The sequence below is a fragment of the Dasypus novemcinctus genome, chromosome 11, assembly GCF_030445035.2.
Source record: "Dasypus novemcinctus isolate mDasNov1 chromosome 11, mDasNov1.1.hap2, whole genome shotgun sequence".
Classification (NCBI taxonomy): Eukaryota; Metazoa; Chordata; class Mammalia; order Cingulata; family Dasypodidae; genus Dasypus; species Dasypus novemcinctus.
The window spans coordinates 2,964,218-3,085,877 of record NC_080683.1 but is presented as its reverse complement, the minus strand read 5'-3'; the positions used below and the strand labels follow the sequence as shown (position 1 = coordinate 3,085,877).

Sequence of the window (121,660 nt, the reverse complement as noted above, 5' to 3'; positions counted from 1 at the left end):
GTCCTTGCACTTCGCCGTGTCCTTCTGGAATTGTGGGTCTCTTGATGGACAAAGGGTGGCGAGGGGGCAAGAGAAGAGCTGGTTGGACAGGACAGAGGTTCAGGATGGGGGGCTTGGAGAGCGATCCACTTTGGGGATCATATTCTGGGTCCACAAGTTTGATAGAACTTCCAAAATCAAGGCTGCTGGAGAAGCAAGACCCTCCCCTTCCTTCGTCCTCCCTCCCCTTAATTTGTGTGCCCCGAGGACTCTCTCCACACTCTCCTGTCCGATCTTTGCTTTCCCCCAGGACAGGACCAGCTAACCCCACGCTAGGATCAGGGGTCAGTGTGGAAATCCTGGGGCCACAATTACCTCATCCCTCTGCCCCGTCTCCACGGCAACCGGCCAGGGAGAAAAGGGCAAGGGGCACAGGAAGAGGCCCAGGGACTGGGCCCCGAAGAAGTAGAAGCGTTAAAGCTGACCAGCCCCGGAGGACGGGCCGCCCCGTGATAAGGCCCCTGGTTCAGCCTTCTGTTCCCCTAGCGCTCTACCTGGGTGCCTGCCGATCCTTCGCCCCCCTCTTCACAACCCCTCCCGCCCCCCAATCCCAGCTCCCACTTTCAGTTTCTTCTCCCAGACCACAGATCTTGCCATGATCCAGAATTTGGACTGGCGTCCAGGAGGAACATGGAAAAGGGAATAAACAACCACCCTTTCGGTTCTAACATCCCCTCTCTGGGCCCTCTGAGGCGCTCCCAAGCCGCTGGTGTCAGGTCTCCTGTGCGACGGTGGAGCGGAATTTGTCCCCTGATTAATTAGCAGGGAAACTGAGGCAGAAAAAAAGTTCGGCGTCCAGGAGACGGAGAGGCAAGAGGGCCCGCTGCTCCCCCTTCACGCCCTCAACCACATCCTCTGGGAGCCCCAGGAGCTCCCTCCCAGCCCGCTCCGCTCCCTAGACCCAGGGTCCCGCCCCCGCTCCTGTCCCCTCCCCAGGTTCAGGGCGGGGTAGGTGCGTGAGTCAGTGGCCCCGGAGCCGGAGCCGCCCCGGGAGGGTTGGAGCTGGAGGAGCCCGGCGCCACCGCCACCGGCACTGGGCGGGTGGGGAGGCCGAGCCTGCAGCCGGGGGGTCTGGCCGGGCTGGCGCGGAGCTGAAGGCCCAGCGAAGAGGCTCCCTGGCCGCGAGACCCGCCTTCCCCAGCCCCGGCCCCTCCCAGTTCCCCCAGCGACCGGCGCTTCCTGGTCCCCGCGCAACCATGGCTGAAGAACAGCCGCAGGTCGAGTTGTTCGTGAAGGTAAGGACGCCTCCAACTGCTTGGCCGCGCTCCGAATTCCTGGAAGCCAGCGCTCCCCTTTCTCCAGCCCGGGCCCCAAGTCCCTAATCCCTTCCCTCCTCCACCTCCGCGCGGTCTTTCCAAGGGAAGGGAAGGTAACTGACTCCCGAGCGGGCGGGAGGTGGCTCGGGCTCTCCCCTAAAAAGTTTGTCCGAGTGCAAGTCTCCCGTCGGCCGGAGAGAGAGGAACGCCTGGAGAAGGGAGTTGGGAAGATGGCCTGGGGGTGGGGTGGGGGGGACGAGCTGCTGGAAGGGCGGGGAGGGAAGGGGGCCGGGGGAGCCCGGCGGGGTGGAGGGACAGAGCGGGACTCAAGTTAGAACATGTGGGCCCAGGAGCGGAGCTGCACTCGGGCCGAGGGGCGCCGGGCAGAGGCTTGGGGGGCGGGAGGGGAGGTTTCTAGGAAGGGGTGTGGTGAGAGAGGCCTGGGGCCAGAGGAGGTAAAGTGGGGAGGATCCAGGAGGTGGACGGGGAGAGTTCCAGAAGCAAGGCCGCACTGGTGAGGGATGATAACGCACGTCCAGGGGTCTGGGGGAAGCGAGAAAAAGGGCGGCGGCCGGGAGGCGGGAGGTCAGCCGCGTGGGAGGACCGGCAGGGAGAGGGAGCAGGAGGTGGGAGCTGGGTGAGGGTGCCGGGGAGGGTGGGGGCGCAGAAGCAGGAGAAGGTGGCTCCACGTCTCTTCTCGGTGGGGCTGGGTGAGGACGTCCCCCTCGGCCTTTGGGGGTCCAAGCCGCAGGCAGCAGCCTCCACTGTTTCCTCTGCGCCCTTCGGATCCCAGCAGTCGTGCCCCCTCCTGTACGCTCTCAGCGGGCCCCATCTCTGCGTGTCTCCCTCCCTTGGGTGCCCTGTTTCCGCCTCCCAACGCCGTGGCCCACTCCCCTCCACCCTTGGCTCCTGGCTCCTCTCTCTCCGCTTGCCCCCTTTTGTTCGGCTCGCCTTTGTGTGTTCCCGTCGCTGCCTGCCTTTATGCTTCGGTTTCCCCGGAAGCCGGTCCCTGCCCCTGCGCCCAGTGCAGGCCGGCCAGCCGGGGTCCGCCCCTGGGGTGTGGCCCCTGGCTCTCACCCTGACCTCAGGGCCTGTGTTGACACCTGGGTCAGGCTGCGCTGTGAGGTCCAGCCCTGGCCCCGGGGTGGGGAGGTCCCTGTGGCGGCAGAGGACCGACCACTTGTGCTGGGAGACCCTGGCGGTGTCCAGGGGAAGAGGGAGGTGGCCTTAGCTGCCCGGGCCTCCGGCTCCTGGGGCCCTGCCCCCACTTCCTGGCCAGAGAGGAAGCTGCTGGGCTGGAGACACCAGAGATGAATCACTCTCAGCCTAGGGGGAGGTGTCCCTTGGGGGATGAGGTCACCACCCGCCAATTAGAGGCAACCCCTCTGCGAGGCCCTCCACATGCCTAGGGCGACACCCCAGCCAGCCCCCAAAACAGCTTAAGCGGAAATACAGAGAACCCCAAATCTGGCCTCCAAACTGTGTCCCACCTCGCCGGTCCCCAGACTTGACTCGTGTATCTAGGCCATGGAGCTGTTACTCTGGCCCCACCAAAATTCCAGACCCTTTCCCGGCCTGGGGTCCAGATTTTCCAAGTTTTCCACCTCCAGCTCCCTCTACCTACCCCCTGCCTGTCCTCGACTCTCTGAGGAGCCAGAGGATGCCTTTGCAGACCATTTTCCCCGTTGATCTGCCCTAGGTTCCAGCCGGGTTCTGGGAGGTGGGCGCGGTTCTGGGGGAGTGGTGGGGTATGAGTCAAGACCAGGTCGAAAACCACTGGGTATGGGAGCTTTGGGAGCGGAAGCAGCCGAGACTGGTCTGGGGAAGGGGTGGAGGACACCAGGCCTAACCTTGGGTGGGGGTTGCTTTTCAGGCCGGCAGTGATGGGGCCAAGATTGGCAACTGCCCCTTCTCGCAGAGGCTGTTCATGGTGCTCTGGCTCAAGGGAGTCACCTTCAATGTGACCACCGTGGACACCAAGAGGTGGGCGCGCGTCTGTTCCCGTAAACACGCCTCGCGCACACACACGTGCTCACACACTCACCCACCCACGTCCTTCCACCCTGAACCTTTTCTCCCTCCACCTGGAGCCCTTTTCTCTTCCCACCTCCCTCTGTTCCTCCTTTCTGGTTCTCCCTGACCCCCTTTCCGGTCCTGATGCCCGGCCTTTCCCTCCAGGCGGACGGAGACGGTGCAGAAGCTGTGCCCAGGAGGGCAGCTCCCATTCCTGCTGTATGGCACCGACGTGCACACGGACACCAACAAGATTGAGGAGTTTCTGGAGGCAGTGCTGTGCCCTCCCAGGTACAGGGGTACTTGGAAAGGGGAGAGGGGGAGTTGAGGGACTCTGGGAAAGACACGGGTGGAAGAAATTGAAGACAAGATGGTGATGGGGCTGCAGTCCCCCTCCGCCCCCAGGAAGATACCTTACTGTTTCTCCCATTGGTTCTCAGGTACCCCAAGCTGGCAGCTCTGAACCCCGAATCTAACACAGCTGGACTGGACATATTTGCTAAATTTTCTGCCTACATCAAGAATTCAAACCCAGCACTCAATGATAGTGAGTCTTACGGAGCAAAAGACCTGGGCCTGGGAGGAATGGGGGACCCAGGGGTTGGGGGACAGTGGGGGCACCAGAAAGCCCAAACACCAGGGACATTGAGATGTTGGCAAACCTCCCCTCTGCCATTCGCTTAGCCCCATATCCCTCTGCATTCTCCTTGGCTGTGCCTTTTTTTCCCCCATGACTTTTCAGCCTCTCTCTTTCGGCCCCTAGCCTCACTGCCCCATTGGGGGACATTAATTGGTTGCTGAACTGTTTTCTGGCAGAAAAAGGTTATGTTTAAGAAAAATGACTCTAGCTCCAGACTACCCAAATCCAAATCCAACTAGCTGTGTAAACTTGGGCATTCATTTAACCTCTGTAAATCCAATTCCTGATCTACAAAATAAGGATAACCATACCTACTTTACACAGTTGTGAAAATTAAATTAGTTTTTGTATGTAAAGTGCTTGAAATGGGACAAAGAAAACTACATACAGGTTAGCTCTTATTGTTTTAGACAGGCCTCAGTCTCTTGGGCTGGCTATGCAGACCTTCTCTTGATGCTCTAACCAGTTCCATCTCGTGCACAGACCTGGAGAAGGGGCTGCTGAAAGCCCTGAAGATTTTAGACAACTACCTGACATCCCCACTCCCAGAAGAAGTGGATGAGACCAGTGCCGAGGATGAGGGCATCTCGCAGAGGAAGTTTCTGGATGGCAACGAGCTCACCTTGGCTGACTGCAACCTGCTGCCAAAGCTCCACATTGTGCAGGTGGGTGGTCATTGTGGGCCAAGGAGAGGGGGGCCACTGGGATGGCTCTTCAAGGAGCTCCCACATGGGTACCCCAGGACAGCTGCTCCAAGGGTGGCTCCTTTCTTAGGGTGGTTTCTGCAGACTGGCAGATGCCACTCCAGTCCTTCTTGGTCATCATTGTTGGCAAGGGTTAGATTCCATGAAACAAGCCGTGGGTGCAAACTGTCCAAAAGTAACACATCCTGCTATTATGGTCAAGAAAATTCTTCCTGTCTCTGTATCACTGCCAAATACCCAGGTCGGAGCAAGCTTTTCCTGAAGTCAAAGCGTTCACTCTCTTTGTAGCTTCAGGCTCTGCCTCCTCTCATAGGAGATGGAAACTGCTGGTGCCCATGTTTTTACCATGGCCTTAAGCTCTGGTTTAGTTTGTGAAGCATGGCCCCAGCGGCAGTTTGCCACATAACTATGCATTGAATATCCGCTGTGTACTCGACACTGACAACTACAAAGATGTGTGGCCCTTGCTCTCAAAAAGCTTGGAAATCTAGGTGAGAAGATAAAACATTCACATGAAGGGAATAATACATGACTAAAAGCCAAAGGAAGAATAGGGACAAAAATACCGTGAGAATTCAAGAGTATGTTATAGTCTGTGAATTATATCTCAATAAAAAGAGAATGGGGTGGTCTGGAAAGGGGTGGTTATATAATGGGCAGGATTTCAGTAAGTGGAGAGGATGGCGGAAGATAATACAAGACAGTGAGGCGTGAAGAAAGCCCGTTGGCGAGGATTCTAGTGGGAGATGCGAACCCCGAAGTCGGAACGCGGATGGCAGAGGTCCCTGAAAGGCAGGGCAAGGCTGGAGTCGGTGCTGTGGGGGAGGGGAGGAGACCCCAGCATGGTAGACCCCCGGCTAAGGTGGCCCCTCCTCTCTCTCCACCCCCAGGTGGTCTGTAAGAAGTACCGGGGGTTCTCCATTCCGGAGGAGTTCCGGGGGGTGCAGCGGTACCTGCGCAACGCCTATGCTCAGGAGGAGTTCTCCTCCACCTGTCCCGACGACGAGGAGATCGAGCTGGCCTACGAGCAGGTGGCCAAGGCCCTCAAATAGGCCTCTCGCGGGGCTCCCGCGGCCCTCCATCTCCTCCACTAGGCCCCGGGTGGCTTCCCCGTGGCCCCCCAGTGGACACACTCCAAAAAGGCCAGTGGGCAGGGAGTCCTGGAACCCCGCGTCGGGCTGGCTGGGGGTGGAGGGGAAAGCACGGAAGGCCCGGGTGAGATTTTTATTGTGGGGGTGGGGGGTGGGGGAGTGTAAGAGAACGTATTTCACTAATAAAAAACAGAATGAAAATCGAGTGTCGTTTTCACCCAAAGGGGGCTTGCGTAAAAACACTGGGCGAGGGGCGGGTCGGTGACCTTGAGCGCGAGCAGAAGCCGGGACTGAAACGGGGACTCGCGGCGGGGCCGCCCTTTTTTCCGGCGTGGAGCCGGCGAGCCGGACTCGGCGCGGCCCGGGCCCCGCAGCTCGGCCCCGCGGTCCGTGCCGCGTTTGCAGCCCCGCCGCGCGAGCGGCCCGGAGCTGGGTGGGCCCTGGCGGGGCGCGGGGCGGGGGGCTCGGGGCGCGCGGCGGGGGCGTGGCCTGGCGCGCGGCGGGGGCGTGGCCCCGGCGAGCCCCGCCCCGTCCCGCTCAGACAATGCCCCGGAGCCGCCAGACCGTCGCGCCCCCGCCCCATCGCAGTGCGTGAGCTCGCCCACCGCGGGACCCCCCGGAACCAGACCTGCCATCCCCCGGGGTTGAAAACTAGGACTTCCCTCTCCATCAACTCTGCCCTCGGGGGGTGGCGGGGGAACGGGCCCGAGCCGAGATCACGGCGCGACCCGAGTGGGGGTGGCCGCTGGAGGTGAGTCTGGGGCGGGGGGTGGGGGCGGCATCTCGGACCCTTTGGGGAGCGGAGTTTGGCGCTGGCGGCCCGTGCTTGCGCCGTGCGGGGTGCGGGGCCTCGGCCTGGGGGCGCGGAGCTGGGCGGAGTGGACCTCGGGGGCGGCTGGACCCGGGCTCCCCGGAACCACGCCCCCGCTCCCCGCCCCTCCGATTCCGCTCGCGACCTCTCCCAGTCCCCTGGGGCTCCGTCTGGTTTATACTGGGTCGCGCTAGGGGCGGCCCGACCCGCCCGGGCGCAGGGACGTTTAACTCCTTAGGCGCCGGCCCCCCTTTCCCGGCGCGCCCGGCCTCGCGCGGGGGCGCGGGCGTCCATCAGCCGGGCCCTGCCTCTCCCCGGCTGGCTCCTCCGGCCCCAGAGCCCCCGGGGGACCCTCGCCGGACTTGGGGTCGCTCGCGCAGCGCACCGCCGGGGGTTAAGGGGGCGGGGCCGCTGCATTTTTGAGGAGTGAGCGCATCCTAGCGGCTGCCCGGAGGGGCTCGCGGCGGGGACCTCGCCGAGCCCCCGGGCGGGGGCAACAGGTGTTTTAGACTTCAGGGGTCCCGGCCTCCTTCCTCGGACTCCCCCCAAGGAACCGGACGGCGAGGGTGCGGGGTGCCGGGGGGTCCACAGAGAGCGGGGACCGGCTGGAGAGGGTGGGGCGGAAAGTGGGCGGAGCGACCCGAGGACGCGGCGGGAAGACCCCCGCGCTCTCGGCCCCCGCGCCCTTCTCCGCGCAACTCTTTCTCTGCTCACCCCACCCCCGTGCTGTCTCTTCTCCCTGGCAGGTAAAGGAAAAAGAGAGAAAACGAAGACATCAGCGCGGCCGGAGGGGGCGTCTGTGTGGATGGGATGGGGACGCCGGGGGAGGGGCTGGGCCGCTGCTCCCATGCCCTGATCCGGGGGGTCCCGGAGAGCCTGGCGTCGGGGGAGGGCGCGGCGGCTGGCCTCCCGGCTCTGGACCTGGCTAAAGCTCAGCGGGAGCACGGGGTGCTGGGGGGTAAACTGAGGCAGCGCCTGGGGCTGCAGCTGCTAGAACTGCCTCCTGAGGAATCGCTGCCGCTGGGACCTCTTCTCGGCGACACAGCTGTGATCCAAGGGGACACGGCCCTAATCACGCGCCCCTGGAGCCCTGCCCGCAGGCCGGAGGTGAGCACCCAGGCGTGGGGCCGGGAAGGGCAGGCGCAGGGCGTAGGGGCCTTAGGGAAGGAAGGGGCAGGGGACAGGGGACGGCCCTCAGCGCCGCACTCCCCTCCTCTGCCCGGCCCCCAGGTCGATGGAGTCCGCAAAGCCCTCCAGGACCTGGGCCTGCGAATTGTGGAAATGGGGGACGAGAGCGCCACGCTGGACGGCACCGACGTTCTCTTCACCGGTGAGGCTGGGGCACCCGCATGTGTGCTGGCCCATGGGGAAGCAGAGTCGGGGAGGCTTGTTTCCAGCTCCCTCGCCCTCAAACCTGCGCCTCCCGCGCAGGCCGGGAGTTTTTCGTAGGCCTGTCCAAGTGGACCAATCACCGAGGGGCCGAGATCGTGGCAGACACGTTCCGGGTGAGGAGCGTGCCCAGTCCTGGCCGGGAGAGCCGAGCATCGGCGGGGGTCTGCGGGACCGGGGCCTTGGCGAGGAGGCCGAGAGCAGCCTGTGTTTGCCGCCCCCACCTCCACCTGAAAACCTGCCCTTGCTTCCCTAGGACTTCGCGGTCTCCACCGTGCCCGTCTCGGGCCCCTCCCACCTGCGTGGCCTCTGCGGCATGGGGGGACCCCGCACTGTGGTGGCCGGCAGCAGCAACGCGGCCCAAAAGGCTGTCAGGGTGAGGAGGGGTGCGGCGAGGAGTGGGCGCGGGGTCGGGGCTGGGAGGCGGCGGGCTGGGAAGGCTTCACAGAGTTAGACCCAACCCCTGCCCTCCCCCAGCGGACCAGCTAGTGTGAAAAGGCCAGGGGTAAGCACGTTACCACAGCCGGAGCTGGGAGGCGAGCACAAGGCGCCAGTTTCCCCAGTTTCCTAGTTTCAGGAAACCTCCCCAAAGGTGGCATGGAAGCTAGGACTTGAAGGATGGGTGGGGCAGACAGGAGGGCTGGAGGAGCTAGGGAGAGGGCTGCAGGTGGAAGGAACTGGACGAAACTCCGAGGCAGAAGTCCAGAAGCATAATTAAAGGGCTTAGACCAGTGCCCATCTCATAGTGAGCCCTGGGCACCTGCTGTCCTTCATATTGGACAAATGTCACCCTGCCCCAGCCCGTGGGGGGGGGCGGATCCGGTTGCCAGAGAGGCCCTGAGACTTGAAGGCGTCCTCCCCCCATCTCTCGCCCAGGCAATGGCGGTGTTGACAGACCACCCTTACGCCTCCCTGACCCTCCCAGATGACGCCGCGGCTGACTGTCTTTTCCTGCGCCCTGGGTTGCCCAGTGCCTCCCCATTCCTCTTGCACCGTGGAGGTGGGGACCTGAGCAACAGCCAGGAGGTAAGGGCGGCCGGATCCCCTCCACCACCCCTCCACCACCGCCACCCAGCAGGGAGAGGCAGGGAGGGGCAGGGAGGAGCGAGCCCTCCCGCTGGGAGGGAGGGGGTGGCTTCTCCAGAAGTGGGGCCTAGTTCTGGGCTCAGGGGCTTACCTCTCTGGCTCCATGCCCCCCCCCTCCCCGCAGGCACTGCAGAAGCTCGCCGACGTCACCCTGGTACCTGTGTCCTGCTCAGAACTGGAGAAGGCGGGTGCCGGGCTCAGCTCCCTCTGCCTGGTGCTCAGCACGCGCCCTCACAGCTGAGGGCCTGCCCCTGGGGTCCCGGCTGGCTAGGGAGAGGGCAGCATAGGGAGCAGAGGGGGAGAGGGCTGCAATGGGGGCTGGGGAGTAGGAAGTGGCAGGCAGAGGGCCCCGAGACGGCAGCTGGGCAGAATGTGGAAAAAAGAACACGGGCCACTGGGTGAGCCCTCTCCCTCAGAACCAATAAAACGGACATGGTAGACTGGACATGGCTGGTGTCTTCCTGCGGTAGGGGATGGGGTGCGGCTGGTCCCTGAGGCTGGGGGAGGGCGCTGAGGAGGAAGTCGCTTTCATTCACCCTCAATTGGCACTTACTCATCACCGGAGCCTGATGCAGGATCTTGAGTACCAAATGGACGAGAGAGACAGAATATCTATCATGGGGAGTGTGTCCGCGGCAGGGACAGGAGAGTGTGGCTGGATCACTCTTTGGATTTATGTGAAGTCAGATGATGCAAAGAATGGTAGATCAGGGAAGCGGACTTGGCCCAGTGGTTAGGGCGTCCGTTTACCACATGGGAGGTCCACGGTTCAAACCCTGGGCCTCCTTGACCCGTGTGGAGCTGGCCCATGCGCAGTGCTGATGCGTGCAAGGAGTGCCCTGCCACGCAGGGGTGTCCCCGCATAGGGGAGCCCCACGCGCAAGGAGTGCGCCCCATAAGGAGAGCCACCCAGCGCGAAAGAAAGTGCAGCCTGCCCAGGAATGGCGCTGCACACACGGAGAAATGACACAGCAAGATGATGCAACAAAAAGAAACACAGATTCCCGGTGCCGCTGATAAGGATAGACGCAATCACAGAAGAACACACAGCGAATGGACAGAAAGAGCAGACAACTGGGGGTGGGGAGGGGAGAGAAATTTTAAAAAGAATGGTAGATCACCAGCCCACCCTGATTTGATAGAGAGGAAGAAATGACATAACCAGAGATGATTCTTTTAATTTTGCTCGTTTACTGAGGTTTAGCAGTAATCTAAACGGGTCAGACCCCTCACAGCACATGAAAAATCCTTACAAATCCAAATACAGGTTGTGATGGAACAATTCACGGGAGGCTCTTGCCACGAAGAGAAATAATGGGGCTCCCTATGGCATCAAAGTGTGTAGGGGTAGGCAAAGAGGGCTGGGAATGATTTCCCAGAGAAGGTTACACGTTAGAACTAAGTCCTGAGGACAAATAGGAATGAGCCAGGCAGGTAGGGGGATGAGGGCACAGGGTATTATTCCAGGGCAGAGGACAGCTGGGGGCTGGGAGACTTCCTCGAAGGCTGGAGTGTTGCATGCGTGTGGAATGGTGGGAGGAGGTGAGCTGGGGCACCTGGAGTCCTGTAGCACCTTGGGCCCCAGCCAAGGACCACGGCCCGGGGCTGAAGGCGATGGAGACAGCCTGCGCCTCTAAAGTAAGGTTAGCATTTGAGGAGGGTCTTTCTGGCTCTAGCTCGGAGGACACGGGCAGGTTAAGGTGAGGCTGTGGGTAATCCCGGCAGGAAATGAGGAAAGTGCATTCACCCTGGGCGTGGAGCAGGGTGTGGACTTGACAGTGCTGTTGAGATGATATAAACAACGAGAGCCTACGGCTCATTGTGTGGGGGTGAGGGGAAGGAGGTCTGCGTGACTCCCAGTTTCTGACTTGGGCAACTGGTTTGGTCAAAAGAGAATCCAGAGGAGGATTAAATGAGTGGTTTGGGAGGAGCCCAAGAGCTGGACTTCAGATGTGCGGGGTGTAAAATGCTTGGGGCCAGCCTGGGGGATGTCCAGAGGAAATCCCAGATCTGAGATCTAAACTTGGAAATAGATTTGGGCATCATTTGCTGAGGTAGGGGCTGAATGCCTGGCTGTGGATCACAGCTTCCCAGAAAAAGGGGAAGGGGAGAGAGTCAAGTGGGGAATGCTGGGGAATACCACCAGGCAACAAGGAAGAGGAGTCCAGAAGGAAGTTCACCAGCAGCCAAGGAAAACAGCTCAAAGAGGGGAGTAAGCAAAGGTCAAGCTAGATGAATGCTAGAAAAAATGGCCACGGGGTATGGCCATCAAGACATCACTGACATCCTCAAGGAGAGCAGATGAGCATTTCCAGCAGATGAGCGGTCAGGAGCAGAGCAAAGGGGAAGAAAATAGAAGAGGCAATGTAGGCGCCTGGTCCAAAAAAACTTGACTGTGAAGGGAAGACAGGACTGGAGTGGTGACGGAGAGACAAAGCTAGAGCAAAGACGGGGGCCACTGAAGGAGCAGGAGCAGTGGGGGGAGCCTGGAACCCAGGTCTCCTGACTCTCAGTCTAGTGCTCATTTCTATCTGAGGTGCCTTCCTCTCCCAGGTGAGAGGCCGAGAAGTGGAATGGGACTCTGGCGAGCTGGGAGCCCCAGGTGGTGAGGTTTGGCGTAGGGGCTCCCCTTCAAACTATAACGGCGTAGGTGGTGGAGGTGTCAGCAGGGGCCCCCGCGGACAGCGGGCGGGGGCCTCGGAGGGCCAGGTGGTCCAGGCTGGCGTAGAGCAGGCTCTGGGGGTGCAGAGGAAGGCAGGAGGGGAACAACAGCCTGACTCTCTCGGGGACGCGGGCCTGTAGCCTCTCCCTGCCCGCTTTCCCCAGGGATCCTGGCCGGGCCCCCCTCCCATGCCCAGCCCTTACCGGCTCCTGGCCCAGGTCTCCTGGGAGCGGGGGCTCCTCCTCGTTCACTGTCCTCCGCAGATCAGGTGGAGCTATGTGGGGGGGACAGAACTGAGGGGCGGAGAGAAGGTGACCAAGTTGTCTGCTCCCAGAGAAGGCTCAGACTCGGGAACCGAGGGGTGGAGAAAGGAAATAGAATGAAGTTAAGTCTCACCAAATCTGGGGCGTGGCTGCAGCGGGGCCGGGTTGAGCGCCTGAAAGGGAGGTATCAGAGCCTTTAAGAGCCACCAACCTCGTCTCGCTTTTTCTCCTTTGCCCAAGGCCCCGCCACCCACAGCCCAGCGACTTGCAGGCTCTGACTCACGGGCCACGTCGGCTCCCCTCTCCCCGCGCGCCCGCTCGCGCTCCGACGCCGCCCGCCCTGCCAGCTAGGCGGGGGAAGCCCCGCCAGGGCGCCACCCACCAGCCGGGGGCCTAGCCTGCAACCGCTGACCTCACCCCTTCTCCAAACCTCCGGCTGAGGGCGGCTCTTTCCAGCCGCGGGGTCCCGGCCCGCCCCGGCCCCGCTCCGCCCCCGGGCCCGCCCCTCGAGCTCACCTGCGCCGCCACCAGAGCACGCCCAGCGCTCCCAGGCCCAGCGCCAGCCCCGCGCCCAGCAGCGGGATCGGGAGCTGCGGGTACACGGACCCTGGGGGGACGGAGGGGAGTGCCGAGATCCGGAGAGCGCGGCCAGGGGCTCCGGAGCTCCCAGCCTGCATCCTCGCCCTCCCGGTGCGTGCGCGCGGGGTCCGCTCCCCCGTGCGCGCAGGCCCTGACTTACCGTGGCTAGGCCCCGGGGCCCTGCAATCGGCCTCGTCCCCCAGCACGTGAAGCACCACATGACTCTCGTTCTTGCGATCGCCCCTGCAGAAAAATTTGCCCGAGTCCCCCGCTCTCAGGAGCAGCTCCAGCCGCCGGAGGCCGGGGCCCAGGGCGCGCAGGCGGCCGGCGAAGGGCTGGGCCGGAGGCACGGTGGGGATCCCGCTCTCCGAAGCCCGCAGGATCGGGCGGCGTCCTTTGGACAGACCCTGGCAATCCGGGAAGCTAGGCGCCCAGGCCCAGCGGATGGGATGCGACACCCCTACGCAGGAGAAATTCACCCGGTCTCCCGGGCGACCCTCCAGGACGGCTAGGGGAGGCGAAGGCGACGGTTAGAGCAGGTCCGGAGGGCGTGGCGAGCACCCGTCCCCACGCCCACCCCGTGCCATCTCCTCTCTCCTTGCAATCGACCCTCCTGCCAGCCTGTGTCTTCCTCCTCCTTGGACACCCCCCTGCTCCCTCCTAGCCCACGACTTCCCCAGGGATCCTTACGCTCCGGGTCCCCCAGGGTCCCCGAGAGCAGCAGTGGGAGCAGCTGCAAAAACAGGGCCATGCCTGGGATGTGGTGGGGATGGGAGGCGAGTGAATCAGCTGGGGAGACCGGAAGGAAGAAGGGGCGTGGGGGCATGGCTGGGGTCCAGGATAAGAGTGGGGCGGGGCCACTGGCTGCCCAGATCCCTGGGGAATCCCCTAGCACACTCACTGCCCTCAGATAGTGCCCACTTCAATTCATCCTCCATGGGAAGTGGATGTGGTTCAGCTGATAGAGCATCCACCTACCATATGGGAGGGTCCAGGGTTCAAACCCAGGGCCTCCTGCCCCATGTGATGAGCTGGCCCATGTGCTGTGCTGCTGCGTGCAAGGAGCATGGTGCCACGCGGGGATGCCCCACGCGCAAGGAGTGCGCCCCGCAAGGAGAGACGCCCACTTGGAAAAAAACGCAGCCTGCCCAGGAGTGGCACCGCTTAAACCTTTAAAATAAATTTAAAAAATAAACTAAAATAAAATTCGTGCTTGGCCTGTTTACACAAGCCCTCTTCCAAACTTCAACCCCGCAGGGTGGGGGTGGCCCCGAGCTTGGCGAATCCTGGACCCTGGCTGCCTGAGCTCAGATCCCGGCTTGCCGCCTCCTAGCTGCTTAACCTCTGGGTGGTCTGCTCACCTGTAAAATGGGAATAATGGTCCTGTCTCCCAGGCTGCTGTTTACTGTTGTGAGGCCCAAACAAACACCCGGAAAACACCTAGAACAGTGGCCGACGTAGAAGCCTTACTTGAATGCTTGCCCTTGTTATTGCTCTTCCTATTTCTATTCTAGCTTCTCCTTCACCTCTGGCGCCCACGTCACTCTCTGGGCTGCGGTGCCCTGCCCAAGCTGGCAGGTTTGGGTTGGGAAGGCTCTTTGGAGCAGGTGCATACGCCCCACAAACAGGACTCCAGCAGCTGTCTGCCCTCACGGGAGTCCCGTGACAGAGGTGACGCCAAGTCCAGGTGGAGTCAGGGCGGGTCCTGAACTCCTTCCTGGGGCCTGCAGGCAGCCCACCCCCCCGGCAGGGGACCCTGGATCTCCCAGCATGCAGCCCAGCTGGGCCCTGCTGTTCTGACCTCATCCTGGGACTGAGGAGGGCCCGGGAAGATGGAGAGGGGGCAGGAAGGCGATTCGGTCCACTCTTTGTAGCCTCACTTTCAACCTGCCGCCAGCATACCCCACCAACGCCCCCCACCTCACCTGGCCTGAGGCTAAATTTGCCAACCAGCTTGGCCCCCAGCCCCCTTCCCAGGAACCAACAGAAGCCATTATAACATCACAGAGGCCTTTGGTGACACCGCTTCAGGAGACTGCGCAGGCAGGGGCCTCCGTTTACCTGAAGCCAAGACCAAAATGGAGCTGGCCCCTGGCGGCGCCTGCCGTCCCCCATCCCCACCCCCCCACCCAGGCCTGCTCAGCCCTTCCCCAAGCTTGGCCTTCCCTCTGGTCAGCTGTGTGTCAATGGGGAGGGAGGCACTCCCAGAGGCAGGGAAGGGAGGGGCCTTGGGGATTATAAATTAGCAAAAGGCAGCTCAGCCTCCAGAGGCCGATTCCCGAAATCCTACTCTGTCACCTGCTGCGGCGGCTGCCGTTCCCGGGACCCTCACCATGAAGGGCCTTCTCCTGCTCGCGCTGTCCGCTCTGCTCTGCCGGGCCTCAGGTGAGCTTCCGAGGACCTGGTTCGCCTCTCCCTGGGCCTCCCCCGCCCCCCCCTCGCCCATCAGGGGCTTGAGTGTTCACTCCCTCAGCTCTGCCCCGTCCGGGTCCCTTCTGGGCCACAGGTCCTCCTTCCCTGCCGGGAACACAAGCCCTGCATCCTCCTCAAAACCAGAGCGGCTCCTGGACGGTCCTCCTCCTCGGTCAGCTCTTAGAGCCTCCTGGGGAGCCGGGGAGACCCCGAGGGTCTTAGGAGGGGATGCAGGGCCTGCTCGCCCCCTGCTCTGGGGTGGGTTTCCCTGAGGGGGACTCGCAGGGCTCCTGCACCCTCCCACTGCCCTTCCTTCTCCAAATCCGGCATGCCCAGTTCTTGAAGCAGGAACTGAACGCAGGACCCGGGAGGGCGCCACCTCGTACGCCCACCTCTCTGATTCAGTAAGGCACCGGGACAGCCTCTGATGAGCTGTCTCCCTGGTAGTTTCTTCCCTGCCCGAGCTCCTGGGGTAAGAGGATCCCATCCGCGTCTGACTCCTCTTTCCAGGCTCCTGGCGGCATCAGGGAAGACCTACTCTCTAGAGCCGGCCACCGACGGCTGTCCACCTCCCTCCCGTCCTCAGCCTCTCGTAACCCCCGTCCGTGACCTCTTCCGAACCCCTTCATCTTCTCCCTTGCCCCCTCCCGTCTTTCCCCATCGTAGGTCTCCTCACGTTTGTTCCATTCTATCCGCAACCCCAAGCTGAGTTTTTGTTGGTAGCCCTGGCCCTCCTGACTCATCCCCAAACAGGGTGGGGTGAAAGGTATTTAGGGTGCGGACCTTGCACCAGCCACAACCCCACCCTCGCCTGCCGCCCACTGTCCACCCTCACTGCATCACCAAACAGGTCCCGGGAGCAGCAGGAGGGGCCGCCCCAGCCCCACCCGCCCGCTCAGCCACCCCGGGGGAGCCCCCTGAGCAGGTGAGCCAGGCTCCCGTCTTCCCCGCCTGCCTTGTGTCTCCACAGCTGACGTCCGCTGTCACTCCTGCTACAAGGTGCCCGTGCTTGGCTGCATGGACCGGCAGTCCTGCCTCCTGGCGCCGGGACAGCAGTGCCTGACGACGAACGTGTACCTCGGTAACGTCCTCTTCATCAGCGGGCAGGGGGGCGGTGGGAGAGTCTGTGCCCGACACGCAGGCCGGGAGGGGGCTGAGGCCGAGATGGCCGGAGAGGTGCCGCGAGGGTAACACTCGGTCAAGCGCTCCTGTGCGCCGGGCACCGTCCTCAGTCTTTACAGGGCTGTTTCGGTGAATGCTCACAGCACCCCTGGGAGGTGGGTGCTCGCACAGTACTGAGGACACGGAGCCTCAGAAAGAGACAGTAAGAGGCCAAGGCCGCACAGCCCACAGGCCGTGGAACCAGAATTGGGGGGGGGGGTAAGCCCAGGAGGAAGATGAGACCAGAGCGAGGTAAAGAAGGGGCGGGGACGCGCATGCGGCTCAAGCAATTGGACGCCCGCCTCCCACGCGGGACGTCTGTGGTTTGGCTCCTGCTGCCCCCTAAAGAAGACAGGCAGGCACGCCGAGCTGACGCAAAAAGAGACAGAAGGAGGGAAAAAACCGTGAAAGACCCAACGAAGCGGCTCAAGCGATCAGGCACCTCCCTCTCACATCAGAGGTCCCAGGTTTGGTTCCCGGTGCCTCCTAAAGAAACAAAGAAGACAAACAGCCACAGCAAGGGCAGACAACAAGGGGGTGGGGAGAAATAAATAAATAAAGAGTGAAAAAAAATAGAAGGGGTGGGCCAGGGGCGGAGCTGGGAAGGAAGGAAGGCGGAGTGGGCGCTTGGGGTGGAGAGGCAGAGGCCGGTGGCTGACCCCGCCCCTGCCGCCCGCAGGTAAGATGTGGCTTTACTCCAACCTGCGCTGCGGCACCGCGGAAGAGCCCTGCCGGGAGGCCTTCAACCAGAGCAACCACAAGCTGGGCCTGACCTACAACACCACCTGCTGCGCCAAGGACAGCTGCAACAGCCCGGCCCCCCGGCCCACGCCCGCCCTGGCCCTCGTCCTCACCGCCCTGGCCGGCCTCGGGCTCTGGCTGCTGCACTGATGCCACACCCGCCCGCCGCCTCCTCCCCCTGCCTCAGCCCGGGCCCCTCTCCCCGGGTCTCGGTTTCCCCTGGTTTCCAGAACAGTCTCTCTCCCCAACTCCCTCTGCTCTAAAAAGCACTTCCCCCGTCCCATCCCGCTCCCCATTTTAGACCCTCCCCCACCCCCTCTGTCCCTCTGTCCTTTCAGGACCTGAGGACATCGCCACCTCCTCCTCCAGAGTGGTCTCCCCATCCATCTTCTCCCACCGCCCCACGCCCTCCGCTCCGCTTTCCCTTCAGGACCACTCCAGAGCCCCCTGTTACCTCCCAGGAAGGCGCCCCGCTCTGCCTCCTGCCCTCTACCCTCTCCCGCCTGAGGAGAGATGGGCCTGGGCCTGAAACAGGACTTTTGTTCCCAGTGAAGGTGCCCAGGAGGGACCTGATGACCTCGCTGCACGGAGGCTAATTCCCCAGACCGTGGCTCCCGGGACCCAATCCCCGTGCTCACCCATGGGCAGTAAAAAACGTCTGTGTCTCATACATTGTGCTTTTTTGGTCAGCAAGCGTTTAGGTGTCAGGCCCCCTCCAGGAACCAGCTGACCGGCGACGCCGTCGCCCTGAGCGGCCGGGCTGGGCGGCTGGGGAACGGGTTTTTCAGGCCTCCGCCGGCCCGTCTCCCGAGGGTGGCACGCGGGGCCCCGTGTGGGCAGGAACGTGCCTTCTCCCAAGTCCAGCCCACGCCCCTGACGTGCTGCCAGGAAGGAGGGGCGGCCGGCTGGAGGGCTCCCCAGAACGGGGCAGGAGAGTCGGATGGAGATGGGGCCCGAGACCCCCTTCCCGGGCCTGGTCGAGTCCCTCGGTGGGCACCAGCCGCTCGCCGTCCCTTCGCGGGGCTTACGTTTCCTTGCTCGGTTGAAAACAGCGCTGCTGGGAGCCAGGCATTGCCAGGCTCACGGGGACCTGGCGAGCCCCTCTCCGAGCCGGCTTCCTCGTTGCGAAGGGACATTCTCCCTGGCAACGGGACGCCAGCCTTCACTTAGGGCGGTCCTTTGGGGTTTAGTGGGAGAGGGAGTGCCCCGTTGTCACGAAGTCCACTGAGCCTTGGTGACCCCCACACTGGAACCTGGACGCCCCCTTATTGCCCCTCCAGCCCTCCCATCAACAAAATAACAAATGGAATTTTCCAATCAGCTCTAGAGCGGTCGACAGATTTTAATAGCTCACGCGGGAGCGTCTGTCTTCTCGCCTTAGAGGCCCCGAGCGCCCTTTGCCCCTCTCCCTCGCTCACCCCCTTGCCCAGCCCCAGCCCCCACTAGCCTCTCCACCTGCCCGGCAAGACCCAGGCCAGGGCAGGGGCTACAGCAGCCAGGATGGGCACCGGGGCCACGGGGCTCGCCGCCGCGCCATTGCGCAGGCCTCCAAGGAAGCCGTCCCCGGGGCTGGCGCAGGTCGCGTCTCCCACCGGCTCCGTGTCCACTGGGCTGCAGTGCCGCGCCGCCACGCACGCTGGCTGAGGAGGGCTCGGGGTCCCTGGGGCTGGGAAGACAGTGAGAAGGGTCGTTAGACCCTGAACTGGAGGACTCGCTCCCCAGGGCAGAGCAGATGCAATTTCAGGGACCCCGAAGGCATTCTCTCCCCCTCCAAAAAACAAAACTAAACACCTCTCTGAAATCAGTGATCAAAGTTATCATTTGGTCCCTGCCTTTTAGGGACAGAGCTTTGGCAGCCATTTTTTTTTTCTTCTTTCAATGCAGTCGTTTTCACTTTCGCCAACGGGCCTGTGAGATTCTTGGTGGCAAGTAAAGAGGAGGGAAGTGCCAGCACAAGGCTGGCAGGCTTCGGAGGTCTCGGCGCCAGAAGGGACCTCAGACTGCTCACCATCTGCCTAGGGCCAGACTAAGCCTGGAAGGTTCTGGAAACCAGAGGGATTGGAGGGAGGGACGTGGGGGCTGGAGACAGGAGGGGCTGGGGGCAGCGGCAGACACTGAGAACTCACCGTTTCCCGGGAGCTGGGTCTCTCCCTGGCCTGGGTGGGGTCTCTGCTCCGGGAAGTCACAGGTGGGCACCGCCTCTGTGCAGGAGCCGCCAGGGACACCGCAGCTGGAGCAGCGCGGGGGGTTTCCTGGCAGGAGAGAGGAGGCATTGGAGGGGGCACCCGGCCCGGCCCTCGGGGCTCCGGCTGGCAGGGGGGCTCTGAGAGAGGGGCTCAGCTCCTCCTTACCCCAGGGGGCCCCCAGCAGGGTGCCAAGGAGCAGCCCCATGAGCTGGGGGCTCATCGCGCCTGTCCCTTGTAGGACGTGTCCCCCCGGCCCACCCCTGGCCCAGGTCCCAGGCCGCCGTGCTCTGCCAGCCTTATATCCCCCCCCCCCCCCCCCCCCCCCGCCTTGAGCTTTATAGGACCATAAAAAAGGGACGGAAGAGCTGTATCTCACCCAGAGGGCACCGGGGGCCCCATTAAGGACAGGGAGGGGTGCCCCTAGAGAACGCCAAACGCCTCCGTCCTCAGCGTCGCTCCAAAACTGCAACCTGAGAACCCCTGGGGTCCCTCAGGGCCTGGAGATAGTCCTTTTCCCAACTGGGAGGCAGATTTTCTTCACCTACTTCAACTGAAATGACATATCGCAACGGATCACGTGCAGGCATGGCTACAGAAACCCTGCCGTCTTCTAGTAAGCCTGACATTAAACACAGACACAAGCATAAAGCAATGTCACTCTTCTCATTAGACAGTCAGGAAATAGTAGTTGTCACAAAAACAGGTTAACGTGCGATAGGTTTATTACTTTATCTTTCAATGAATTAAGATCTGTTTATTTCTCTGTTTTAAGTTTTAACAGAGTAGGCATCAGTATAACCCACGTAAAGAAAAGCTCTTTGGGGTTTCAGTCATTTTTAAGAGTGTCGAAAGGTCTGGAGATCACAGAGCTTTGCACACTGCTGCTCTGTAGATGCCCGTGGCTCCCCCGGCCACCCCTCCTTCCTAGTCTTCGTTCTCCTGGCACACTCCTACCCTGATCCCCCAGAAGCTTTCTGCTCCACAATCCCTTAAATCTAGGCTTCCAGAGTCTGTGATCCCAACCCAGCCGTCCCCCGAGTGTGCCCAGGCCTGTCTGTGCACACAAACCCAGTGGAAACATCCGTCCTTCTTGCCCCACCCCTGATTAATTCTCTCCTCCAAGAGGGTGCAGGTGGGAGGAATAATTGTGGGGTAGGAGAGCTGAGATCAAAGGGATCTGGAGCTGGGTGGGGTCCTCCCCAGCTGGGCTCTGTGTGCGCCTGGGGAGGGGGACTGCATCCCACACACCTCTCCATCCCGGCCCCCCACATCCTTAGGAGACTGACCTAGGAGTCATAGATGCCCTGAAGGGAAAGACACTTGGAAAACAACAAACAACCCCGAGGAGGAGGCCGAGAGGAGCAGAGCTGGAGCCCAGGGGAGGGCGGGGAGGAGGGAGGGGACAGGTGCACCTGGGGGCGGCAGAGGAGCTTAGAGGACAAGGCAAGCACGCTGCTGGACAGAGAAGGACCCTGGAGGCGCGGGTGACTCCAGCCCGGGCAGGGGGGATGGGCAGGGGGCGAGGGCAGGGGCGGGCACTGGGCCAGTACCCCCCGTGGCTCCCCTCCTAGGTGTGTTTGTCGGCCGGCCCCTCCCTGTCTTGCTCTGATCCTGACTTGCTCTCAGGACCCTGGGGTGCAAGCTCCTGAGCTCCGGGTGCTGCACCTGCAGCACCTTCCTCTGCATCCTGCTCCTCTGTGGGACACTGGGTGAGGGTGGAGGGGCCGAGGGAGGGGGCTGGAAGAGGCGGCGGAGAGGCGGAAGGCCTTAGGAAGAGGAGCGCCAGGCCTGCCCGGTGGGACAGGACGGCGGCAAGAGCCTGTCCACCCCTTCGCTGCGCTGACCTGCCCGCCCCCGCCCCTGCTTCGCGGGCCTTCTGCCCACCTGCTTTGGTCAAGGCCCATTTCCTCACCCATCTCTGACACCGCCTGCTTACCTTGTCACCGCCCGTGTCTGAACTGCGCCCGGCACTGCCCCGGCTGTCCCCGACTCCCTCGGCTTCTGCTCACGTCGTCGTGTGCTTCCCTCTCGCCTGTTCCTTTTCCTCTCCTCCGCGGCTCGTTTTCCACTGCGGTCCGCCCTTCTCCCTCTTTTCTGCCGCTTCCCTCTGCTGTGTTTCCTCCTCTCCCTGCACCCACTCCCGGATCCGGATCTGGGCTCTGCCCCCTGCCCTGCCCGGCCTCGGCCGCCCCCACGGGCCTCAGCTCGCCCCCGGCCCCCGAGGCGGCTTCGCGGGTACACCTGTGGCTTCGCTGCGCCCTGCTACCCCCGCCCACTGAGGGCCGGGGCGACGAAGCTTGTGGCATCAGTGCGGGCACTCAGGTAGGACGCCTGCCCCGGGCTCCTTCCCCGGTCGCTCCCCACCCTCCTGGTGCCCCCTTCCCGCTGCCCCTGCCTCAGCACCACCCGCTCGTCCTCAGGGCCCCACGAGTGCCTCGAGTGGAGGGGCTTGCCTCCCCAGGCCCAGGGCCCCCTGCCGGGCGCACCACCCCGGGGCCACCGCTACGCCCTGCAGGATTGCCGCTGGGAGCAGGGGACCCGAGCCGGGTCCGGGGGCCCCTCCTCCTGGCCACTCGCTTCTCCGGGGCGGCCGCCTCCTCCAGCAGGCGCGTGTGCACGTGCGGCCCTCCACCCGGGAGGTCCCCCCCCGCACCCCGGCCCTCCACCCACTCCCCAGCTCTGCAGAGCCCAGCACAGGCCCTTGGAGGCACCCCCCAAACCCGCCCTGCACCTCAGCCCCCGGGGCCCGGCGGTGCACACCGCCTCCCAAGACCTGATGCCCATGACACAGCTCCCACGCCCGCACGCACACCACCCAGCACCCGGCCTCCCCCGCCTTTTCTGGAGCCCCTGGCTGACGCCCTCTCAGCCCGTTCTCCGGCAAGGCAGGCGTTTCGATGGCGCTGTGGGTGCCCGGCCAGGGGTGACTGCGTCGGGCTTGCTGAGAAAGACCAACTGGCGGGTCAGGCACTTGGGGAGGGTCTCAGGGAGCTTGGAGGGCGCATGGATGGGAAGAAAGGGCCTCTGGGACCCCAGGGAAGCTGGGTGTGTCTGCGTCTGTGTGTGCGTGGGCTCCAAAGCCACGGCTCGCCGCTGGGGGGCCGGGCTCAACCACAGCTGTCACCTCATTCTCTGGGTCATCTGCGTCCTCCTTTTGGCCAATGGCTTAGGTGAAGCCACTACAGCGTGAAGGCTGTAGGTCAGTCTTCCAGGAAAGCTTTCCTCCGGTGAGGCCCAGGACAGAGCAGAGACGCCCAGAGGCACGCGGTGGAGCTGCCCGTGAAGGCACGCGCGGCTGGTGTCCAGCTCAGGCCTGCCTGCGGCCGAGGCCCGGCCAAGCTGGGAGCGGCGCTGCCCTCCTGTGTCCCCAGCCCAGACCCGTCCACTGCTCAGGAGTCCAGGAGAGGCCCAGGTCACAGCGACACCCGCCTCCCAGAGGGGCCACCCCCGGGGGACCCCGCTGCCCACCCGCCCCGGTGGACACGTCCCCTGCCTGGCCCAGGCAGCGTGAGGCTCCCAGGAGGCCCAGGGAAGCCGTGCCCAGGCCCAGGCAGCGTGAGGCTCCCGGGAGGCCCAGGGAAGCCGTGCCCCTGGGCCGCAGGGCCTGGAGAAGCTGCTCACGTGCTCCGGATTGCCACCCCGGGGCACCAGCGGGGAGCCTGCTCCGGCGGATAAGGACGGCCCGGGGCAGGGGGCCAGCACAGGCACCCCACCCTGGCTCAGGGCCTCTCCTTCAGCCTAGGAAGTCTGGGGCCTGATTAGAGGTTGCTTCCTCTCTCAACTTCCCTTTAGGAGCTGAGACAACGGGTGGGAGTGCTTCCGGCTTAATTTGGGAGCAAGTCTTTTTCTCTCCTCTCTGTCCTTCAGACCTCCCATCTCTCGTTCAATTTTTCCCCGTCCCTCTGTCCATCGCTTTCCTTTTACTCTGGCTAGAGTCTCTTCCCGCTTCCTCAGTTGGCCCGCCATGCCTGGGTCCCCACTGCTGCTTCTACACTCCTGACTCACCTCCGGCCCACCCAGGCCCACCCCTCCCTCAATCAGGACTCCTCTGCTGGCTTAGACCACCTCCACTGGTGCTGCAAGACAGGACACCACACACTGCTTTTAGGTGACATCACAGATAATGCTCCCTTTCCCCCCCAAAAAAAGCTCAGCTGCTGGAAACCAGCGGGACGGTGATGTCACACCCTCAGCCCTCCCTCCTCTCCGGGGTTGCCGGGGACTCCTTCTGGTGCCAGGTGGTCGGGAGGCAGCGGGCCACGCTTCCAGCAGATGCCGCCGGCATCACCTGGGCTTGGGGGCAGGTGGGCTGTGGGGTTTGGGAAGCAGAGAAGCAGGCTGAGGATCTCCCCGTTCTCCACCTCCTCAGGAACCAGCCCGTGCCGCCCCCACCCAGTGTTTCCTCTCCCACCCCCGTCCCCCTATGGGATTTAGGCTTCTGCCGCCTAGTTTTTTCTTACCCCAGCCGGGCCAAGTGAATGTTCTCGTAGACCTGAATTTCAGGCTTGAACTGAGGACTCGAGGTATCTGGGGAGAAGGAGCCATACGGGGTGGGGAAGAGAAGAGAAGTTCCCTAATACCCCGGAGTGGCTCCCCATCTTGGAGAGGAAAGGGTGCAGGGGCGAGAGGTGAGAGCCGCCCCCCACCTTCCCTCTTCTGGGGGGGGTGGTAGGGCGGCACCCACCTCCGCACGGAGCCCCCCGGGCCCTCCGCCTCCAGAGCACCACACCGAGCACCAGGATGGCAAATCCCTGGCCTGCCGCCAGCAGGAGCAGCAGGATCCAGGACACGTCCCAGCCCGAGGAGGGGACACAGGGGGCTGGAGAGGCACGCGCCGAGGCTGCAGTAAGGGCGGATGGAGAGGGTGAAGCGGCCTGTCCCTGCGTCCCGAGAGCTCCGCCCTGCCCCTGCAGTCTGGTGGCCTTTCCAACAAAGGTTCCACGAGCTGCCCGCCCCTCCATGCCCACCACCCCGCTGTGGCCCCCTCCAGCCTCCCACCCTGACCCCATGGGCAGCTGACTCCAGGGCAGACCACCTGTTGTGACTGCTTTTCCCTTGTGCTCTTCAGAATAAACCACCCCTTCAAGAAAAAAATGCAGTGCCTTCCACTCATTCCTTCTTTCATCCATGCACCCCATCAGCATCTGCTGCGCCCGCCGCAGCCCAGGGACAGTATTGGGTGCTGAGAAGGTAGGGAGGCCGCTGCCCGTTAAGTGGCCTTTGCACACTGAAATAAAGGCCACCTGCTCCCTAATGGAGGATTCTAAGCCCCAGAGCACTTCTTTCCTGTATCAAACAATTATATTCTTTCCTCCTCCTGCCTTCACTAGGAGCGGGCCATTATACCATCAGTGTCTTAAAAAGACAACTCCTCTGGCAATGACTCTTATTTTCTTTCTTTCTCTCTGCTATAGAATATTCCACAGAAATCGCCGGTCATCCTATTTCTCAACCCTGTATAGTCCCCTGGACTCCGTCTCCTCCCTCTTGGTGGACGGTCTGTTGCACCAGAAAGCAGGCTCCACCCGCCCCTCCCTTCTCCGTTACGGATTTAGGCAGTGAGGGAAAAGCCTTTCTCCTGCAGCCGACGGTCGTCACCCCCCTGCCCTTGCCGGTGACGGACTCGCCTCCTCCCCTAACCAGCAGGTGCGGGACGTGCCGCGGGCACCCCCCCTTCCCTCAGTTTACCTGCTAGGCTAAAGCTGACGCCTCTGGACTGAGGCAAGACGCAGCGGATGGTCCTTGGTCTGCGGCCTCTGGGCTCGGGAAGGCCCTCCCCAGGACACACCAGGAGAAGGGCAGCCCCCTCGCTCCAGAAGGGCTGTGCCCGGCCCCTCACGGGCCCCCTGCCCTCCACCCAGGTCACGGAGTCCAGGCGTCGGGCAGGGACCACGGAGCACAGGAGCACGGAGCACAGCGATCCGTTCGCAGCCCTCGCGGATAACTGGGAGCCTGCGGCAGGTGAGAAGAGACCCTCGGCTCCTTGCCTGCGCCTCCGCCGCCCCCGCCGACCCCCGGTCTGTAAGCCCCGCACACCTCTGAGCACCGAGACGTCGTACACCCTCCAGTTCTGGTACTGGTGGTGCTGACCCCGCACGGCGCACCAGTACCGCCCGGCGTCTCCCTCCCTGGACCCCTCCAGCCGCAGCGAGTGGTTCCCCAGCAGCCGGAGCCGCGGCTCTCTTCCGGGCTTGCCGGGATCCGGGGTTGGTCTGGCCACTTGGGCTTGGGTCACCAGGGCGGTAGAGGAGCCTGCTGCGGGACTGTGGAACCAGGACAGGAGCTCGTCCCCACGCAGGGCGGGCGGCGAGGGGCAGGGCAGCTCCACGGCCTCCCCCGAGGCCACGTACACGGCCCGGATGCTGTCTGCAGGGAGGCAGTCGGGAGAACCCGGAGGGCCACGTCAGCCCCACCCCGCCCGCTGGACCTCCAGCCCCCCGTGTCCTCCCCTTCTGCAGTTTGCCCAGCACCCACCTGGGTGCTCAGCACGTTTCCCAAGTGACAACTACAAAAGGGAGCGGTGGGGAGGAGAAGAGAGGAAGGGCGGGCGTTCCTCCCCTTTGCCCCAGCCAGGGAGGGATGAGGAGGGCAAGACAGAAAACATGGGAGAGGTGGCCGCGGCCGTTATCTCCTCTCGTTTCTCCCTCGTGGAAGCACTTACTCCTCTTCTCCTTATTTTCTGGAGGAGACTGTTGTGGCCAGAACCAGTGGGTGTTTCCCTAATCAATCAGGCAGCGGGGGGGCTGGTTGGGGCAAACTTACGTTCTTGAATCAGATGCCTCCCCGCGGGCCCTAGGAGGAAGAGCAGCTAAAGATTCCCCCACCTCCGGCCCTTACCTGCGGCAGCAGCCGGAGGCGCCTGGCAGAGGGACAGAAGGAGGAGTAAGACCGCCATGGGGACCGCAGCCAGGCCCTCTGTGTCCCCAGGGAGGAAGCGGGGCCCAGATAAAGACCCAGCTCCCTGGTGTGGCCTGGACTGACACGGGCTCCGGTGGGGAGGGGAGTGCTGGAGAGAGAAAGGCCGGCTGAGTCCCCTGGGGCAGAAGCCACACCACCTCTGTCTCCTGAGGTGGGGGAGGAGGGGACCCAGATCAGGCCTCTGCGCGTGGCCCCTTACTCCCTTGGTTGAGGGACTCGGAGCAAAGACTGTTTAGGGAAGCAGATGTGGCTCAAGCAACATATGGGAGGTCCAGGGTTCCATGCCCGGGGCCTCCTGGCGAAGGCGAGCTGGCCCACGCGGAGAGCGGGCGCAGCAAGATGACGCAACAAAGAGAGACAGAGGAGAGACAACAAGAGACTCTGCAGATCAGGGAGCTGAGGTGGCGCAAGAGATTGAGCACCTCTTTTCCACTCTGGAAGGTCCTAGGATCAGTTTCCAGTGCCAGCCAAAAAGGAGACAAGCATGCACAGAAGAACGCACAGCAAATGGACACAGAAAGCAGACAGTGAGCAGAAAACAGTGAGGGGATGGGGAGAAATAAGTCTTCTTTTTTTGCGTTCTGTGGCGGCTGCTGAGTCTTCATGTCCGTGGGTCCCAGGACTGGACGGCACCTCGTCAGCACTCCCTAGGGGACTGGGAAGGACTTGCCCTGTGGTTGATGAACTATTCCACAGTGCAAAAGACTGTACTGTATAGGGAAATTATATGCTGTATATGTGTTAGCACAAGAAAAAGAAAAGCTCTATAATACAACTGTATAGAACAACTATATACTAGATAAATAAACTGTGGTACAGTCACAAAATGAAACGATTGATGGCAAGCAGAATAAACAACCACGGCCACTCACCACAAGGTTGAGTCTCACAAGCATCATGAGGTAAAGAAACCAGGCACAGAGAATGTGTATTGTATGATTCCCACAAAGTATCAAATAGAAAAAAACTCATCAGTGGGGTTAGAAAGCAGGGTAGTGGATCCCCTTGGGGGGGAGACAGGTGGGGAGCTCAAGAGTGTCTTCTGGGCATTTGTTGATGTGGGTGCTGGTACATGGAAGTATTCAGTTGATACACTTTCTTGTGTGTTTACTCCAAAAAAAAAGCTGAAGAGATGAAAATTATGTAGGTGTAAGATACAAAAAAAACAAATTTAACAGACTTCAGCTCCTACACTCTGGTTTATTGGACTTACCCCACTCAGCTAACATGAAGTTGAAGAAGGTCAACCACCACACCAGGGAGCCAAGAGTGCCTACAACTGAAAACAGGAGGATTGCATCCAGTATCCATGTGGAATCTAAGCCCCCTCTTGACAAAGATGTGGAATGGACACAACCAATCCAAGGTCCACAGGATGGAGGAATAGAGTATGGATTAGAGTGGACTTACTGATATTCTATTCATGAACTATTGTGATTAGTAATCGAAGAAAATGTGGCATTGGTGTGGAGAAAGTGGCCATAGTGGCTGCTAGGTGTGGGGAATGGGAGGAAGGGATGAGATGTGGAGGCATTTTCGGGAATTGGAGTTGTCCTGGGTGGTGCTGCAGGGACAATTAATGGACATTTTATGTCCTCCCATGGCCCACTGGATGGAATATGGGAGAGTGTGGGCTATGATGTGGACCATTGACCATGAGGTGCAGGGATGCTCAGAGATGTATTCACCAAATGCAATGAATGTCTCATGATGATGGAGGAGAATGTTGCTATGGGGGGAGTAGTGGGGTGAGGGGGGTGGGGGGTATATGGGGACCTCATTTCTTGAATGTAATATTTAAAAAAATGAATTAAAAATAAAAAAATTTAAAAACCAAATTTTCTATATCTACAAGAAAGAATATTACCATTTCAAAGACCTCTATGCTGTTTAACCACTATTAAAAATTTACTTTCTATCCTTTGCTTCTGTTTTCAAATTTATTTTTTAGAGAAGCTTTAGATTACATGTTACATAAAAAATATATGTCCCACCCCTCCCCCATCCTTTGCTTCATCATTAAATTGTATATTTTTGAGTCCTATACAACACTGTCACGTTGCATATATTCTATGATTTTCTTTTTTCATTTGACATTATGGTTTTGAGATTTGTCCATGATTATGAGTGCTATTTCATTCATTTCCTTTTGATAACTATTCTACACATTTAATAATACTAACCCTATCTACCCACGGCTATGACACAGCTTTCCATTTATTCAAGCTTTCTTTTACCTCCTTCAGTAGCTTTTTACATTTTTCTTCATAAACTCTTGCATTTCTTTAATTCGATTTATTTCTAGATATCTTATCTTTCCTATTGCTTTTGTCAAGTGCTCCTCTCCCTCCCCTCTCTCGAGAACTTGGCATACATTAAAAGATTAACAAAAGAGATTTTACCACGCCTGACAATTTCCTAACTCTCCGCGTTCCAAATGCCTCCAACTAATTTCTGACCACTGTTGGACCCGTAGGTCCAACTGCGCGAAACCTTTCTCAAGAGCGCTGAAAAAGTCTCGCTTCGCCGCGAGGCGGAGCCAGTACGCGCCGACGTCAAGCGCACGCAGCCCCTCCGAGGCTAGGGGAGGGCGGGGCCGGCAGGGGGACCTGCCGCTGGAGGAGCAGCGGCCCGAGCCGGGGCTATGGCGAAGCTGCTGAGCTGCGTCCTAGGCCCCCGGCTCTACAAAATCTACCGCGAGAGGGACTCCGAGAGGGCCCCGTCCGGGGTCTCTGAGACGCCAACTTCAGTCACCGGCCCCTCCTCCAGCTCCTGGGTGAGTCGAGTTACCCCCCGATCAAAAACATGGTACGCTCCAAACCCCTTTGCGGCCTTTGATCCCTAGAAGGGCCCATTGTCGGAAATAGGGGGAGCCCGTTTGTCAAACCGGTCGTCCTCAAAGTCCGCGGTCTTTGTGCTTCCTGGGTTACAGTCACGCCTATGGAGTGGCGGTCTCCCTTCTTTATCGCTCTTAGCGCGCCGCTTTCTCTTCCCGACCACCACTCCTTGATGTTTCCTCTCCGCGGCCCTCCACCCTGTCTGTTGTGGTTCATGCCGGTCCCAATAGATTCTTAAACCCTGGAAGAGCCCCTGCCCGGATTGGAGAGCTGATTTCACGGATTTTGCCGTAAAGCTCCCAATTTCTGCCTCCTCAGTGCCTCTTGGTGATTTACCCGGCCCCGTTTTATCTTTGCTCTACCCTGGCCTTGAATTTCAAAATGACTTCGTCAGCCTCTTGTGTATCCGCCCCCCAGCCCAGGCTGGAGACCCCATTCATTGCATTCATGAAAACTGGGGGTTGTGGTAGGCTGTGTCCCATTTTATTGGCAGTCCCAGATTATGTTTACCGTCCCCTACAAACTGCTTGCCCCAAACCACTTCTTCCCCATGGTCTGTCTCTTGCCTAATCAATGTGCTCTTATTTCCGAGGCCCTTAAAATGGCCATGGTGGCTCTCCCCTATTCCTTAATGCCTCTTCCTTATATGCACACGCCCACAACCCATTTGAAACTGGGTTGTGAAAAAGGAAACAGTCATCCTATGCTGCTTTCACTTTGCTTCCAAGTCCAGCTCCCTGCACTTGCCCTGGGGTGGGAAATCAGCCTGGGGCGGGGTGGGGAAGAGGGACTTCGGTGGGCACCAGATGAGGGGCTTTGCTGCAGAGAGAGTCTTGGAGGCTGGAAACAGAGGACACACATCTGGGCTTCGGAACGGGATGGGGAAGCATCTGCCAACGGCAGGGTCCTTACTTAACGAGCCCCTCTGTTTTTGCAGGATACCTACTATCAGCCCCGTGCCCTGGAGAAACATGCCGACAGCATCCTGGCACTGGTATGTCAGCCCTGGCACCTGGGACTCCCTGCATCTTTCCAGCCCCAGCTGCCTTCTTGGACTTATTCCTCAGCCTGGAAGCAGGCATGTCCTTGGTGGGGGGCAGGGGGGCAGTGCTCCAGGCTCTGCAGCAGACCTCTCCAGCACATCCACATCCACACGGTCAAGCACGCACACTTGATGCGCCCCTTCGGTATGTAGCGTTGCTTTCTCTGGGGCAGCCTGAGCCACAGGGAAAGCATGTTTACTCTTGGGACCATCTGCAGGTGCTAAGTTCTGCAGTCCCCAGTGACTTGTCCTCCCTGGCAACTAGCTTCTTTGGCTGCACAGGCAGCTGTTCTCTTTGGCAGGGTTCCTATGGCAACATTTGCGCATCTCTTGGGGACCAGGTCAGGGCTGTCCTGAGCAGGGCCAGTTGAGAAAGCGTGACTGACTGGAGTAGAAAGAGAGGCTGGTCTATAAATGTGTTGAAATTATGCCTGGTGATGACTTGGGGAAGAACACTGAACCTGTACCTGGTTTTGCCAGCCTCTATTATGCTCTGATGCCTTGCACCTACTGTGTGCATGAGGTCAGGCACGCAATAGGTCCTCGATAGGATATCCCTCAGTTTACCCACAACCTTGTTCAGAGCCTAGACCTGGAGATGGCAGACCCGTGCGTGCGCACGCGTGTATTGATTGCCCCTCCCCGTGTCTCTGCTGCAGGCTTCAGTCTTCTGGTCCATCTCTTATTACTCCTCTCCCTTCGCCTTCTTCTACTTGTACAGGAAAGGTTAGTGCGGTCTCAGAGGTGGTGGGGAAAGAAGCGGGCAGGGGGGTGGAAGATGAGCTGGCCCCCTGAAGAGGAAAGGGCCTGTGAACATGGCTTGGTCTCCCGAGTCCACCGGGCACCTTCTTTCTCTGAGGGTGTGGCCATCCCAAAGAGAGGGCTGTGGGGGAGGCGGTGGGGGAGGCGGGCTGGCCTGGGGGAGGAGCCGGGGGACGGCGCGGGAGAGCTCCTCAAGTGGTGGCGCTCCCTTCGCTCCCTTCGCAGGTTACCTGAGCCTGTCCAAGGTGGTGCCTTTCTGTCACTATGCTGGGACGCTGCTGCTGCTGCTGGCGGGCGTGGCCTGCCTCCGAGGTAGGTGGATAGGTGGAGGGGCTCCGGGAAGCAGGTATTCAGTACCGCCAGCAAACGCAGTTTTTGGTTCTAGGCCCCGAGGGGTTATAACTGAGAGCGGTCTAAGGTGTGGTCTTTTCCTTAAAGGGCATTAGTTGTAAATATGAGAAAAATAATTAACAGAAAAGTTTGCCATTGTCTAGAAAGGATACGTGTGCTCTCCAACCCAACAGTTCTACTCTTACAACTTTGTATACCAGAGAAACTCCTGCACACGTGTGAAAAATAGGTACGTCTGAGAATACAGCGTACAGCACTGTTTGTGATAACCTTAATCCGGAAACCACTCCGAATGGCCACATGAATAGGAGGCTGGGTAAATGTATTATGTGGTATGGTCATAAACGACAGAATACTCTACAACATTGCCAATGAACAGACTATAGCTGCACCCACCAAAGCAGACAGATCTCACAAACGCAATGTTAGAAAAGAAGCAGGCCACAAAATAACTTAGGCAGTATGTTTCCGTTTATCTAAAGTTCCAAAGGGGCACAAATGGAAGCGGATGTGACTCAAGCGGTTGAGTGCCTGCTTCCCACTGAGGAGGTCTTGGGTTTAGTTCCCAGTGCCTCCTGAAAAAAAAAAACAAGCAAACAAATGAAAAACCAACTCAGGGGAGCCGATGTGGCTCTGCGGTTTAGCGCCGGCTTCCCACATACGAGGTCCGGGGTTCCATATCTGACCACTAAACAAGCAAATGTAAGTTGTGAAGCCCTGAAGAAATTCAAGGGCATAGTTATCTTGAAGGTCAGAAGAGTGATTGTGGTGGAGGGTGGTGCAGGAGGAGGGGATAGGATGAGGGGGCCCCCGGGGCGGTGGCTTTGTCCTCACTCTTGATCTGAGTGGCAGTCCCTTGAATGGTTGCTTTGAATTTTTTATTGCAAATGTATGTTTTATGTACGCATGTTATAGCTTACAATTAAAAACAGAAAGAGACAAAACAAATCATTGGCCCTGGTGGATGCGTATGATGAGAGCCAGGTGAGGGGAGCGTAGAGCGGTGGCCGTGAGGTCGGGGCTAGGTGGGCGCGCTTGGGTCCGCCCAGGCTGAGCACCCTCTGCCTGCAGCCTTGAGCCCCCCAACTGTGAGGGGCTGGGCCCCCTCCTCAGAGAGGCCTCCCCTGACCACCCCCTCTAAAATCAGCTCCCCCTACTCGGTTTCTTTTTTTTTCTTGTCCATATTTTTCTACTTTTTAAAAAGTACTTTTTTGGAATGCGACCATGATTTCATGGAATCTAAGCTGCCATCAATTGTAAAACTCATGCTGATCTCAAAAGTTTGCAAGTGTGAAAAAAAATAGGCATTTTACAACCTACAAAACACACTAAGCATCTATAAACACTATCTAGCATTAGTTTGCGTGTTTTCCATTTTGGCGTGAATGGCATCGATTCATAGAAGTCATTCCGCAGCTGGCTTCATTTTCTCAGCATGGCGTTTGGGCTCTGCCCTTGACGGTGCAGCGTTCTTGTTCGCTCTGGTTGTATTTTCTTTCATTATCCTCTCATGGTTGTTTATTGGCTCGTCCCACCCCCACCAACATGCCGCCTCTGAGGGGGCCGGGATCGTGGGGTCCTCGTTGCCTACAGGGTCTCCCGGGTGTAGGACGTGGCCCGGCACGTGACACCCGCCAGGGCGAGGGAGGAGAGAAGTCAGGATTTGCGGCTCCTCGGCAGTGGAGGGAAGGGAGATTGGTCATCAAGGGGCGAATGGCGAGAGGAAAGGAGCTAAGCCTGAGGGCGGTGGAAAGGAGGCAGGGGAGGGCCCAGTGGTCCAGGCAGCTTCCGAGGATGCCGGGAAGTGTGGAGCAGCACAGCCGAAGAGAATGCGGACTGAGCAAGGGTGCTTGGATTCAACAAGGAAGCAATTGCGGGCAAGAGCGAGAGACTGTGAAACCCCTTTTCAAGGGGTTGAAGACCAGTGATTATACAACGCAAACATCAGAGGAGGGAGGTGGTGAAAGGAAGGGAAATCTGATGTTAGCAAAGCATGGTAGAGCCATGTGACTGTAAGCTGGGGCGCAGGAACATTCTGGAAGGTGGAAGGCTGGGAGTCCAAAGAAACAGCCTGAAGAGGCTGGCAGGCGGGGGACCCTGTGGGCCAGTCCCTGACTGGAGGAAGAGGGTCTCCTGTTTCCCCAGGTCCCAGGCCCTCAGGTCCTTTTTCTCTCACTTCTCTTTGCCCACACCCCCTGTTCTCCTCCTAAAACATGGGCATCCTGCTTCCCGGCTTTCCCAGCACCGTTCCTTTCCCCCTCCTGCCAGGCATTGGCCGCTGGACCAACCCCCAGTACCGGCAGTTCATCACTATCTTGGAAGCAACACACAGGAACCAGTCCGTGGAGAACAAGGTGAGAGGCTCTGGGAGAGGTGCCCACAGGTGCCCTGGCAGCAGCTTTCGCAGCCGCCTCCCAGGGCACCAGGCACCGGCTCGGCCAGGAGGAGGTGTGTTTTGCCACCCACTGCCCAGAGCGCTTGCTTGCACGTTGCTGTATCCCTTCTCCCTTCTATAAAGGAACTGTCCACCCGAGGAATTTTTCTACTTCTGATTGAAGGTTCTGTAGAACAATCTTCCACCCTGCCACCCTCCATTCACAAGAGTTGTCTAAACGTAGAAAGGAATGTTTCTCCCATGGGAGCTTTCTCTCTGTCACGGTAACTCTGTAGAAATGCCGTGCTCAGCTTGTTCAGGGAGGGCACGAGATGGACAGGTGTGTCCACTCCTGTGCCTGGGAGCACAGCGGGGAGGAAAGCCGGGCCGCTGTGCCCTTGGAGTTGTGCCAGGCCAGCTGGCGCTGGAGCGAGATTGTCTTTGAGAAGGTGCTGGGGGCCCCCATAAAGCTCTTTCCTGTCCTGAGGGGGTTTCTGGGATCAAACACATAGGATAGCCGTCTCCCGTCACTGGGCGCTCCACGCCACCGTTTATGGAGCTGCGTGATGATGCTCCGTGCCACGCCACGTCCCAGGCTGTCCGCGGTCCTCGCCGCAATGGTGTGAGATGGCCTCCCTGCTCCCACCTAGACCAGAGGAAACGGAGGCAGAGAGAGGCTAAGTGGGCCACAGAGCTGGGAGTGGCCGAGTCTGGGTTCAAGTGCAGGTCTGTGCCAAACCTGCCTGAAACACGGCCTTCTTCCTTCTGTTCTGGTTTGCCATTTTTACTTTTGAACAGTTTTTCTATTGCTCGCTCGCTCTCTCGGTCAAGTTATTTTTGAAACCGTCAAAAATTTTGTCTGGCAGAAAATGAGAACCACCCTCATGATAGGGAGCCGGGAGTCCGGGGACGGGGAGGGACGCGGGAGCGCGGGCACTGCCCTGCTGCCCTCACGAGGGCGCAGGGGCTCCCGGGGGCGCGGGCGCCTGTGTGGCAGCTCGGGCCCAGGGCTGCCGCGTGGAGGGGGCGGGGAGAGCGTCATGGGGGCCCACTGTGGGCGTGGCTCTCCCACCTCTCATCCTCGCCCCACCTTGGGACCCTTGGTCCCAGCCCTCCACCGCAGCACCTGTAAGGGACCCAGGCACAGCAGGGCTGCCCACCCCAGCCCCCAGCCCACCCGTCCTTCATCTCCAGCACCTCCAGCTGCCCTCGCAGGGTGGTCAGCTGGAGGGTTTTGGAGGAGCGCGGAGTGTTAGTCTGCTCACCTAGACCTAATGGGACCGCTTCCTTGCCTGGTTTTTCTGGCCACGGCAGAGCTTTCTCACGTGGCTGGGGAGGGTGGTGACCTCTGCTTGGTCACCCCTGATGGGTGGGGCCGGCACACTGGACGGCAGCGGTGCTGAGGGGGGTCCGTGGGCCTCCCCGACTACTCAGTTCCCGCTCCCCCCTACCCTCTCTCTCCGCGCCCTCCCCAGAGGCAGCTCGCCTGCTACAACTTTGACTTCAGGAGCTGGCCGGTGGACTTCCACTGGGAAGAGCCCAGCAGCCGGTGAGGCCGCGCCTCTGCACTCGCGCCCTGGAACTCTCCCGCCCCTCCCCACCCTGTCCCGCACCCCTGCTGCCCGCCGGCCCGAGCCTCTAGCCTCGTCCCTCGGCCGGCTCCTCGTTCCCCGACCCCACTGTCCTCCGGGTGTCAGGCTCCGGCTGCTGTCCTGACCCCACCTCCCTGCGTCTTTCCCTTCCTCAGCAAGGAGTCCCGAGGGGGCCCTTCCCGCTCGGGGGTGGCCCTGCTGCGCCCAGAGCCCCTGCACCGCGGGGCCGCGGACACCCTCCTCAGCAGGGTCAAGAAGCTGCCCTGTCAGATCACCAGGTGGGAAGGGATGGCGGCCGGCTGGGGTGGGGGCAGGTGGCGAGGCGTGGACACGGGGGCACGGGTGCGGGCACGTGGGCACGGGGGCAAGGCGCGGCACGGGGGCACGGGTACGGGCACGGGGGCCAGGCGTGGGCACGTGGGCATGGGCACGGGCACGTGGGCAAGGCGCGGGCACAGGGGCCAGGCGTGGGCACGTAGGCACGGGTGCGGGCACGGGGGCATGGGCGCAGGCACGGGAGCAAGGGCGTGGGCACGTGGGCAAGGCGCGGGCACGTGGGCAAGGGCATGGGCACAGGGGCCAAGGGCGCAGGCACGGGGACCAAGGCGCAGGCACGTGGGCAAGGCGCCGGCACTTGGGCAAGGGCGTGGGCTCATGGGCAAGGGCGTGGGCACGTGCCCGCACAGCATGTACGTCGTCGGCAGGACAGTTGTTCTCACCCAGTTATGTGCAAAGGAAAGAGGCTGGGAGAGGTCCAGAGCCCCCCGGGCCTGCAGGAAGAGCCGCAATACTGAACAGTATTGTCTGATGTGAATGCCCTTTTTTTAAGAAATTGTGGTAACATCTGCAACGTAACGTTTCCCATTTTAACCCCCTTCAAGTATGCAGTTCAGTGCCGTTAGTCACGCTGGCAGTGTTGTGCTGCCACCACCACCTCCTACCAGAACCTTCCCGCCCCGAGGTGGAAGCCCTGTCCTGTTCAAAGCTGGTTCTAGGGGCTGAGAGGGAGGGCCCTGGGCTGCACGGGAGCAGGTGTCCTCAGCCGCGTGCCGCCCTGGCCCGGGGCTGCTGGTCCTCCCACGTCGAGCTCCAGGCCCCTCCCGCCTGGGTTTCTGCCCGAGTGAGCAACCTGCGGCCTAGAGGGCTGTTGCGGTGAAGTGTGGCGACATGCCTGCAGGGCTCCCGCCTGGCCTGGCCCCCAGAGTATGTGGTGGAGCCCACGTTCCCTTAGTTGCGGGCCCGGGTGGTGTCGGGAATGTCAGCGGCGCCCATCCGTGTCTTCGGTGGAGCAGGTGGTGGGAACCTCTCATGCAGGGTAGCGGGCGGGCTCCAGGACACCAGGGGCGGCGTGGACGGGTTGACCGTGCTGACGGAGCCGAGGGGCGAGCCGCATTGGGTCGGGAGGGGGACGCCGGGCGGGCTTGCACAGGGCTGTTTGGGGGACGAGCTGGCTCATCATCCTTTTCCGAAGCAGCGCCTGCGGCGTGCTGTCTGTCTAGACGAGTACACCTGTCCAGCAAATACTTACGAAGCCCTTAGCCTGCGCCAGGCTCTGGGCACCCACGACGTGGCGGGTATTGGGGATACCGCAGGCAACCAAACAGCCAGGCCCTGTCCCGAGGGCGGCTGCAGTCTGGTGTGTGGTATTCACGTTACACATCTTGACCCATGAGTGAATCTTGAAGTCAATTCTTTGAAACACAACCATTGTTTTTTTTTTTTTTACAAGTATTGTTTATTTGAGGGACTTTTAATATGCTGCATTTATACGTTGACAATAACACATTTGATTTTATTATTTGTTGTATACAGAAAATGTAATCTCATAAAACTTTCACTTCAGCACTATATATACATATGCGTGCAGTCGGCCACTATATAAAATTTGTATCTTGCAAAGGTTGCGGTGAAAAAAAAAAAAAAGTTCAAAGATTAAGTCCTGTAAGAGGAAAGCAGAGCTCTGGAGGCCAAGGGTACAGCAGGCCCCAGCGCCTGCAGATGGGAGGCCCCCCGGCCCCCCGGGGCTGGGGCCCCTAACCCCGAGCTCCCCGCAGCTACCTGGTGGCGCACACGCTGGGGCGCCGCATGCTGTACCCAGGCTCCGTGTACCTGCTCCAGAAGGCACTCATGCCCGTGCTGCTGCAGGGCCAGGCCCGGCTGGTGGAGGAGGTGAGGCCCCCCGCCCGCGCGCCCCCTCCCCTGCCCCGTGCGCCCCCACCCCATGGGGTGTGGCCCTCCTGTCCCCTGCGACCGGCAGGCCGTTGCATTTCCCCCACCAGTACAACGGGCGCCGGGCAAAGCTGCTGGCCTGTGACGCCAACGAGATCGACACGATGTTTGTGGACCGGCGGGGGACGGCCGAGCCCCAGGGACAGAAGCTGGTGAGAGGGAGCAGGGCGCCCTGGGGCGGAGTCTGGAGGGCAGCGGAGCTTCCGGGACCCCAGTTCTACAGTAGCCCTGGCAGTCAGCGCCCCCCCAGAGACCTCTTGGTGTAGGAACAGAGACGAACAAAGTAGGAGTTACAAAAGGGAAACGATCCGCGGTCCCAGCAGAGGGGCCCGGGCCGGGCGGCCTGGCAGGTCAGCTCCCGGCAGCGCCCTTCCTCCAGGACCGAGGCCCAGCCTGCGCGCCCCGCCCTGCGTAGCATTTCTGTGGACCCCGGGGAATGAGAAGTTTCTGTGCCTCTGCCCTGCCCCTTGGGGGCTGCCCTCCCTGCCTGGAGGATTGTTAGGCCCTGCTGAGCTTGTCCCGGGCTCTGGCCCACCCCCTCCCCAGGTGATCTGCTGCGAGGGGAACGCAGGGTTCTACGAGGTGGGCTGCGTCTCCACACCGCTGGAAGGTAGGCCCTGCCCCAGGCCCCTTCCCCCCCCCCTTGCCCCCAGAACGCAGCATCTCCGCCCTCCCACCCTGCTGGGTCCTCCGCTTTCCCTGGGTGAGGCTTGAGCACCTCGCCTTGGGGAGAAACCCACTGCCCAGGAGCTCAGACCATCGTAGCCCCTCCCCTAGGCTCTGCCCCTCGCCCGCTCCTCCGTTCTGTCTCCCACGCGCACTCGCAGCCACGCCCTGTCCCTCTGCTCCCCACTTCTGGGAGAGCTTGGTATTAAGCTGGGCTCTGAGCGCACTGAAGCTGGGGTGCCCCCTGGTCCTTCTCCTTCCCCCAGGGTGGGGGCGGGTGGCCACGAGGCCTCACTCCGCCTCCCCCCGTGTTGCAGCTGGATACTCAGTCCTGGGCTGGAATCACCCCGGCTTTGCCGGGAGCACGGTGAGACCCTCTCTGGAATCCCTCCGTTCTCCTGAAATAGGGCTTGTCTTGCTCTGGTCTGCCTGGAGAGAGGAGGGAAGGGGGTGTCTATTTACGTGGGGGCCTCCCCCCGTGACCAGGGTGCGGAGGGGAGAGGCTTCGGGAGCCGCGGCCCCGGAGGCGTGTGGGGCAGGAGGTCTGAAGTGGGTCTGGTTCTAAATGTGTTTTCTGGAGGAAGTGCGCCGTCCACGCCCTTTTCTTCTCCCGCTCTGATGCTGGTGGCTGCAGGAAGGGCCTGTGGCACTGGGAGGGCAGTGGGGGTGGGCCCTGGCCTTGGGCGCTGAGGCCCCGCTGCGGGGCGCAGGGAGGGGGTGGGCCCCAGCCTTGGGCGCTGAGGCCCCGCCGCCGGGCGCAGGGAGGGGGTGGGTGCTCCGGCCTTGGGTGCTGAGGCCCCGCCACTGCCCCTGCTGCAGGGAGGGGGTGGGCGCCGGCCTTGGGCGCTGAGGCCAAGCCGCCAGGCTCAGGGAGGGGGTGGGCGCCGGCCTTGGGTGCTGACGCCCTACCGCTGGGTGCAGGGAGGGGGTGGGCGCACCGGCCTTGGGCGCTGACGCTGCACCACCGCCCCTGCTGCAGGGGGTGCCGTTCCCGCAGAACGAGGCCAACGCCATGGACGTGGTCATCCAGTTCGCCATCCACCGCCTGGGCTTCCAGCCCCAGGACATCGTCCTCTACGCCTGGTCCATCGGCGGCTTCACGGGTACCGGCCCGCCCCCTCCCCACGCCCTTCCCCACCCCCAGGAAGGGGGGCAGTGCCCTGGAGGCTCGGGAGTGGGGTTGGGACCCTGCGGCGAGACAGAGGCGAGTGCTCTGGGGGCCTGGGGACGGCTGTCTCTGGCACACCTGGCATTTCCTTCCACCCTCGTGCCTGATCCTTCAACAGAAGTAGCCCAGAGTCGTGGGTGGGGAGACGAGGGAGAGTGAGGGTCTCCTCCGGGAGCTGCTCTCTCCGTCCTCTCCAGGCGGTGCCCGCCGAGTGCAGGGACGGCTTGAGCAGAGACCTGAGGACGAGCTGGGGGGAGGGAGGGGTGGCTGCAGGACCAGGGGGCGGGGCAGGAGGGGCCAGGAGCCCCTCGTCCTCAGCCCTTCACCCGGCCTGCTCCCAGCCACGTGGGCAGCCATGTCCTACCCAGACATCAGTGCCGTGGTCCTGGACGCCTCCTTCGATGACCTGGTGCCCTTGGCCTTGAAGGTCATGCCGGATAGCTGGAGTGAGTGCGGCTCCCGGCCTGCCCCGCGGCGGGGGGGTCGGGGGCTGGACCTGGGGGTGTCCTGAGTGCAGGCGGTTCCCTTTCCCCGGGGCGGCTCCGTTCTCCCGGCGGGAGCAGTGGGCACCGTTCCGCTGACAGAGACTTCACCTCTGACCTGCCGTCACTTCCTCTCACTGTAGGGGGCCTGGTGACCGGGACAGTGAGACAGCATCTCAATCTGAACAACGCGCAGCAGCTGTGCAGGTGAGGCGGGCCGGCGCCCCGCCCTGCGGAACTTAGCCCAAAGGTGCAAGTTGGCCGCCGGTCACGGCCCACACCCCAAGTGACCCTCCTCTACCCCAGGTGGCCTAAACCCTCCCCTGGGATCCCGGACGTCCCTGTGCTCTGGCAACCAGAGGGTTAACGCTTGCCCAGGCTTTGAGCAGATCCCTTCCCAGGTGTCAGCCTGCAGGGGAGGGAACCCCGCTCCCTCTGAGTGCGCCCTCCCCCCCAACTCTGTCCCCTCGGAAGGTTCCAGGGCCCGGTGCTGCTGATCCGGAGAACGAAGGACGAGATCATCACCACCACGTGAGCGCCCGGGGATCCCTGCCCTCCCACCTGTGCCCACCGGAAACCCGGGGGTCCAGAGCCTCCTCCCAGCCTCCAGTCCCTCCAGTGGGCCTTCCTGTCCCCCCAGGACTCCTGAGGACATCATGTCCAACCGAGGCAACGACCTCCTGCTGAAGCTGCTGCAGCATCGGTGAGAGCCAGGGTGTGCGCGCACGCGCGTGCGGGTGCCCAGCGGCCGCGGCTCGGGGCAGGAGTGGGGAGACCCCGTCCTGACTGCTCCCTGGGCTGCCTCTAGGTATCCCCGCGTGATGGCCGAGGACGGAGTCCAGGTGGTGAGGCAGTGGCTGGAGGCCTCCTCGCAGCTGGAGGAAGGTCAGAGGGGAGCCGGCGAGGCCTCTGGGGGGGTCCAGGAAGGCCGGGCTGCTGACGGCTCCCTCTCTCCCCTGACCAGCCTCGATTTACAGCCGATGGGAGGTGGAGGAGGACTGGTGCCTGTCTGTCCTCCGCTCCTACCAGGCCGAGCATGGGCCTGACTTCCCCTGGAGCGTGGGTAAGAGGCCCTGGGGCAGCAGAGGGGGCCGTGGCGGGCGGGCGGGGGGCCGCGGCGGGAGCCTGCGCTGGAACGCTCTCTCCGCAGGGGAAGACATGAGTGCGGACGGGAGGCGGCAGCTGGCTCTGTTTCTGGTGAGCGGAGGGGCGTCTGAATTGCCCGGGGGACCCGTGTCGGCCTCTGGGACGGGGGATGGAGGCACTGGCCGAGCAGCGGGCTCGAGGGTGGGGGGGCCGGGAGGGGGCCGGCAGCTGCTGCCGCGCCCGTGGCGTTGTGCTCCTCACCCGCCCCGGCCTCTCTCCTCAGGCTCGGAAGCATCTGCACAACTTTGAGGCCACCCACTGCACCCCACTCCCGGCCCAGAACTTCCAGATGCCCTGGCACCTCTAGGGACCATGCTGGGACTCCTTCTGGAGGAACGGGTGGGCGGGGCCCGAGGAAGGACCCTCTTGTTTGCGTTGCTGTTTTTAGTTGGCAGAAGCGGGCGCGTCCCACTTCTCCCTCTTCCTCTTGCACGTTTCCCCTCATCCGTCCAGTAGTACCCCCTCCCAACACACCCTGCATTAAGTGAATAGACCATTCCTAATACTTAATAAAAAGGTATTTTTTGTAGCAGCTGGTTAATGTGTGACTTCCCAGGTGTCTAGCAAGCCAGGGAGAGCTGTGGTCGGGGCCACCCCACCTCGACAGCTGTGCCCTTCTGTGCTGTTCCCCGGGCCCTTGGCCGTCACCTGGGGCCAGCCTCAGGCAGAGGCCCACCAAGCCTGCCGGCCCCTGGCGTGCCTGGCATTCTCTCCACCACTGCGCAGCCTCCCGCCAGCCTCCCCGCCTCTTCCTTCCTCAATCCTCCTGCAGGTCCAAGGCACCCAAGGAGCCCACAGTTGCCCACTCTTACTTAAAACTCACAGCACACTTGCTTGCACCCGGTTTCGCCTGCTCAGCTCCTCTACTGGTTTCCAGGTCCAACCTTCCTGGGTCCATCATCAGGACCCCAGTTTTCCTTGCTCTGTTTTTCCCGTGGGGAGTGAGGAATGGGCTGCTCCCATGTCTTGCACAGCAAACCTTGGGCCCCCTCTGCCTGTCATCACACCTCTCCTCACATCCTTTCGCAGTTCAACAAACACAGGGCCTGCCAGGGACGGAAAGCCAGTGCCACGGGCTCCCAGGCTCCCAGGCTCCCAGAGCCACACTGCATTTTAAAGAGCTTTGTGGAAAGAACAGTCTTAGTTGAATCTGGGAAAACTGGTAACTTCCTTCCTATTTCTGGTCTTTGGACCTCACAGAACGGCAGGAGTCCTTCTGCCCGTCGGTTTGTTGCCCAGTCACCGTCACTTGGAAGCTTCTCTTTTCCAATGACGCCCACCCCTGTGCCCAGGCCTCCCACCCTGGGCCCTGTTCTGAACGGGCCGTTGGCGTGGCCACAATGTCCTGACGCCCTCAAGGGTTCTTGGTGGGGCCCTGGGTCGTTCATGCCCCGGCGGGGAGCTCCTCTGGGGAGCCCAGGCCGAGACTCCTGCCCCAGCCCGCCAGCTCCTGACGGGGGCCCTCGTCAGCTGAGAGCACACCTGAAGTTGGGGGTCCGAGGAGGGGAGGGGGCCCAGCTCCAGACAGCTCCATCTCCGCAGAGGGCAGGTGGAGAGCTGCTCCTGGGCGCCTTCCCCTCTGCTATCCTAGCGAGCAACAGGGTGGGAGGCGCGCGGCCGTGCAGCCCTGGCGGCCCTGGGCCTTCTCCAACCAGCCCGCCGGCCCCTCGGGGAAGCCAGTCGCTTGTCCTTTCATCCATTTATTAGGGTTAGAGACCCCCCTTCTCTCATGGGGCCAGATCGCCTGTGGCCCCCTGGCCGTGGCGCTTGCAGCCCAGCCCACCCGCTTTGCTTCAGCACCGCGGGGACTCTCGGGGACCTCCCGTCCCGGGGGCGGGGTGCCCGGCGCGGACCCTCCGCGGCGTTACCGTTCCAACGGCCCGCCTTGCACCCCAGGATAGTCTTCATCCGACCTGCCACCCCGACAACCAGACTTACTGCCGAGTGGACAAAACGGGCGGGATAGACGACTCCGCGGCCGTGCTCCCTCCCAGAAAGCCTGGCCCAGCCGGGCCCGCGCGCTGGGGACCACCGCGCCCCGGGAGCCGCCCGGCTCCGCAGCCCGCAGGGCTCGGCCCCGCTCGGGAGGGCCTCGGAGGGCGCCGCCACGTGCCCGCGCCCGCCCCGGCCCTCGTCTAGGGGCGCCCGCCTCTGCCCGCGCGGCCGTTGCCCAGGCGCCACCCCGGTTTTCCGCGCCCCTGACTCTTCTCCAGGACAGCCGAGGATTCGCTCAGACCCAGACCCCGGCGGGCGCAGGGCGCAGGGCGCAGGGCGCAGGGCGCAGGGCGCAGGGCGCAGGGCGCCACCTTCGTGTCTTCTCCCTCCCCTGCCGCCTCGCCGGGTCCGCCCCGCGCGCCATCCTCGCTCCCCGGACACCGGAGGCACCCCCCGCCCTGGGGCAGGGGCTGCCGTGCCCACCGGCCCTCGGGGTGGCGGCGGCGCAGGCCCAGGCCACGCGGGCTCCCCCGAGCGCCCCCTCTGGGAGCTGCGCCTGCCCTAGGGGATGGCGGGGGGCGGTGGGGGCCCGGCTCCCCGGCCCGGCGGAGCGAGGAGTCCCGGGTTCCTTCCTTCTTGGCCAGGGCTCGCCCCCGCGCCCTCCGGGGCGCTCTGAGGCGCAGCGAGGCGCGGAGAGCGAACGCGCGGTGCCGGGGCGGTGGGAGCGACACCCGACCCACGGAGCTGGGGCGGAAGGCGGGGGAGGCGCTGCGTGCCGGAGCCCCAGGCGGGCACCCAGCGGAGGCGCGGGTCACTGGGGGCCGGGGGTCCTTGCTTCTGGATTTCTGACAGTGGCACAGTTTCCCCACCACCAGCCCCTTGTGCAAGCCTGTCCCCTCTTCTCTCACCCCACATCCAGAGTGACACCAAATCTGTCCCGTCTTCCTTCTAAATTTATCTCAGGTTTAGTCACCGCTTCCCCACCATCCTGCTAGGCCAGGCTGCCATCTCCTGACTAGACTCGGGAATAGCTGCCCAACTCGTTTCCCGGCCTCCGCAGCCACAGCGACCTTCTAGAGTCGGAAACCTGACAGCGGTCTCTGTGACATCCCTTTGGTCAGCGGTTTCCAGTGCCCTGGTGCTCCCCTGGCAGCACTCTCCCTCCCCTAGAGTATGGGATTTGGCACATGGTTGTATTCTCATCATCCGAGACCACGATTCAGTCAATGTCTGTTGAATTGCTATGAAAGAAAGTTCCCTCCTCGTTTCCGCGGTGCTGGGCCCCCGCCCCTCAGCCGGATGTCAGGCCTCGGGGTCTGTGGGTGGGGACGCCCTGAGCCTCTGGCTGTCCTGGCACTGGTTCCACCGCAGGTCAGTGTTGCCTCTCTCCTTCCTCTTGGCCACCTCTCTCCCACCAATATAAGACCACCCTGGGGGCCGGTGGGCAGACGTGTCTCATGGCAGGCCCTGAAAGTCGCCGGGGCCTGGGGCTCGGCCTCTGCAGCACCCCCCGCGCCCTGCGCCTGCCCTCCTTGCTAGTGCTGGTCACCACGAGCTCGGTGCTCGGTAAGTGGCTCCGGGGGGTCACAGGGGCTTCCTGGCCTGCTGCATGGGGAAATCCACAGACGCCAGGTGACTGGGTGCATCCGCCCAGGACACTCAGGTAAACCCGGGCAGGAGAGGCGTGGACTTGGCGGACCACCGCCTGGGGCTGCTGATGCTCGCCCTGAGGGAGAGGTCAGGGCCTGTCCCAGGGCTGTCTCGACAGTGTTGCCCGACTAGGGATCTCTTCAAAGCGGAATAGGGAGGGTTGGAGAAGGTGCCAGGGGACAGAACCAGGTCCCGCAGGGCAGAACAAGACTGAACCCAGCGTGACGGCTCTTCATTTGGCCGCAAACCACCTGCGCCTAGAAACAGGACTTGGAGTGTTTGCTCAGCCCTGCTGTACACCAAGGGCTCTGCGGGGTCCTGGGGACTCGCCGAAGCGTGGACTGGGCCTGCGACCAGAGGGGGAGGTGTATAGACGTGTAGTCGGGGAGGAGGAACAGAAAATGGAGGTTTTAGCTGACACAGTTTAATATGAGCCAGTCTAGTGATGGCACCAACGAAACCAAGAGTTTGGCATAGAAGCCTCCAGTCTGTGAGAGGCAGAAACTCTTCCTGCTTTGGTGTGTGCTCTTGTTTTCACTTCTGAATATCAGATCAAGACAGCATGCTCAAATGAGAGTGACCAGGATGGGAAGGAACTGGAAAACCAAGTCACAGAGGAAGAGCCGTCCCTGCAGGGATGCCCAAAGCTGGAATGGGCTGCCTCAGCCTAACCTGCGAACTTAGTGGCTTGCGGAATGCTGGGTACATATTGGCTCTCAAGAACATGAATGAATGGATGGATGGATGGATGGATGGCCTTGTTTCTGGTGGTATAAGAAGAGAATGGAGAACCGAAGCGATTTTAATGAATTAAGCTTCTGATGAAAGGCTAAACCCAATGACTTTAAACAATCGCTGATAACATAGTTTTCTGAGAAGGAGAGGTAGGGGTTGACCAGCCTGGAATCAGGTAGGCAGGGGTTTGGGTCAGTGCTCTTCTGTCTTCTAGGTAAGATTATTGCCAATCAGGGATACCTCCACCCACTCCAGCCCCCCAAATACCTGCGCTGCTATCGATGCCTCTTTGAGACCAAGGAGTTGGGGTGCCTCCTGGGATCTGACATCTGCCTGGTCCCATGGGGCAGCAGCTGCATCACTCTCCACATAAAGAACAGTAAGTTGCCTGCTCTCACTGTGGGCCCAGCCTCTTCCAAACCATCTGCCAGCCTCCTAGGCTTCACCCCAAGTCTTGTTCCGGGAACCCAAAGATAATAGTTCATTGCTTTCTTTCACTTTTTCTTTAGAGCCACTCCCTGTCTCCACTTCCACCCCGCTCCCCTCCTCAGCCTGCTGCTCAATGCACCCTCCTCACTGCCCTGAGCTGGCCATGCTCGTTACGTTTGGTCCTTAGCTGTCTTCCCACTTCATACACTCTCCCTGGAGTGGCTTCAACCAGCAGCCACATACTGCTTCCCCCCGAATCTGAACGTCCAGGCCAAATGTTCTGTAAGTCAAGTTGTCCTCTGGACTTCTCTGTCCATCTCCTTGTTCCTCAGGCCTGCTCTCCCACCTGATCCTCCCACCTGGAAGTTAACACACATACCGCTAGGCGCCAGGCACTGTTTTAAGCTCTTAACAACCTCTGAGGTCGGTATTATTGTTATCGTCTCCATTTTGCAGATGAGGAGGCAGAGATGCAGAAAGGTTCAAAATCCTGCTCACATCTCAAGAGGCGGAGCAGGATTTGTAGAGGCTCAGAGTTGTGCTCTTAGAACCCTCTGCACAAGGCTGACTTCGTTCAACTCCTTCATCATGCTTCCTAAGTTGCAGATACATAGATACAGTTCAAATACTAAAGTGTATACAAGGGTGGCAAAGAAGAGTCTCCTTCCTACTGCCCCCAATTCGTCTAGCTCCCATGTGTGCCAGCACATACCTACTCTTTTTAGTTTCTTGATTATCCTTTGAATGATCTGCTGTGCATCCAGCCTATGTAAATGTGTTGTTTACTCCGTGTTCGCCTCTTCCTCCATGCCCCCCAAAACAGTAGCAAGCCCTTGTTAGCACTGTCCTGCGTTTGTTTATTGGACCTAACGGCAGTGTTCCCTATCAGTTGTGAACAGCCCCCTTTGTTCCCTGGACCTCCTGCACAGCACTCTGTGACCTGGGCCCGGCCCGGCCAGCAGGGCAGCCCCCTGCGGAGGGTACTGAAGTCCTTTCCAGTTGGTCACTCTCTCAAGCAGGACAGCAGTGAACGTCCCTGTATCTGACTTCCTGGGCATGGGCACGAAGATTTTCTTCTTCTTCTAGATATCTAAAAACAGATAATCATATTATGCTTCTACTTTTGACTCATAAAAAATAAATAACACCTCCTCTCTGCCATCGACCTTCCAAGCCATCTTCCTTTTCTCACATGTTCCCGGGGGCTGGTTCTCCCACCTCACTCCTCAAGTGTCACTTCTGTCCCCAGCAGCCGTCACCGCATTCCGAGTGGCTCTCTCCCCACAGCCTTCTGTGGGGAACCAGCTGTTCCATGGCTGGAGACTCACTGAGCACCCCGACCCCTGCCCGATTCCAGGCACCTCTTCCTTTCGGGGGGTGAGGGGCAGGGGGTGGGGGTGGTGATGTGAGCCTGCGTGGAGGGAGGCTGAGGGGATCCAGGCCCCTGCCTGGAGACGCCCCATCACTGGCGCACCCTGCTCCCCAGGCAGTAAAGTTGACATCATGGTGAGTGACTGCCGCCACAAGGAGAAGATGAAGGACTGCTCATATACTCACTCCTCTCCTGTGTTTGGCTTCTGGATCTCCTCCCGATGCTGCTTCCTGGACCTCTGCAACGACCCTTGGAGCAGAGCTATCTATAATCCTTAGAGTGACTGCAGCGACCTTTTGAGTCAAATGCCACCCTCTTGACTCCCACCTGGGCTCAGCCAGGACAACTTCCAGCCCTCACCCCGGCCCTCCCTGCCTCCCTGCAGGGACCTAACCCGAGCCCTCTTGGCCGACACCACCCAACACCCCGATTCCTACTCAGACCTTTTCCATGGGCCCCTCTCCAGAGTTTTCTGGAGATTTCCCATCAGGGCCCCAGCCTGCGTGTCCTGCTCTCTTCTTCCTTGCGTGCTCCTTTGCCTCTTTGCTCCGCTCCCTTTTCTCCACCACAAGCCTCTCCCTCATCGAGCCCCAAGGTGTTCCTCCAAAATAAATCGGTGTGCAAACTGTTTGGCTTGCTGTCTCTTCAGGTGGCTATTGAAGGAGGTAGTCCTGCCCAAGGGCCCCACCGTGGGGGCAAGCAAGAGGCCCCCAGCCGTGCTGAGCTCTGCTTCCGTGCTGCCTCCAGGCCCCTGGTTGAGCTCTTGGCTCTAAAAGAGGGAGAGGAACTGGAAGCCCTCTGTGGCGGAGGCCAAAGGGCCTGGGGCACCCCCATGCTGTCAGGCCAGGGTGGTGTGGAGGAAGCAGGGCCTGGGGCACCCCCCATGCTGTCGGGCCAGGGTGGTGTGTGTGGGGGGGAGGGCCTGGGGCACCCCCATGCTGTCAGGCCAGGGTGGTATGGGGGGGAGGGCCTGGGGCACCCCATGCTGTCGGGCCAGGGTGGTGTGGGGGGGAGGGCCTGGGGCACCCCCATGCTATCAGGCCAGGGTGGTATGTGGGGGGGGCAGGGCCTGCAGTACCCCCATGCTGTCAGGCCAGGGTGGTGTGGGGGGGAGGGCCTGGGACACCCCCATGCTGTCAGGCCAGGGTGATGTGGGGGGAAGCAGGGCCTGGGGCACCCCCATGCTGTCAGGCCAGGGTGGTGTGGGGGAAAGCAGGGCCTGGGGCACCCCCATGCTGTCAGGCCAGGGTGGTGTGGGGGGAAGCAGGGCCTGGGGCACCCCATGCTGTCAGACCAGGGTGGTGTGGGGGGGGAGGGCCTGGGGCACCCCCATGCTGTCAGGCCAGGGTGGTGTGGGGGGGGAGGGCCTGGGGCACCCCCATGCTGTCGGGCCAGGGTGGTGTGTGGGGAGAGGAGGGCCTGGGGCACCCCCATGCTGTCGGGCCAGGGTGATGTGGGGGGAAGCAGGGCCTGGGGTACCCCCATGCTGTCAGGCCAGGGTAGTGTGGAGGGGAAGGGCCTGGGGCACCCCCATGCTGTCGGGCCAGGGTGATGTGGGGGGAAGCAGGGCCTGGGGCACCCCCATGCTGTCGGGCCAGGGTGGTGTGTGGAGAGAGGAGGGCCTGGGGCACCCCCATGCTGTCGGGCCAGGGTGATGTGGGGGGAAGCAGGGCCTGGGGCACCCCCATGCTGTCGGGCCAGGGTGGTGTGTGGGGAGAGGAGGGCCTGGGGCACCCCCATGCTGTCGGGCCAGGGTGGTGTGTGGGGGAGGGCCTGGGGCACCCCCATGCTGTCAGGCCAGGGTGGTGTGGGGGGAAGCAGGGCCTGGGGCACCCCATGCTGTCAGACCAGGGTGGTGTGGGGGGGGAGGGCCTGGGGCACCCCCATGCTTTCGGGCCAGGGTGGTGTGTGGGGAGAGGAGGGCCTGGGGCACCCCCATGCTGTCGGGCCAGGGTGGTGTGGGGGGGGAGGGCCTGGGGCACCCCCATGCTGTCGGGCCAGGGTGGTGTGTGGGGAGAGGAGGGCCTGGGGCACCCCCATGCTGTCGGGCCAGGGTGGTGTGGGGGGGGAGGGCCTGGGGCACCCCCATGCTGTCGGGCCAGGGTGGTGTGTGGGGAGAGGAGGGCCTGGGGCACCCCCATGCTGTCGGGCCAGGGTGGTGTGGGGGGAAGCAGAGCCTCGGGCACCCCCCATGCTGTCGGGCCAGGGTGGTGTGTGGGGGAGGGCCTGGGGCACCCCCATGCTGTCGGGCCAGGGTGGTGTGTGGGGAGAGGAGGGCCTGGGGCACCCCCATGCTGTCGGGCCAGGGTGGTGTGTGGGGAGAGGAGGGCCTGGGGCACCCCCATGCTGTCAGGCCAGGGTGGTGTGGGGGGAAGCAGAGCCTCGGGCACCCCCCATGCTGTCGGGCCAGGGTGGTGTGTGGGGAGAGGAGGGCCTGGGGCACCCCCATGCTGTCGGGCCAGGGTGGTGTGTGGGGAGAGGAGGGCCTGGGGCACCCCCATGCTGTCGGGCCAGGGTGGTGTGTGGGGAGAGGAGGGCCTGGGGCACCCCCATGCTGTCAGGCCAGGGTGGTGTGGGGGGGAAGCAGGGCCTGGGGCACCCCCATGCTGTCGGGCCAGGGTGGTATGGGGGGGGAGGGCCTGGGGCACCCCCATGCTGTCGGGCCAGGGTGGTGTGGGGGGGGAGGACCTGGGACACCCCCATGCTGTCGGGCCAGGGTGGTGTGAGGGGGAGGGTTGGGGCACCCCCATGCTGTCGGGCCAGGGTGGTGTGGGGGGGAGGGCCTGGGGCACCCCCATGCTGTCGGGCCAGGGTGGTGTGGGGGGAAGCAGGGCCTGGGGCACCCCCATGCTGTCAGGCCAGGGTGGTGTGGGGGCAGGGCCTGGGGCACCCCCATGCTGTCAGGCCAGGGTGGTGTGGGGGCAGGGCCTGGGGCACCCCCATGCTGTCGGGCCAGGGTGGTGTGTGGGGAGAGGAGGGCCTGGGGCACCCCCATGCTGTCGGGCCAGGGTGGTGTGTGGGGGAGGGCCTGGGGCACCCCCATGCTGTCAGGCCAGGGTGGTGTGGGGGGGGGCAGGGCCTCGGGCACCCCCATGCTGTCGGGCCAGGGTGGTGTGGGGGGGGGAGGGCCTGGGGCACCCCCATGCTGTCCGGCCAGGGTGGTATGTGGGGAGAGGAGGGCCTGGGGCACCCCCATGCTGTCGGGCCAGGGTGGTGTGTGGGGGAGGGCCTGGGGCACCCCATGCTGTCGGGCCAGGGTGGTGTGGGGGGAAGCAGGGCCTGGGGCACCCCCATGCTGTCGGGCCAGGGTGGTGTGGGGAGAGGAGGTCCTGGGGCACCCCCATGCTGTCGGGCCAGGGTGGTGTGGGGAGAGGAGGTCCTGGGGCACCCCCATGCTCTCGGGCCAGGGTGGTGTGGGGAGAGGAGGGCCTGGGGCACCCCCATGCTGTCAGGCCAGGGTGGTATGTGGGGTGGGGCAGGGCCTGCAGTACCCCCATGCTGTCAGGCCAGGGTGATGTGGGGGGAGGGCCTGGGGCACCCCCATGCTGTCGGGCCAGGGTGGTGGTGGGGGAGGGCTGGGCGGGCTCTGTGTTGGCGGGATTGGGGCTGAGAGGGCCAGGGCCGGGAGGATGGCGGGGAGAGGCTGGGCCCGGCGGCCCGACGCGCTGACCCCGAGGCCCAGCCGCCCCTTCGAGGACCTGAGCAGGCTCCTCCCTGACCCCAGGCCTTGGGGTCCTGTGCCTCCAGGTGTTTGGACCTCGGCCTTCCTCTATCCTCCACTAAGGTCAGAGGCTATTGGGAAAGACGGACCCAACGAAAGGGGGACACCCTGGGGATTCGTACCTCTCTTTCTGCCCCCATCTTGTGACCTAAAAACTAACGTTGCGGGAGCAGAGGTGGCTCGAGCCATTGGGTGTCTCCCTCCTGGTGCCTCCTGAAAACACTAAAGCGGCAAGCACACAACGAGCAGACACAGAGCAGACAGCCGGTGTCAACAACGTGGTGGGGGGGTCAATAAAATAAACCTTAAAAAGAAGAAAAACTGACATTGACTTTGGTACCTCCCACCAGAGCCCAGGCTTTTAGAGGGCCACAGAGATCCAGTGACCTAAGCTGTGGGCAAAGTGTGAGCTGAAGAAAATAAGCTGCTGAGATCAGATTACGGTCACGCAGGGCTGGGGAAGGCATGAGAAGGTGTGCGGGGTTTTTCTTTTTGGAGTAATGAAATTGTTCTAAAATTTTTGTGGTGATGAATGCACAACATTGTGGCTATACTAAAAGCCACTGATTATACACTCTGGATAGATTGTATGGTATGTGAGTATATCTCAATAAAACTGCTTAATGAATAATTGTGCGAAAATAGCCAGAAATAGCAGCTATGTATAGCAGGGGAAACAGAGGTGAAGAATTTTCTTGTCTGCTCATTATTATTGAAATAAAGAAAATGCTGTAATAATGATTGAAGTAATGAATGCAAACTATGCAAACACCATTGATGTTCACTTTGGATGAATTGTATGCTTTATTAGTATGTATCAATACAACTGATGTTTAATTTTAAAAAAATATATATATATATATCTACTGCATGCTGCTATTTGCATCAAGTACACAAGTGAAACTCACCCTAGCTGCCACAAGAAAGGACAGAGAGTTGGGGAGAGTGCCTGGGAGGGGCTTTGAAAGAGGCTTTAAGCACTGATAAGGGCTTTATCCTGATTTGGGGGCTGGTTACGAAAGTTTACTTTTTGGTATGTGCAAACTTGTGTTGTCAACATAGTTAAAAAGGGAAGTGGACTTGGCGCAATGGTTAGGGCGTCCGCCTACCACGTGGGAGGTCCGCAGTTCAAACCCCGGGCCTCCTTGACCCGTGTGGGGCTGGCCATGTGTAGTGCTGATGCATGCAGGGAGTGCCATGCCACGCAGGGGTGTCCCCCGCGTAGGGGAGCCCCACGCGCAAGGAGTGCACCCCATAAGGAGCTGCCCAGCTCCTTGCGAAAGAAAGTGCAGCCTGCCCAAGAATGGCGCCGTACAAACGGAGAGCTGACACAAGATGATGCAACAAAAAGAAAAAAGGAAAAAAAGAAACACAGATTCCGATGCTGCTGATAGGAATAGAAGCGGTCACAGAAGAACACACAGCAAATGGACACAGAGAGCAAACAACTGGGGGTGAGGGGGGGGAAGGGGAGAGAAATAAAAAAGTTAAAAATAAACAGGGCAAAAGGATTGTGTGCACATTTCTAAGGTGGGCGTATGTGGGGGTCTTCCCAGCCTTCCGCTTGCCACACAGACCTCAACAGCCCGTGTTCACCAAGCAGTGCATGCCAGGCCCTGCGTATCTTTGCACATGGTCTCTGTCCTGCAAGGACTCTTATTTAAAAGTGAGCTTAGAGAGACCAACTTACCCAGCTGGCAGAGTTGGGGTTGAGCCTCTTGGCCCCCACACAGCTTTTCAGAAAAAAAAGGTTGCAAAGCGTCAGCTCTGGGCTGTGGGACTGGGAGGGCAGACTCCTTGCTGTACACCTCTGCGAGTCCCGGGCCTGAGGTAGGGCCCGGCTCAGAGCAGTGTGCCCAGGTGTTTACTGAATGTATGGGAAAGGTTGAGTTATAAACATTCATTATTGCTCTGTGTGTTTCCCATTTTTCAAAAATAAACAAAAACGAAAGAGCCGGCCACTCCAGCCCCGTTTTTGCACTCTGCACTCCCCTCGCCCCGGGAGTGCCACGCTCCTTGAAAAGAACCGGGGCCTGCTGGCAGGAACCCAGGCTCCTTGGCCCCTGGACGGTGAGAGGCGGGCCGGGCCCTTTGCTTTACTCCTCAGTTTCCTCGGCTTAAAGAGGAGTTCGCCTCCTCGCTTAGGGTGAGAAGCCTGGCCTGCTCTGGGTCTAACTCCCTAGGTTGTGTGGGGGATGTCAGGGTTGGGAAGCACCTCTCCTCCTTGACCTCCAGTTGAGCAGATCAGCTAGAGGGAGGGATGGATCGAAGTGGACCCGCTGGAGAAGGCCGTGAGAGTGCCGTAAGGGTCAAGTGGTGTGGGCAGGGCCCCACAATCCCGTTTCCATCCCACAGCTGAGCCTGATCCCACAAACAATGTGACACAGATTTATCCCAGTTCTGGTTTATTGTGGAGGGAAACTGAGGAGCTGGACAGACTCTCCCCTCTCCTCTTGACAGGCACCTAGGGAGATGGGTGTCAGGACTCAGTGAGGTTCACGAGTGAGGCTGAGGAGGCCAGGGACTGGGCCAGAGATGACAGAGAGAGGGAAACGGGGGACCAGGCGGAGTGGGGGGTGAAGAGTGAGGCAAGGACACCAGAACGCCCAGGCAGGGAATCTGCCACAAGCCTACCCCTCATCCTTGCTGCAAGTTCAGCCTGGCACGGGGTCTTAGAGGCAGGGCACACAAGGCTGGATCTGCGTGGAGCTGGCACATGACCAGACTGAAGGCGGTCTTGGGAAGACGGAGGGAGATGATGGAATACGCAGACGTCGGGCGAGGATGGAAGAGACCACTGCGCCTTGCCCAGCCCCGCCTGGGGAGACGCCACGCCTGAGACGCTCTCCTCGGGGGAAGGAAGGGCCTACTGGGCGCACTGTCTACTGGTTTCTGGGAAGGAGATTATACCAAGGCCCCCAAGTGCTGGAGGTGCAGAGGAGGGAGCCCTGAGCGATCAGTGACCAGCTGCGTGGGTGTCCTCCGAGTCGGCACGCAGGATACTGGGGCCGCCAGGGGACGGATGCTGGAACAGAGTGTACTCTGGGAGGCAGGAGGTGTCAGGGTCCAGCCCGAGGAAGAACCAACAGTCCTGAACTGTTGAGAAACAGGTAGGTGCGGCGCAGGTCGGCAACGGGCACACCCAGGCTCAGGGGCTCCAGGCCTTCGGGCTCCTGCCCAGCATGGAAGCTGGGCAGGGGCAGTGAGAGGTCCAGGGCCTGGTAGAGCTGGTGGATCTGGGGCTCAGGCAGGGGCAGGGCCAGGGGCCTGTCTGAGGCCTCGGGTGGGGAATTTTGCAGCTGGGGGCTGGACCAGGAGTTGCAGTAATCGTACTGGCAGCACTGGGCATGGTACCAGTACTCTGCAAAGTAGGTATTGCGCTTTTCTTGGCAGCGGTAGGAATTGTACTGTCCACAGCCCCTGATGATGAAGCGAACCTTGGCACCTGGAGGAGAGGGGACAGCCACTAACCCCTGCTGCCCCCAGATCCCCACGCCTGGCAACCCTGCCACTGGCTCCCCCCATCCCCCATCCAGACAAGACTGCCATCCTAGGCTCTTTCAGAAGGGGTCAGAAGAAAACAGAACAGCCCAGCTAGCTCCCCTGGACTTGAGACCCTTCTTCCAAGAGTCTCCTCTCTCCTTTCTGCACCCCAGGCCCCAAGAAGAGCCCTCTCAGTAAGAGGCCAGACCACACCCTGGGCCGTCAGGCCAGCGGCGCTCTCCCGGGACCCAACTCACTGCGGAAGATGGTGATCACCATGCACGGCGCTGGGCGGCTGACGGTGCACTTCTCCGAGCCCGAGATGCAGCCTACAGATGGGTCTTCCAGGAGGCAGAAGTGGCAGGTCCGGACTTTGGGAGCAGGAGCTGGGGGGGCAGAAGAGGGAGGGATGAGAGCTGTCCTGCCAGGAGCACGAGTGTTCTGGGCCCCAGCCCACCCCACCCCCTTCCTGGACTCAGTCACCCCTTCCTCCCTGTCCCTGTGCCCCACTTACCCTTTCCCACCGAGAAGCCCACCATGACCAGCATGCCCACAAGTACGTGGACCTTCACTGTGGAGTTCTGGGGAGAAGGGCATTCCCTGGCAGGTGCCCTGAAACCCCACTTTCCTGTGACCATGCTCCTTGATCCTGAGCTGGAGGGTAGTTCTGACAGTCTGAGCAAGGGCTGCTGTAGGTGCAGAGCTATAGCCCTGCCTGGGGCAGGATTCTGGGCTGAGAGAGGAAGTTACTACCTCGGCAGGAGGGACAGTGCGTCCTCACCCACGAGGTCTGGTTCCTGTGTGTGGGAGCAGTGGCCTGCTCAGGGGAAATACCTGGGCCCCACCTGGATGTTCATCCAGGAGACTCTGTCCTGCATGTTCCCCAGAGCCCCGTCCCTCCCGCCGAGTGTCTGTGGGTCAGAACGTCTGTGTCTGGGACCATCTGCCTCCTCCCCCACACGAGGGATGGACAGAGGCCCCGGGAACACCCGGCCAGGGAAGCCAGCATTCCCAGCCGGAGCACGGGCTCTCCCAGCAGGGGGCCCACAGGCCACTGAGCAGCAGTTCTGGACCTAGTCCCTCCTCTCTCCACCTCTCACAGCTGTTTTTGGGGGACCACTTCCCCTTTGAAACCAAAACCGAAAGTCAATACTGTCGAATTTCATTATGTCTCTTACAGTATGAACAGGCAGCCTTAGATGGCCCCTAAAATAACAAGTTATCTCTCTGGTCTTTGAAAGCTGATGCTTCTCTGCGTCTTTTCCTTGTGACGGTGCACTTCTCCACACCCAGTCCTCAGAATTCTGCTCAGTTCTCTCCTGAGAACATCCCCCAAATCCACCAGGCACAAATCTGCTCCGGGTTTCAACTTGGGGAGGGCGGGCCATGAGGGCCTGAGGTTTAGCATGCTGCCACCCTCCCTTCCGTGGCCCCAAGCACCAGCAGACTGGCTCAAGGCCTTTTCTTCCACTTTATTTCATATTCCCACCACAATAATGACTCCTTTAATTTAAACAACTAAAAACCATAAAGGGTTCCTGAAAGGGTGGCAGCCAAGGAACAGGGTCGTCCAAGACTGAGGGACAGGTAGGGTGGGGAATCAGCGGATGGTCTTGACGGGACTCTTGAAGTTGCTGGCGGCTTGGAGCTGCAGCTGGTAGGCCATCGGATGGATCTTGAAACCATAAAGCCTGGGACGGGGCAAAGGGCAGAGAGGCAGCAGGGTGAGCCCCATCCTGGCCCTGCTGGGGGTCTGCGCTCCTGCCCCCCTCCCCCCAGCTCCTCCATGGACCTGCTCAACGCTTAACGGCAGCAGTTCCCAAATTTCTGCAATGGAAAATATTATATCTGGGGGTAGATCTTAAGCATCCAGTAAAACTGAAGCTCTAGGACATACACCAGTACTTGCTTCGATATAAAAGTGAACCTTTCCCACAACCTGACTTAAACTAGTGCTCCAAGAAGATGAACCGAGTTTAACCCGTGGCTCCAAGGATTCCCTGGCAGAAGGCCGAGCATGTGAGATAGTGGTGGAAACAGCCTAACATTTAAACAATGCTTCAAGTCCCAAACTTTTCCCTAAGCAATTTTAATATTTAAAAATACCCTGGCTAGGTACATACTGTCATCAACTCCATTTTTATATGGACAAGGAAACTGAAAACTAAAGAGTTTAAGTAACTTGTTCAAGGTGTCTCAGCAGGGAGAAGCCCTGGCTTTGGGACACCCAAGGGCTCCCAGGCCCTTCCTTGGACCCTTGGTAACTGTCTGTTCCCCACCTGGGCACAAACTGGTTGGCAGGCCGCTTGGGCCGGTACTCAGGGTGCACCATGAAGAGCATGTGTGGGAAACCAGTGCCGAAGTAGGCGCCGTCTGTGTGGTGGTGCCTCGACGACTTGGGTGTGTACACGTCCATGCACTTGGGACAGTAGAGCTTCACCATGGCCTCGCCTGGGATGTCCGACAGGCCTGGGAGACAGCCAGATTCAGCAAGACGGACACCCTGCAACCCTGGCCAAGCCCCCGAGGACTCAGGTCCCATCCTGCTGAGTCCCAGTTCCTTCCCAGGGGGCCTGCTGCATGTCGCCCTCCCCTCCCCTCTCCAACACTCACCAATGGGAAGCATTGGCTGGTTCTCACAGTACACACGGGGACAGTAGCCAAAGTCTCCCTGCTGGTATTTTTCCAACTAAGATGAATAAAATGGAGATGGGTAGCTATGAAAGAGCAACCCACATGGCGCTGACCCCTCCTCATCCCAACCCACATCTCTCCGTCCCCCAATCCTCCCGCCTCTGCCAGAGACCCCCTCTCTGGCCCAGACAGGGCTTCAGGCTCCTCTGCTTCCTCTACTCCAGTCGGCCAGGCTGCAGACCACCAGAGCCATTCGCCGCTGGCGCCCTGAGGAGGCAGCCCACAGCAACTTCCGTTCAGGGTCCTGTCTCCCGCCCTGAAAACAAACGCCCTCTTTAACACGACCCCGAGTCAGGACTCAGTCCCCAGGCTCAGGTTCTGGGATTCTTCCCCTCTTTCCAGCTAGACTCCTTGGGAAAGTTGAAATGTATAACTTCTTGCTGCAGGAAACTCTGCTTCTCTTATCTCTCAGAAGAAGTCGAGCGGGGCAGAGGCCTCACCATCTGGGCGATGCCGCGGTTGGTGAGGATGTAGCGGGCGTGGATTAGTCCGTACAGCATCTCGGCTGCCTGCTCAATCAGGTCGCTCTGGTTGGGGTTGTCCTCCAGCTCTTCATCTGAAACATGCCCCGGCCCAAATGCAACTCTGTCATTCTGCTTTCCTAAGTGCCCCACCCATACCCGGGGTGCCCACCACCTACCACTTAAGCATTTGACCCATAAACCTGGGCCTCTGACTTTCCTTTACACCTCTGTAGCCTCTGTTTTCTTTTTCCCTCCCAAGTCTTTCCCCAATGCATAAATGAAAAAAAAAAGATGTCCAGTGCAGAATGTGGAACTCTAGTCTGGTAGGCGCAGGGCAAGAGAAAGGGGAAAAAAATCAAGACATTTGGGAAAGGGGGCATTCTGGAACACAGCTTAATTATAGAGTAAGAAAGCAAAAGAACATGTAGTAGGTGTCATAAAAGTAGGCAAGAATCTAATGGAGGATTGAACAAAGCAGGGATTTTGGGTTAATAAAGCCACAGAACCAAAAAATTTTTTAGAAATTGAAGAAACTAGCCAGGGATTTGCAGAAAAGGGGAACAAAACAAAACAAAAACAAACAAACAACAAACCCTCACCAGGCTCCAGGTCCAAAATCATGTCTAGAGCTTGCCGATAGTGAGGCACTTGCTCGTTGAGCCCTGTGAGGTTGAACTTGTCCTGGATGTAGTCCTCATCCACCTGTCAGGGCAGGGAGGTCAAAGGGAACCAACCCACAGCAGAATCCCGGGCCGCGGCCCCGCAAGCTGCTCTAACTGACGCCCGGTCCTCAGCGTAGCCACTTCTGTTAGCCTGGTCCACACTTCCAAATCAGCAATGGTACCCGAGCTCTTCCCAGTTGACACACACTCCCGCCCATAAAAGCCTCAGCTTTCCCGTTCTAAGGATAAACATGTACACCAACCTCCTGCTTGGAGAGACCTTCTTTTCATATTCCCTATCCCTATTCCTTATCACCACCACCACCACCCATCTCTAGGAACCAGTTTTGACTTCTCCTGAGAGACAGCTGGCTCTCCCAGGAAGGTGGAGGCTGAACAGCTTGAGCTCTTTAGGCTGTTCCAAAACTTTTCAGCATGCAACACTCCTAATAACCACCTGACATAGGTACTGCCACTATCACCCTAGCAATAAGAAGAAAAAGACACGTCCAATGTTATGTTACATTGCTGGAGGATAGTCGGGTTGGTACTTGACCCTTAGTCTTGCCACTTCACCACAACTTATGCAGAACTGAGAAAATACTTTTTTTTAAAGCAGGGAGATTTCATCGAAACGTGAGAAAACTGGAGAAGCTAGAAAAGCAGGGGAATATTTTTGGGGCCAGAATTATATGTGAAGATGTGCTGGCACATAAAGAAGTTGAAGAGAACTTACTTCACAGAAGAATTCATTGCCACGGAGCCCACAGAACCAGGAAATCCAGGACACCTCCTCTGAACTGCTCATCTTCACTTCTGCAGGGAAATGAAGGGCGTAGGTTAAGCTGATGACCCAGAGCTGCTCTTCACTATCTCCTCCCCTAATAGCCGCCTTCCTCCCACACTTTGCCCTGCAACCACAGAGGAATTTGGAGCCACCTTTTCTTAAAGAACCCTAGGGTAGCCCTCTTCTCCTTTTTACAAGCCACAACCCCTTTTCATCGCAGTCAGAAGTTTTGTGCTGTTCCACCACCATCGCTTGCGAGAAGCCTATACATCTCGTGTCACTAGTCCTCTCCACATCCCCGGCGCTCCTGAACGCCAGGGCCCTCCTCCCTCGGTATCAACTCCGGCGGGGCCTGCGGGTCGCACTCCCCACCGCTGCAGGGCTCTGCATGTTCCCGGCGCCTTGACCCAGGGTTCTTTCTTTAGTCCCCTTTCAGGGAGCTCGCATTTCCCGCCTCCGCTCCACAGGACATCCCTCCCTCCCTGGGTACCGGACCGGGTCACTTCCTTCCCCACCCCCACATCAAGGCGCGGAGACCCCATGTCCCGCGCCCGGACAGTGGGGGGGGGGGGGCTCCGCGCAGCGACGACCTCAGACTCACCTGCTAGACGGGGGCCAGGGCCGGGGAGGGGGAAGGGGAGTTGGCGCTTTCAAGAGGCGGCGACTACCCGCACAGCCAAGGCCGCGGACCCGACCGCGGCAGGAGAAGCGGGGTGGGGGGGAGTGGAAATTGGAGAGGGTAGGGAAGAGGGCGACGCGCAAGCGCCGAGGGTCGGGCGCCGCAGGGGACGCCGGGAGATGAAGTCTCCGGTCGGGAGAAACTGGCGAAATGCGGGGAAAGCGGACTACGAATCCCAGGATGACCCGCGCACGACCCTGGTGTCGCGGGGCCTGCGGGGCCGGCTCTCGGGGGCGGGGCGAAGCGAGTCGCTACCGGAAGCGGAAGTCCGAGGTAGCGTTCGGGGCTAGAGACTCAGGCAAATAAGAGTCGCGTGCTCGGGGTACTAAGGGGCCGGGATGGGGCGGGGATAGGAGCGAGCACGGCTCTAGTCCTTCCCGCAGCTCCGCTCGCCGAGCGATCCTCGGGTCCCGGCGTAGCGCCGCCATTCAGGGAACTGACTCCATGCCCGGCCAGACTGCCTGATCGCCTGAGTCGGGCCCGTCCCTGGAATCCCCGGCAGGGCCCCACGCTTCGCTCCATGCCCCCGTCTCCGGCGGCGGGGGTGCGGCCAGCATCCGTGCTGGGCTGGGCTGAGCGGCCTGAGAACCACGGCGGTCCAGCGCGCTAACCTGAGGTGGCACCAGCCGTCCTGCCGCTTGTCCCCTTGCACTTCTCCATCTCTTAGAGCTTGACCGGGGGAATGGAGCCTTCTGCGGGCCTTTACGTGTGACCTTCGAACCCTGGTCAGAATAAGGGTGAGGGGCAGCGTGACGTTATTTCATGTCACCGCTCGTCGGCGTTCCACAGGTGTCCCTCCGCCTCCTTAAGGCCTTTTCTTAAGCCAGGGCGTGGTTTCACAAGTTCCAAACGAAACTAAGCTCGGAGCGGGGGCCCACCTTGAAGGAGGCGAAGGGCATTGTGGGGACGTTATGTAAAAGCAGGGCCTCAACCGACGGCTCCTCCGCGGTCCTCGCGACAGTTGGGCACGCGGCCCTTGCGCGCAAACTAGGGGAACGACTCCAGGGCGGGAAACCGAACCCGGCGCTCTGCGCACGCCCCAAGTGCTTTTTTTCCCCCTGTCACGCATGCACTTCTGTTTTTCTTTCTGTCACGCATGCGCCTTCCTGTCCTGTGGCTATTGGAATCTGTGACTAGAATAGCGTCATTTTGCTGTACCGAAGTTGTAAGAGACGGGAGGTTCTTCCGGGGAAGTGTTATATCTGTCTATTTTATTTATTGTTTTTGGAAAGGAAACCCGAAATAGTATCGAGGAAGATTTAAAGAACCAGGCTGATGTTTTTCTGAATGGTATGTCTTATACGAGGTGAAAGAGGCTGGTGCTAATTATTGGTGGGGGAAGGGGGCGGGACCCAGGACCTCTGCGCGACTGTCTTAGGGGAGTTTTCCTCATTAAAGATTGGTAAGAGATAGGGCTTCATGTTTTCACACATGGCTTGTGGTCCTTAGGCCTTCAGGGCCCTAGGTTTTGGGGTCACTTTTGGGGCACGTGCAGTCTTTTGACTCTAAAGCTAATTTTTTTCTCATCCTAGCAGCTCTCTGGAAGTAGATCTGGTCATTGCAGGGACTCTAGGGACTTGGCTTGCTTGTCCCAGCCTCCCCTTGCCCAGTCTCATTTCCTCAACTCCCAAAGCCATGCCCAGGCCTTCTCTTATCAACTTCACCCCAGCCAGTGACCCCAACGACCTCTGGAAAGATGGGCAGCAGCAGCCACCGCCTGAGGAGCCAGAGCCAGCCCTGGATGGGGCTGCAGCCCGGGCCTTCTACGAGGCCCTCATCGGGGATGAGAGCCTTCCCCCAGAACCTCAGATATCTCCTCAACCTGAGCCTTCCAGGGTGAGAAAGAGGAAGAAGAGAATGAGCAGGATGCCTGTAGCAGAAGCAGCAGCAACGGCAGCATTGGGGAGACACGGACAAGGGAGATCCCTTGAAGTCGAGGACAAGATGACTCAGTGGATACTGAGGGCAGCCCAGGAGGGGGACCTGGCAGAACTTCAAAGGCTGCTGGATCCCCGTGAAGCAGGGGGAGCCGGAGGGAACATCAATGCCCGGGACACCTTCTGGTGGACTCCCCTGATGTGTGCTGCCCGAGCAGGCCAGGGGGCAGCCGTGCGCTATCTCCTGGACCGCGGGGCCGCCTGGGTGGGAGTCTGTGAGCTAGGTGGCCGGGATGCTGCCCAGCTGGCTGAAGAAGCAGGCTTCCCTGAGGTGGCCCGCATGGTCAGAGAGAGCCACGGAGAGAGGAGGAGCCCAGAGAACCGGTGAGGGGAAGCCTTAGCCCACGAACGTAGTTCAGTGTGTCCTGCCCTTCCCAGTCACTCTCTACCAGAGGCTCCAGAACTGACCTGAGAGATTCTCCCCACCCCCAGTGTTGGTTGATAAGGTAGTACAGTAGAGTGGTTACGGACTTGAGCTCTCTGGGTTTGAATCCTGACTCTGCTTACTTAGGCAAGCAACCTAACATGTATGTGCCCCAGTTTCCTCATTTGAGAAATGGGGGTAACAGTAGCACCTTTCTAACAGGGTTGTTGATTAGAATCAAATGGGTTAGTATATGTAAGTTGTTAGAATGGTGCTTGCCATTTAGTAAGCATTATACAAATGTTAGGTGTAACCACTGTTATTATTACCATTATTATTCCTTCCCCCTCCCCCAAGAGCATTTGGAGGCCTGGTTACCATCTCTTCTCCCAAACATTCCCATCTGGGTTCCTCTTTGCTAATGGGGAGGAAAGCAATTTGTTCCTTAGGAGGGCTGGAAGGAACCTGTCCCACCCTGCCAGCCCCCTGTGAGGCATCCGTGCCCTTCCCCTGGGCCCTGCAACCCCCACCCTTAACTCAGCTCTTTTTTCTCTGCAGGCCCCACTCCCCCTCTCCCCAGTACTGCGAGACCTGTGGTGCCCACTTCCAAGACTCCAACCACAGCACATCCACTGCTCACCTGCTGTCGCTGTCCTGGGTTCCCCAGCCCTCCAACCTGCCCCCGGGAGTCTCTGCCTCCAATCCAGGCTTCAAGCTGCTGCTGAGGGGGGGCTGGGAACCAGGGATGGGACTGGGGCCTCGGGGCGAGGGCCGTGCCAGCCCCATCCCCACTGTCCTCAAAAGGGACCAGGAGGGACTAGGCTACAGATCACCACCCCAGCCCCGGGTCACACACTTTCCAGCTTGGGATACCCGGGCCGTGGCCGGGAGGGAGCGAGCCCCTCGAGTGGCCACTCTCAGCCGGAAAGAGGAGAGAAGGCGTGAGGAGAAGGGGAGGGCCTGGGAGCGCGATCTCAGGAGGTACATGAGCCTTGAGTTCTGACCTTGGTGAGGTCCGGGCCTGCCCTGCTGCTGGCGCCTAAGCTTGGCCTCTACTCCCTGGGGTTTGCCAGGTCCCAGACCCTCGGGTTTTGTTCCGTGGGGTCTGCCTTTTGGGCGGGAGGGGCTAGGAGAAATAAATCAGTTTTCTCCCTTTTACATGGTTTATTCACTTTTTGTAAGTGTTCCAGGGAAGCATTCAGAAGTACGGGGGTCACATGAGCAAGGTCCACTGGAGCCAAAAGGGCAGTGCCTCCAGGTGGCATGCTGGGGCCATCTCCCTGCCAGTTTGGATTCACTCTCAGGTCCTGGCCCTTGCTGGGAGTGCCTTACCTGTTCTTTCAAACTCCCTGAACCTGGAATTGCCTGGCTCTGGGTGAGTCTCCAGAAGCCTCCCCTGACCACTCCAGCCAGTTCAGCCATTGATTGACATGCGTAAGTTCAAATACTGTGTGCTAAGAATATGAACGAGACATTCGTTCAGAGGAGGGGAAGGCTGACAGAGAAAGTGATGGGGGGTAGGGGCTGGCGAGAAGAGTTCAGTGTGGTGGGAGGCCCGGGAGGCCTAGGACTCTCCAGTCTGCGCTGTTGGCCGAACTAGGACAAGAACTCTGGCTTCCCAACCGTCAACTTTAAGCCAGGGGTCTTCATTTCATTACCTGAAAACTCCTGAGAACAGGAAGTACATCCAATTTGTTGGCCTTTGTCTTTCCCCACTGCCAGGTCCTGCTCATAACCGCTACCAGACACATGAAGCACTCACTACTGTAACCGAGGGTTAAGAATTTAACAAACAGTTATTACTAAATCATTATATAGAGGCCTTTATATAACCAATAGCCAAAAGTCAGTATCTGAATTTACTGAAACTGGCTATTGTGATGGTCATTCCAAACAGGTCTCATCATATTTATGATTACTCTAGACTTAACCTAGATCTGCTATTGTGATGGTCATTCCAAACAGGTCTCGTCCCTGTTTTTATTCACTCTAGACTTGGCCTAGATTTGCTGTTGTGATGGTCATTCCAAGCCGGTCTTACCCTGCTTACAGCTTCTCTAGGTTCAGCTTCCCCCTCGTGTATGCTTACTATCCCCATGGTAAATCTAGACCGATGCTGTCTTTGTTTAAAGCTAGGCTCGCTCTCGTGTGTCACTACTGTGATGGTGACTGCACTGTCCTATCCCGGAGCCTGTGACTCACTCTGGTACACACCCCCATTCTGTTCGGCCCCCTAATGTTTATTAATGAAGTAACCTGTGCTGGCTCCACCCTAGTTAATCGCATCCTGATGTTATAAAATATTAGAATTTCTGCAGAGCCAGGAGTCAGTTTTTGGGCCCCTCAAGGCCAGCGATCTCCTTTGCTTGCGCAAACATCGCTTTGAAACGCCGGTGTCTCACAGATTGGTCTTTAGGCTGCTTGGGAGGGTTTGCTCGGTATCACCAGTACCAAAATTCAGGAAGTAAAATCTGCCTACAGAGGGACGAAGAAGGGCTGTCCAAGTCCCAAGGCTCCAAAAGCCTTTCATCAAGTCCAGGACGTGAAGATGCAACGCGAAGGGAAGGGTGCGCAGGAGGGAGCGGGCGGCTTTGGAGAAGCGCGCCGGCCCCGGGGTCCCGGCGGCGGAGAGCGAGGCGCAGCGCCCCGGCGGCCCCGGCGGCCCCGCACTGCGCTGCGCCCTGACGGCGCGATCTGACGGCGCGGCGCGGGGCGGGGCGGGGCGCGGGGCGGGCGCGGGGCGGGCGTCCGCAGGGCCCGCCCCGCGAGCTGCGGGCTCCGCCCCCGCCTCTCTCTCTCGAGGCTTCCGGGCTCCGGGCGGCTTCTCCAGGCCGCGGCCCCGACGCTGGGCTGGGGAGGGGCCTCTGCGCTCAGCGCCCGGACGCCTGGGTCCCCGGCAGGCCCGCGCTCTGCCCCCGTGACCGGGATCTCCGAGGACATCCCCGGCCTGACCTTGCAGAAGGCCGCGTCTCGGCTGCGCGCTCGAGGACCGATCGAGGCGCCACGCAGGGTTCATAGGCCCCAGATCGGGGGAGGAACGCCGCTGCTGGCGGGAGTTTGCTGGACATCCCCCAACCACCCCACCCCACCCCCACACAAGGAGGCTCCCTATTCCAGCTGCCTTGGGGCAGCAGTTCAAGCCTTCCCGATTCAGGCGCCCGGGGACTCGAGGCCACCTTCCTTCCTTCCTTCCTTCCCTCTTTGATGCAGCACCGCCTCTCCAGTTTCTGGGACACCTTGGGGCGTGGCCTTGGTGAGTGAACTTGGGGTGCTGATTGCTGGGAAGCAAACCCAGAAACACAGGGAAGAAACTTTTTGGGGGTGACCTAGGCCTTGCTGGATCCTGAGAGTCTGTGGAATCCTGTATTTTGGGGAGTTGTGCACGAATTTGGGCGTACCTCCCTTCTTTACCCCAAAACTGAAAAAGAATCTAGCGACTGCCTGCCGAGTCTAGTCTGCATGACCGCTCTGGCACTTGGGGAGCCACTTCCGGACCCAGAGTAGGACGGCGTCGCCCAGCGGAGACCTGTTCGCCTGAGCCTGCGCGCACTCTGGCCTGCTTCTGAGGAGACCCTCAGCCCCCAAACCTGAGAGCCTGAGCGGTGCGAGGAAGGAGGCCCGAAATTTGGGGGCTCATTGCACACCGCCACCATGTTCCTGCGGCGGCTTGGTGGCTGGCTACCCCGCCCGTGGGGCCGCCGGAAACCGAGGCCTGACCTGCTTGCCCCAGAACCGAGACAAGTGGACAGCTCCCCAGAGAATTCAGGGAGTGACTGGGACAGCGCCCCAGAAACCATGGGAGATGTGGAGCCTCCCAAAGCCGAGGGCCCAGGGGCACAGAGGAGCTCTGGGACTGGCCCAGAACTAAACCGGGAGCCCCCAGTTGAGCAGCTGGGGAGCAAAAGAAGGGGTTCCCTCAAGGGGAAGAAGGCTGTCACTGGTGCTGAAGAGTCTGAGAGACTGGAGGCTGAAAGGGGCACTCCCAAACCGGGTTGGGATCCTGTGGACTCAGGTGGCTTGAGGAGACCTGGGGTGCCCCCTGAAGGGCTACTGAGGTCCCCTGGGTCTGAAGCCCCAGTGGAGAAGCCCGGCCGGCGCCAGAAGCTGCTGGGCTGGCTGCGGGGCGAGCCGGGTGGTGGAGCAAAGGATCCCTCGCTGTATCTGGGGGGCCCAGAGGAGCGTCTTCAGATCTCCACGAACCTGACCCTGCACCTGCTGGAGCTGCTGGCCTCAGCTCTGCTGGGGCTGTGCTCGCGGCCGCTGCGGGCAGCCTTGGACGCTTTGGGCCTGCGCGGGCCGCTGGGTCTCTGGCTGCACGGGCTTCTGTCCTTCCTGGCTGCCCTGCACGGGCTCCACGCCGTGCTGAGTCTACTCACCGCCCACCCCCTGCACTTCGCCTGTCTCTTTGGCCTCTTGCAGGCCCTGGTGCTGGCTGTCAGCCTTAGGGAGCCCAGCGGGGAGGAAGGGGCCCCTGACTGGGAGCCTGAGCGATCAGGGAGGGAGGGGGAGGAGCCGACGGGAGCTCCGGGGAAGGGGCTGTGATCGTGGGGTGGGGTGGGGGGCAGGAGGTGAAGATTGTGTGGCCTTTAGGAGAAGAATGGGGGGGTAGTCATGACCCAAATTGGAAGTACAGGAACCTCAGGGATGGGGAAGAAACTCCAGGATGTGAGGGTGCAGGACCCCTCTTCACACACGGGAGAAAAAAAGGCTGCTTTAGAGTGTCCATCGTGTGAGAGGGGGCATCACCCTTGGATTCACCAGCTGTTGTTACTTTTTTTTGCTTTTACTTTTTTTTTCAACCTCCACTTTCAAAAAAGGGGGCGGGGGATAGGGAGAATAAAGACTCAAGTGTCCTCATCACTTTTCGAAGCTCCCCGGGAGGGAAGGAGGCCAGAGCAGCACAGACTGACCTCTGGCATAAGTGGGTGGTGGGGGGGCCCAAGAAGTCCCCCGGCTCCTAGGATCTGAGCCACTGAGGGAAGAGTGGGCTGCTAGGTGGGTGGACTGGGGGTTTGGAAGGGGCCCACTCGGTGGTTAGGGCTTTGCTCACTCAGCAATAAATGTCACATGGAATTCTAAATATACCACTACAAAGTACATGTTTGCTGCCACTCTGTCCTTCCTGACGCCGTCCAGCTGGGGGTTCAGGTGGTGGAGTCCACGGGGAGTACCAAAATGGGGGGAGTGGGAATGATCAGAGACGAACCCCAGAACGAGAAGAGGATTGAAAAATCATCTTTATTTTTCTTGAAAGGAAGTTGGAAGTCTCCAGCTTCTCGCCCCCAGCACAATCTCCACTCCTGTCCACCTGAAGGCATGGATGAGGCCACGGGTCAGTTAGTGGACAGCTCGCAGGCCTCTGTGGTGGGAGGAGGGAGAAAAGAGGATGAAAAGGAAGGAAGCCCCCGTAGAGAGGAGCAAGGTGGGTGGTAACGGAGGTAGAGAATGTGTTCCTTCATTTCCCTGTGTCATGTCCCTTCCATGTCTGACCCTTTGCCCCCTTGGTCCACTCTGAACTCAGAAGCCCCTCCTGTGGGTGGCTCAGAGCCCATCCTGACTCCTTCAGGTGACACCCCACTCCTTGACCAAATCCCTCTGGTGCCATCATAGGCTCTGACACCGATGGAGAGGTCAGCCTCGCCACTCAGGATTTCAGCCTTTGGCCATGCCCTCCAATGACATTACACAAGCCCCTTTTCATCCAGCACCCCCAGAAGACCTGCTCAGTCCTAGTCCTCTTCCATGGAACTTTAACCCCTCACCTTGATTCCTCGGAGTCAGTAAGAAGGTCTTAGAGTCCAGGCAGGAGGTCTGGGCCTGGAATTCCTCCACGCATTTCTCAGGAGGGTTTGGCGAGCGATCTGGAAGGTCAGGGCCAGCCAGTCAGCCCTGCTGCTCGGCAGGCACCACTCTGGTGGGTACTTCCCACGAGTGCCCACCCTTCCTGGGACGGTGCCAGGCGGCAGGAGTGAGGGGCTCTCCTGCCTTCCTTGTTTCCCTCCGACCTGTCCTGCCTTGCATCCCCACTCACTGTAGAGGAGGAAACGCTGGTAACCCTGGCCTGTCTCTTTCAACGTGATTCCATCCGGGCATGAGCTGTTGAAGAGCTTCGTTTTCATGTCGGGGCGGCCTGTTAGGATGGGTGATACCAGGGGGTGAGGACAGATACAAAACCAAGCAAGCCCAGAGGATGTGGGGAGGGCGAGGGCTGGAGAGAACCAACCTTCAGTTCTGAGAACGGTGCTCCCGTCGGTCAGGCGGTAGATCCATTCCCGGGGCACACATGACCCGTCTTTCCTGCAGAGGTAGTGGCAGCAGGGAGGACAGACTGAGAAACACCCCAAGCCCTTAGGCCCAGCCTCCATTCATTCCATCTTATTCTTTGTTGAAGTCTGGATCCCCTTAAGTTTCAAGCTACCAAATAATGGTTAGGCCTATCTTTCTCCTCCAGGGGAAAGAGAGCTACTGAACTCAGTGAGCCAAGAATAGTGGGGGTACCAGCCAAGCACCCTACTTTTGCTCGATGAATGCTCACGCTTTGGGCAGAAACCACACCCACTGGCGCCGCTGCCTCCTGGCTCCTCACCACTCACGTGCGGATGGTGGCGCGAAGCCGGAGCTGTGTTGGCGCAGAGCCAGCAGCCATGTTGAAGACAATGTTGTCCACGGGGCCGAAAGTCGCCAGTTCCTCCTCGGTGGGAGCTGCCCCTGCGATAAAGTACCACCGACCCAGGTGGGACTCTTGGAACTGGAGAGACAATTCGAGGAGTAAATTGTCAGGACAGCAAGAATTACAGGTGGGGGTGTTGTCCGCTTCTTTCCAACCAGGGGTGAGACCCATGACAGGGAGTCATCAATGACTTCGGTAGCCACCCCCCATTCTGCCATGTCTCCACCTTGGTGGCTACAGAACTAACATTTTTCTCCTTGCTTTTGTTGTCACAGCACTCATACCATCTTCCTCCCCTCCTATCCCAGTGTAGCTTCTAGGTATCCAAAGCCATGCACTGGATCCCCCAGCGCCTCCACCTTAGGCTTCCCCTGTTCCCAGTCCATACCTCTTTCTCCACTCCTGCAGTTCTCAGTTGACTGTGCTGAGAGCACTGGTCTATGGAGTCAAAAAGAATGCCATAGAAGTACAACAGAGTTGCCCAAATTTGGTGGAACATCTTCAGGCAGGAGGGAGCTGGTGCCCTGTGTGGGGTGGCTGGTGCCTGAACTGCTCTCTCCCCTGCTGGCCGCTCAGCCCCCTTGCCTTGACCCTTGACTTTTTCATTGCTAATGAGTAACTTCAACCTTGTTTTCCAGCCCAAGCCAGGTTACTTAGTGTTTGGGCCTTCCACCCCCTTCTCTAGATGCAACCATTCCACAATGCACCCTAATATGTCCAGGGTGTCTCAGGAGTTCAACCCAGAGCTGAACCTTATCTGCTGTGCTGTGCAGCATTGGAGAGATGTTTGATTCTTTCATTCATTCACTTAGCAAACTGTTTTGAGTCTCAGCTCTTTGTCAGGAAATGACTAAGTCCGAGGGATTTCAAGATAAGATAGCGGTCCCTGGCTTTGAAGAAGTCAGTCTAGAGAAAACTGGCAGTATAAATAAATCATCTGCAGTACAGCCTGTGTTTACAATAGGTATGAACCAGGTAGTGAGGCATAGTTGGTGAGAGGCTTTCTCTCTGAAGGAGTCTGTTATAATTGGGGAAAGAGTGCATGTCCATTCTAGAAGTTTACGGGCACATAAGTGAATTCATTCATTCAACGTTTATCGTCAAGAAAGAGGCTATTATCATCCAGTGGTTAAGACTTTGGTACCAGGCATACCTGGGGTCAAACCCCAACTCTACTTATTAGATGTTGGGCAGTTTAATCTCTATGCGTTTCTTCATCTGTAAAATGGACAAATCATTAGTCTCATTGGATTTAAATGAGCTAACGCACATAAAGCCCTTAGCAAAAGCCTCCACATGATAAGTCCAAAGTAAAAGTCCACTATAATTAATAGCGATGTTTGCACTCATTAGTTTCTGATGGGGTAATAGGAGGTAAGAGTCGTCAAGAGGCAGCAATTGGATAATGCCAAGTGTGAGGGAGTTAATGCAAGGAAGAGTGGGGCGTCCTTAAAATTATTCATAACCCATGGACTGCCAAAAAATTTTTGCCCTGAGAGGTGAGGCTTGCTATTTAGTTTAAAAAAGAAACAAAATAATCTGGGTAATATACATGAGTTTATTGTACTTATTCTCCTCTGGGGTATGTTTGATATACAGTTATTTATTGGGGCAGCAAAATAGAAGGGCTTGACCCGGAGTCTGGCAGGTGTAGATTCGTCAGTTCTTTCCACCACTTAGGTTTGTCTAAGTGCACTCACCAATAAAACGGATGTAATATCTATCTCAGTCGTAAAAAGGCTCAACTATGCCAACAGTATGTAAAACCATTAGGATACTGGCTGGCACAAACTGAACGCTCACTAAACAGTCGTTTATTAAACTCGCAATTCAAACAGTACTGGAGCTTCGGGATATAAAAACTGCGGATCCTGGAAAGGCTGGGCAGCACAGGCTGGCCCTCTGGCAGCGACAGGTCTGGCTGGACGGTCGCGGTGGCGCGGGTCTGAACACCCTGTTCGTGGGGGGAGGGCAAAGAGGGGCGATAACCCCCACCCTCACGCCGGGGCTGTCCAAGTCCCCTGACAGTCTGTTCAATTCTTAAGGGTCTCGTCTTTTGGCCTCTGACTCCAGTTGTTCCCAGTTCCCAAGTCGGAGGCGTTCCTTTTCTTGACACAAATACATAGCTTCTGAGAATCATGACGCGTCCCCTCGGTCGTGCACTGCCAGCGAGGAACACGGCGCTCGCACCCCACGAAACGCCCGCCGGGCAGCGCGTCAAAGTCTGGCCAAACGACGCGACCGGACTCAGGAGAACAGGCAGCGCGCGAGCCGGCCTCAACCGCCTAAGGAAAGGGTGACTTCCGGAGCCGCAGAAGGAAGGGCGCGACGAGGACGACAGTGAGAGGAGAGCAGAGTTTTAGGTGGCTAGAGGCCGCGCTGCCTGAAATTCTCCTCTGGCCAGAACTTTGACATAGATTAGCGAGGCACAATCTCGAGACCTCAAACTCCAAGATCCATACAACAGTCTAAAGCTTCTCTGGAGACGGTCGTGGAGCCCCAAATGGTAACTTATTTTCAGGCATTTACTGTGGCCACCCCAAACTTCCGGCGCTCGCGCGCGCGCACGGGAAACGTAAACCGCGCCAGCGGGGGCGGTGCTTAAGCGTGTGCGCATGCGTAAGGACGCACGCAGGCGCAGTACGGCCCCCAGGCGACGGCGGCGGCGGTTCTTCGGGGTGTTCGGCTCCCTCCCATCTAGGCCGGCCCCAGTCCGTCTGGCCCCCAAGGATTCACTCTGTTTGGGGCCGTGGAGTTTCTCATCGATCCCCGCAAAAGGAAAGCTTGGGGACCTGGGGGCGCCGGAAGTGCCGTCTCGCGAGCCCCTAATACAATCGGGGAAACGGAAGTGGCCGTCGGTGGCAGGTTGGGGGAGACCGGAAGTGACGGTACCGTGGGGGACGTCGGGGGCGGAGCCGCGAGGTGGTGTGTATGCGCGTGTGTACACACGTGCGTGTGTTTGTGTGTTGGTTGCGCCGCTCCGCTGGAGCACCAAGCGAAGGCGGAAGAGGGCAAACAGCTGGCCGTCCCGTCGCGTGAATGTCCGCGGCCTCCGGTCCGTGTGACTTAGGCGGGTTCGATGGGCGTGGCGCGCGTGCGCGAATCCACTTTCTCCGCTGCGTCTGGCGCGACCCCCCACTCTCGCGTTGTCCCAGGGTTTGCTGACCGCTGGGGCCTTTTTTCTATCGCGACCGGTGATGACACTGCTGGTCTCGTGCCTCCATCCTTCCCTACTTCCTAACCCGACTGGCCCTCTTACGGTGATTGGCGCCGGGGAGCCCCTCCCACCTCCCGTCTTCCAGGTCCCTCTGCCGTCGAGCTACCCTTTGTGTTTCTGCCCCTGTGTCCCGCAATCAGAAGGGGTATGGGAGCGGGTGTGAGTGCGTGGGCTTTTATCAGGGAAACTTTTCAGGTACTGGGGCGGGGACTCAGGCCGGGAGGCTTCCGGAACTATAAAATCCGCCCCGGGCGACAGCGGACCTTCTTCTCTTCCTCGGTTCTTCCCTAGAGAGCTGTCGGCTATGGAGCCCAGTGATAGTACCAGTACCGCTATGGAGGAGCCTGACAGCCTGGAGGTGCTGGTGAAGACCCTGGACTCTCAGACTCGGACCTTTATTGTGGGGGCCCAGGTGAGATCCTAGCACTTTTGGAAGATAACTGTATTAGCTCTTCCTTTCCTAGGTTTCTTAGCTTGAGCCTGAGGGAAGAGTCTGATTTTCTTGGCCTCAAATGAAAATTCTAGCAGAACATTTTCTTGATGTTTCTTTTGAGCGACGCAGATTTTGTCTTGTCTTCCCTTCTGTAAAATTCAGACCAGAGTGATATTCAGGGGAAGGAGGAGTGGGCCATCATTGCAGGTGGACCCCAGCCCAAAGGTGAAACAAAACATAGAGATCCAAAGCCCAAGTGTGTCTTGATAACAAAAATTGGCCATACCTGTACTGTATTTTAAAGACTAGAAATTAGAGTTCACAATGCAGGTGGAGCCCTACTAGACTGTTGAGTAGGAATTACAATGGTTTGTAGCATAATTTTAATCTTTTGAGTTTAACGGCCATGGACGCAGCTATTTTTATCTTTGTAATATTTGGAGACAAAATCTGGAATGGGTTTGCTCAATCCATAGGTTTATTTTTGCTTTGTTTCTGTTTATTTTTGTGTTTTTTGAAATTTTGTTTTCACTTTTTTCTCTTTCTCTGACTTACGTACTGTTTAGATTTTTAAAGCATGTATTTCCTGTAGTGTTTAAGAAAATGTATAGGTTTTTCTGATGGTTCCCCACCCCATCTTCCTTGTCATTGCTTTTAAGTAATACTGTGTAGCGTGGGCTTAGTGAGGGGTCCGTGGTGTTCACCTGACTGGCGGGGTCTGTGGAACAAAAGAGGTGACGAAGCCCTGCTCTAGACCTATGCCCTTGAGGGCCAGAAAAGGAGAGAAAAGAATGTGAGTTGGCTCTTCTGTTTTTCAGCCATGTAGTACTCATCTGGGCCTATAACCTGAGCTTCACTAAGTTTATTGCCTGTGTTTTGGCTGGTATTGTCCAGCTCGGGGCTTTGCACAGTAATTACCTCACAATCGAGACAAATGGTTGGTGATTTTTTGATGGTTCTTACCCATCACTCTAACAAGGCAGCTGTTCCTCCTCTGTTCTTCCTATATTTCCTGATTCCTATCCTTGTTTCTTCATCCCTGCAGATGAATGTAAAAGAGTTTAAGGAGCACATTGCTGCCTCTGTCAGCATCCCCTCTGAGAAACAACGGCTCATCTACCAGGGGCGAGTTCTACAGGATGATAAAAAGCTCCAAGAATACAGTAAGGGGTGGGAGAGGCCAGTCAGAGGTCAAGGCTGCTGTGCGGAGGGATGGGCTGAGGCCACGACTTTACGGTATCTTAATGTCTTCTTTCCCTGCAGATGTTGGGGGAAAGGTTATTCACCTGGTGGAGCGGGCTCCTCCTCAGACTCAGCTTCCTTCTTCTGGGGCATCTTCTGGGACAGGGTCTCCTTCAGCCACCCATGGTGGGGGACCTCCACCTGGTACTCGGGGTCCTGGGGCCTCTGTTCATGACCGGAACGCCAACAGCTATGTCATGGTTGGAACCTTCAATCTTCCTGTAAGCTTGGGTTCCTCATGGAGGCTTTCTGTGGGGCAGGGTGGATGCTGTGGTAGTAGCAGCAGGGAGCTCCCAGGACCGGGGTCTCAGGCTGTCACTTGGTTTTGGAAGGCCCTGTGCCCTGACACTGGCCGCTGTCTTTGAGGGGAAAAGGGGTGCGCTCCAGAAAAGGAGTCGGGTGTGGGGCCTTAGTATTTGGCTTCTCCCAGAGCAACTTCCCTTACCCTTTTCTCAGAGTGACGGCTCTGCTGTGGATGTTCACATCAACATGGAACAGGCCCCAGTTCAGGTATCACGGGGCCTGGGAGGGTCAGGAAAGGGGATCTGGGAGAAGGGGCCTCGAGGCAGGGTGGGCCTGGCTGAGGAGCCAGCTGACCCACCTTAGTGGGCCGCATCTGCACCCTGACCTCACCAGCCCTCCTCCTCTCGCAGAGTGAGCCCCGGGTGCGGCTGGTGATGGCGCAGCACATGATCAGAGACATACAGACCTTGCTGTCCCGCATGGAGGTGAGTGGACAGGGCCACCCAGCGCTTCTCCTGCCCGGCATTCTCTCAGCCCCAGAGCGGGGCATGCTCGGCCACATCCGCAGGCTGCTTTGCCGTCTTTGTTATTCAGAGCAGAAAAAGTATCTTTGTGAGACTATCTCGTCCCTGCCAGTCCTCTTGGTGTCTGGTATCTAGGAAGTTTGTTTCAGATTTGTCAGATAATTCTCAGGGCATCTTATATTTTTAATTAAAGTCTTTTAAGGATTTTGTTTTTGTTTTTTTTGTGGAGTTTTTTGTGGGTTTTTAAGAACTTCGTTAAATTTAATTACTGGAATGTCTTATTAGTTTGTGTTCTGGCTGCAACCTCTTGCTTTTTTCTCTCCTCTCACAAAGTTTAGGAAACCACGGTCCCTAGTTTTTGTCAGTGGTTTATTTGTAGGTATTATAGGTATTTATTATGCACCTAATTTGTGCACGCCTTTGACCGTGTATTTAAGCTAGTGGCTGGGGATCCCAGCCTTTGAGGAGCCTATTAGAACATGTCTCTACTCGATCCTGTGGACCTGAGGAATCCTCTCAGCTGTCTCATCTTGCCTTTGGTATCCCGCCTCTCCCCACCCTTCAGTGTCGAGGGGGACCCCAAGCACAGCACAGTCAGCTGCCCCCACAGACGCCAGCTGCGGCCCCGGAGCCAGGAACCTTGAGCTCTCAGGCGTCAGAACCGGTCGAAAGTGAAGTCCCTCCTCGGGAGCCCATGGAGGCAGAAGAAGTGGAGGAGCGGGCCCCAGCTCAGAGCCCTGAGCTCACTCCTTCCGGCCCAGCCCCAGCGGGCCCAGCACCTGCCCCGGACACAAATACACCCAAGTGAGAGAAAGAGGCCACCTTTGGAGTGGGCGGGAGGCCTGAAGGGAAGGGGAAGGACCGGGATAGGTAGGATGTGAGGGTGCAGGAGGCCTTTTGGAATCTTATGTGGAGAGTTAGTTGGTGGCAGGGAGGGGCTCTTGGGGCAGCCTGGCAACAGAGCAGACACACTTACCTCCTTGAGGCGAGGAAGTCCAAATGGTGCCACCTGAGCTGATGAAAATGCTCTCCTGAGCTTACACAGACCCCATCTCTTTTTCGAGTTAAGCTCATGAGTGTAGATTCAGGATTGTGGGGTGAGGAGAGTGGGAGCAGTCCAGGAAGAGATTGGATCAGGGTTTGGGGAGGCCCGGGAGAGGTAGGGCAGATGTGGTCCCTGCTGGTTGCAAGGTTGAGAAGCGGAGGAAAGCTTTGGCTCACTGCCCCTTGGGTTGCCTACAGCCATCCTTCCCCTGCGGAGTATGTCGAGGTGCTCCAGGAACTGCAGCGGCTGGAGAGCCGCCTTCAGCCCTTCTTGCAGCGCTACTATGAGGTTCTGGGCGCTGCCGCCAGCACAGACTACAACAACAACGTGAGCCCTGTGACGCCCTGTCTGTCCTCTCAGCCCCAGGGGCCCCCCGAGCGGAATAGACGAAACACAGATAGCTTCTTACCACCCCCTCATAGGCATTGTCTGCAGCAGAATGCCTTTCCTAGATGTGTAAGTGATCTGCTCCCTCTCAAAGCAGATGACAGTCTGTGACACCCACCATCCTTGTCCCTCGTTCCCCTGGGTGAGTTATTTTAGACGTTTATGAAGTAAGGAAGGTGAGGGGTGACGTATCGGTGCGCTGTAGGGTGGTTTTTAACGAGGAACTCTTTATGTCAGTAAAAACCTGACTTACTCGCAAAGGTGTGTCCACGCAGGAGCTTGTGAGGATGTAGCTAAAGCCTTAGAGGGTTCAGCACTGTCCGGAGGCGGTGTGGCCTTGTCCCGAGGCGGGCTCCAGCCTGACCTCTGTCTGGGTTTGGTCTGGGTACAGCACGAGGGCCGTGAGGAGGACCAGCGGCTGATCAACCTGGTGGGGGAGAGCCTGCGGCTGCTGGGCAACACCTTCGTGGCGCTGTCGGATCTGCGCTGCAACCTGGCCTGCGCGCCCCCACGGCACCTGCACGTGGTCCGGCCCATGTCTCACTACACCACCCCTATGGTGCTCCAGCAGGCAGCCATTCCCATCCAGGTGGGTGGGGAGCCTGGCTGCAGCCAGCGCAGGGGTGCCGGGGGGATGGCCCAGCAATCACAGGCCGAAGGACGCCTGCAGGGAGGGGGCTGGGGCGGCACGGAGGTTTGCCCCCAGGCACCTGGGCTGGCGCCGTGTTGGCCTCACTGCTGCCCACCTGCGTCTTCTGCAGATCAACGTGGGGACTACTGTGACTATGACGGGGAATGGCACTCGGCCTCCCCCCACTTCCGGTGCGGAGGCCTCGCCCCCTGCTTCTGGGCAGACCTCATCCCTGGCGCCCTCCTCTACCACTGTTGAGTCCTCAGCAGAGGGGGCTCTGCCCCCAGGACCAGCTCCCCCACCAGCCACCAGCCACCCGAGAGTCATTCGGATATCCCACCAGAGCGTGGAGCCCGTGGTCATGATGCACATGAACATTCAAGGTGGGTGAGGGAGGAGGGGTCCGTGCTGTGGTCAGGGGGCCAGGGTGGGGAAGGAGAGCCCAGCCCTGGCCGCAGCAGCAGAGGGTGTGGAGCAGAGGCTTGAGCGGCGCGTGTGGGGAGGGCAGAGGGGTTGGTGCTATCCCTGGACTTGTAGGCGTGGTGATGGGACTCTCTCCCCCGTCAGGTCTAGGCAAAGGGGAGCTTTGTGAGTGGCGGGGTGGGGACCCGAAGGACCCCTGGTCTCAGGAGGACGCCATCAGGCCTTGGCCCCGCCGTCTGAGGACTGCTCTCTCTGTCTCCCTGCCCAGATTCCGGCACCCAGCCCGGCGGAGTTCCGAGCGTTCCCACTGGCCCCCTGGGAGCCCCTGGTCACGGCCAGACCCTGGGTAAGAGTGAGGGCAGCAGAGCAGGCTGAGCTCTGGGTAGAGAAGGGGCAGGGCCGAGCGGGTGGGCTGCAGGGGTCCAGGTTCAAGGTTACATCAGACCCGCCCCCCAGGCTCCACCCTCATCCAGCTGCCCTCCCTGCCCCCTGAGTTCATGCACGCCGTCGCCCACCAGATCACTCATCAGGCCATGGTGGCAGCTGTTGCCTCCGCGGCCGCAGGTAACGACCTGGCAGGGGCGGCCTGGGAGGTGGGGCACGGTCCACGTGGTGGGTGCCGTTGGCTGGCGGGCAAGGGCCCGGTCCTCAGCCCTCTTTGGTCTCTCCCTCGGCGCCCTCTAGGACAGCAGGTGCCAGGCTTCCCGACTGCTCCGACCCGGGTGGTGATTGCCCGGCCCACCCCTCCACAGGCTCGGCCTTCACATCCTGGGGGACCCCCGGTCTCTGGGGCTCTGGTGAGTGAGGTGGGGGGTTGTTGCGGTGGGGACAAGTCTGGGGAGAGAATCCTATGGTGGCACCTAGGCAGGGCAGGGCTGAGAGCCTCCCTTCTCCTCTCCTTCCCAGCAGGGCGCCGGGCTGGGAGCCAATGCCTCTTTGGCTCAGATGGTGAGCGGCCTGGTGGGGCAGCTTCTCATGCAGCCTGTCCTCGTGGGTGAGTCCTCGTCCTCCTCCTCAAGTGAAGGAGGCTCCATGGCCTCCGTGGTCGGATACTTCTTTTCTAGCTTGCTCACTGGCACATTCTCTTTGTCTCCATGTTTTCTTGGTTCTTGCTTTCCTGCCGGAAAGACCAAAAAGGGGCCTACTGTGGCGTCTTGTTTTTCTTCAGATTTTGATTTTGTCCCTTTGGTCTCTCCAGCTCAGGGGACCCCAGGAATGGCTCCACCTCCAGCCCCTGCCACTGCCTCGGCCAGTGCCGGCACCACCAACACAGCCACCACAGCCGGCCCTGCCCCCGGGGGGCCTGCCCAGCCTCCGCCGCCCCAGCCCCCCACCGCCGACATGCAGTTCTCTCAGCTCCTGGGGAACCTGCTGGGGCCTGCAGGGCCTGGGGCCGGCGGGCCTGCCGTGGCTTCCCCCACCATCACCGTGGCGATGCCTGGCGTCCCCGCCTTCCTCCAGGGCATGACGGACTTCTTGCAGGTGAGGGCCTACCTTCGGCCTGTCCTTTGCCTCGCCCGTCCTCTCCCCCAGCTCCGCCAGACGCGGGGCGGCCGCTGCTCCGATCCCTTGTTGGCGCGGCAGAGCGGGAGTTTACCCCTCGGCCTCCCATCTTGGAGGTGAGGAATCGCGTTCTCATCTACGCTGTTCCGAGAGGGGAAGTTGTTCAACACACCTCTCATCAAACCTACCTTGAGCACCTACTCATGAGTATTTTGCTCTGAGGAGGAAAGACCAGAATTTGTGGCTCTTTATCTTCCCAGACTCCTGTTGGTTTGTGCGGCTCCTGATGCCATTTTATGTCCTTGTTCCCATTCTCACCTCATTTTCTGTTCTTTATTCCTTCTCTGTTTGCCAGGCAACACAGACGGCCCCTCCACCCCCTCCACCGCCCCCGCCCCCACCCCCTGCCCCAGAGCAGCAGACCCCGCCCCCACCCGGGTCCCCTTCCGGTGGCGGCGCAGGGAGTCCTGGAGGCCTGGGTCCTGAGAGCCTGCCACCGGAGTTCTTCACCTCGGTGGTGCAGGGCGTGCTGAGCTCCCTGCTGGGCTCCCTGGGGGCGCGGGCCGGCAGCAGTGAAAGCATCGCTGCCTTCATACAGCGCCTCAGCGGGTCCAGCAACATCTTCGAGCCTGGGGCCGATGGGGCCCTCGGTGAGCATCGGGGGTGTGTGTGTGTGCCTTGGCCTTCTCGAGGAAGGGACAGCTGGGGAGGCTAGATGACCTTTGTTCAGGGGTGTTGCCCAGGTGGGCTGGAGGTGGGTGAGCAGCCCAGGCCATAAAGACCCACTCCTGACTAGTGCCCCCGCCTCCAGGATTCTTTGGGGCCTTGCTCTCTCTTCTGTGCCAGAACTTCTCCATGGTGGACGTGGTGATGCTCCTGCACGGGCATTTCCAGCCCCTTCAGCGGCTCCAGCCCCAGCTGCGCTCCTTCTTCCACCAGCACTACCTGGGTGGCCAGGAGCCCACGCCTGGTAACATCCGGGTAAATGGAGGCCCGGGCCCCACGCGCGGCCCTCTCCCCACCTTTAGCTGCCGAGTCCTGGCTTCCCTTAGCTGTCAGCTGAAGCTTTGACCACTCCAGGCCCATCGTGGACCTGTTGGGGTGGGTGCTGAAGCCTTACTGTCCCGTCCCCTGCAGATGGCGACTCACTCACTGATCACAGGGCTGGAAGAATACGTGCGGGAGAGTTTCGTGAGTAGTTCTGCCCTGGGTCCCTTTCCTCTCAGGTCTGGGCAGGGCAGTTGCTGTTCTGTCTGCTCCCAGCTCTTTGGCTCCTAGACCCTGGGAGTTCCTGACTGGGTCCTGTGTGTCTTGTCTCAGTCTCTGGTGCAGGTTCAGCCAGGTGTGGACATCATCCGGACTAACCTGGAGTTCCTGCAGGAGCAGTTTAACAGCATTGCTGCCCACGTGCTGCACTGCACAGGTCAGGGCAGCGGGCCCGGGCGCGGGGGCTGTGCCCGGTGGGCAGGGCTGCCGAGGGCTGGCATTCCTTCCCTGTGTCTTGCCCACAGACGGTGGCTTTGGGGCCCGGTTGCTGGAGTTGTGTAACCAGGGCCTGTTTGAGTGCTTGGCCCTGAACCTGCATTGCTTGGGGGGACAGCAGATGGAGCTTGCTGCCGTCATCAATGGCCGAATTGTAAGCACCACCCAGCCCCGGCCCCTAGCCTTCTGCTTCCTCAGATTTCCATTCTCTTTGGTATCTTGTAGGTTTCATTTTTCTCCCCAAAACTGCCAGCCATTACTCAGAAAACAGTTCAGGGTTTTGCATGTGCGGTGTTGTGTCCCCTCAGCGTCGCATGTCTCGTGGGGTGAATCCGTCCTTGGTGAGCTGGCTGACCACGATGATGGGGCTGAGGCTGCAGGTGGTGCTGGAGCACATGCCTGTCGGCCCCGATGCCATCCTTCGATACGTCCGCAGGGTTGGTGACCCACCCCAGGTAAGGGACCCGATGCCTAGGCCCCAGGCTCAAGGGATTTCAGGTAGCTGGGAAGATCTGAGAGGGCCTTTGTGCTCTTCTCCCCTGACCAATTTCACAGCCACTTCCTGAGGAGCCAATGGAAGTTCAGGGAGCCGAGAGAACTTCTCCTGAGCCCCAGGTACAGGGAGAGGTGGAAGGGCCAGATAACATGGTCGGAGGGCTGGGGGAGGGAAGATTGGAGACAGAGATCTGAAGTGTGACTCCTGCTGCTTCCTGACTCAGAGGGAGAATGCTTCCCCTGCCCCTGGAACAACAGCGGAAGAGGCCATGTCCCGAGGCCCACCTCCTGCTCCTGAGGGGTGCTCCCGAGAGGAGCAGGACACAACATCAGCTGAGACGGAACCTTGGGCAGCTGCAGTCCCCCCGGTAAGTGTCAGGTGATCTGGTGGGCTGGGCAGCTGAAAGCTGTGGGAATTACTACTTCCTAACCCTTTCCTCCTCAGGAATGGGTCCCTATTATCCAGCAGGACATCCAGAGCCAACGGAAGGTGAAACCGCAGCCCCCTCTGAGCGACGCCTACCTCAGCGGTATGCCTGCCAAGAGACGCAAGGTTGGTTCGCCTTCCCCGAGGATGCCCCTGTCCACGTCCCTCGTCATGCTTAGAATCAGGCTCTGTAGAGCTGGATCATTCCGCTTCTTTGATAAGGAAACCTGAGACTGAAAACCTGCTCAAAGTTGTTACATGGGACTTAACTTAGTCTGTTTTCTGGCAGTGCTGTCTGGTCCCTCGCGTTCTAATCCGCTCGTGACTGGGGCCCATTTTCCCGAAGGATAGCTTCCTCTTGTGGATCAGCAGGCACTGAATCCTGGGTGGCTTGACCCATCTTGTCCCTCTTACTTTGAAGAGCAAGTTCAGTGCATTCAAATACTGCTTTTGGCTACAGCCAAGCACAATTAGGAAGGCATCTTTGCTGTCAAAACCACACTAGAGTCTACGGCCATACCACCCTGAACGCACCCAATCTCGTCTGATCTCAGAAAACCACACTAGAGGTAGTGGATGTAGCTCAAGTAGTTGAGCGCCTGCTTCCCACATGGGAGGTCCTGGTTTGGTTCCCAGTGCCTCCTAAAAAAACGAAAAAACCAACTCAGGGGATCTGATGTTGCTCAGTGGTTGAGTGCTGGCTTCCCTCATACAAGGCCCCAGATTCCCCTGCCCCGGTACCTCAAAGCAAAAAACCACACATGGACTGCATCTCTCTCACTGTCTCGGGTTGGCTCATGGAAAGGGTGCGCTGGGTGGTGGCACCGGATCTGACGTTGATCCTCTTTTCCCTCCCCACCCCGTTCCCCAGACGATGCAGGGTGAGGGCCCCCAGCTGCTGCTCTCAGAGGCCGTGAGCCGGGCGGCTAAGGCAGCCGGAGCTCGGCCCCTGACGAGCCCCGAGAGCCTGAGCCGGGACCTGGAGGCACCAGAGGTTCAGGAGAGCTACAGGCAGCAGGTGCCCCCATCTTGAAGCAGAATAGGGATGGTCTAGTGGGAGGGGTTGGGCTAGGGTCCCTCCCCTGCCACCCCATCTCTGGAGGTGAACTGGACAGTCTGGGGCTGCCACTTGTTTTCCCCCAGCGGCACTGGGGTCAGTGACACAGTGTGGCTGGTGGGTGATGCCCTTGTGTTTCTGGGACCACAGGGCCAGGCCAGTGCTGCTTCACCCAGTCTGCTCTCTCACTCTAGCTCCGGTCGGATATACAAAAGCGACTGCAGGAAGACCCCAACTACAGCCCCCAGCGCTTCCCCAACACCCACCGGGCCTTTGCCGATGACCCCTAGCTCTTTTCTCTGTGGTCCTCCCTCATCAAGGGACCGTCCTCTCCCTCCTCCCTTCACAGTATTTAAGAAATAAAAGTCGGATTTTCCTGGCTCTTTGGTCTGTAAATTGTCCTTCTAAGTAATCAAAGCCCCTTGATCTTGTTTGAATGTCTTTTGATTTTTAAAAATCAGTACTCAAGGAATATTCAGCTATCCCAGACAGTTTTTAATGTCTCCCCACCATTATATGTGATTATTACTTTTCACTGTTCATGCAGCACTTGAAACTGTTTTGAATGTTTTCAAGTATTTCTGCGTAGAGGTGTTTTGCATGCAAACTAAGACCTGAAGTTGGGAGGGAAAACCACCTATTCTGGGTTTCTACTGAGATAGCTCAGTATCTAGCCAAAAACCAACACCCCCCCCCAGGGGTTACAGACCTACTCTTAGCCTGACTAGCGGTCCTACCATGTGTAGCTAAACCAAGCCTGAGAATCCTGAACTGGCCTCCAGCCAGGGTCAGCAAGTCCACTGTTGTGCTTGAGCGCTGGAGCTGAGGACGCAGCAATAAAGGCTTGTGAACACTTCCTCTCGGTTGATCTTTGTGGACCATCATCAATGGCTGCAAATTCTTTGCTCATGCCTTTGCAGACTTGAAGCCCCCTCCCCTTTTAGCTGTTCAAGAAAACGTGGCAGGGGTCAGTATGCTGGCCAGGGCCTGTGCTTCGCGGCTTGCCCCTGGGCCTTGTGGAACACTGGCTCAGTCCTAAAGGCAGCCTCATCCTCCAGAGCGTGCTGGAGACCACAGTGTAGACACCTGCAGGCACCGGATGGGACCAGCCCGGCCGTCCTCGCTGCCCGGGGAGCAGGCTCGCCCGTGTTAGCCCTCTAAGGCTGGCCCCCATTTTTAAGATAAAGCATTTGAGAGTAGTTTGTCAACAAGAGATGGCGTGAGATCATTAAATAGTTCCATACTGAAGGCAGGTTTATAGAGGACAGCACTGTGCTAGGACACAAGAGAAATGCAAACAACCAACCCATCCCCAAAATCATTTTGGAAAATTTTTTTAATCCTTTTATTATTATTTTTTAACAAACGGCCCCAGGGAGAGGGGACCAGGAGAAGGGAGAGGAGGGGAAGCAAGGCCCCAGCCCCACAACCCCTCCCTACCCACCCCTTTCCCCCTTATATATTTATAGTCTATATACAAGCCCCGGGGGAGGGGGCAAGGGATCTCCCTCAGCGGGGCGGGGGCAACCCAGGTTCCTTGTCCCCTCGGGATCCAGGCTCCTCTGCCCGTCGAGAGGATCCTTCTCGAGAGGGTGGCCCTGCCCGCTCCCAAGGCTTCGGTATCCAGCGCAGAGCATCTGGTGGGGAGGCCTGGTGGCAGGTACATGCCAAAGAGTAAGTCATATCAGAAGAACGGGGATGGAGGACTCGGGGCAAACAACTTCAGGCAGCAACTCTTGGATTTAGACTTGGGGCCACAGGGGTTTCTCCTTCACCTGTTGGCAGAGGTCAATGCGCTGAGGACGGAAGACTCCGCCATAGGTGGAAGGTGGGGCCTTGAGACGAGAACTGAGGCCAGACAAGGACCTACGGGAGGAAGGGCACTGAAGGCAGGCCTGGGAGGACCGGCCCTGCGGTCCCATGGCCGAAGTCCCGGGGGCGGGGGCAACCTGCTTCCTCCTTGCCTTCTCATACCTTCCAGCTGGGGGAGTACGCGATGACCCAGGCCCCCCAAGGTTGCTGCTCAGTTTTCGATAATCCTGGAACGGCTTTAGTTCCACCGGGTGCAACTGTTAGGGTCAAAAAAACCTTTTTTTTTTTTAAAAGATCACAATAATCTTGCCTCTCTGCACATTCATCTTTTTAAAATTTTTGAGGTGTGGGGGGACTGAACCCCGGACCTCCCCTGTGGGAAGCAGGGGCTCAACTGCTTGAGCCACATCTGCTCCCCCATTTATTTTTAAGTGTGTGTGTGGTAGCCTACGCACAACATAAAATTTCCCATTTTACCCACTACTGAGGACCCAGTTTAGTGGTATTAATTACATTCAGTGTTGTGACACCATCACCACCCCCCATTACCCCCTCAGAAACTCTGTACCCATTAAGAATTACTCATTCCCCTGCCCCTGGTAACCTTTCTCTACTTGATCTTTATGAATTTGCATATGTTCATACAAGTGAACATATTTGTCCTGTAGTGTTTGGCTCAATATGTTCAAGGATCATCCATGTTGTTATCATGTATCACAACGTCTTTCCTTTTTATAGCATTTAATATATTGCATTGTAAGAATATTTTGTTGGGTTGCTTCCACCTCTGGCAATTATGAGTAAGGGTGATGTGAACACTGGTGTACAATATCTGCTTGAATCCCCACTTTCAACACTTGGAGTATATGTATCGTATCTAGAACTGGAGCTGCCAGGTCACATGGTAATCCTAAAGGGCTCCCATCTGCCTCCTCACGAGCACCTGTTATTCTGTTTTGTTTGTAATATCCCCTCTAGTGGTGTGAAGTGGCATCTCACTGTAGTTTTGATTTGCATTTCCCTAGTGGATAATGATACTGAACATTGGTTCATGTGCTTTTTGGCCATTTGTTCATCTCGGAGAAATGTCTCAAATTCAACTCATTCATCTTTCAGAAACTGAGTCCCTACACCCCCCTTAACTCTTGGATTTTCCTAGCATCTTAGTTTCTGTACCTTACCTCTGCTCGCCCCAAGCTAGGGGGGAAGGGCCTGGCGGGTGAAGGCAGCACCCGAGTAGCAGGAGCAGGTGGGGGTCGCACTGCCAGGCTGGGGGGCTGCAGAGCAGGGCCCACAGGTAACAGAGAGAGGGGGGGTGGGGCAGGAGGCGGTGCTGGAGGCAGGGAGCCAAAGTTCACCATGGGCAGCTGTGAGTCCACCATGGGTAGAAGCATCTGTGACAAGAAATGTGGGTGTGCATGCTGGAGATCTGATATTGTCAGAAGCTCAGGGGCACAATCAAAACAAGAAAACAAAACAAGGACAGAGAAGCTGGGTGTGGAGACTGAAATGAAGGGCAGTGGGGAGACAAAAAGTACCTGCTGGGCAGGGGCCCCCGAGGGGAGGAAGCCACTTTGGCCACCAGGCTGCAGAGGAGTAGAATAAAAATCCGAGGGGGATGGCAGGTCCTGGCGTACCTTTTGGAGAATGGAGCAAATTATGTCAAAATCCAAATGTATTCTCACCCCTAAAACTCAACCCTAGTACCTGCCCACCTCTTACCTGAAGCAAGGGTGGGTCGGGCAAAGGGCTAGGGCAAAATGTTGGAGAATAGAGGAAAGATGGTGGAGGGTAGAGAACTCCTCCTGCTGGCAACTTCCCCAGTTCTGTTGCTTGCAGTGCTGAGAAATCCAGAAACTGGCCCTTGAGAGCTACCCCAGAGAGCAGTGCTGAGGGAGGGGCTGGGCCTGGGGGTAGGTACAGAGGCTGTGACCTGAAAGAAATGGGAGGAGGGAAGGGGGGGGCAAAAGAGAGGAGCTGTCAGTCCATGAAGACTCAGGAAGCCAAAGCCATTTACTCCTTTATTCTGAGCAATGCCTTTTAACCCACTAACTTCTGGCATCCTAGAATTGTGTTCTGTTCTCTGTCTCCCCGCCAAAACATAACCCATTTCCTTCTGAGACCCAGACACCTAGCCTTACCTGTACGGGTGCAGGGAGGGTGTCCCAGGGCGGAAACCTCCACTGTTGGGATGTAATTGAGAGTCTATGGCTCCCCCAGAGACCTGCAGGAGGGCAGAACTGGAAAAGCTCCAGTTTTCCTGGTCAAGAAAAGCTACCCTACCCCACCCCACCCCACACAACCCCACCCACAGACACAAAAGGTGAAAAAACAAAATGACAAATGAAATGGCGTTTTACTACTAGGTAACTTGGGAATGCCATACTATCACTCAAATGGAGCCTACCTGAGAGCTGGGAGGGGGCCCAGGACTGCCGTAGAGGAGCTCGGGGTACAGGCGCGGGCCTGAGGAGCCAGGCTCTGGGCCACAGTGCCCAGGACCCAGGTTCTTAGACTGCGGCTCAGCCAAGGCAGAGGCACTGGGGAGCAGCTCCCAGGCTCGGGGCATGGGAATGGCCTGGAAGGAGAAGGCGCGTCAAGGAAGATGAAGGGGACAGGGACAGACACCTATACACCAGGGTTCACTACAATATTATTCTCAAAGCCAAAGACGGCAGCAACCCCAAGTTTCCATCGACAGACGGACAGATAAACCAAACGCAGTGTAGCCACACAATGACTCTCAGGCAGCCGCAGAGGTGCTCGTACCCACTGCAGCGTGGATGAACTCTGCAGACCTTTTTTTTTTTTAACCCTCAAAATGTAAGTTTATTGAATAAAGCTGAGAGAGCAGTAAACAGACAAAAAAATGCAGCCACCTAAATAAAAAAATTTCATGTATTTACAAGCTCAGTAAACTGTTAAATTTTCACATGCAGAGGTTAATGCACAGGAAAATGTTGGTAGTAGTGTTTAGATGTCTTGAAATGCTGAAAGCAATTAACAGACACACGAACACATTAAAGTTTAGCAATAGGTCAAAATTAACAAACCTATGAGGTCTCCACAAAGTCACATATTCTAGTTCAGATAAACCAGACGCAAAAGGACAACAGTGCATAATTTCTCTTACACGATCTTATATGAAATACTTGAATACGCATATTCCAAGAGAGAAAACAGAACACTAGTTACCAGGGGTGGGGTGGGGTGGGGAACAGGGAGTTACTACTAGATGAGTGTAAGGTTTTGCTTTGTGATGACAAACAGTCTGAAAATAGCAGTGAAAGTTACGGTTTTGTCAATGTATTCAATATCAAACAATGGTCTACTTCAGTTGGTTAAAGTGATTTCAAGTATATTTACAATTTAAAATAAACTTAAAAAAAAAAAAAAAAGGGAAGAAGCATGTCTGGGCACCCTGGATGGCAGATCATTCCCAACAATCTTCCCTAGGAACCTGAAGTCTGTCAACCAATTCTCTCTTCCACTCACCCCATCGGGGACAGGCACCGCCAGCTCCTTTTCTGCTTTTAAACTGTCTCCTACCACTAGGCGCAAATCCGAGTCCTGTCATGAGGCAGAGAAGATTGTCCCGTGATTCAGATGTGTGTCCTCCACATACCACCCCCGGCCCTTCCCTTCTTTCCTTCCAACCCAGGACGCCAAGGCCCAGCCCATGCACACCTTGTCACCAGGGCTGAACTGGGCTGGGGGGCCAGGGCGATGGGGGGGTCGGAGGGGGCCAGGCTCTGGGCCTCGGTCTGCGCGCTGCGATCGCTCAGTGCCGATGGGGCCTGGCGGCAGAGGCTGCCCCTGTGGCAGCTCCTGGGTGAGAAACACAGACGTGGTTTGGGGAGCGAAGAGGAGCCCCAGCTGTGGGACCCCCACAAGACACAGGCAGAAGAGAGAGAAGAAGGGTGACACAAAGGACCCAAGGCAGATGCCGGGAAGCACTCCTCCCCTCAGCCTTCTTGGTATTTTACCTTCCGGTCCCCATCGTGGGGGGCAGGGGGCCGTCTCCTCGGAGGTTCCGAGGGTTCGGAGCCAGATGGAACTTGAGGAGGAACAGCACTCAGAGGCGAGGGGCCTCCGGGCCGCTTGGGAGGCCCTTCTGCCGCCCCCTTGAGCCCCCCATCGGGGGAGCTTCGCTGGCTGCAGGGGCCTGACGATACCTGAGAATCCCCGCTCAGGTCTACCCCACTGTCAGACTGACTCATCTGAAAGGAGAAGGAACAGTCAGGGCCCAGAGTACCCCAAAGGTGCCCAACACACACATGCACGCACGGACAAACTGAAGGAAGGAGACAACTGTTAGGAGAGAGCAGCCCCAGCCGAGACCCCGTTAGTGGAGAAGTGTGGCTGGCTCGCACCAAGCCCTTGCCCAGTCCCACATTCCTGCTCCTTCCCAGCCTCACTCACCTCCGTGCCAGCCACGTCCTCGAAAGGGCTGAGGGGCTCCATCCAGGGCTCCATGGAGCCAGGCCGGTAACTCTTGCGGCTAGTGGCTGTGGAAAGGAGCACCCGTCAGAACACAGGAGGTGAGACGGGCCTACAGCCCCTCGCTCTCCAAGCCCTCTAACTCGGCCCTTCCTCCTCTCCCTCAGCGTCACTCACCAGTATGTAAACGATTCCAGATGTGAGGAGTCAGAGCTTCGGTGCCTGCACCCCTGGGCTCTCCCCTGGGGCTGGGGCCCTCAGGCTTAGGGCCCAAGAATCCAGAGCTATGAGGTGGTGGCAAGGACTCCTGAAGATGAGAAAGGCCAGAGGCACATGAATTAGGTAAGACCAGAAAACTGCAGGGAGCTAGAACAACTGTCAGCGAGGTATGAAGGTAGCAAGGAAGAGGCACACACAGAAGGGAAAGAATGACTAATACTGAGGATTCAGAGTGACAACACAATGACAGGAATAGAAAGAAAATATAACCAAAGAGAAGCTTCAGAAGAGGGAGAGCAGGGAAGCACTATCCCTCACCTCCTGCAGCAGCTCCGGTTTTCTGGGAGGCCGCTCCCGCCGTTTGGGGGGGAAGGGATTAACCCCGGCAGAGTCCCGGGGAGTCCCGCCCACCCCCCTCACCATCGGCCCTGGCTCCTCGAAGTGGGGGTCTGGGGAAAAGGGGAAAACGGTCAGCATCTGCCCCTCTATCCTTCGCTCTAACGTTTCCTCCCTGTTCCACCTCCCAGCCATTCTCCCTTGCTCACTGTAGACACCCAGCAGCAGGAGTCCCAGGCCACAACTCCCCACCTTCCCTCCCCTCCCAGCTTACCAGCACCCAGGCAGTTGCTGTGGGCCCTCGGGGGGTCGTAACGGGTTGGGGGCCGAGGGGAGGGGCCCTGAGGGGCTTGGGGGGGCCCAGGCTTGGGCCTTGGATGCCCCACTGGTGCAGCGGCACTCCCCTGGCGGCTGCTGAGCTGGGCCAGAGCCTGCTGGATGCCCGCGGGGTTGCTGTGGATAACTTGGTCCAGGCGGAAGACGGCAGAGCTGCTGGGGGGCGGCGGAGGCAGAGGCAGCCCGGGGGGGCGCTCCTCTGGGGGACGGCTGGAGAGAACAGGGCGTAAGCTCCAGTGTTCACTCGCTGAATTGTTACCCTTTCCTACTGGTCAGACATCTCTATGTTCCCTTTCCAACCTACCTTCCTCCGTTAAAAAACCAGAGGGTTTTCAAGACCTCTGGATTACCTGCATCAGGTTTGAGGTGAAAAGGACCAGGAACACGGATATTCCTATTAACTGCTTTCCTGCTACTTCACCCACACACACAAGTCCTGGTTCCTTTCTAACGAGCCCACCTGTCCTTAGCTCAAACACCACAGCACCCACCTCACCTGTGCCTTGGGGTTTTCTCCCCTCCCCAAATTATTTTTACCCTAGAAGTAAACACAGAACCCCATCCCCACCTACCTCCGGTTCTTGGGAGAGGGCCAGCTCCTCTTGTCCCCTCTTCCAGGGCCGGGCCGCCCCCCAGGGCCCCCGCCACCTCCACCGCTGCTGCCACCGCCAGCCTTGCTCCCTGGGCCGGGGCGCCGGTTCTGTCGCTCCATGCCTGGCCGCTGACTCGAGAAACTCCTCTTGGTCAAATCCTTGGCTCTCTGGCTTGGGTCTCCGCGAGGCAGGGCTGGAACACCTGGTCCGGGTCCGCCTCCGCTGCCCCCAGGAGCACCCACTGCTTTGGGGGTCAGCAGCGCCAGAGGGGGGGCCTCCTTGTCCCCCCGGCGCTCACTGGCAAAGTCGCTGCTCTCCGACGCAGTTTCCCACTCCTCGTTGGCTTGGTCCGAGTTCTGGTTCGACAGATCAGGAGACTTGGCAGCTGTGCGCCGAGGCAGTGGGGGCGCGGTGACTGGGGCGAGGGCCTCCTCGGGGCCGGGGCCAGGGGCCGGGAGGGCCAGGGAGGGGGGCTTGCCCTCGGCCCCCCTGGCGGCGTTCTCCCTCTCCTGTTTCAGCCTCCGGAAGCGAGGGGGTTTGTCCTGCTGCTGAGCCCGCCCGTGCCGCCGCCGCCGGGGCCGCTCCCCGTCTTCCAGGCCCACACCAACGCTGCTGCCTCCGTTGCTGCCTCCCCGGGCCGTGGGGGACAGGGACCCTGGGAGCAGCTTCTCTTTCAAAGGCTCCTTGCTGGGTGCCAAAGGGCCTGCTGGAGGTTTCTTGGGGGCCAGGGACTTGGCTGGAGGGTTCCAGCCTGGGCAAACAGGGGGAGGGGGCCGCCCTCCGCCTCGGCCCCGGCGCGATGGCACCCCTCTGGGAGTGAAGACTCGCCCACCCCGGGCAGTAGAGAAGCGGGCTGGCGCTGGTGACGGGGGAGCTCCTGGTGGTGGGGGAGCAACAGGGGCCTGGGCGAGCACTCCCTCCTTGGGTGGGGGGGCCTCTTTGTCTGAGGGGGCCAGGTCACTCTCGTGGGTCTCGCTGCCTGTTTCTGAGCCCCGTTGCCGGCGCCGCTTGGGGATTTCTTCGTACTCAGAACCCTCGCTTCGTGTCTCGCTGGCAGTGCGGCCTCGGGGAGCAGGGGGATGCGTCGGTCCCACTGCCCCGCCTGCCCCACATGCGCGCCCATCGTCTCCTCGGAACTCACGGTAACTACGGAACTCACGGCTTCGGGCTCCCCGCCCACGTCCCCCATAGGTCCCCCGAAAACCCCTCCCCCTGGCAAAGTATTCGCCTCGGCCCCGACCCCGGCAGGAGTTGGGACCCATCCTTTCGTAGTAGTCGTCCCGCCGAAGCCTCGGGGCAGGGGAAAGAGTCCCACTGGGCGGGGGGTCCTTGGGGTTCCCCATCTTTCCCTTGGCGGTCTTGAGTGGGTCTGGCTTTGGACCCTTGGGGGTCTCATCCCCCTGCTCGAGGGGCTTGGGAGGCAGCTCGTCGACTTTTGTGGGTGGAGGGGGCTTCTTTATAGGCCCGGCGCGGCGGGGAGGGGCCCCAGGCTCCTCTGGAGGGACTGAGCGGCGACTGCTGCCTGGACGAGGCCCCCAGCGGGTTTCCGTGCGGCTCTCTCTGCGTGGTGGGGGGCCTTGGCCGCCAACTCCACGGACGGGCTTCCGTATGGCTTCCGGCCCTGCCAGCTGCGGAGTCTCCTCCTTGGGGGGGTCCTTCTTGGGTGGCGGAGCTTGGACCTTAGCCGCCTCGTCGCCGCTTGGGGGCCAGGGGAGTGGCCGGGGCCCTGGGGGAGCGGGCTCCTCCAGAGGGAAGCGAGGGATCGGGGGCCCAGGGGCTCCGTTCTCAGGGAAGCCTGGGTAACTGGCCAGGTAGGGTGGTGGGGGAGGTACTGGAGGAGTCTCGCTCCTGAAGAGGGAAACAGAAAAGGAAGTAAGCATCTTAAGAGGAAAAAAACTGGGACTAGCTAGGTGGGGAAAAGAACACTTTAGTATTACAACCTAGACACTGCTTTCAAATTGCTGCCTACCCCTCAACCAACAATCCCAAACAGTCCTTTCTCCTACCTCTAGATCCTTCTACCAGGAACTCACCCATTTCCCGCTACCCAGACTCACCTCATCCCCTTGTCATCCTCATCTGCAGCCTGGCGCAAAGGTGAGGTGAGTGGGCGGGGGTCAGTTGGTGTGGTAGCAAAGACATCTCCTACCCAGGCCAACTTTGTATCCACCGGTGGGGTGCCCCGTTCCCGCAGGAGGGGGGGTGCGTGGCGTTCAAATGGTTCTGAACTTGAGCCCCCACTGTCTGAGCGCTCCCGGGGAACTAGGCCTAAGGAAACAAGAACACGAGAAAGACAACCCTTTCCATGTTACAGGCTCCCCACACCAAAACACATCTTCCTCATTGAGTCCTCCCTGTCAAATCAGTTTTCCGACTCTTGTTCCAATCAATTTGGGTCCTGACTGCTTTCATAAAACAGGGTTATCCTCTCAGCTTCCCTATAAAAAAACCAATCCTCCAAAAACATCCTAGCAACTGTTAGCTCATTCTTCCAGCAGAGCACATTCTCAGCAGTGCTAAGCACGCATCCTCCCCTCTTCCCTGGTGACCCTGTCTCCCCAGTGAGACCGGGACCCACCACCACTGTCCCTCCTGTGGTCCCTTACCAGAGGGATGCACGCCAGGAGGGTAGAAGTCCAGAGGGGGCCGGCCCTGGAGGAGCCGGGGGTCCACGTAGGGAGGAATCATCATCCAGCGGGGATCAAAGTTCATAGGAGGCATGGGTGGGGGCCGGCCCAGAGCACTTGGGTACAGGGCCTTGGGGGGTGGGGGTGGGGCCTGTGGAGCTGGCACAGCCCCTATCGTCACAGGCTGCGGAGGCGATGGGGGCACAGGCGCAGGTGGAGCGGAGCCCTGTTGGTGCTGCTGCCACTGCTGCTGCTGCTGCTGCTGCTTCAGGAGCTGCTCCTGAGGAAGGAAACGGGAGGAGAGGCGTCAATGCCTCCAGACAGCAGAAGTCCTCAACAAAGAGAAAAAAATGCAAACGTGACAAAACCCTGGACTAGATGGAAACTGGGGTGATACAGAGCAGACAGACCAGGAGACAGAGGTTGAGGAACCCAAAAAGTAACTCAGGGATAGGGAAAACGTTGCTTAAGCCAGGGAGAGAAGCTGCCCCTAGGAAGGCAGTAACTGGACCTCTCACCTGCTGCTGCCGCTGGAAACGAGGAGGCAATGACTTCTGGTATTTGGGGTAGCCCAAGCCTTGGCTGGAAGACTGCCGGGCAGTACCAACCCCATCACCCTTGGGTTCCACCTTTGGGGCTGTGGGCGTGGCAGAAGAAAGAACCTCTTCTGGTGGTTCAGGACCCTCTTTTGAGGGCACCTGGGGTTCCACTGCATTAAGAAAAAAAGAGTGTGGTAGAGTCCATCAACAGACATTCCACCAGTACCCTCCCCTCCGACTTCCTTCTCTGAGGTTTAAAGGAGCCCTCCTCGAGGAAAAGCATGAAAGCACTTCACTGCCCCACAAGAGCCAATGGTGCTGTTAATGTCTTACAAAGCCACCAAAACAGCAGATACTTCTCCAAGATCCTGACCTGCTCCAGGCGTGTGACAAGTGACTTTAGAGCACTGCTTACTCAGGACCCCAGGTAATACAACCTTCCCTCTCTCAGACACCCATACAAGGGACGGGACCCCTTTCTCCCACCCAACTGCCTGATAAACCAACCGTTTATTCCCATCCTAACCACCAAAGAGAGAAGAGTCCTGACATCTGATAGTACTGTCCCCAACTCCCTACCTGGGCTGGCTTCAAAGCTGCCACTGCTGGTGCTACTGGTACTGCCACCACTGCTCACGAGGGTGGGAGGTGGAGCCACACCTGGAACGGGGGTGGCCTGGGCAGGAGCAGCCTGTGCTGGCTCCTCGGGCTCTTTCTCCGGTGCTGGGGCTGGTGCTGGCGGTGGAGCTGGAGGTGCAGGAGGCTCTTTGGGAACTGCAGGTGGTGGAGCTGGGGCAGGTGGGGTAGCAGGCGGGGCAGCAGGCTCTGCCTTAAGCCGCTTGTCAGGTGCCCCAAATTTCTCATCGAGCCGCTTGAGCTTCTCGGCACAGGCTGCCCGGCGCTCCTCCTGCATGCGTCGCTCCTCCTCCTCTCGCCGGCGCCGGGCCCGCTCCACGGCAAGGGAGATCTCAGATGACGACTGCTTTCGCCGCTGCCGCCACGCCTCATCCTCGTCCTCGGGTGCTGGGGGCTTGCAGGGAAGGCCCCCACGATCCTGTCAATGGGGAGACCAGGCAGGGCCTGGGCGTCAGTTGTTATTTTTCGCACCCCTCTTCCACAGATCACTCAGCTATTTCTAGCTATGGGATGCAAAGACCAAGGAACAGGTCTTGGGGTTGGTGGCCTTTATGGACACGGCCAACCTCACCACAAGAGTCCTATTTCTCTGTTCCTTCTCTCTTCAGAGACCCAAACACCCAGACCCCTTTGTTCTTCCTCACTAGCACCCCAACTTCTTATTTTTCACCCTGACTTCCCTAACTCCAAGAAAGGTCCAAACCTTGTCAGAGATGCTCCGTAGCCACTTAAACTTCGTGTAGCCCATTATCAGCCCTCCCTCTAGCTTCCTCTATTATGACTGCTCGCTGTCACCAATCTCCCACAAATGACCCTCTCACCCCCTCATTGTAGACACTCACTGGGTAGTCCCCAGGGGGGCCCCAGTTCCCGGCGGGGCCCCGGTGAGGTGGGGGTGGGGGAGGCTTTGGGGCAGGAGGCCCCAGCTCTGTCTCTGGAGGCCGAGAGGTCTCTGCCCAGGCCGTCTTGGGAGGGGGCGGTTCGCTGCCAGGGGAGTTGCCCTTTTTGCCATCTGCTTCGGGGGGCCGTTCCTCACCAGCAGCTGACTGGGAATCCTTGCTGTGAGGCAGACCAACAGTACAATTAAAATCAGCTGCAGCCCAGTACCTCACAAGAGAGAAAAGTGAGCCCCGCCTCTCCACACACAGTCCTAACTCACTGGCCCTCAGCTCCCTCCTCGTCAGAGTCTCGCCCGTCTTCCTCATCGCTGAACTTGAGCTTTTCAGTGTAGTCGACCTCCTCATGTGCCCCTAGGGAAAAGGAAAAGAGCAGTAACCCAAGCTTTTTGCTCTCCAATTTCAGTCTTCCCAGGACGCAGGAAGCAGTCTAGGCCATCAGTAAGATGCACTCCCAACACTCCACCCCTTTCCTCCCATTGTCTGCAGCCTAGGTCCATGGACTCTGGCTCTGGCCATCTCCTATCCCAATTACGCCTCTCAATACTTTGCCAGGACCCAGCTTTCCTCCAGACCCCTCTCCTCTCCTTTGTGTTCTGCTTTTCTCCCTCACAATCCCCCATTTTTCCCTCACCAGACTTTGCCTTTTAAGTCCCAAACGCTTGGCCCTTAATACTCACTCACCTGCCCAACCATCATCATTCTCCTGGTCCAACTGGTCAAACTCTTTGAGATTATCCTCCTTAAGAATGGAAGGCCGACCCACAGGCTCGACCAGGCGCATTGGTGGTCCTGAGCCCCGGGGGCCTGCCACACGGGGGAAACGGCTGTATATGGAAAGGCAAATGAAGACAGTAAAAAAGGGTATATCATAAACCACAGACAGACTGGGCCTCCTGGTGAAAACCATATCCTCCCCCAACAGGCCTCCCTGTCCCCCAACCACAAACCCAGACCTGGATTGCTCACCTGGGCCCATCAGGAGTGGGGTACCGGTAAGGCCCCTGGGGTCCATAGGGCGGAGGGAACGGGAGATATGGGGGATACATCTGCAAAAGGGCCCAACAGCAGCTGCTCAGAGGGACACTCAAAGAGCCTGCCAGCTCCTAAGCCTGCTATCAGCCTCCCCATTCCTCACTTACTTCACAGGACCCTGCCTTCCAGCTATCCCCGCCAGAAACTAAGTTCTGTTTCCTGACTCCCACACTTTCAGTGCAACTACCCCAAGGCAAGGTATCCAAACTCACAAAGGGCGGCATCATTCCGCGGTAGGGAGGGAACTGGGGGGGGCCCGAAGGCTGCAGCCCCCCCCGGGGGTCATGACCATGATGAAGTTTGGAGTCCGGGCCCTCCAGCTCATCAGGGCCACGCCCACCGCCGTCCCTCCAAGTTGTAGAATCTGTATTTGACAAAGATAGAGAAGAGAGATTGATGATGTGGGGGCAAGTGAACACAGCTGAAAAGGACAGGTGGGAAGGTGAGTAAACTAGCACTGGGCTCTCAAATGGTCCAGAGGGAACACAAGAGACGAGTGAGCTGGAACCACCAGAGAGGAACACTCACTCTGGGGGCGGAGGTTTGGTCCGGGCCCAGACGACTGTTCGGCAGACTCCCTTTCCTTGGCAGCCTTGTCCTGGTCGCCAGCCGCCTGCAGGGTCGGAAATTCCTCTCGAGAGAATCGTGACAGTAGGCTTGATGCCCTTCCACCTGTTGGACAGAGATGCAAAGGAGAAAACAGAAGAGTACTTTTACCAAGCAAGGGCCCACGATGGAAGCCACAAAGTGGAAGGCTCTGTGCCAGGTCCCTGATCGTCAGGTTCCCACCTTCCAACTCTCCCTCTACGGTTTAGGGGCTCATCTCCCAAGAAGCCAGGTCGGTTCTGGGACCCTCAACACTCATAAGACTAAGACTTAAACTTGCTCGTGTGCCCCTTAAAACTGAATATGGGGGTCCAAAATTTAGCCCAAGAGGACCAAGTACACCCACCATGGTGCCCAGACGCAGTTCCCCAGACAGCCACGCACTAACCATCTCCATGTGCTCCATGGGTGACGCTGGCTTGTGCCCAGGACTTTACCCCGCTTGGAACTGAAGGAGTGTTCTGGGGAAGCAGAGAAACGATGATATGGGTGGGGAAAGCTACAAGCCATTCTTCCCGGCACCTCTCCAATTTCATCCACTTTTCCAGGTACCTCGGGGGCTGTTGGGGGTCGTTTCGGCTGGCTGGAGGCAGACGTCTGTGAAGCCGGCAGTGGCTGCGATTCCGGCGGCTGAGCGGTTGAGGCATCGGAACTGAGGAGATGGTAGGATAGCAAAGTTTTCTGGCACCTAAGACATCTCCCCTACTTCTCCAACTAGTGGAGGGTGGGAAATAAACCCAGGCCCGTCTGCTACCATTTGCATATCCTAAACAAAATTCTATAACCCTGTCACCCTGCATAGGCTGTCTTCTGTTTCTTCTTTCTTTCCATCTATGATAGGAAGCTAAGGGTACCATTCCTTAGTCGTGAACAGGAGACCTGAAATAGGTGAGAGGGGCCTCCCTCTTTGTCTCTGGTTCTTATGTGGCAGGGCTAGACCAAGCCCCAACTCACCACAAAGTTCAAAGTTAACACACTTAACACTCTAGGGTCCCCAAGCCTGTACCTACCTCTTGGGGTCGGACTGCTCCTGTTTGCTTGCCCATCCTGTCCCGTCTTTTGGCACTAGTGAGACATTGGGGTCATTGCCTTTGTTCTCGGCTTTCAGGCTTGGAAGATTGGCTGGGGGTGGCATACGCCGGGCAATGGCAACTTTCCCAAGACTCTGCAGGCCATGGCGAGGGGCAACTGAAGAAAAGGTGGAGAGGGTCAAAACTGCCTCACACGGGAGACGACAGCCTCCTACCCTAAGCCTTGTTTGGACATTCTCAGCGTCTTATCATCCACCCACTTCAGACTGCTCTTAGAGGCCATACCTTCCCCTGCCCTTGATGATCTACAAGATCCCTGCTGGGAAAGCTGAGATGCACTGCATTCCATGTGGGAAGGGTGATCTTGAGCCTTCAAGCTGGCTTCAAGCTGGGAACAAGCTGGCTCCAGACTTCTCTAAGTTCACATCTCCTTTCCTCCAATTCTTACGTGTCCACGGACAGGCAGCCGGACAGGCAAATGCCAGAGTAAGTGGCATTTGCCCAGAGCCCAACACTCCCCATTTGGTAGCCAGGGAAAAGCTGGGAAACCTCCAGGGGTCCCCTGGTCTCTTGATCTCTCTGTAGTAGCTCTGTCTCCCTTCCAAGAGCCCTAGCTCTATCTAAGGTGTATGCCCTGTTCATGTCTAGCCTCCAATAATTAGGAACATCTTTCCAGGGCCCTCACCAGCGGGTTTCTGGATCTCTAAGGACTTGCCCTTATACGTATCAAACAGGTTGAGCGAGGAATACTTCTTTCCATCCTTCCCCTTGGCAGTCGGCCCCGAGCGATCGGACATTGCGCTGGAAGCTCATTGAGTACGTTGGGTCCCGCAGGCACCTCCCCCGAAACGAGCCGGAGCCTAAGGGCCAGACACCAAGTGCCTCAGTCTTGGCCCCCTTCATGGGTTCCAATAGAAGACTACAAGCTCTCGCCCATTCGGCCTCATCAGGGGCCCAGATAGGTGCCTCTAGTGGTTTTTTCCCCTTCCTACCTGTTAACTCCCCAGTATCTTCAAACCACCACAATCTACTCAGCCCCCACACAGCCCAAAGGCCGGGTTTCTTCTTTCTCCCAAACAGCTCTTGCCAAGGAAATCCAAATAAAAATCTAGCATCTTCCCAGTAGAATCACTCTCTTCTCTGTGCCAACCTATGAAGCGTAGCTGCCTTTTCATTATCCCCACCAGTAATAGGCTCTCTTCTCTCCACCAAAATAATTTCAGAGACCTACAATAAAATGGGGCAAATCCAAACCCAAGAGAAAAGCAAAAAGAAGATTACAACTGCAAAGAGAGAGAGCCTTACGTCCCCTATTTATTAGACACTAGCTCTCTTAGCCATACCCCAGGGCCCTGCGTCCCCGGGCTCCATTCCCAGTGGCCTCACCTCCCACCTGGGGAGGTTTTGCAGGAAGGTATGCTGGGAGTTTAAGAATTTTATGAGCTTGTCCAGCCAGACTGGGGGCTGGTGCCAGAGAAACCCTCATGGAGCAACTGGGGCTCTACAGACTTCCAGGCTATAGAACCCAAATATTTGGAATACCATCCTTTTCTAAACTGGCCCCCATCCCAGCTCCTGGAAAAATCTTGTCTCCAGAGCTAGATTCACCAGCTCTGGCTGATCCTCCGTAGATCAGAGAAAACAAAGCAGTACCGAGCCATCACTAGAGCATCCTGTAATCATGGCTAGACCAACTTCATTTTCCTACCCTCAGCAAAAGGTTCCTCTCCAGTCCTTCCTTTCCTGAGTACCCTCTGTTCCCCATCGAGGGCCTACTCTCCATCCTCAGTCGGTGCCAGAGTGACCAAATACTCCTTTATTTGGGGGGGGGGGCAGAGCAGAAGGGAGTGGGTGGCCGTAACAGCACAGAGGAAAGAGATGGCAGAGGAAGAGAGCAGAGAAAGCTAGAAAGCACCAAGACACAGGCTGAAAAATCAGGAGAACTTTATGACAGGACAGAGACGAGGGAATGGAGAATGATTTGTATGTTTTTAAGGAGGCCAACCTGTGAAAATAAATAATACGAAGAAAAAAGGAACAAGATTCGTGGAATGAAAAAACCAAGACTAGGAAAGGAGATCTTATACAAGAGCAGGTGGAAAATAATACATGGAAACAGACCTGGCAGGGAAAGGATGCCGAGCCAAGGAAGAGAGGCAGGGTGAAGAGGCCCGGGAAAAGCAGGGGGGTTGGGGTGGAAAGAAGGGTGCAAAGGAATAGAAAAAAATAAAAAGTAGAGAGGGGGAAACTGAGGAATGGAGACAGCAAGGATGCGGGATTAAAAAAGGGCTCCCGAGTGGGAGTGACTCGACACGGAGAGGAACCGAGAGGGGGAGACCAGAGCGCTGGGTGACTGGAGGGGGTCCAGCACGCAGGAAAGACCCCCGCGGGGGAAGCCGTGCGTGCGGCCCGCCCCAGGGCACAGCGGGGGTGGAGGCCCGGAGGGCGTGAGGGGCGAGAGCGCGGCCGAAGGTGGGGCATCAGGGGCCCGGGAGCGGGGGTCGCCCGAGGAAGCCAAGAAGCTGAGCTCGGAGGTGAAGGGCAGGCTGCAGACCGCGAGGGAGGACATGGGGGTGCGCGTCCAAGGGTGGGTGTCCCGGGGGGGGAGGGGCGGGCAGGACCCGGCAGCAAGAGGACAAAATGGCGGCGGCGAATGGCAGCTTCTCCTCCCCCCGGCCCGCCACCGCCGCCGCCGCCGCCGCCGCTCCCGCGCCGGAAACGGGCGTCAGCCCTTGGCTCGCTCAGACTCACCTGGCCGGGTGCGCGGGGGTCCGGGACCGGGGCTTGGGGGCTCCCCGGGGCGGGATGGCGGCGGGGCGGGGGCGGATGGCGGCGGATGGCGCCGGGTTCGGCTCCTCCCGTCTCCCTCGCTCACTCCGCGGCTGGGCTCCGACTAACGGCCCATCCGGGCAACCGCCGCCCCCGGGAGCACCCCCCCACCTCCCGCCTCCCTCCGCGCTTAGACACGCCTCCTAATTTGCATAAGGGGCGGGGCGCGGTCTATCCTACCCCTCTTTACGGCCAGGGCAGTCCTTATTTTTTTAAAAAAAGGCAGGGCGTGCGGAACATGAGGGCTATTTGCATAAAGAGGAGGGGCTTACAGGCCCTAAGAAGTCGGTTGGTTGAGACGGCGGGCCCCCGACGTCGGCCGTTGAGACGTGCAAAGGGGCGGGAGTGCGGGGCGGGCGGTTGGGGCGCAGAATTTACGCGACGAATGTGGTAGAAAGAGGCGGGGCGTGCGTCGGGCGTTCGTGGGAAGACGGGAGCGGAGAGACGTAGCGACGCCGGAGTGGAGGAGAACGAAGCCTTCCCCGTGGCGCTTTGAGCCGAGAAGGAGCGGAAGGCATTAGCGGCCGTAGGGCGGGGCTTACGTAAACCCGGGAAGAGTCACGGTTCACGCTTCCCTTCTCAGGAGGGGATAGCACCATGGGGGCGGGGCTTCCATCTATTCAATCACATCATGCAAATGAGGTGGATGGACTGGCCAGTCTAAAGGGGGGGACGTTCTTCAGCATCACGCAGCGAAGGCATTCTTTGGGTAATTCTCATTATTTGCATAATATATGCAAATCGTTTGAACAAAGGCTAGAAATGACCTATTCCCTAAAATATCGGCAACCAATGACTAAGACCGGTATTTATTTTTACAAGCTGTTAAGTTCATGAACAGATTCGTTTATTTCATACTATTGGCATCTTGTATTGTCTTCGTGAAAGGTTTCATTTTATGGATGCTTGCATTATTATTTCCCTCCTTTGTCTCTTTTCATTGGACTGTAGAACCTTCTGTTCCAATCAGTCGTAACTGCCCATTCAACAAATCATTCAAGTTAAATTTTGAAGACCCACTGAGATCAGTGTTACCGCGGAGATCACGCAGAATGCTGTAGAAGTACAGAGAGAGAAAATCTGACTGGGGAAGGTTTAGAAATGCTCCTGGAAAAACATGACTCAGGTTATAGGAAGAACTAATTAGAACTTAGCAAAGTGTGTGGAGAGGGTGCTCATCTCTCAGGCCCAGTGAACGGAAGAGGGAAAGCATAGGGCTTGAGCATCTGGAGACCTGTATCTGGAGTAGTGTGGCTAAAGAAAGGGATCGCCTATCCATTACGGAAAATGAGTAGAAAATTTAGCAGGAATTAGATACGACTTTTATCCTGAAGCTCACTAAAATTTTAAGATGACTTCATTTCTCAAACTTTAAAATTTATTCTTTTGTTCCCTCTCCCTGGCAGTTACCACCCCATGTATTTGCTCCCCTTTGCAGCAAAACTTCTCGGAAGAGCTTTTCATGCTCCATCTTCCAATGTTTCTCCTCCCTTTCTCATTCTCTCTTTTTTCTTCCCTACTTCGTGATTTCTCTCTTTTTTTAATTAGGCAAGTTGTAGGTTTACAGAAAAATCAGACATAAAATACAGAGTTCCTGTATACCATCCTATTATTAACATCTTGCATTAGTTTGTGGTCTCCCATTCCCTCTTAAACCCATTCCAGTGAGGCTTTCACCCCCACTCTCTACCCAAACTGGATTTGTCAAAGGCACACAAGTCTCATTGAAATAGCTTTTATGTGCTGATGACTCCCAAATGAATAGCTGCATCCCGCCTCTCTCCTGAATTCCCGACTGGTATACACAAGTATGTACTTGACATTTGCCTCTTGAAGAGATTGTTGCAAAGTGATTATGTCCAAAACTGATCTCCAGTCCACCAAAACCTACTCTACCCACATTCTTCACCACCTCAGCTAATGGCAATTTAGAAAATCTAGTTAAACCCCAAATCATTGGCTCCAGATTGACTCCATTATCTCATTGTCCACTTTCAGAAAGCCTATCTTGAAAAAAAATCTCCAGAATTTGACCTCTTTCCTTTACTTCCACGGCTTCCATCTTGATGAGCCACCCTCATCTCTCAGCAAAACTTCCTAACTAGCGTCCCTGAGTTTGCCCCTGCTCCTGCAATCTCTTCTCTCACAGCAGCCAGAGTGGGCCTTTTCTCAAAAAAGGCCTCAAAGGACTTCTCTGTTCAAGTCCTGCAATGGCCCCCACTTCTCTCAAAATAAAAGCCAAAGTCCTTACTGTGGCCAACACAACCTGGATGACCTGGCCCCCTCTTGTATCTCTGACTTTATTTTGCTAGAGTTAACTCATCTGGACTTTCAGAGGAAAAGTTCAGGAAGTGTCTCACTGAAGGCCCTGGAGCTACCTGTTTAGCCTTTACTGCCACCTGGGGCTGCCCTCCATATCCTCCTAGTAAAAACCTTTCCCCTTCATTACCTAGATTCAGTTTCTATAGCACAGGCACACACATTTATCCCCTAAACAACCTCAGTGACTCAACTTTTTTTTTGTTTTTTTAGGAGGTACCAGGGATTGAACCCAGGACCTCGTACATGGGACGCAGGTGACATCCGCTCCTCTCAACTCTTAACTATCAGGCCTTACAGTGGTGCGATTCCTTTAATCTACCCATTAAGACCAATTCTTTCATGGGTCCGGCCAGTCAAGTTAGAAACATTGCCGAGGGCTTATGCTGTAGCAGGCACCGCAGTGTCGGTCACGTCATCCCCATTTCTGAAGGAAAGACTCAATGGGCTGAATAATTTGCCAAGTCACAAGACTAACAGTCGTGTAAAATGCTGGCTCAGGTAGTCTTTGCTTTTTGTGAATGTGCCCACGGGCCCGTGTGATACATCTCTGTACGTGTCTTCTCTTCCCACCTAAATTCCTTAAGGTCAAGGCTGTCTTACACATCTGGAGTTCTCCTCAGCACATAAAACCACCTGCATGTAGAAGGCACACTGGAATTGTTGATGGCATGCTCAAATGAGCAAATCCTTCCTTCCTCCCCCAACCCAGGGAGAAATCCCCCAGAGACCAGCCGACTGGATCCAGAGGAGGGGAGGATGATTTATTTAATTTACAGTTTCACTCTGGCTCACAGTTTTAACTTCTTCCATGTTGGGGCCATTAAAAGCTCCTTCAGTCCCACCTCACTCCCCCAAATCAGGGCAACTCGGAGATCGCTCTCTTGGCTGGGGGACCCGTTAGCTTTTCCTGTTCTCTGGCTTTCTCCTCATACATCAGGATCCTGGGTGGGGCGGGGTGGGAAAACACACAGGGATTAGGGAGCACTCTTCTCAGAGACTGAATCTGAGATTCCTGCTAAAGACCAGAAAGAGGGGTGGGGGTGGTGAAGATGGGAGTTGGAGGAGGAAGGGCCGGGTGGGAGTCTGGGGACTGAACGGTGGATGGGACCGGGAGTAGGACCTGGGAAGGGCCGCCCAGCGAGTGGGAAAACGGACTGTGAGGAACGCGAAGGCGGCACCTGGGGACCTGGGGACAGAGGCCGCGCGGCCTGGGGGAGGCTGGCACCCGACCCTCACATCTTAAGGATGGCCGATCTCTTGCCCAGCATCATCCTGAGGAAGTCGGGGTAGCTGAATGTCTCCCCAGGGCCTCCGGACACCTCCCGGATCAGTTTCATTAGCTCCAGGTGGGTCTTGGGAGCCCCGAGCTTCTCCAGCATTCGCTTCAGGGACATGATATCTGGAGGCAGACGGTGGAGGAAGTGGGGGGGAGCTGCACAGGTGGGTGCGCTCACACCCTCCACACCCACCTCCACTCTCCCGCTCCCCTCCTTTCCACTCAGGTGGAACAGGAAAGGAGCCCCTTCCCCATCTGCCCACTCCGCCCCCAAATCACGCTTCTCTCACCGATATCTCCGTTGCCGTTGAGGTCAAACTCCATGTATTTCTCTGGGTTGGGGGGGCAGGGAGAGATGGGTCAGCCTTGGCTGCAGGGTCACAGGCCCCGGGCGGCGGCTGGCAAGTGGGGATGGCCTCGGTGGCGGTACTGGGTGGGCAGAAGGGGTGGGAGGAGGGGCAGGCCGCAGGGGAAGTGGGGCTGATAAGGTTTAGGGAACTCGAGGGGGGCCGAGTGGGTCAGGTCCGGGAGGGGACTGCAGCCGGGGCTGGGGGCTGCACGGAGACAGGCTTCTCCCTCCCCACACGAAAACACAGTTGGTGCCCCCCACTCTGTTCTTGTGGAAATCCGAACTCCCCCGCTCCCGCTCCCAGCAGCTTCCCCTCACTCTTGAAGGCTTCCAGTTTGGAGGGCAGCTCCTCGTCACTGCTATATTTGGGGTCGTCCAGGAATTGCTGCGGCATGGGGGGGGGGCGGGTAGCATAAGAGCCTGGTGGGCCTCCCAGCCCCGGCGCCCTCCCCTCAGGCGCTGCCCCCTCCTCTCTCCCTTCTACCTTGTTGACTTCATCAAGGCGCTCCTCCTGCTGGGCCTTCAGCAGGCCGAAAGCTTTCCCCCCTGAGCGGGCAGAGAGGTCCGTCCGTCGCCATCCCCTCCTCTCTCCGCCCCTGTGCCCAGCCCAGGACATCCACAGTTCTGCCTTCTAGGCCAGCTACGGGCGCCCCTCGGCTCCAGCCCAGGGGCGCCCACCTCCTGCCGCCTGCTGCTGCGCCCACCTCGGCCCTCTTCCCTACCCTGTAAGTCCCTGGCTCGGCTCATGGTCCGGCAGGTGCCGATGGCGGACGCAGACGGGACGCTGGCCCTCTGTCCTGGCGGCTCTCCTCCCCACTGGCGGCCTCCGAGGCCTCCTCCCAGACTTCCCCTTCCCCCACTCCTCCCAGGTCGCACTTCCCCACTGGCTTCTGCTGACACTAGCACCCCAGGAGGAAGGGGGAGTGGGTGTAGAATCAAGATGAGACGCTAACATCCTCCCCGATTCCTCTTCTGAGAGCCCCTGTGGGTGCGCAAGAACTGTTCTGATAACCCGCTGGAGTCGGGGGTAAGGAGCTCCCAGCTTCTGGAGGCATGTGTTTTCAGGAACAAGTGGCTTCAAACAGATTCCACGGTTCTGGTACCTAGAAGGCCCTTCATTTTGTTGGGTCTCTGAGTCTGGGCGTGCAGGTTTGGACAGGGAGCTGAGGCAGGGCTGGCTAAACTTTTCTATCCCTGTGGACTGGAGAAGAATCTGAAGTCTCCTGGGAGCTCCGGGCGCCTGGCAAGATGGGTGCAGGGTCTGGAAAGGGAGAGGAGGCTCGCTCCCAGCCCAGCAGCTCCAGAGAGGACCTTGGAACGTGGAGATGTCTAAGAAAGGCGTTCTAATTTGTACGCTGTGGGATGTGCAACGGAACTCCTCACCTTAACTCCTTTGAGATCTTTTGTAAACTACAGAGCTCAAGAATGTGACAGTGTAAATAGATTCTGTGGAGGAACTGAAAGTGGTACTTAGACAGCATTTGTAGACACAAGAGCCAGAGCCTGAGACTGATATCGGGGGTGTGAGCACGTGGGCTGGGGACACTGGTCACTGCAGAGTCAACAGCGTGGCTGAGTAGCCTCTGGTCACTGCGGCGCTCTTTGGGCCTTACCGCATTCCATTTGCAGCTCTGGCCAGTTTCTTCTAGGGGAGGTAAGGTCGGTGCACCCCTCCCTCCCTGAGGCATCCTGGTCCAAACTCCCAGCTCAGAGGTCCAGCCACCCTGCCCAGCATGGGCAGAGGTACTGTCCTTCTTCTCCCCACCCCGCCCCCAGCCCATTTCCCCTTCTGCTGCTGGGAGTTTTCACTTCTCATTGGCCTCTTCCGGGCCCATGCAGGTGGGGCAGCGAGCGTGGACTCTCTATAACTTCTTGACTTTCCTTCATTGCAGCTGCTCTCCCCCTGCAGAGAGCTGCAGCCCTGCACTTCCAGAGGTCTCCACGCCTAGTGGTGGGGACTCCATCCCTCCATCCATCCATTCATTCCACAACCACTTACTGAGCACCTCAGCCCCATGAACCAAACAAATACAAACTCTTGGGGAAGTGGACTTGGCCCAGTGGTTAGGGCATCCGTCTACCACATGGGAGGTCCGCGGTTCAAACCCCAGGCCTCCTTGACCCGTGTGGAGCTGGCCCATGCGCAGTGCTGATGCGCACAAGGAGTGCCCTGGCACGCAGGGGTGTCCCCATGTAGGGGAGCCCCACGCGCAAGGAGTGCGCCCGTAAGGAGAGCCGCCCAGCGCGAAAGAAAGTGCAGCCTGCCCAGGAATGGTGCAGCACACGTGGAGAGCTGACACAGAAAGATGACGCAACAAAAAGAGACACAGGGAAACGGACTTTGGCCCAGTGGTTGGGGCGTCCGTCTACCATATGGGAGGTCCGCGGTTCAAACCCCGGGCCTCCTTGACCTGTGTGGAGCTGGCCATGCGCAGCGCTGATGCGCGCAAGGAGTGCCCTGCCACGCAAGGGTGTCCCCCGCGTGGGGGAGCCCCACGCGCAAGGAGTGCGCCCGTGAGGAGAGCCGCCCAGCGTGAAAGAAAGTGCAGCCTGCCCAGGAATGGCGCCGCCCACACTTCCCGTGCCGCTGACGACAACAGAAGCGGACAAAGAAACAAGACGCAGCAAATAGACACCAAGAACAGACAACCAGGGAGGGGGGGAAATTAAATAAATAAATAAATCTTAAAAAAAAAAAGAAGCACAGGGGACTGAATCCAGGACCTCCCCTGTGGTAGGCAGGAGCTCAACACTCGAGTGCCATCTGCTTCTCAAGAGCCTGGCTTTAATTGTGAGTGTGATAACCGCCCAGAATGGTCTTCTATCAAGGATGACTTAGCAGGCAACCGTGATGGGCTCAGGTGCTCAGCAACATTTCCTGGGATAGAGAAAGTCCGTGACACTGGCCGCTCTGCCTATGGAACAGAAGTGGAGACTAAAGGGTGTCTAGAAGAGCAAGTGGGCAGAGGAAAAAGACCTCAGGGCCTAAACGCTGGTGTGGGAAAGGCTGGAAGAACAGACGTGCCAGAAGACACCCCTTCGCCCTCTCCAACCCAGAGCCGGAGGAGGCTGGCTGGCAGAGGTTAGGGCTGGAGGGGAGGCAGGCCTCTGGAAGAGAGCTGCGAGGGCAGGTTGGGGGGATGGAATCCACCCAGGGAGCTCGGACATAAGGAAATGGGTTGCCCTCTGACAGTCTAGATCTGAGTGGAGCTATGCAGAGTCTCTTTAAAGCAGTGGTTCTCAAAGCGTTGATCCTTTTACATCAGCATCACATGGGAAAATGTTGAAAATGCAAATTGCTGGGACCCACCCCAGACCTGAGTCAGAACCTGTTGAGTGGGGTGAGGCCCAACAACCTGCCTTTTTTTTTTTTTTTTATAAACCCTGGAAGCTCGTACTCACTTGAGCTTCATCTGCTCCCCAACAGATTGCTTTTTTTCCTTCTAGGTTTTTTTATTTATTCCTGGCTGTCTAGACTGCCAAAGGGGTGCTGATGCAAAATACCAGAAATTGGTTGGTTTTTATAAAGGGTATTTATTTGGGATAGGAGCGTACAGATACCAGGCCATAAAGCACAAGTTACTTCCCTCACCAAAGTCTATTTCACGTGTTGGAGCAAGATGGCTGCCGACAGCTGCAAGAGTTTTCAGGCCTCCTGGGCTCCTTCCTTCCTAGGGCTTGCTTCTCTCTGGGCTCAGGGTTCCTCTCTTTCTGAGGCTGGCTTCTCTTTCCTCTGTGAGCTTACTTCCTGGGCTCTAGCTTAAGGTTTCAGCATGAAACTCCAACATCAAAACTCCAACATTAAGAACCCTCCACTCTGTCCTTTGCCATGCCTTTTACCTGTGAGTCCCCACCAAACCACGGGGTGGGGACTCAGTGCCCTAATGGCGGGGCCCAATCAAAGCCCTAATCATAACTTAATCACGTCCAGGTACAGACCAGATTACAAACACAATCCAATATCTATTTTTGGAATTCATAACCATATCAAACTTCTACACTGGCCCCCCCCACCCTGTTTGTGCTCGCTGTCTGCTCCCTGTGTCTATTTGCTGTGTGCTCTCTGTGTCTGCTCGTCTTCTCTTTAGGAGGCACCAGGAACTGAACCTGGGACCTCCCATGTAGGAGAGAGGTGCTCAGTCGCTTGAGCTACCTCAGCCCCCTGCTTTGTTGGGTCTCTCATTATGTTTTTCCTCCTTGTGTCTCTTGTTGCATCCTCTTGTATCAACTGGCCATGCCTGCCTATTGCGCCAGCTCACTGCCTTGCTTGTCTTCTCTAGGAGGCACTGGGAACTGAACCTGGGACTGCCTATGTGGTAAGAAGGAGCTCAATCGCTTGAGCCACATTGACTTCCTGGCAACCTGCTTTTTTTTAAAAAAAAGATTTATTTTATTTATTTCTCTCCCCTTCCCCCCCTGTTGTCTGCTCACCATGTCCATTCGCTGTGTGTTTTTCTGTGTCTGCTTGCATCCCTGTGTCAGGCGGCATTGGGAATCTGTCTTTTTTTGTTGTTGCGTCACCTTGCTGCATCAGCTCTCCTTGTATGCAGCCACTCCTGGGTGGGCTGCACTTTTCTCATGCAGGGCGGCTCTCCTTTCGGGGCGCACTCCTTGCATGTGGGGCACCCCTACGTGGGGGACACCCCTGTGTGGCAGGGCACTCCTTGTGTGTGGCAGAACTGTGTGTGGGCCAGTTCACCAGACGGGTCAGGAGGCCGTGGGTGTCAAACCCTGAACCCTCCATATGGTAGGCAGACGCTCTATCACTTGAGCCACATCCGCTTCCCACAAGCTGCTCTTTAATAAGCTCCTCAGATGATTCTGATGCACACTCAAGTTTGGTTGCCGCTACCTTAAAAAAATAGAGTAGCTCCCAGGTCCAAAGGCTTGGAGGTACCTTGGTTGAAGGTGTTAACAGCATAGCTTACGGGTGCCTCCGTCTGTGGGTGTGGGGGCTGGCCAGACTTGGAGGCAGGGAAGAAGAGGAGTCACCAAAGGCCAAGGCGGGCTTGAGAACAACGCAGAGGAGTGAGCGGTCAGGGAGAGAATGCAGGGCCGCCTCGAGAAATGGACCGGCCGGCACCCTCGAGGTTCGAGCCCCTTTTGGAGACGGGGACCATGCGTCCTGCCTCAGAGAACAGCTGCTTAGGGTTAGGCCCCACGGAGTGTGCTGCAGGATGAGGACATGCAGCCCGGAGCGCTTGTCTGGGCGTGCCCTGGCTCTTCCTCTTTGCCCCTCCGTTCCCCTCCGTCCACCTGAGCCTGGGGGCTCCCCTGCCCTAACCACGTCGGGGGGCGCCTCTGGGCCCTGCTGGTGGAGCGGAGCGGCCTGGAAGGAAAGCAGCGGGAGGGAGACACTGGCTCCCTTCCCACGGGCCACCTCGGGCTGGCCGAAACCAGAGGGTGAGATTGTCTGGCCACCTGCCCTGGGTGTCTGTCTTCTTCCAGGTTTCGGGGGAGAGATTGCAGGTGGTCTTTGAACTTGGATGGGGAAAAAACGTACATCCTTTTCTCACATCCAACACTGAGTTCGTGGCCTTGCCAATAACCACTTCACTGTCCAAAGTTCTTATTCCAGCCCAGTTTCCACACCCTTTGCACCGATATGTCTCTGTGTATTAAAATTTAACTTCAACCTGCCTGTGTTTTGAGTAGATTGCGTTATTATTTGATGCAGTAATAAAAAATTCATAATGTGTTCTATCACAACTTTTCATTGATATTCTGATAAATGGGACACTACCCCTCCTTTATTTTGTTATTATCTTGTTTTTAAATTTTTTTCTTCTCTTTTTTAACTGTATTTTTTTGAAAATACATAGGTAACAAAAAATGTTACATTAAAAAAATATGGGAAACGGACTTTGGCCCAGTGGTTAGGGCGTCCGTCTACCATATGGGAGGTCTGCAGTTCAAACCCCGGGCCTCCTTGACCCGTGTGCAGCTGGCCATGCGCAGCGCTGATGCGCGCAAGGAGTGCCGTGCCACGCAAGGGTGTCCCCCGCGTGGGGGAGCCCCACGCGCAAGGAGTGCGCCCCGTAAGGAGAGCCGCCCAGCGCGAAAAGAAAGTGCAGCCTGCCCAGGAATGGCGCCGCCCACACTTCCCGTGCCGCTGACGACAACAGAAGCGGACAAAGAAACAAAATGCAGCAAATAGACACCAAGAACAGACAACCGGGGGAGGGGGGGGAATTAAATAAATAAATAAATAAATCTTTAAAAAAAAAAATATATATATATAAGAGGTTCCCATACACCCCACACCCACCCCACCCCAACCCTCCCATGTCAACAACCTCTTCCATCATTGTGGCACATTCACTGCACTTGGTGAACACATTTTGGAGCACTGCTGCGCTGCGTGGATAATAGTGTACATTGTAGTTTACACTCTCTCCCAGTACATTCAGTGGGATATGGCAGGATATATAATGTCCAGCATCTGTCCCTGCAATATCATTTAGGACAACTCCAAGTCCCTAAAATGCCCTCACACCACATCCCTTCCTCCCTCTGCCTGTCCTCAGCAACCACTGCGGCCACTGTCTCCACATCAGTGCTACAGTTTTTCCCATTGCTAGAGTCACAATAATTCTATTTTAGAATACCAGTACATCCACTCTAATCCACATTTTATTCCTCCATCCTGTGGACCCTGGGATGGTGATGTCCACTCCATCTCTATATCGAGAGGGGGCTTGGATCCCACATGGCAGATGGATGCGATTCTCCTGCTTGCAGCTGTAGGCACTCTCGGTTCCCTGGTCTGTTGGTTGACCATCCTCACCTCCCTGTTGGATGACCTGGCTAAGCCCAACAAACTGGAGAGCAGGAGTTGCAAATCTGCTGAGGCTCAGGGCCCAGCTGGCACATGGACAGTCTAGAGATTCAAGTCTCCTGCGTATACATAAGCCCCAGTGCCAACTACAAGTTTTTAAATTTTGTGCTTTACTAGAATGCCAAAGGGTTCCCTGGCACAGAATAACTTAAGCCTCTCTGCTGTAAGCCCTCTCCCCACCCCTTCAGGCCTGGGGTGGTAACGGCTCCTCTGCTTCTAATCCCGGTTTATTGTTCTGGCCCTTGTGGTTTCCCTGTACCCCATCTGTTCTTCCACAAATAACCTACCCTCCTCAGACCATCCTTATTCCGGGTGCTGTCTCTTTCTGCAGGGCCCGTCACAGATACAGTGTGCACATGTGCGCATGGAGTGGGTCCCATGCTGAGGGCTGGATGGCTACAGCTGTTTCTCATTGTCAGTGAACAAAAGTGAGACAGCTTTGCCGCTGTACACGCAGGGCAACACCTATTACAGTGATGAAAGGTAAAACATCAAAAAAAACCTTGCATGATAGTTTTCATTTTTTTAATACACCAACTTATTTTTTACTTTTTAAAAGTTTTTCTAAATTATTGTGTATTCTATTTCTAATCTTTAAAGCTATCATTACTATTTTATTTTCCTATTAATTGAATTTGGTGATACAGTAGACTTAATTTTTGAAGAAGTTTTGGAACATAGAGGGGTTCAGCTATGGCAGGGGAGGAGCACTAATATGGGGTGTCATTGATGGGAGATGCGTGGGTGGGAGGGAGTGCGCCAGGGCATGCATATAGGTTATATAAATATGTTCGTATGTTCATTGGGTATTGACATAGGGGGTAGAGTTTCACACGACAACTGAGGGAGTGCTGAGTTCCCATTCTGGGACACTCTGTTGCACTCTCCAATGGAGCAGCAACAATCCCCAAAGTACAAGGGCAAAGACCAGTGAAGAAGGATGGTCCAATGATGGGCCCTTGATTCTGATGACTATGCATTTGAGCCTGTGTGCATGAACTTTCAACTAGGCCTAGAGCTGCAGGTGCCTAAAAATTACCTCCTGAGAGCCTCCATGTTGCTCAAATGTGGCCACTGTCTAAGCCAAACTCAGCATGTAAATGCATTACCTTCCCCCAGCATGGGATGAGCCTCCCTGATGCTGAGGGATTACTACCAAGCACCAGCTGGTGATGCAACTAGAAAAAGACCTTGAGTAAAAGGTGGAAATGGTAAAGACAAATGAGTTTATATGGCTAAGAGACTTCAAAATGAGTTGGGAGAAAAAAATGAGCTGGGAGGTTATCAGACAGGTCACGCTTATTCACATCTCAGCAGGATCTCAGAGATAGCTAAGGTAGATACAACCCTAAGTAGTGGTGCTCCTGAGAGCTACGGAGACACCCAGGTCCTATGCTCATGACAGATGGCTCTGAAGTTTAGTGCCTTGCCGGCGAGCCTTACTTTGGAATTTGTGCTCCTGAGTGCGATGGAGTTGGACTCAGATGTAACCTCTCTATGCATGCCTCTTCTGTCACTTTTGCTGAACCTGTGGTTTGAGCTGGGGTCTGTGTATGTTCAGGAGGCTTGAATCTCTGGACTGTCTATGTGCCAGCTGAGCCCTGAGCCTCAGCAGAGTTGCAACATGTACTCTCCAATTTGTTGGACTTACCCAGGTCAGCTAACAGGGAGGTGAGGATGGTCAACCACCATACCAGGGAACCAAGAGAGTCTACAGCTGCAAGCAGGAGAATTCCACCCATCTGCCATGTGGGATCTAAGCTCCCTCTCAATTTAGAGGTGGAGTGGACATCACCGTCCCAGGGTCCTCAGGATGGAGGAATAAAATATGGGTTAGAGTGGACTTACTGGTATTCTACGATAGCACTATTGTGACTCTAGCAATGGAAGAAATTCTATCATTGATGTGGAGACAGTGGCCATGGGAGCTGTTGAAGGTAGGGAGAGGGATAAAGAGGTATGATATTGGGGCATTTTCGGTGTTGAAGTTGTCCTCAATATTCCAGGGACAGATGCAATGCATTACATATCACGCCATAACCCACTGAATGGACTGGGGGCGAGTGTAAACTACAACATAAACTATAATCCATGCTGTATAGCAAAGCTCCAGAATGTACTCATCAAATACAATGAATGTACTACACTAATGAAAGAAGTTGTCCATGTGGGAGGAGTGGGGGTGTGGGGAGTGGGGTAAATGGGAACCCAACCCCAGGTACTGGTGCTCCTGAGGGCTATGGAGACACGCAGTTCTACGGTCGTGGCAGGTGGCTCTGCAGTTCAGTGCCTTGCCAGCGGGCCCGACTTTGAAATCTGTTCTCCTGCGTGTGATGGAGTTGGACTCAGATGTGACCTTTCTACACATCCTCTTCTGTCGATTTTACTGAAGCTCTTGTATTTTTTAAAATAACATTTTGTGTGATCTATGTATCTTTAAAAAAAAAAGATAATAAAAAATGGAAGAAAAGGTTCAAGCTGGGGAGCAGAGGTGGCTCAAGGCATTGGGCAACTCCCCCTCACATGGGAGGTCCGGGGTTCAGTTCCGGTGCCTCCTAAAAAGAAGGTGATTCACCAAATGCAATGACTGTCTCATTGTGATGGAGGAGATTGTTGTTATGGGGGGAGGAGTGGGGTGAGGGGGTGGGGGTATATGGGGACCTCATATTTTTTTTAATGTAATATTAAAAAATAAAGACAAAAAATAAATAAAAAGAAGGTGAGCGCACAATGGGCAGACAGCGAGCGCAAAACAATGAGGGGTGGGGGGAAGATAAATAAAACAAATCTTAAAAAAAAAGAGAAAAGGAAAAAAAATGGGCATCCTGGTGTCTGCACTGAACCCCGGAGCTTGGTTTTTGAGAGGCTGTTTCTGAGCAGGGAAAACAGAGTCAGGAATCTGAGCCCACAAAGTACAGCCCTGTAGAAAGATTACCAGCTCGCCAGCATTGCCATTGCAAGAAGCTCCTGCTTCTCTAAAAAGCTCCAAAATGTATTCACCAGGTACAGTGAATGTGCCAAGATGATGGAAGAGGTTGTTGATGTAGGAGGAGTGGGGTGAGGGGGCCGGGGGTATATGGGGATCTCATATTTTTTTAATGTAATATTAAAAAGAAAATAAAGAAGAAGAAGAAAAGTTTCTGTGTAGGGCTTTGAGAGGAATGGGGCAGCAGCTTATTTCTAAATACCTCTTCTCTCCTGGAAACCATATAGAGCAAGAAAGAGAAATTATTGAGACCAGGGAAGCTAGGAGGCAGAGAAAACCTTCAAATTTCAAGTGCTGTGCCTGTGTGACCAGATCCCGAGGGAGCAAGCAGCCCCGGGGCGGGGTGGCGAGGAGGGGTCCTGGTGACACTGGCAACGAAACTGTCCTTCCTGGGAAGGAAATGCTGAGAGCCGGGTTGGCTGAACAAATTCAAGTGCTGGCAAAGGTGGTGGAGAATTTTCACAATGTGCCCAAAGAGACCTAGAGGTGGCAGATCTCAGAAAGTGCCATCAAAATCCTCCTTCTAATAGTAAATGCATCATCACCCTAGATGCAGCCTGTGAGGTCTCCCTCCTGTAAAAACAAAACAGGAGACCTAAGGGTGGAGGCAGAAGCTGTCTTTACCAGGAGAGGTTCTGAGAGGCGGAGGAGGGAGGGGGGACACTGAGGTCCCAGATTTTAAGGAAATAATCCATTGTTCAAAAAAAGAGAGGACGAGCCCGTGAACTTGTAGGCTTGGAAAGCTGTCCTGGGCCTCTCCCCACCCCTCCGCAAGGCCCTCCTGCTAACAGTCTACTCTGTGCTCTTTTCCAAGTCTTCTTGAAACATCTGTTTAACTCCTTGATTTTCAAGCTTTTTTTCCCCCAATATGCACGTTAAAGGCTAAACATTTTCTTTCATGTATTGTTTTAGCTGCATCCCACAATTTTGGATAGGCACTGTCATTCAGTTCAAAATATTTTAAATTCCATTATATAATTCCGTTACGTGATGTATAATTACAGTATTTTCTTTTCCCTTTGAATTATTTAGAAATATGTTTAAACATTTTTAATGGTAGAAATGTGTTTTTAAAATTTTCAAACATACAATTAATATTCTTTTTTATTGCTCTTAAATCGTCATGAGTTTTATTCAGCAATTGTGTTCTGTACGATACTGATTCTTTTTTCCAAACATTCAGTTACTCAAAAAGAATGAATTTGTTCTAGTTTTTCTAATTATTCTAAGATTCTACATATTCCCATATGAAGCTTATTAATTGTTTTTATTAAATGCCTTTTTTACCCAATTGCTCTCTTAGTTTCTGAGAAATGTGAGTAACTGCCCCCTCTAAGATTGTAGATTAGTAATAGTAGTAATAATAATGAAACATCCCCATGCAGAGTCCAAGGGCATGCAGGAGCAGGGCCGGCCAGGTGGCATCGGCCGTCAGGGAAGGCATCTCAGCAGAGAGGTGACGGCCCCCAGAGCAAACAGGTGGGTGCCCTGCCAGCCTTCATTCTCACACTCAGAGAGCATGGGTGGGGGAGGCAAGAGAGAGGGGTGAAAATGGGGGGAATGGGGTGAAAAATGTGAAGTTGGAGAGGCAGAAAGAGATGTGGAGAGAGATGGGGGTGAGAGAACTGTGAGATCGGGTGCCTGGCACATGGAAGGGTTCACTGAATATTTGTTGACTGAATGAATGGATGAATAAACAAACAGATTATATATATATTTCTATATATATATATGGAAAGAGAGATGTGGAGAGAGATGAATGTGGATAGAGAAAAGAGTGATATGAATAAAAATGGTCAGATGTGGGAGATATGGAAGAAGTAAGGAGAGAGGTGAGAGAAAGAGAGATAAGGAAGGATGAGGATAGAGTGTCTGGCACACTGAAGGCACTTAGTGAGGGCATTATTGAAGAGATGGATGAGCCTTGCTCTTTGGGAAGGGGGGAGATGGAGTGGATACTGAGAAGAAACCACAATCAGAGAAGCCCTTGACCTAGTTTCATCTTGAGATGATGAGGGCCTCACCTAGTGATGGGAATGAAGAGGTGGGGTGAGATCCCATGATATTTGAGAAGCAGAATGGATGGGACTGGGAGATGGTTTGGATGGGGAATTGAGGGGAGAAGGCAGCAGGAGATGAAACCCAAGTTTTTGCTTTAAGTGACTGGGTGGATTGGGTCTCCGTTCACTGAGACAGGGCGTATGGGAAGACGACTGGGTTTGGGTGAAGAATGATGATTTTGAGGTGCTTAGGGAACATTCTGGGGGAGAGGGCTAGAAGGAACTTAGATATTCTGGGTCCAAATCTCAAGGAGATGTAGACTGGGGACTCAATCTAGAAAAAGCAGTAGTTAAAACTGTGGAAGGGGAAGCAGTTCCAATGGAAAGTCTGTTTGAAAACAAGTGTGTAGGGTACAAAAGGTTGGGGGAACTCAGGCCCGATTGCTTTTATTTTCACTGTGAAGGAGAAGGTAAAGATTCCAAATTGGAACAGTTTCCAGCGGTGACAAAATCCAAGACGTTGGTCTTGTAGAGTCAAGAAGAAGGTTGGTGGGAGCAGATGTGTGGCTTGAGCAGTTGAGTGCTCGCCTCCCACATGGGAGGTCCTGAGTTTGGTACCCGATTCCTCCTAAAAAAACAAAAACAAACAACAAGCAAAAACAAATGAGGGCGGCGGACTTGGCCCAGTGGTTAGGGCGTCTGCCTACCACATGGGAGGTCCGCGGTTCAAACCCCGGGCCTCCTTGACCCGTGTGGAGCTGGCCATGCGCAGTGCTGATGCGCGCAAGGAGTGCCGTGCCACACAGGGGTGTCCCCCTTGTAGGGGAGCCCCACGCGCAAGGAGCGCACCCGTAAGGAAAGCCGCCAGCGCAAAAGAAAGTGCAGCCTGCCCAGGAATGGTGTTGTACACACGGAGAGCTGACACAAGATGACACAACGAAAAGAAACACAGATTCCCGTGCCGCTGATGACAACAGAAGTGGACAAAGAAGACGCAGCAAATAGACACAGAGAACAGACAACTGGGGTGGGGGGGGAGGGGGATAGAGATAAATAAATAAATAAATCTTTAAAAAAAAAAACCAAACAAATGAAAAAACCAACTCAGGGAAGTCAATGTAGCTCAGAGATTGAGTGCTGGCTTCCCACGTATGAGGTGCCTGGTTCAGCCTCTGGTTTCCGGTACCTCAAGAGAAAAGAAAAGGCTGATGTGGAGAAGGTGAAGGAACTTTGAGTTTAGGATATTGAAAAGTAATTTGTGAGACTTGCACAAGAATGTTCAGAGCAGATTTATTCATAATAGTAAATAAATAGAAATGGCCCAATTCTTCATCATCAGGTGAGTGGATAAATGAGCCGTGGGACACCCATATAATGGAATACTACTCAGCCATTAAAATGAACGAACTCCTGATAAGTGCAACCACATGGATGAACCTCATAGACATTATACCGAGTGAAAGAAGTCTGACACAGGAATATATTCTATATGATTTCATGTATGTGAAGTTCCAGAAGACTAGTCTATAGGGATATAAATCAGGGGTTGTCTCCAGAAGGGAGATTGACCAAATAGGTGCATGGGAAAACTTGTCTGGGGTGATGGAAATTACTTATCTCTCAATTGCAGTGTTGTTTATCTGGGTGTGTGCATTTGCCATACATCATCAAAATGTACACTTAGGATGTGTGCATTTTATGGCATAATGATATCTCAATGTTTAGAAAAAGTCATTTATGTGGACATGAAGTCCACTAGGAGATTGCACAGGTCAAATGGAGGGGAAGCTGGAGAGTCTGGTGCCAAAGCTCTTGATGAAAGCTCTTGATGAATGTGAGGGCGGTTGGATGGTGGCAGCAAGAAGGGATGTGGGTTGGTGGGATTGGATGCTAGGAACCTCAGGAGAGAAGTTGTTGTCAGCTTGCAAGTGTCATGCCTGGAGAGCCATTAATCAGCTGGAGAAGCTTGTAAGCACTTGGGAAGAATTGACCCTCATTTCACCTCTACCGGTCCTTAGAGGAGGACACTCCAGGTCACCTGTGCTGGGATTCCAGCTGTCCCTCCTGTGTTTTCATTTCTTCCTGCTCTGAGCTCATTGGGAGTTTATTGCCCACCCCTCATTCCCCCAGCTAATTCCCCAGCTGGATGTTAAATTTACCAGAAACCTATGCTCATCCATTCTGGAAGTCTTACGTTTATCAGCTTTCCTCTTGAGAGTCTGGTAAGAACTTCTTTTGAAAAATTCCATCCTTGTGTCCACCGAGCTGATGAGTGCAGTGGTTCCCACCATGTAGAGTTCCAGGGTTCTTGAAAGGGGTCACTGAATCCACACACATACCACGACTTGTTCAAGATGGACTTTAAAAAACACCCAACTGCTATCTTCAGGATCCACAACGTTTCTGGACATTACAAATGGGTTGGTAATCCCTTAGGCAGGGAAAAGAGGTGGAGCACGAGCTACCCTTGAGTTTGGACATGGCTAGAGCATTGGTGGTCCTAGCCCAGGACTGGTGAGGAGCTGAGGGCTAGCACACCCCAGGCACTGACTACAGTGGGGTCTGGAAGCTTACAGGTGCTACTCTCACTTTACAGATGTGTGGGGAGTAGAACCAGGAGCAAACCTAGGCTGCCTGGGCTTCCAGGCCACAGTGCCCTGGACGTAGAGCAGTTCTATGTGATCGTGCAGGCACTGGGATGGTAACCACTTTAAAGCATACATTAGGAAGCATTAAATAATTTCCCAATGTTACGCAACTATCACCACTGTCTAGTTCCAGAACTTGGTCATTACGCCTAATGGAAACCCCAGACCTATTAAGCAGTCACTCCCCATGTGGCCATTTGAGATTTTTGTGAATTCCCCAGAGAGAAAGATGATGTTTGTAAACTGGCCTAGTCCCCTGGGTGCGATACCCTTCGATTGCATTAGATTCAGCTGAGATGCCTTGATTATATTACCTGCTAAGATCAGGGCTTTCATTCGACCACGTCAGTAAGTGACTCAGGCTGAGTCCCTGCCCCTCGGTGGGCTGATATAAACAGACACTCACTCAAGAAGACACACGGGAAGAGAGAGCTCTGTCGTTTTTGATTCTGGGGCCCCAAGGAGAGAAGAGCCTTTCCCCTGATAGCTTGCAGCTGATACAGGATGCTCTGAGAGACAAGCCCTGCGCCAGCCTTCAGCTGAGCACAGGAAGAAGCTGGGCCATGGAGCCTCAAGAGGAAGGGGAAGCCCAGGAAGGAGAGAGCAGGCGGAGATCAGCCGCCATCTTGCTCCCACACGTGGCAACTGACTTTGGTGAGAAAGCAGCCTTGAGTTGGACTCTTTAGGGTCTTGTAACTGTAGGCTTTTACCCCGAATAAATACCCTTTATAAAAGCCAACAGGGAAACGGATTTGGCCCAGTGGCTAGGGCGTCCGTCTACCACATGGGAGGTCCGCGGTTCAAACCCCGGGCCTCCTTGACCCGAGTGGAGCTGGCCCATGCGCAGAGCTGATGCGCGCAGGGAGTGTCCTGCCACGCAGGGGTGTCCCCGCATAGGGGAGCCCCACGCACAAGGAGTGCACCCGTAAGGAGAGCCGCCCAGCGCGAAGGAGGGAGCAGCCTGCCCAGGAATGGCGCCGCCCACACTTCCCATGCCGCTGACGAGAACAGAAGCGGACAAAGAAACAAGACGCAGCAAATAGACACAGAGAACAGACAACCGGGGGAGGGGGGGGGGAATTAAATAAATAAATAAATCTTTAAAAAAAAAAAAGCCAACAGGGGAGCTGATGTGACTCAGTGGTTAAGCACCGACTTCCAGCACGCAAAGTCCTGGGTTCAAGCCCTGGCCCCGATACCTAGAAAAAAAAAAAAGCTAACAGATTTCTGGTGCTTTGTATCAGCACCCCTTTGGCAGACTAATACACCCCATTCCCCCTCTTCCTAGCTCCTAGCAGCCACTCTTGTGCTTTCTGTCTCTGTGGCTTTGCCTAATCTGGTTATTTCTAATTTTCCATATAAATGGAATCATATAATGTCTGTCCTTTGTGTCTGGCTAATTTTACTCAACATGACGCCTTCAAGGTTCACCCATGTTGTGGCGTGGATCCGGCCTTCATTCCCTTTTCCGGCTGAATAATAGTCCATTGTATGGCTATCCCACATTTTGTTTATCCATTTATCTGTTGACGGACGCTTGGGTTGTTTCCACCTTTTGGCAATTGTGAATAATGCTTCTATGAACATTCGTGGGCAAGTTTTTTTTTTTTTAACAAACCAATTTTAAAGATTGATTTATTTATTCCCCCCCGCCCCCATTGTCTGCCCTCTGTGTCCATTCGCTGTGTGTTCTTCTGTGTCTGCTTGTATTTTCATTAGGTGGCTCTGGGAACCGATCCTGGGACCTTCTGGAGTGGGAGAGAGGCAATCACACTCCTGCGCCACCTCAGCTCCCTGATCTGCTGTGTCTCTTATTGTCTCCATCTGTGTCTCTTTTTGTTGCGTCATCTTGCTGTGCCAGCACTCCTACGTGGGGCAGCACTCCTGCGTGGGGCAGCACTCTACCTGGGCCAGCTTGCCCTCACCGGGAGGCCCTGGGCATCGAACCCTGGACCTCCTGTATGGTAGATGGAAGCCCAATTGCTTGAGCCACATCCGCTTCCCCAAACCAATTTTATTGATACATACTAATAAAGCATCAGAGACTGGATGTGGCTCAAGCAACTGAGCGCCTGCTTCCCACATGGGAGGTTCTGGGTTCAATCCCCAGTGCCTCCTAAAAAACAAAAGCAAAGGACAAGCAAAACAAATGAAACAACCAACTCAGTTGTGTACTGGTTCCCACATACAAGGTTCTGGGATCAATCCCCGGCCCTGACACCTCAAAAAATTCATATAAAATTAACTGTTTAAAAAATAAAATAAAAATAAAGCATACAGTTCATCCAAAGGGTACAATCAATGGTATTTGGTATAATCACAGAGTTGTGCATTCATCACTTTAATCATTATTAGAGCATTTTCATTATTTCAGTAATAATAATAAACAAACAAAATTCTTTACCTCTCAATCCCTCTGTTTGCCCTGTTGTACATAGCTGCTATTTTGGCTATTCTTGCACAATTATTTATTTCTTAAGCAGTTTTACTGAGATATATTCACATACCATATGATCTACCTAAAGAGTATTTTATCAGTGGCTTTTAGTATAATCACAATGTTGTGATTCATCATCACAAAAAATTTTAGATTTCATTTCTCCAAAAAGAAAAATTCCACACCTCTTAGCATGCTTTCCCTAGCCGTACATAATCACTAATCAAATTTCATCTTTATAAATTGATTTATATTTACATATAAATATATGTAATGGAGACATACGGTTTGTTACACAATATATTTAGTTCATAAAAACGCACTCATGGGAAGCAGACTTGACCCAATGGTTAGGGCATCCGTCTACCACATGGGAGGTCCGAGGTTCAAACCCTGGGCCTCCTTGACCTGTGTGCAGCTGGCCCACGCGCAGCGCTGATGCATGCAAAGAGTGCCATGCCACACAGGGGGAACCCCATGTGCAAGGAGTGCGCCCCGTAAGGAGAGCCGCCCAGCACGAAAGAAGTGCAGCCTTCCCAGGAATGGTGCCACACACACGGAGAGCTGACACAACAAGATGACACAACAAAAAAAAAGAAACACAGATTCCCATGCCGCTGACAACAGAAGCAGACAAAGAAGAACACGCAGCAAATAGACACAGAAAACAGACAACTGGGGCGGGGGAGGGGGGGAAGAGGAGAGAAATATAAAATAAAATAAAATAAAATAAAATGAAAACTTAAAAAAAAAAACAAAACGCACTCACACGGTATTTGTCCTTTTGTGTCTGACTTGCTTCACTCAACATAATTTCCTCCAGGTTCATCCATGTTGTCATATGCTTCACAACATCATTTCTTCTTTTTTAATTATTTCTTTATCCCCCCCCCCCCATTTTCTATTCACTGTGTCCATCCGCTGAATATTCTTCTTTGTCTGCTTGCATTCTTGACAGTGGCATTGAGAATCTGTGTCTCTTTTTGTTGTGTCATCTTGTTGTGTCAGTTCTCCGTGTGGGCAGCGCCATTCCTGGGCAGGCTGTACTTTCTTTTGCGCTGGGCGGCTCTCCTTACGGGGTGCACTCCTTGCACGTGGGGCTCCCCTGCGCGGGGGACACCCCTGCGTGGCAGGGCACTCCTTGCGCGCATCAGCACTGCAGGTGGGCCAGCTCCACACGGGTCAGGGAGGCCCGGGGTTTGAACCCTGGACCTGCCACTGGTTAGGCGGACGCTCTATCAGTTGAGCCACATCTGCTTCCCCACGACTTCATTTCTTCTTCCAGCTGCATGATATCCCACGGTGTGAATACAGCACGGTTTATCCATTCATCGGTTGGTGGACACCTGGGTTGTTTCCAACTTTGGGCAGTCGTGAGCAATGCACGGGCAGGTTCTAAGTACGGAGTTCTCATTCTCAGGCCAGTTGTCCTTTCCATTCCCCACCAAACCACCGACTTCTCGCGCAGTTGAAGCTGAGGACACCGCTTTCCCCGCCCGGACGCTGGGGGTGGGGAGGGGCACTGACCCGGCGCGGGAGCCGAGGGGGCGGCGCTCCCCGGCAGAGGGTGCCGCCCAC

The 121,660-nt window shown here is 57.4% G+C and overlaps 15 protein-coding genes and 1 pseudogene across 73 annotated transcripts; 8 read left to right on the top strand and 8 right to left on the bottom strand.

Annotated features, from left to right (window-relative positions):
* Positions 1–1,016: 1,016 nt before the first annotated feature.
* Positions 1,017–5,944, top strand: CLIC1 (chloride intracellular channel 1). The gene is made up of 6 exons (XM_004456098.5): positions 1,017–1,274; positions 3,169–3,278; positions 3,474–3,599; positions 3,749–3,855; positions 4,432–4,613; positions 5,543–5,944. The coding sequence occupies exons 1-6, from the start codon at positions 1,236–1,238 to the stop codon at positions 5,702–5,704; spliced, it is 726 nt and encodes a 241-aa protein (XP_004456155.2). The 5' UTR covers positions 1,017–1,235; the 3' UTR covers positions 5,705–5,944.
* Positions 5,945–6,267: 323 nt separating this feature from the next.
* On the top strand, positions 6,268–9,474 carry DDAH2 (DDAH family member 2, ADMA-independent). Of its 4 annotated transcripts, none has more exons than XM_058306510.2 (7): positions 6,268–6,330; positions 7,301–7,661; positions 7,785–7,884; positions 7,986–8,059; positions 8,200–8,319; positions 8,820–8,969; positions 9,154–9,474. In XM_058306510.2, exons 2-7 carry the CDS (start codon positions 7,365–7,367, stop codon positions 9,268–9,270), a joined length of 858 nt encoding a protein of 285 aa, XP_058162493.1. In that variant the 5' UTR covers positions 6,268–6,330; positions 7,301–7,364; the 3' UTR covers positions 9,271–9,474. The 4 variants fall into 4 exon arrangements, with proteins under 4 accessions (XP_058162493.1, XP_058162492.1, XP_004456151.2 ...); XM_058306509.1 differs by having other exon boundaries at positions 6,270–6,494; XM_004456094.5 differs by lacking the exon at positions 6,268–6,330 and adding an exon at positions 6,858–7,054.
* A 726-nt stretch (positions 9,475–10,200) lies between these two features.
* On the bottom strand, positions 10,201–13,718 carry MPIG6B (megakaryocyte and platelet inhibitory receptor G6b). The gene is given in 6 exon segments (XM_058306508.2): positions 10,201–11,765; positions 11,895–11,965; positions 12,088–12,127; positions 12,467–12,561; positions 12,694–13,041; positions 13,224–13,718. Coding segments are annotated over 6 exon segments (795 nt in total). The 5' UTR covers positions 13,360–13,718; the 3' UTR covers positions 10,201–11,660.
* Positions 13,719–14,711: 993 nt separating this feature from the next.
* Positions 14,712–17,513, top strand: LY6G6C (lymphocyte antigen 6 family member G6C). Its single transcript, XM_023588136.2, has 3 exons — positions 14,712–14,918; positions 15,916–16,026; positions 16,786–17,513. Exons 1-3 carry the CDS (start codon positions 14,867–14,869, stop codon positions 16,995–16,997), a joined length of 375 nt encoding a protein of 124 aa, XP_023443904.1. The 5' UTR covers positions 14,712–14,866; the 3' UTR covers positions 16,998–17,513.
* A 665-nt stretch (positions 17,514–18,178) lies between these two features.
* On the bottom strand, positions 18,179–27,171 carry LOC101444840 (lymphocyte antigen 6 family member G6F). Of its 2 annotated transcripts, XR_009187836.2 has the most exons (8): positions 25,871–27,171; positions 25,070–25,399; positions 24,722–24,985; positions 23,718–23,873; positions 23,494–23,560; positions 20,970–23,342; positions 19,410–19,583; positions 18,974–19,099 (listed from the first exon to the last, which is right to left on the bottom strand). XR_009187836.2 is itself a non-coding variant. In XM_058306507.2 (6 exons), exons 1-6 carry the CDS (start codon positions 25,926–25,928, stop codon positions 18,290–18,292), a joined length of 1,158 nt encoding a protein of 385 aa, XP_058162490.1. In that variant the 5' UTR covers positions 25,929–27,155; the 3' UTR covers positions 18,179–18,289. The 2 variants fall into 2 exon arrangements, 1 of the variants encoding a protein (XP_058162490.1); XM_058306507.2 differs by lacking the exons at positions 19,410–19,583; positions 20,970–23,342; positions 23,494–23,560 and adding an exon at positions 18,179–18,513 and having other exon boundaries at positions 25,871–27,155.
* A 1,343-nt stretch (positions 27,172–28,514) lies between these two features.
* Positions 28,515–41,129, top strand: ABHD16A (abhydrolase domain containing 16A, phospholipase). The gene is made up of 20 exons (XM_058306506.2): positions 28,515–28,727; positions 29,726–29,782; positions 30,490–30,556; positions 30,818–30,904; positions 33,212–33,297; positions 34,793–34,866; positions 35,065–35,187; positions 36,964–37,078; positions 37,189–37,290; positions 37,685–37,748; positions 38,122–38,171; positions 38,784–38,907; positions 39,314–39,418; positions 39,598–39,661; positions 39,929–39,985; positions 40,095–40,157; positions 40,263–40,339; positions 40,419–40,517; positions 40,605–40,651; positions 40,824–41,129. Exons 1-20 carry the CDS (start codon positions 28,596–28,598, stop codon positions 40,905–40,907), a joined length of 1,677 nt encoding a protein of 558 aa, XP_058162489.1. The 5' UTR covers positions 28,515–28,595; the 3' UTR covers positions 40,908–41,129.
* A 2,863-nt stretch (positions 41,130–43,992) lies between these two features.
* LY6G5C (lymphocyte antigen 6 family member G5C) lies at positions 43,993–46,999 on the top strand. The gene is made up of 3 exons (XM_058307681.1): positions 43,993–44,101; positions 45,135–45,299; positions 46,836–46,999. Exons 1-3 carry the CDS (start codon positions 43,993–43,995, stop codon positions 46,997–46,999), a joined length of 438 nt encoding a protein of 145 aa, XP_058163664.1.
* Positions 47,000–52,830: 5,831 nt separating this feature from the next.
* Positions 52,831–55,244, bottom strand: LY6G5B (lymphocyte antigen 6 family member G5B). The gene is made up of 3 exons (XM_023591525.2): positions 54,440–55,244; positions 54,183–54,311; positions 52,831–53,887 (listed from the first exon to the last, which is right to left on the bottom strand). The coding sequence occupies exons 1-3, from the start codon at positions 54,561–54,563 to the stop codon at positions 53,502–53,504; spliced, it is 639 nt and encodes a 212-aa protein (XP_023447293.1). The 5' UTR covers positions 54,564–55,244; the 3' UTR covers positions 52,831–53,501.
* A 133-nt stretch (positions 55,245–55,377) lies between these two features.
* On the bottom strand, positions 55,378–59,294 carry CSNK2B (casein kinase 2 beta). Its single transcript, XM_004467843.5, has 7 exons — positions 59,134–59,294; positions 58,482–58,561; positions 57,683–57,785; positions 57,060–57,175; positions 56,539–56,614; positions 56,205–56,394; positions 55,378–55,616 (listed from the first exon to the last, which is right to left on the bottom strand). Exons 2-7 carry the CDS (start codon positions 58,551–58,553, stop codon positions 55,526–55,528), a joined length of 648 nt encoding a protein of 215 aa, XP_004467900.1. The 5' UTR covers positions 58,554–58,561; positions 59,134–59,294; the 3' UTR covers positions 55,378–55,525.
* A 164-nt stretch (positions 59,295–59,458) lies between these two features.
* GPANK1 (G-patch domain and ankyrin repeats 1) lies at positions 59,459–62,670 on the top strand. Of its 7 annotated transcripts, none has more exons than XM_071218399.1 (4): positions 59,459–59,484; positions 60,444–60,501; positions 60,744–61,472; positions 62,071–62,670. In XM_071218399.1, exons 3-4 carry the CDS (start codon positions 60,847–60,849, stop codon positions 62,513–62,515), a joined length of 1,071 nt encoding a protein of 356 aa, XP_071074500.1. In that variant the 5' UTR covers positions 59,459–59,484; positions 60,444–60,501; positions 60,744–60,846; the 3' UTR covers positions 62,516–62,670. The 7 variants fall into 7 exon arrangements, with proteins under 7 accessions (XP_071074500.1, XP_071074501.1, XP_004467909.1 ...); XM_004467852.3 differs by lacking the exon at positions 59,459–59,484 and adding an exon at positions 59,491–59,827 and having other exon boundaries at positions 60,747–61,472; XM_004467851.3 differs by lacking the exon at positions 59,459–59,484 and adding an exon at positions 59,491–59,827.
* A 1,611-nt stretch (positions 62,671–64,281) lies between these two features.
* On the top strand, positions 64,282–66,609 carry C11H6orf47 (chromosome 11 C6orf47 homolog). Its single transcript, XM_004467855.5, has one exon. The coding sequence runs from the start codon at positions 65,164–65,166 to the stop codon at positions 66,052–66,054; it is 891 nt and encodes a 296-aa protein (XP_004467912.1). The 5' UTR covers positions 64,282–65,163; the 3' UTR covers positions 66,055–66,609.
* A 122-nt stretch (positions 66,610–66,731) lies between these two features.
* Positions 66,732–68,752, bottom strand: APOM (apolipoprotein M). Its single transcript, XM_004467857.5, has 6 exons — positions 68,571–68,752; positions 68,106–68,260; positions 67,736–67,809; positions 67,544–67,642; positions 67,275–67,373; positions 66,732–66,871 (listed from the first exon to the last, which is right to left on the bottom strand). The coding sequence occupies exons 1-6, from the start codon at positions 68,679–68,681 to the stop codon at positions 66,846–66,848; spliced, it is 564 nt and encodes a 187-aa protein (XP_004467914.2). The 5' UTR covers positions 68,682–68,752; the 3' UTR covers positions 66,732–66,845.
* Positions 68,753–70,298: 1,546 nt separating this feature from the next.
* Positions 70,299–81,672, top strand: BAG6 (BAG cochaperone 6). Of its 46 annotated transcripts, none has more exons than XM_004467860.5 (26): positions 70,477–70,688; positions 71,691–71,811; positions 72,878–72,995; positions 73,096–73,295; positions 73,531–73,584; positions 73,728–73,802; positions 74,407–74,645; positions 75,084–75,213; positions 75,665–75,862; positions 76,035–76,287; positions 76,596–76,673; positions 76,784–76,891; positions 77,012–77,124; positions 77,234–77,321; positions 77,526–77,809; positions 78,186–78,480; positions 78,642–78,811; positions 78,968–79,021; positions 79,151–79,253; positions 79,342–79,466; positions 79,621–79,767; positions 79,868–79,927; positions 80,032–80,175; positions 80,253–80,360; positions 81,106–81,252; positions 81,486–81,672. In XM_004467860.5, exons 2-26 carry the CDS (start codon positions 71,704–71,706, stop codon positions 81,579–81,581), a joined length of 3,495 nt encoding a protein of 1,164 aa, XP_004467917.2. In that variant the 5' UTR covers positions 70,477–70,688; positions 71,691–71,703; the 3' UTR covers positions 81,582–81,672. The 46 variants fall into 46 exon arrangements, with proteins under 46 accessions (XP_058162482.1, XP_058162468.1, XP_004467917.2 ...); XM_004467864.4 differs by lacking the exon at positions 70,477–70,688 and adding an exon at positions 70,790–71,047; XM_058306474.2 differs by lacking the exon at positions 70,477–70,688 and adding an exon at positions 70,794–71,047 and having other exon boundaries at positions 77,237–77,321.
* A 928-nt stretch (positions 81,673–82,600) lies between these two features.
* PRRC2A (proline rich coiled-coil 2A) lies at positions 82,601–99,342 on the bottom strand. Of its 4 annotated transcripts, none has more exons than XM_058306470.2 (31): positions 99,149–99,342; positions 97,083–97,257; positions 96,377–96,554; positions 95,919–96,018; positions 95,755–95,827; positions 95,289–95,432; positions 94,973–95,124; positions 94,695–94,774; positions 94,410–94,552; positions 93,989–94,079; positions 93,672–93,888; positions 92,773–93,247; positions 92,173–92,363; positions 91,634–91,934; positions 91,085–91,295; positions 89,007–90,875; positions 88,373–88,644; positions 88,081–88,211; positions 87,721–87,850; positions 87,526–87,611; positions 87,090–87,323; positions 86,791–86,931; positions 86,599–86,673; positions 85,511–85,681; positions 85,245–85,327; positions 84,826–85,036; positions 84,642–84,740; positions 84,285–84,497; positions 83,266–83,360; positions 83,067–83,157; positions 82,601–82,941 (listed from the first exon to the last, which is right to left on the bottom strand). In XM_058306470.2, exons 2-31 carry the CDS (start codon positions 97,192–97,194, stop codon positions 82,801–82,803), a joined length of 6,510 nt encoding a protein of 2,169 aa, XP_058162453.1. In that variant the 5' UTR covers positions 97,195–97,257; positions 99,149–99,342; the 3' UTR covers positions 82,601–82,800. The 4 variants fall into 4 exon arrangements, 2 of the variants coding, with proteins under 2 accessions (XP_058162453.1, XP_058162454.1); XR_011650032.1 differs by having other exon boundaries at positions 82,612–82,941; positions 85,245–85,343; XM_058306471.2 differs by lacking the exon at positions 83,067–83,157 and having other exon boundaries at positions 82,610–83,066.
* Positions 96,743–96,886, bottom strand: LOC111766398 (small nucleolar RNA SNORA38; annotated as a pseudogene).
* Positions 99,343–102,288: 2,946 nt separating the features above from the next.
* AIF1 (allograft inflammatory factor 1) lies at positions 102,289–104,036 on the bottom strand. The gene is made up of 6 exons (XM_004467873.5): positions 103,896–104,036; positions 103,658–103,719; positions 103,492–103,558; positions 103,115–103,156; positions 102,785–102,947; positions 102,289–102,489 (listed from the first exon to the last, which is right to left on the bottom strand). The coding sequence occupies exons 1-6, from the start codon at positions 103,918–103,920 to the stop codon at positions 102,405–102,407; spliced, it is 444 nt and encodes a 147-aa protein (XP_004467930.1). The 5' UTR covers positions 103,921–104,036; the 3' UTR covers positions 102,289–102,404.
* Positions 104,037–121,660: the final 17,624 nt, after the last annotated feature.

Coding starts and splice junctions, on each gene's coding strand:
- CLIC1 (XM_004456098.5), top strand. CDS start 1,236: ATGGCTGAAGAACAGCCGCAGGTCGAGTTGTTCGTGAAG. Junction 3,279..3,473: donor ACCACCGTGGACACCAAGAG/GTGGGCGCGCGT, acceptor CTTTCCCTCCAG/GCGGACGGAGACGGTGCAGA. Junction 4,614..5,542: donor CAAAGCTCCACATTGTGCAG/GTGGGTGGTCAT, acceptor CTCCACCCCCAG/GTGGTCTGTAAGAAGTACCG.
- DDAH2 (XM_058306510.2), top strand. CDS start 7,365: ATGGGGACGCCGGGGGAGGGGCTGGGCCGCTGCTCCCATGCCCTGATC. Junction 8,320..8,819: donor CGGCCCAAAAGGCTGTCAGG/GTGAGGAGGGGT, acceptor TCTCTCGCCCAG/GCAATGGCGGTGTTGACAGA. Junction 8,970..9,153: donor ACCTGAGCAACAGCCAGGAG/GTAAGGGCGGCC, acceptor CCCTCCCCGCAG/GCACTGCAGAAGCTCGCCGA.
- LY6G6C (XM_023588136.2), top strand. CDS start 14,867: ATGAAGGGCCTTCTCCTGCTCGCGCTGTCCGCTCTGCTCTGCCGGGCC. Junction 14,919..15,915: donor TCTGCTCTGCCGGGCCTCAG/GTGAGCTTCCGA, acceptor GTGTCTCCACAG/CTGACGTCCGCTGTCACTCC. Junction 16,027..16,785: donor GACGACGAACGTGTACCTCG/GTAACGTCCTCT, acceptor TGCCGCCCGCAG/GTAAGATGTGGCTTTACTCC.
- LOC101444840 (XM_058306507.2), bottom strand. CDS start 25,928: ATGGCGGTCTTACTCCTCCTTCTGTCCCTCTGCCAGGCGCCTCCGGCT. Junction 23,874..24,721: donor CGTCAGCTTTAGCCTAGCAG/GTAAACTGAGGG, acceptor CCCTTACTGCAG/CCTCGGCGCGTGCCTCTCCA. Junction 18,514..18,973: donor GACCCAGCTCCCGGGAAACG/GTGAGTTCTCAG, acceptor CTGTCTTCCCAG/CCCCAGGGACCCCGAGCCCT.
- ABHD16A (XM_058306506.2), top strand. CDS start 28,596: ATGGCGAAGCTGCTGAGCTGCGTCCTAGGCCCCCGGCTCTACAAAATC. Junction 38,172..38,783: donor CCGGCTTTGCCGGGAGCACG/GTGAGACCCTCT, acceptor CCCCTGCTGCAG/GGGGTGCCGTTCCCGCAGAA. Junction 40,340..40,418: donor CTCCTCGCAGCTGGAGGAAG/GTCAGAGGGGAG, acceptor TCCCCTGACCAG/CCTCGATTTACAGCCGATGG.
- LY6G5C (XM_058307681.1), top strand. CDS start 43,993: ATGGCAGGCCCTGAAAGTCGCCGGGGCCTGGGGCTCGGCCTCTGCAGC. Junction 44,102..45,134: donor CACCACGAGCTCGGTGCTCG/GTAAGTGGCTCC, acceptor TCTGTCTTCTAG/GTAAGATTATTGCCAATCAG. Junction 45,300..46,835: donor CACTCTCCACATAAAGAACA/GTAAGTTGCCTG, acceptor CCTGCTCCCCAG/GCAGTAAAGTTGACATCATG.
- LY6G5B (XM_023591525.2), bottom strand. CDS start 54,563: ATGGTCACAGGAAAGTGGGGTTTCAGGGCACCTGCCAGGGAATGCCCT. Junction 54,312..54,439: donor GGGCTTCTCGGTGGGAAAGG/GTAAGTGGGGCA, acceptor CTGCCCCCCCAG/CTCCTGCTCCCAAAGTCCGG. Junction 53,888..54,182: donor GGTGATCACCATCTTCCGCA/GTGAGTTGGGTC, acceptor CCTCTCCTCCAG/GTGCCAAGGTTCGCTTCATC.
- CSNK2B (XM_004467843.5), bottom strand. CDS start 58,553: ATGAGCAGTTCAGAGGAGGTGTCCTGGATTTCCTGGTTCTGTGGGCTC. Junction 57,786..58,481: donor GCAATGAATTCTTCTGTGAA/GTAAGTTCTCTT, acceptor CTGCCCTGACAG/GTGGATGAGGACTACATCCA. Junction 57,176..57,682: donor GATTTTGGACCTGGAGCCTG/GTGAGGGTTTGT, acceptor GGCATGTTTCAG/ATGAAGAGCTGGAGGACAAC.
- GPANK1 (XM_071218399.1), top strand. CDS start 60,847: ATGCCCAGGCCTTCTCTTATCAACTTCACCCCAGCCAGTGACCCCAAC. Junction 61,473..62,070: donor AGGAGGAGCCCAGAGAACCG/GTGAGGGGAAGC, acceptor TTTTCTCTGCAG/GCCCCACTCCCCCTCTCCCC.
- C11H6orf47 (XM_004467855.5), top strand. CDS start 65,164: ATGTTCCTGCGGCGGCTTGGTGGCTGGCTACCCCGCCCGTGGGGCCGC.
- APOM (XM_004467857.5), bottom strand. CDS start 68,681: ATGTTCCACCAAATTTGGGCAACTCTGTTGTACTTCTATGGCATTCTT. Junction 67,643..67,735: donor CACCGTTCTCAGAACTGAAG/GTTGGTTCTCTC, acceptor CCATCCTAACAG/GCCGCCCCGACATGAAAACG. Junction 66,872..67,274: donor ACTGACTCCGAGGAATCAAG/GTGAGGGGTTAA, acceptor CTCCCACCACAG/AGGCCTGCGAGCTGTCCACT.
- BAG6 (XM_004467860.5), top strand. CDS start 71,704: ATGGAGCCCAGTGATAGTACCAGTACCGCTATGGAGGAGCCTGACAGC. Junction 77,322..77,525: donor CATGCAGCCTGTCCTCGTGG/GTGAGTCCTCGT, acceptor TGGTCTCTCCAG/CTCAGGGGACCCCAGGAATG. Junction 79,768..79,867: donor GGGTTGGTGACCCACCCCAG/GTAAGGGACCCG, acceptor CCAATTTCACAG/CCACTTCCTGAGGAGCCAAT.
- PRRC2A (XM_058306470.2), bottom strand. CDS start 97,194: ATGTCCGATCGCTCGGGGCCGACTGCCAAGGGGAAGGATGGAAAGAAG. Junction 95,828..95,918: donor GACCCCCAACAGCCCCCGAG/GTACCTGGAAAA, acceptor CTGCTTCCCCAG/AACACTCCTTCAGTTCCAAG. Junction 87,612..87,720: donor CTGGAATCGTTTACATACTG/GTGAGTGACGCT, acceptor TCCTTTCCACAG/CCACTAGCCGCAAGAGTTAC.
- AIF1 (XM_004467873.5), bottom strand. CDS start 103,920: ATGAGCCGAGCCAGGGACTTACAGG. Junction 103,720..103,895: donor CCGAGCCAGGGACTTACAGG/GTAGGGAAGAGG, acceptor CTGCCCGCTCAG/GGGGGAAAGCTTTCGGCCTG. Junction 102,490..102,784: donor AGATCGGCCATCCTTAAGAT/GTGAGGGTCGGG, acceptor CGCCCCACCCAG/GATCCTGATGTATGAGGAGA.